The following is a 135087-nucleotide window of genomic DNA, read 5'->3' on the forward strand; positions in this document are numbered from 1 at the left end:
GGTCGGCAGAAGGGGAGCAACGGCTTCGGTGGGAGGAGGAGGAGGAGCGGCCGCCGGGACCGCGCGTGGCGGCGCACCTGGGCCGGGCCGAGAGGCGGAGGTGCGGGGCGCTGTCAGAGCGGGCGGGGAACCGCAGACAAAGAGCCGGGGCCGGAGCCGAGCGGGCACCGGGGCCAGGAGGGGGCGGCCCGGGGGCGGGGACGCGGCGGGGGCGGCGGCCACAGAGAGGCACCGGGGAGCCGAGCCCGGCGCGGGGCGGCCGCGGAAGCAGCAGGGCTGCGCCCCGGGAACAAAAGGCTCCGGCGGCGGAGAGCGGCGCGGCTGTGGAGCCGTTCCCGGAGCAGGATGCGCCGAGCGGAGCGCCGCTGCGCCTGGGCGGTTCTGCTGACCCTGTGCGGCCTGAGCGCGGCGCAGCCCCGAGGCAGGCTGTGAGTACCGGGGCCGGCGGCGAGGATCGGGGCGGACCGGGACGCGGCCGCGGTGTCTCGGCGGGCGGCGGGGAAGCAGGGCTCCGGGCTCCGGGCGGCGGCTGCGGCCGTAACAAAGCCTCGGGGCGCCGCGGCGCTCCCTGCCAGCACGTTTGTACTCGCCGGTGCAAAAGCAGCAAAGAGGAGGGGGGGAAAGTTTTCCTTAGCGCTACCTGCGTGCAGCTCCTCCGGCGCGAGGCTGCGATGCTTTTATCTGGCAGCAGTTATTTCAGGAATCCGGGCCGTGCCGAAGGTAGCGCTGCCGGAGGTTGGGGAGCGCTCCGCTGTGGGACGTCCGACGGCAGAGCGTTTCTCTGCGGGGAAAGTTGCGTGGTTTTTTTGGCTTTTAGCAGTGGAATCCCCGCTTTGTTGCAGCTCGTTTGGGTTTGCTTTGATGAAGGTTTGCTTTGTTCTTTATCCCGGGTGCGTTGTGGCTCGTCAGCATCGTGAATGGCCGCATTAAACGAGTGCCACGGAGAACTCATTTTCACTTGCTTGCTAGAAAGTATTTCTTGTCCTGCCAAGTTCTGGTGTAAGCTGACAGAGCCCTCAGTCAAACGTGCTTAAGGGCTCTGTCCAGTCACTGTCAGCTTAACTGTTTAACTGCCAAATAAAATATTTAGTATTCAGATGCCGTTTATGTGCTGACTTACATGGCTGTATCAGCAGGCTGGGGCTGCAGGAAGAGCTGCAGCGATTTAGAACAATGTGCATCCATGTGCTTCACAGATGGCACCGCAGCGCTGTGCTGATGTGACAGTTTGAATCGGATCATTCCGTGCTGGATGCAGATGTGCTCTCCTTCCCTCTCTAAATACATCAGTGATGTTTTCCTTAGTGGGAGCTTGCAGGCTTAGTAGTAATTTTTTATTGTTGCTCTGATGAGTTTTCAAACCTGGCGACCAGAAGGTTTTGTGTCCATAAATACCCCACACAGTGTGACCCGAATGCCGCAGAGACCTGAACTTCCTTTGGGTAATGGGATCTCCATGGCAATGAGGCCTGCTGAGAGAGAGACACGGGGCTGGAATTTGATAGAAGATGACTGAGGGGGCTGTAAAACAGCATCGTCTTCACCCCGAGTGATAATTAATCATGGGCTGAAGCAGCCTGACCTGCGGCACTGTGGAAAGGCATGGACTGAGAAACTGCTCTTAAACTGTCATACGAGGAGCTGCCTTGTTTAAAAAGTCCTTTTGGGTGGGAGAAAACAGCCAACAAAACCCAGACAAATGAACCAACACAAAGGCATCATGCCTTGAGGAGAGCATAAATGTGTTGCTTATAGCCAAACACATCAAAAATTCTGACTCTGTGTGACTTTAACTTCATAACTTCGTGTCACAGCACTGTTCATCACAGAGGAATGGTGCAGATTCCATTCAGAAACACAGAGATCGTATTATAGATGGGGCTGCTAGGGTGGCATCAACACTGTGTGCCTGTTGAGGTAATTCCTCTTTGCCTGCAGTTGGGAAGTTGTAGGGTAGTATAATTACTTGATCAGGACATTCGGTCTCTTTATGATTAGTTAACTGTATATTTCATTTATTTAGGTCTGTGCAATAAACAGTCCTATATTCTGTAAACAAGAACACTGATGTCTTTGAATATGAAAGGTTGAACTCTGTAACTCACTGAACTGTTCATTTCTGTGTGCAATCTGCGCCCCTTTCATGCCACTGACGTAAGGCTGGGACTGCTGCAGGTTGGAGACCTGGCCCCAAATGGTTCTGGGGACCTGTGTCTGTCCTTCACTTTCTGTTGGCGCTGTCAGTGCCGTACGAATGAGATCACACTCCTGTTACTCTGAATGACCTCCCACTTCCAATCTTGCTTCTTATATGTATAGAGGCTATTTGATTGCTGCACCTTCTGTATTCCGGTCTGGTGTTGAGGAAGCTGTGAGTGTGACCATCTTCAATGCTGTCAAGGAGACAACGGTCCAGATTCAGTTGGTTGTGAAAGGAGAAACTGTGTCACGGGGCCATGGAACTGTTCTGGGTGAGTTCTTGTTGTTCTGAGCTTGGAAATTACTTTGGGGGATCATCAGTGTCTCTTAATGAATTACTTTGGGTGATAACGTAGCTGGAATCAAACTGGGGTTGAATTCATTGATGGCTGCTGAATGTTTCCACTTGTGGTTGTGCTGATGTGGTTTTATGTATGGGATACCAAACTGCCTCACCTTTTTCTCTTTGACACTGGCTGACAGTTGCTAATTAAATTGAGGGGAATGATGCTTATGTGTGTGGTCATCATATGCTAAGGTGAAAATATGGCAGTATTCAGCAATCAGGAGAGATTCTGTCAGTGTTGGCTTTGTGTGATTCCCGTTTCAAAAATCCAGGCCCTTCTACAGCATAATATACTGTACCTTTTCCTGAAGGAATTAACACAGTTTTTCTTTCTCATTTTAGATAAAGGAACAATCAAACTGAAGGTGAGTGTCAGTTACCTTAAGATATTTTTAATGGGAACACGAGGGATTTACCTTCAGCCATAACAGACCTTGATCTCAAGGCACAAATTGAGCTCCCATTCTGGAGCCTCTGCAGGAGGATGATGGAGAACCCAACCAAGTCCATTCCATCAGAATCCAGCTGTCAAGGCCTTACACCTCTAAAGAAATTCCACGACTGAATCTGTGACTCTGCTGTTTTACAGAAGTAGCAGCCCTTATTGCAATGTCAGGGATGTATGTGGCTCCTGAAGGAGCTGATTGCATCTGAATGAATCTTTCTATGCAGTGCCATAAGGAAACAAGTCTGACTGCTGTTGCAGTAGCTGCAGGTATTTGGGAACAGGCCTGGGGTGTTGCTGTGGCACAGCACAGTGTGTCTGCATCCTACCAGAAAGAGTTTGATTCTTATTTATCTTCTTCTTGACTGGACTTATTTAAAAATACGTAAAGACCTTCTATTTATCACACTGCAAGAAGGTTTGATATAGACAGATGTAATAGTAGACATCAGCAGTGGCACCGAATGCAGTGCATTGCAGCAGGTGATGCTCTTTGCTCACTCCGGAGTCCAGTACTCCAGGGTAGTGACTGCATTCCCAATGCCATGGGGAAGCTGAAAAGCTTTTCTGTTCCAGCCTTATGGTGTCCTTGTTTTCTAGGTGCCTTCGGGGCTTCGTGGGCAGGGACATCTGAAAGTGTGGGGCAACCGCCACGTGACAGAGGAGGGCTACATTTTTCACAATTACACCACAGTAACTATTGATAGCAAGGGATCATCGGTTTTCATCCAAACTGATAAGCCTGTCTATAAACCCAAACAAAAAGGTAAAGTGGCCTCGGAGAACTTATCAGATGCCGGGGCTGCTTTCAAGCAGTGCCTCTCAAGATGGAATCTTCTGTTCAGTGCCAGCTGTGATGAACAGTGTGTTTCCTTTCCTTCTTTCAGTGCTGATAAATCTGTTCACGGTTACCTCGGACCTGAGGCCGTTCAATGACAGGGTAAGGGGGATCTGTTTATTTCGCACTAGAATTGTGTTATTTCACACTGAAATTCTTGGCCACCTGGATTTTGTTCTGATGCGTTCTGATTCGGGAATAGAATCGGGTTTATTTGCCTATTTTGGCTTCTCAAGAGCTTTGCTTCTTGTTTGCAGCTTTGTTGTTTTAATTTGGTCTCGCTGCTGCTGAGGTGCCGTTAAGTACAATGTAGTGAAGCAGTTATGGGAAGGATTTTCTTACAGCCTTGTGCTCCGTTCAGGTTTTGCACAGATACACAAAGCATTGCCTTCCCACTCAGGTGCCTGAATGAAACTCTTGTTTCTGAGGCCAACCCAAGAAGAGATGTGTAAACGTTGTCCCTTTGTGTGCCATGCAATGGGTTGGGAAGCAGAATGTGGTCTTGTTTCGTTACAGCCTTTCATTCTTTTTTTTTTTCTTCCCTTTCAGATTGAAGCTTATGTAGTGGTGAGTATCTGCTGATCATCCAGCATGTGTTCTGTAGAGGCACAAGGTTGCCATAGCCCCGAGAGGAACAAATCTAACTTCCCCAGTCCATGATGGCCATTCCCAACTCTAACCTGTGCCACTGTCTCTATTCCTGTCTCTCTAACCCTTCTTGGTGGTTTTGTTTTGTTCCCTTAATCGCCATCACGCATACTTGTTTTCTACTTCAATTTCAGAAACTCATTCCCATTTTTCTGCCTGAGAAGAGCTGGCTAGATTCTCTGGGGTTTATAAATGTAACAGTCCCACTCAATTTCTCCCTTCTTTTCAATGCAGACACAATCCTATCCTTCATCTGGCTGGGCTGGTATAGCAGGGCCAATCTCATCTCTGCACTCACACATTATGATAGTGGAAAATAGAAATTCATGGCAAGGAAAGGGTGCTCCTGTCTTCTTCCTTATGAGGTGAATGAGAGGTTCCTTCTGTGTCTAGTCTTTTTTAAGCCATATGTTTTCTTTTGCTGTCAGCAAGTAGAAGAATTCCCTCTCTTCCTTTGTTTGCATTCTGTCACAGATTTTATGCTGACAAAAACAGCAGGATTAATTTCATCTGGCTTTGTCATCTAAAAATTGTCTTGTTGGTTATACTGCTCCCTCTATAAATTGAAAGAAAGCATCTTCAGAAACCTGTTCATCCCATGCAGAATAGGTGACTTAAGACAGGTGGAAGATCTGCCCCTTGGCAGTGCTTACCTTGTGCGTTGGCCTAGAAGCAGTGTCCTTAAATGTGCACTGAATTTTAGAAAGCAAACACCCCACAGTAAAATAAGTTAAGACATTTTTGGACGAAAGCTAATTACAAACGAGCTGTCAGTGAAGTGTGTGTGTGTTGATGTAAATGTTTTATTTTGCAAGCTAAGATGGGTATATTAATGATGCTCACTTTCACTATGATGTTTCTCATTCCCAAACCTCTGCAGGATCCTCGGGGGTCTCGTATGATAGAGTGGAGCAACTTAAAGCCGTTTTGTTGTGGTAAGTTCAAGATTATTTTAGCTCGGTGCTTTGTTTACCTTTGCTGGATGCCACTCGCTTCTGTTTGTGCTGAATTGTCTACAGCAAGCCCATACAAGGAGTAATGAGTGATAGAGAGTTCACAACACATGGTTTCCCTTCTCAGGCATGGTGAATATGAGCTTTCCTTTGTCTGATCAGCCTGTGTTTGGAGAGTGGCTCATCTTTGCTGAAATGCAGGGGCACACGTACAACAAATCCTTCGAAGTTCAGAAATATGGTAAGTTATCCAGATTGCCTTGACTGTAACCCAGACAAATTTAGAGGAACAAATGGAGGTTTTTACTGAAGATGGAGCACCTGAGAAATAGCACACACGTCATCAGGAACTGATGGTGGTTGGACTGGATGATCTTGTAGGCATTTTCCAACCTTGGTGATTCTCTGAAATGGAGTGTCATACTGCACAGCTCATTCATGTAATAGGGATTTAATTTAGCTTTGGAAGACTCTCAGAGATGCTTTCAGTCTGTCGGTGCTTTTCTTCCTTTCCCAGAGCCTTCCTTGTAATTCTGAGCTGTTTGCCCCTTCTTGGTCTCAGAGTCCCCTGTATGATAGATGTTGTTCCACCAGCATACCACCTGTGCTTTCTGACCCAATCACACAAGCTTTTGTAGACGCTGACAGCTGCTAATATTGCACCTTCCTTCCTGATATGTTGTGAAGCAAGTTGTCCTCTTTACATTCTATCTAAGAAGGAAAGTTTGGACTCAAATCCTGGAACACAGATTTCTCAGGAAGAAGTAAAACTCTGAGGATGTTCTGCTGAGGTCTTGTCAAAGTCTTGGTTTGCTCTTCTCACTGATTCCTTCTCTGCTCAGTGATGTTCTATCCCAGTACTATTAGCGATGCTGCTCTCATCTGACCATAATCTGACCTTCTCAGAGCTGTGCATGTTATTGCTGGAACCTGGACAGCAGCATCTCCTTGAAAAAGACTCTGTTATCATTTCATTTTGTTGTAGTATTACCAAAATTTGAGTTGCTGATTGATCCACCTCGCTACATTCGTGACCTTACAACGTGTGAGAAAGGAACAGTCCACGCCAGGTAGGAGAGTACTGCAATTAAGGCTTAATTACTGTAGGTTGTAGCGCAGTCACTGCAGCTCAGATCTCATCCGCTGAGACTTTTCAGTTGATTTCCAGTGTAAGAGCCTTCATAAAACATGCTAAAAATGATAGATTGGAAAACCTGTGCTGTTTTTTTTGTTTTCTAGATGTGCAAGTTGCACGGTGCTAGCCTTGATATACACAGGGAAACAGAAAATAGCTGGAAGTTATTCATTATCTTCTTTCCATTTCAGATATACATTTGGAAAACCAGTGACAGGAAGGTTAATTGTCAATATGACTATAAATGGTGTAGGGTATTACAGGCATGAAGTGGGACACCCTGTCCTCAAGACCACCCAGGTGAGGGAGACCATTGAGTCAGCTGCAATAAAATGCCTCATCTGTACTCTTTGAAGTTAATACTGTGACTCTAATTTGTGTCACTGATGGGAGCCTAAGAAATAAATGGGTATAGCATAGTAAATATACATATATATTACATGCTTTTACAATATATGCTGTAATTTGGGGGAAAGAGAATTTGTTGGTGTACTGTTAATCTTGTTTTAGAGCACACGGGGCTGAGGGAGAATGTGAGTGAGAGATGGGGACAGAGCTGGTGCACACTATGGATGAGGGAGGAGAAACAAACCAACAAACTCTTGCTTTTATTCCTCTTTCGCCCTGCCCCCAGTAGTTCCCCCACACTACACAACCTTTAAAAATGCTGCTGCAAATTCCTGTTGAATGCCTGTGCTTTAGATTTGGCTTCTGGATGCTTTTTGAACGTGTATGCAAACTTGTGTTTCCATTCCCTGATGCACTTGGTAGATTGATGGCTCTGCTGTTTTCGATGTGTGTGTGAAAGACATGATGCCTGCTGATGTCCCGGAGCATTTTCGAGGCACAGTCAATATCTGGGCCACGGTGGTCAGCTCTGATGGGAGCAAACAGGTCACGTTCGATGACTCAACGCCCGTTCAGAAACAGCTGATTGATATCAAGTACTCCAAGGACACCAGGAAACAGTTCAAACCTGGACTGCCTTACAAAGGAAAGGTAAGATTGAGAACAGAGATAACCAACGTGTAGTTGATGCAAAATTGTACAGACCTGGCTTAAAATATGGCATCGTCTTCTGGTGTGTTTTCCCACCTGCCGTTTCTATCGTTGACCAGAGTTGCAAACAAAATAAAGCGCGTTCTATACATGAACTGTTGTGTAGGTGGAAGTCACTTACCCTGATGGAAGTCCAGCTGACAGAGTCACTGTTCGGATTAAAGCTGAGCTCACACCGAAGGACAATGTTTACACAAGTGAGTTGGTGTCAAGAAATGGCCTCGTGGAGTTCGAAATCCCTTCCATTCCTACAGCTGCCCAATATGTCTGGCTGGAGGTGAGTGAAAGCTGTTTATGGGATTAGTGGGCTTTCATGTAACTAATCTTGTCAAACCTGCACTTGCGAGTCTTTGCTACAAACAGGAAATTAATGCCTTTTACCTTTGGCTTATTGATCTAAGTGCAGCAAATGATTGCTTTTTTTTCTTACTGCCTGTGGAACTGCTGTTTATAGCCATTATGAAAAGATACTTCTCTAAATACAGTTTAATACAGCAGTAATGGTCCAATATTTTGAGAATACTTCTGCTGTGTGAAGGCAGCAATAGAGATGAGCAGCTAAATAATATAAAATGGGAGATGGGGATAAAGTGTGAATCAGACTTTCTGTGCATGAATAACATTCAGATACCACTTTTGTTAAGACCAAAGTGACAGCAATTGATGGGAGACCATCTGGGGATCAGTATCTGCCAAACTACTTGTCCATCAGTAGCTGGTACTCACCCAGCAAGTGTCACATCCAGCTCCAGGCACCAGATAAGCCTTTCCAGGTATGTTGGCTTCATGCTCCCTTATGGGAACAGCTGCATTTCTTGGCTTTCTGCACTTTGCTCTAATTAAATATTTCCAGCCACTTCAGTTTCCTGGGGTGCTGGACTGTTGTTGCTTCCATTACAAAGGTTGAAGTACCTGCATAGAAGCTCTATTACTAATATGTTGTTTCTCTAGAACTCTCAGTTCAAATCCCAGTTAGGTTGTTCAGTCTTTGGGTTCTCAAACTTACCCATAATCTTGTTTTCTTGGGTAGTTTTGTAGGAGCCTCTCTAATAGCATATTCTTATAGCATATCCTTCTATATAGAAGTTGCGATGACTTTTGTCTAATGGGAAGGATCTGATTCAGCCGTGATTTCTATTGCGTGCTGGTTTACTGAGAGCTGTTTAGGATCTGCTCTGTGCCAAGGAAGATGCACATCCCTGAGGGACTGCACGCTGCTCTGTGAAAAGCAGTGTGGAATGTGGCAATACTTGCACAGAGTTCTCTGTTATCAGCAGAGCTGTCAGGTTGGTTTCAGTCTCCTGGTATCTAAATAAGAGCGTTTTTTATCACTGCATTTCATGGTAGTTTAATGGGTAATTAATCTTCTGCAAGTTTCCTGAGGTATGGAAAGGGGATTATACGCTACTAATCTGAACACATTGTTCTTATTATAACCTGATTAGAACTAATTCTTCTGTGGGAAAGCTAGGAGTTGGATGACCAGCTGATGTGGGAACTGTTTCCCTGCTTTGCCAACTCTTACTGGGTGTTCCAATTAGCTGCATTCATTTTTTAATGGATTGTTTCATCATTTCCACTGGGGAATTCTTAATACTTCAAATATGTAATGTCACGAGGTACTTCTTGGACTCTGTGGCATTCTGATTGCATTTAACCATTGCTAGTTACTTGTATTCAAGTCCTTGCCTCCTTGGTTTATGCTGTTAGTGTTAAAGAAGGATGTTTTTCAAAACATTATTGAAATTTAACAGTTCAGTTTAGTCTTAGGCAGGCTTTGTTATGCTTTAAGTGGTAGGAGGATCAGGAATGGCATTTGATGAAGAAATCCTGCATAACATAAGTCTTCATAACCCAGAATCGAGAAGTTTGTGTTTTACTCAGGCTTTAATCATTCCTACTGACCTGACAGAATGCTCTCCCAGTAGCAGCTTGGCAACATGTGGGTGATTTTCTGTCTCCAGGGTATTCAGTACTAAGCAGGTAGCTCTGGGTTTGGGGCTTCAGTGCAGGAAGTCGCTGTGCTGCTCTGATGCCCTTTGCGGGCAGCAGATGTGTTTATCCAGGAGAAAAAGGAGCTTGCTTCCTTGTTTGCTTGTATGTCTGACAGCTCCTTGAGTTCCTGACAGATTGATAACAAGACTTGTGTAATTTGAAAGCATTTTCCCTCAGATCTATTCCCAGTTTCAAGCCGTGCTCGTTATTTGAATTAGCATTTGTCATGTGAAAGTAGTCACGATATATAATCTCAATTAAACAGCAAAGATGATCAAACACATCTCTTCCCACCCCCATCACATCTTTCTGGGTTGGGCTAAACCACTGAAGGGATGTCTAAAATTCAACCAATTCTGACAGCTGCTCTGTGCCAAAAGGCTTAACTTTCAGGATTCCAGAGATTCCTTTATTGTTTTCATTAATGCATGCAACCCCCCGGCCCATTCTCTTGCTAGATCTGCAGGCAGTGAAGAGCTGAACACAGACCTCCTTTTACTGTGAAGGAAGTCAGTCCGTGCAAACAGTGCTAGTGCAGTGTTCTGTCTGTGCATACATTTATTAGGAGGGTCGCATCTCCTTTGGTCTGAAACCCAAATGGATTTCTGTATTTTATAAATGAAAAGCATGCCTTGTAGAAGACCAGATCTTTTGCTTTTCCGTCTCTGAGTGCAGGTAGGAGAGGAGGCTTGGATTGCAGTGAAGTCCACATGTCCTTGCAACTTCACTCTACATTATGAAGTGGCATCGCGAGGTAACATTGTCCTTTCAGGGCTGCAGCCCAGCAACATCACTCAGCAGAGGAGCAAAAGAGCCACGATTCCCTTTGAGAAGAGCATGGATGTCACTCATTTCCCAGGAGCAGGTAGTTAGTGTCAGAAACACGAGCTCTATCTGATTTCCAGGAAAAAAAATGCACTGTTCTGCAAACCTTAAGCATGCTTTTCCGAATTGGATGCCCCCTAATAAAAGGCATAGAGTAACTGTGCAAGAGAGGTGGGGATAACTTGTTTGATAGCTTCACCACGTGTTTCCTTGACCTTATGTTATTAAGAACACTGGATAATCACTCTATATCCATCTTTTCCATACCACTCATGTTATGAATACTAACTGCCTATTGTCTTACATAAGACAGAGGGAGGGGAAGGAAGGGCAAAGATGTAGGGCCCAAAAAGATCTCATGCAGCAGGAGCATGGGAAGAATGCAGGTCTTTGGTGGGGAGTTCTGTGCCTTGCATCATTTGGAAAGGGTGGGGGGAGGGTGGCTTTATGAATAACACTGCCATTTCTACCATTTGTGTCTTAGCACCTACCGATACCCCTGCGACAGAGGTTGAAGTCTGCATGACCTTCCTCCATTTCTCAGTATCTCACAACATGGCTCCCTTGGGCCGTCTTCTGGTGTATTACGTCAGGGAGAATGGAGAAGGGGTCACAGACAGCCTGCAGTTCTCCGTGAAGCCCACCTTTGAGAATCAGGTATTGGCAGTGCAGCTAACGGAGAGGAGGGGACAGCGGCTCATTGCTCCTGGTTTTCTTCTGCTGAACACAAGCCAAGATGATGAGTTTAATGTTAAATTCCTAGGTTGCAGTGACTCTTTCAGCCAATGAGACCAGACCTGGTGATGTTGTGAACATCAAGGTCAGTGCTGCAAAGTCAAGCTGTGTTTGCATTGCCACTGTGGATAAGAGCGTTTACTTGCTGAAGACAGGTTTTCAGCTGACAGCCAGTCAGGTAAAATGAAGCTGAAGGCACTGCTGTCTTTCTCTCTTAATGCCAGTGTCTGCACTGTGCCTTTAGTGAGCAGCCTCCCTGCTTAAGAAGGGTGCTCTCTTCCCTTGTGCCATGCAGGTTTTCAAGGAGCTGGCAGAGTACGATGTATCCGATGCCTTTGGAGCCCCAAAGGAGGAAGGGCACTTCTGGTGGCCAGGCATGTCCTCACGTCGACGCCGTAGATCTTCTGTCTTTCCGTGGCACTGGGATGTCACCAAGGATGCTCGCTTCGCCTTTACAGTAGGAAGCATCAGCCTCAATTCTCTGGAGTGTCTTGTTGCTGGATTTTTTATGTTCTTTATGTGGGCTTCGCATACTGACCGCTCCTAGAGATAGACTGGGCTAGAGAAACAACGTTGCGTGTTTAATCTTTTAGGCTCTTTCCATTTTTTATCTGTGCAACTGCTAATAGTAATGATCCCTTGTCTTTCCCTTCCTTTCATCCTTTCTGCATATTTAGCTGAATTGTTTTATTATATTCTCTAAAACCCCCAATCTCCCACATATTCTCCATCTCATAATCATGAGCTCAACTCCTTATTTAATACCTTCTGCTGCAGGAGCCGTTGCTCCTTCTCCACTCCATGATCTGTTGAGGTTTTTGTTCTGATGTGTTTTTTGTTTTGTTTTGTTTTTTTCTCTTGCTGAGAGGCAGAAACTATTGGGAAAAGAGCCACGTGTTTGTAGCTTGTGTGCACACTGCGTGTACCTGATTCATAATAGTTGAGTGTGTGTGCGAGAGAACAAAGCCCGTGGTGCCTTTGGAGTCTGGGAGCTGCTGTCTCTTATGAATAAGTGCATTTAGGGGACAGAACTGGCAGACAGAGTGAATTCTGTGCTCTTCCTGTGAAGCTGTGCGGGCAGTTTCCATTTTGCTTGGCATTTCTGGTGGAGCAGAGCTGGGGATGTCTGACACGAGATGCCTGCTGACTGCAGCAGAACACTCTGGAAACTTTGAGGAAGGGTAAAAAGCCGTAATGTAATATTCCAGGGGAGAAATATGTGGAATAATTTTTCACCTGTAGTTACCTGACAGTTAAACACGTTCCCAGTAGTGTTAGATATTGGTGAAATGCATTTTTCAAGCAAACAAGAGCTTTCTCATAAAAACCTCTGCCTATAAATATTTTTACATTAATGGTCATTTTAATTTTCTACAAAGTCTTGAGAAAATCCTCACATTTCAATTGAACTTTACTCATAAATGTCAGAATAAGGTTGGAGGGATTCTACTCAGAGAAGTTCTTATTGGTACCCAGTTCTCATTGGTACTTGATTCTTTTTTTCTCTTTCTTCTTTATTGCCTTCATTTTTATTACCTAGGAAACCGGCTTGGTCGTAATGACAGATACAGTCAGCTTAAACCACAGGCAGAATGGAGGCATGTACACAGACGAGGCTGTCCCAGCTTTTCAGCCTCACACTGGGACATTGGTGGCTACAATGCGTTCTAAAATGGCACAGAGGTAACTTTCATTTATTTATTTTCCCCACCCCTCCAAGGAAATGTCTCCATTGAGACCAAGTGGTTGGGAACCAACCTTCAGTGGTCTCGATGGATCTAATGAAGTTCACAGCTGACAGCACTTCATTTTTGTACTGAGCTTAAATTAATCCTGGAAGAAGGCCAAGTAATGTTCTTTGAAAGGACCATTTGAAATTCTTTGATTTGTTTCCTGTGAATTAGTTGCTGCTTGTCAGTGTGTGCATGCTAGCCCTGACTTTGCAGAGATGCTCCCTACTCAGGTGGTGGTCAAAATAGAGAACATGAGGCACATAGAGGACATGAGGAAAAGGCCATGAAGTGCTGCAAGTAATGCTGCAAAGTGAGGATGTGCCTTCCCTTTCTATTTCAGACCAACTGATGGTTTCATTTTAAGTGGGGTGAGTTTTGGAGATTGGTTAAAAATAAAAAGGTAATGAAACATCACTTCCAAAAAACCAGAACAAATCGTGAAAATATTAGAGATCAAGGTAATTGCAAGTGGGAGAAGGAGAGGGGAATGTGAGGTAGTGAGTTGCAGTAATTGATTTTAGTAAGGCTCTGTGATGACATTGTGGGAGGTCGTGTACTGTAGATATTTCCTTTGGTTTTGCTTGGTGAAAGAATTTGGACTTATACACATTAAAAACTTTTTTTTTTTTAGATTATTTGTACCCCCGGACTGTTAAGTGTGTGCACACAATGAGTTGGGAAGGCTCTGTGATTTGTGAGATGAATTATAACCCTTCACTTTGACATTATTCTGTGCTAGATAGAGTTTGGTTTGATCACCTGAGCTGCGCTGGGCTGATAACACCAACTCAACCACCTGATGTCCAAACTGTCTGCTGAAAAGAGTTTATTGCCAAAGGTTTATTTCTTGTTCCAGCAGAGCAGAGAGGAGAAAAAGAACCTTCTTTCCAGAGACATGGATATGGCACTGCCTCAACGTCAGGTACTAATGGGAAATTGCTTTAGTTACACCCAGTGGGTTCTGTCCTATTCAAGCAGTGTTCTTCAAAGCACGCTGGAGCTACAGCGTTGTTTTGATTTTCATGTTTTTCATCATTAGTGCTTTAATCAGTAATCTTTCTTCATAACAGTAATCCAGAAACGTCTCCTTCACTGTTGCAAGTGCTGGCGTTGTTTTCCACGTCTGTTCTAGCATCAGTTGCAGTGCTGTAGTGATAAAATGGTCTCGAAGTGATGTGCACATGGAGGTGGAGGCAGAAAGATGCTTCTGTGAGTGCTGTTCATGCACCACTGGATGTTCTGTACCAACTGCTTCCCAAATTGCACTGAGTCCCTGTTTTCTCTTTCATCTCCCTCTAATCTTAATTTATTACCTGACAAATCTTGGTTTCCACAACTGGAATTAAAATGAATAGCAGATAATGATCTTTACTAGAAACAACACATCTAGGATCATTTGAAGCAGTCGTTGAAAAACTTCTACAGGTTTGCAAGTAAACTTCACTCTCAATAAGTGTTTATAAATTAAATTTGACAAGAACTTGCAGCAAGTGTATTCAAATCTGCTCAATTGAGCATGAAATATGCTTTGTAGAAATACACAAAGAATTCCAGAAGTGCCTCTTTGGGCCTCAGCAAGCTGGGGCAGTTAATTATGAGTAGGAGAGCGTGGAATAAAAAGTTGCATTTTTCTCTACTTCATTTCACTGGAAGCAACTGAGCAGAGCATCGCTTGCTTTCCCCTCCTTTGAGCAGGAAGACTTTATTTTTTTTTTTTCCTTCTACCATTTATAATTATAATATGAAAAAAAAAAATCCCCCAAAAACAAAGCCTCACATCGACTTCCCAAACCAATTCTAACAATCCTTAGAGCCTGGCTGGAGGGTCGAATGGCTGGAAATGTGTGTGTGCTTTGGCCCCCCGCCCAGAAGAGTAAGTGCCCTCATGTGTGAAAATAATGTTAATGCTGGTTGTGGGCTGAAATCCCAGTGGAAGGAACATCAGCTGCAACAAATTGTCCGGTTAAACAGGCTGGAGTGCTGCCAGCCCTGGAGGTAGGACACCCTTATGCTTATTCTGCAAGGCTGAAGTTTGTTGCAAGTGCTGACTACTGAGCTCCAGTTAGTGACAACCTAAATATTGAGGAAATTACACTTTTTTCTATTATAGTATCCATCCGCAGAGCAGTGTGTGATGCACTGCCTGTTCACTGAGTTATAACAGCAGCTTAGGCTGACTGAAAATTACAAAGAGTCGTTTGGGTGGTGGAAGTCGAGATGCCTCACTGGTGCCTGACATTTGAATGGACTTCTGAGCTAAAAAGCAGCAAAGGCACAACTCTTCAGTTTGTTCTGGATGTGGCTCAGCAGGTATTGCAGCACTGAAGAGCAGTGTGTTATGCTGTAAAGTTAATTCTGAAGAACCTGCTTTCTTGCTTTCTGTGCCAACTAAGATGGATGTTGCTCCAAAAGATGATGAAGCTAGCAGCAAGTGTATCAAGCTCAGAGAAATAAACAACGGCTTGAGAGAAAACAACCTTAGGGTGTACTCATAACTGCACCAATCATCCTGCCAGCTGAGCCATGAAGCAGCTTTTGTTCTTGCTTTAGATGAAACGTTTTCTGTTCCAGGCAATGACAGACCTCCTTTGCAGGAGGGAAATCGCGATGTCTACAAAACAAAATTGAATTTCTATTATTATGAAGCGTGGAGGAATATAGCAGTTTGTGATACCCTATGGATGCACAGCAGGGCTGAATAGTCAGAATATAAATCTTCGGTAATTGGTATCAAAGCTCTCTTGAAGAAAATGACACTCTTGGAAATTCTGTCAGTCAGGCATTCTAAAAGGCAACCAACCAAAATACTCCCGATCAAAACATGCCCTCATGCACAGGCCATTGCTGAACCTCAGGTGTGGGAAAGTTCTACTTTAGCCTTATGTTCAAGTGCAGTCTTTAATGTGGCAGTGTATAGAAGAACAGTGGATTCCAACAAAAACTGCTTTTATTTAATCATATCAAATATAATATATACAAATATATACAGAATAATATAACTTATTGTTGAACTGTTTTTAGCTAGGATTCTGTTGTGGGTTTTTTTTCAGTGCGTTTCCCTGTAAGGAAAGTGTCCCTCTAGTGAGGGTACAAATTCTTCTACAGCTTTTAATCCAGTAAGCGTCCATGTTACTGTGCTCTGCAGAAGCCACTGCTTGCTGTTCTCCTTATAAATGCTTATAGTTATCCAAAATCTTGCCACTTAGCAGGAAGAAATCGAGCCCTTTATAAGATGCTGCTCAAAGCAGGTACTGATGTGAAGCTGTACTCTTGGATATGGAGGGAAATACCCAAAATGATTGGCTCTGTGTGCTTTAGCATCATTCTAATGCACTTCGTTAAGCTGATTAACCCATTTTCTTCCCTGTTCTCTTTGGCAGTGATACATCAGGAGAAGCAGAGCTGCACGTGGAAGTGCCAGATTCCATCACTACGTGGATAACCGAAGCTGTGGGCCTTTCTGAGGAGGAGGGGTTGGGCATTGCCAATCAAACAGAGCTGAAGACCTTTAAGCCTTTCTTCATCGATTTCACGTTGCCATACCACGTCATCCGAGGAGAACAGACCAAAATCCCATTGACTGTCTACAATTACTTATCTGTCTGCGTAGAGGTAATGGTCCTCTTCGTTCCTGTTGCTAAGTCAGTAAATTGTGGGTTATGGTCAACCATCTCTGAGCTGTAGACAGTGTATAAGGATAACAGAATGATAAGCTCAGAATGAGTGCTTTGAAGATAGAAGTACTGCTTCTTCAGTGCTAATAAAATCACTGCTTTATTTACTTCTACCTTGAAACAACTGTGGTGGTTTTGTGATGCTTCAGAAATGCAAATATTGAAAAATGTAGGGAAGAGGATGAGAAAGATCACTCTGAGCCACTGCATTTCCTTCACAGTCAGAAAGCTGCTGACTAGAAATAGTTTGCTTCGAAAGAACCCCTTTCAAGAAGCACTCCCTCCAGAGGTGTTTTCTGCAGTGCTTTATCTGCTTGGTTCTCGTGGAATCATTCTGAACTGCAGGTGAAGTTTCACAGATGAAATCCACCATAAATGACCCTCGTAAATTTTTGCAGGTACACGTGAAGATTTCTGTTCCGAAAGGCATAAAGTTTGTTGGGCATCCTGGGAAGCACCATCTGACAAGAAAGAAGTGCGTTGCCCCCGGGGAAGCTAAACCCACCTCTGTTGTTTTGTCCTTCAGCGAGCTTGGACTGAGCAACATCACTGGTAGTACAGAGATAAAAAACAGCTTGTTCCTTCAAGGAGTTTCACAAATGTTTCTTCTTCTTTCAGAAGAAATGTTTTCTTCCTCCAGTGCCCCAAAGTAGAGCTATTATTTCACTTGCTGCCAGCTTAGCTTTCTAGTCGTGTTTGTTTCTTACAAACTGATCTGTAACTGCAATGTGCTGTAGGGTCCATACCAGCAAAATTCAGCAGATTCCCTGGTTAATTTTCCTGTTGTGTGGTATCTCACTGTGTATAGTTGTGATCTGTTACATCTTCCTGAAAAGATTGGAGTAAATTTTTAAATAAGAGAATAACAAGAAATTCTGTACACCTTCCAAGAAAATAATTGTCAATAGCAAAAACTGCAGCTCAGGGAACGAGGGAGGAGTTCCTGTATTCCCTGCGACTGTTAAAATATTGCCCAATTCTGGATGTGACCATCCAGGCATTTAAGTAATAAAATGACATAAAAGGTGTAATTAAAAGCATTTGATGAGTTGTTAGTCAACTGCATCTAATTAGTTTAGATAAACGCTTTGGATTCCTGTGGATCAGGGAATTTGTCTTGAAATCTCTGCTGCTTTTCCCTTCTGTTTCTTAGCAAAAGCTTTTGCTTATGGTGGAACTAATTGCTGTCAGAATGGGATGCAGACCTTAAAGAATGGCAAGCACTCAGAGGACAATTATGTGGACAAAAGGACCCCAGTTGGAGTGGATTATGTTCGCAGTAGTGTTGTTATTGAGGTAGGAAAAATACATGTTTGTAATAACTCAGGAAAAAAAACACACCCACAATGTGTGTTTGGGCAAATCGTGAAAGTGTTTAGGTGATGTATGTGAATTGATCTGTGAGAACCATCGGATTTATGGCATGCTTATATGATTGGGAATCATCAATGTTTGTGATACAAGAGGGGCCCCTTTGGTTCTGAGTTCGTGCTGATGAATTTCCATTACTGCTTGAATATAAAAGGATAGAAATTGTACTGGGTTTGATTGCTCTGTTAGTCTGAGAAATGTGCTGTGAGGTTCACTGGTGGAGGTTGGTGTATCTGTAGCTAGCAGCACGTGGTGTGACACCTTTTCTCTACAGGATGTAAAACACTGTACAGCATCAGAATATTGTTTGTGTTTTGTAAGTAAAGCTGAATACTGAGCTCGGGTTAGCAGTGACAGCTAATGTTACATATGAATTTCTGTCTTTATGTAGCCAGAGGGGCTGTCAAGAGAGTACACCTACAGTGTGTTCTTCTGCCCAAATGGTAAGCTTGTGATTTAAATGAGGTAATCCCAAGTGCGTTTGATTGAGTTGTAAATAGGAAGATGTGGCTTCATCCCGCTGGAGTGGGGAGGGGAATCTTTATTTCTGTGTCTGATTTATGAGTTGCGTTGTGTAGAAGGAGCTTTTTGAATGGAGCCCTTCTTACCTGGCTGGCTAATTACGAATTTGCTCTAACTGCCCAAGTAACTTCTGGAAATGGCAATTAAATTCCTTTACTTCATGAAACAGTTTGAGTATTCAGCACTGTGGACAGAAGCTGTGGCTGTAGTCTATTTTCAGTTGATGTTTCAAAGTCCAGCTCTGGAATCAGTGCGTTCTTTCTACTGGAGATTTGGATAGCTCAAACAGAGCTCCTCTGGCTAACAGAGATGCTTTTGACTGCTTGATTAGAACTGAAAAATCTCTTGAGTGCTTCACGAGGGGTCCACCAGAGCAGTTGCAATTGAAGGATCTTCTATATTGGAAAGGAGTAGAGGATGGGAAGGAACATCAACATACGTTTTTATAGTTTTGAAAGAAGTGGGGGGAGAAGGAATGCATACTTGGGATAGGTTTGTTTGTTTAAATTTTAGCAGTTAGCTGTGGATTAAATTGGTGGAATTTTTTGTTTTAAGTATGGAAGGTGAACTCTAATGCGTAAACATCCCGTTTTTTTCTGACTAGAGAAAATTCACATTTCTACACCTAACAAATATGAGTACCAATACATGCAGAAGCCTGCCCAGATGACACATTTCGACATCGCAGTGAAGGCACACAACGATGCTCATGTGGCACTGTCCTCTGGTCCCCATGACATGGCAGAGATGACAGAAATTGTTATTGGTGGGCACCAAAATACTAAAACGTGGATTTCCATCAGCAAAATGGGTGAGCCAGTGGTCAGCAGAGACACAGCTGGTATCCTGTCCTGGGATGAATTCCGCAGCTTCTGGATCAGCTGGAAAAATGGAATTATTCAGGTACTGAATTCCTCTGTGTAACAGTCTGTGGGGTCCCTTGCTTCTATAAGAGGATTTGGAGCATACATGTGGCAGAGTTTCATTAGTTATGTTGCTGCCTTCTTCCTTTTTCTGTGTTAAGTCTCTCTCAGGCTGTTTGGACCTGAACACGTTTGCTTACCACATTATGCCCTCAGGACCTTTTGTCTTCAATGTTCTCAGTGCTAAATCTGCTTGGAGGTCAAGTCTATGTACTTCTCATTAAACTTTCCTGTATTCTTTTTTTTTGTGAGTGGGAAAGAGGAAGATACTGGTCTGCTTACAGTATGCTGTGCTGCACACATAGGTTACTGCATCCAAGGACAGATAACAGGCTGATTTCACATGCATGGGTTGTTGGAACTGCATGACTTCTTGTTCCTTTCAGGTTGGCCATGGTACTCGGGTGCTAAATGAATCTATTATTGTGGAGTGGACAGTCCCCAAGCAGTTCGAGGTGAAGTACATTGGCTTTTCCACAGGCTGGGGGTCAATAGGAGAGTTTAAAATTTGGAGGAAAGAAGAGACTGATGAAAATCACAATGAAGCATTTACTCTTGGAGTTCCCCACAACATAATTCCAGGATCAGAAAGAGCTACAGCTTCAATAATAGGTATCAATTGTGAGGAGGTATCCTTGGGTATTAATTATCAAATACAAGGAGATACTTCCATCTGTTACTTGCTTCTGACCAATATTTGAGTAATATGGACAGGATAAAGTAGTCTTAGGCAGTTTATAAAGATAAATGCTGCTTAATTATCAATCACTTGATTGAACCGTGTTTGAGATGATGGCAGTTAAAGCAGATACTCTCTAAGGACTTTGCAGATGACTTGTCTGTTGTAATTCATAGTATTCATTTCATTGTCATAATCACATATTGTACTAACTGCATTCTAAACTAGTCAATTAGTCACAGCTCTGACATTTCTTCTTTATTCCAGCAAAAGCTTGAAGATATAAGGCTGAACATTTAAGGAGTTCCCTTTTATTCTACAATTTAGCTGACTGTGTAGCCAGTAGAAATTAGTGTAGTGTTTAATTCTGCTTCATCACGTGACATAAAAAGAAGCGGAGCATGATTCCTTGGTTTTGAACCTATCTCCTCTTCTTTAACCAGGAGATGTGATGGGTCCTACATTAAACAACTTGGACAATCTTCTGCGATTACCATTTGGATGTGGAGAGCAGAACATGATCCACTTTGCTCCTAATGTTTTTGTCCTGAAATATCTGCAGAAAACCAAGCAACTCAGTCAAGAGGTGGAAAGTGAAGCTACTGATTATCTTGTTCAAGGTAAACCGTTAAATTTACAGTTTGTGGAAGGAGAAAAGGCTTGTAAGTCAGAAAGGAGTTTTGCTCTTACTAAAGGAGGGCGTCTCAAGTGATGAGGAGTCATCATTTTTTGCAGGACAGTCTCTCGGGTTAATAGATTTTGATGGCCAGATGTTTTCCCCTGATACATAGCTGCCTTTCCCTTCGGTTACTCCTCATTTATACACTTGTTTGTGGGTTTTCTGCTTTTTAGCACGTGTATATTTGGGTAACTTGTTTCTGTGTTTACAAATTTCAGAAAGTGACAGAAATCTAAATGTAGTCAATGTACATATTTAGTTCTTTTTGTCGTCTTCCTGAATTGTCTTTCCAGCCCTTTAATCACAACATCAGAGCTCTTCTCTGAACTTTGCCAGTTTATCAGTGTCTCCTTGGTAACAAGTGCACAGTTTAAGCTTGCATGCAGAGCAGTTATCCTAGAGGCATGTGATGAAGATGCTTTTCTGTCCTTGTTGGTGGCCTGTCCTTTCTCTCTAAGCAGCTCATAGCAATCTGTCTTTTTATGACTGTTTTTCTCAGTGTTTATTTGGGAAGAGTCACTTGCAAATTCATTTGTAACTAAATGCAATTCTCAGGTGCAATAAGAACTTGGAGATGATTAATGAAAACAAGAATGACCCAAGGAGGCAGCTATCTCATGTGTGAGTCAGATAATAGCCATGTCATGAAATCAGAGGTGACAGGGTTAGGCAGTTCTCCTATGAAAATATAAACATAAAATGTAATCTGTAATTTATTTATTGTTTTCAGCAGCAAAAGAGTGGAGCTGCTTCCTCCAGCTGTTTTGTTTGTGATGCGTTATGTTTGCTGATAGTAGTAACACATAGGGAATTTTTTTACTAGTCATTTTTTCCTTTTCATTATCATTTGGTTCTGTTTCTTTTCATGAATCTGCAAACTTTCCAGGTTTTTGGCTCCAAGCTCTGCCTGTTAATCAGCCCTTACAGAAAAAGTCCTTAAGAGATTTAAACCCCTGTGCTTATTGGAGCCCTGTCAAGTCCAAAGTTGAGATGAGTCTCTTTGCTCACTCTGGAGGTCTTTTGTGACTTACTAAAGCCAGAATTTATTTTTTAATATATAGCGTTTCAGAAACTTGAAGTTCTACTGTCGATGGATCTCTTGCTTAGCAAGAGATTAAGAGCTGGAGAAATAATGGTTCATTCATTTGTGTCCCAGAGATGCCTGTAGTCTTGTAGTAGATGTTTGCCTGCACAGATTCCTGAATGCACTGCGCTGTCAAACGCAGCAGAACAAGAAGTTGCCTCGGGCAGCAGAATCCCTTGCAGTAGAGCCAGATGGTCCGAATCTTCATTCACTTTAAATGCTTGCTTTGCTCCGTGTGAGGATTTTGGACTCCCACAATCCTTTCTCAACTTGCAGGCTACCAGCGCCAGCTGACCTACAAGAGGCAGGATGGCTCATACAGCGCGTTTGGCGAGAGGGATTCCTCGGGGAGCATGTGGTGAGCTGCTATTTAAATGGGGTTAGGAAACTCAGTGTTTGCTAAATGGGAAAACACACCATTGGCAAAGAAAAAAAGAGTCGTTTTCCAGCTTCCATCGTGGTGTCACATAGTGTGGAACAGAAATAATGCTCCGTGACTGTAGGCTTACTGTTGAAGTGCTGCTGGATGCTCGTGCTACATGAGTAGGTGTGCTGTAATTGCTTCAAGACTCACTGGAAGTTCAGATGGTCTTATCTGCCACTGTCTGTGCTTTAGGTGCTCGTGTTTGCTCTACAGGAATTGGAGTAGCAATACCTGAGGCACTTCAAGCACCTAATTCCATCAGGAAAAACGGGGCTTCACCTGAAGCACGTATAGAAAGCTTGCTTTTCTCTGGAAGCAGTGGAGATTTCTGCCAGCGTAGAAAACAAACAGAGCAATCTTTAAGTGCTTTGTATCCCCTTGCGTGTGAAATGGAATGGTATAAATTTGTGCCCTGAGAATGGGAAGTACAGGGTCCTCCAAAGTGGAATGAAATGAGAACCAGAGATCGTGATCCTGGGGAATAAGCTCATCTCACTGATGCCCTCCTTAAGGAACCATGGCCCTCCTTAAGGCAGTGTTTCACATCTTGTAGATTCCATTCGTTAGTTTATGCTGCCTTTTGGCTTCTCCATCTACTCTCATTTTGCTTTAAACTGATTCTCTCTGTGAACTCATCAGAGGGGAAATACTACTTCTATGGGGCCGTTGCCTCGCTGTTTTTAAGATAGTGAACTTTTATCTCAGATCTGGCATCTCCCATTCCCCCGATGTAAAACACAGTGACACAGAATTACTTAACACTCAAAAAATCCTTTGCCAGGCAGCATGTCTTCTACCCTCCCATTCCTCAGGGCCCTATAAAACGAATGATTCAATCTCCCAAAGCTGGCCAGAGTTTGTTCTAGTTGCGTGTCAGAGGTTTAGAATTCCAAAAACAATTCTATTGCCTTCTGAAGTCTTGATTCTGTATGAAGTCTAGCAGAGCCTTACATTTCAATAGTGGCTCTGGACTTTTTTCTTTTCTTTTTTTTTTTTTTTTTTCCAAATTAAGACAGTAACAAAATTGGAAAACTTATTCATCTTTCTCCTTTGTAAATATCTGTAAAGGCAGCAGCTTTTAACTTTAAGGTTTTAATAACTTGAAGGTAATTGAAGCATCTAAAAAGGGTAATTGAATTTCAGTGTCATAACTAAAACAGGCGTATCTTCCTGTCACGCTTTTCAATGTAATTTGTTGACCTTTAACCCTGCTCTTGTTCAGTGGATAGAGCAGTTTTTGAGCCTTCATATGCCATACTTTTTTAAACAATGCTGAGCTTTTTCCCCACAAGATTTTCATAATTTGTGCTTTTGCTGTTGTTTTCCCTTTATTTGTACACGATTCTGAGGTAGTTTGGTCACTGAGGATAGGGTTTTGTATTTACAGGCTGACAGCATTTGTCCTCAAGTCCTTTGCACAGTCCAGGGGCTTTATTTTCATTGACCCAAAAGAACTCACAGCTGCAAAGGAGTGGATCATTCAGCATCAGAAGGAAGACGGCTCTTTTCCTGCTATGGGCAGGATTCTGAATAAGGACATTCAGGTAAAGACTGAAAAATAACAGTAGGTGCATTTTTAAAGATACTCCCAAAGCAGCAGTGGATGAAGTTTCCTTACGCCTGATATAAATAGTGGTCTCGAATGGCAAAGGTAACTTAGGAGGAGTTTCAGTGTGCTCCCAGGCTATTGCTTGGGAAGGAAGCTACAGCAGTGCGTTGGGTTCCTGACTTCCATACTTATTGCCTATTCAGCATCCTTTCCTCCAGTTTTTTTATCTCAGTGACTTTGTCTTCTTTTCCCCCCAGGGTGGAATCCACGGTAAGATCTCCCTGACAGCTTACGTGGTTGCATCTCTTTTGGAAACAGGTGTAACTTCTGAGGTAACAGAAACTGAGAGCAGCTCTTGTTCTGCATGTCCTAAAAATCCTCACTCTTGCCTTTAGCTTGATTTTGTTGTTGCTGTTTTTGAGGTTCCCTACTCGTTAGAATGATTGCACTCATGTAACTGAGTCTGTTTGAAAGCCTTGAGTGGGGGAAAAATAAAAAAAATAAAAGTTCTGAAGTGTTCACAGTAATTTTCTGCCTCCCTGACAGCTCTGTCCCCCTCTGAGAAGTGATGTGATGCTCTCCCGGGGCTGCTGTGCATAGGACAGCCCCAGCACTTTTATTTGCTGGAAGTGCAGTTTCTGTAGGGCTAATGGCTTTCCTAGAGGAGATTTGCAAGTGTTGCTAATGATCTTAGCTAGGAAATGAGGAGGGGAAGGTTAGTGCCACAGGGAAATCAAAGGAAACCAAATTACATCAAGTCCAATTAAATTGTTTCTATAAATTATCAGAGCTACGTTCCTGCATGGTGAGGTCATTGAGGGAGTTAATAAAACATGTTTGTTGGCTGCAGGGACCCCTGGGAACCTTGGCCTTTATTATCCTCTGGCGCCTGCTAGACGCACCAGAGTGTCAGGAACGCCATCAGACGTACAGCAAAGAGCTCGTGCTGCTCTGTTCATCCACTGCCCTGCAGCAACATGACATCTATTTTCAGCTTTAAGGAGAATAAATTCATCTCAGGATGGGCGTAGATGATTTGTGCTATGCTATTTGCTCCTGTTGTTCAGTATGTGATGTGTGGCTTTTCTTAAGGAAAGTGTTGGTGTCATTCTACGAGCTGTGTTTCCTACTTGTTTCTTCATGGGTGCAAAGTCCTGAGAAAAGCAGTGATTCCAACTCTGTCCACTGATGGGAAGGAGTGAATGAATTCCTTTTTCTGCTTTATTTTTGCATGCAGACCCTGCTTTACCTGTTATGCTGTTCATATCTTAACCCCTGATAGTCCATGAGTTTTCTCACTTATTCCTTTCCAACTCTTCTCCATTGCACTGCAGGGGTGTCAGCAAGTCACTGTGTTGTGCTTAGCTGCCTGTTGGGGTTAACAGGGCTAGAGAGGTTGGTAACGTGTGGGCTCTTTCCTCTAATTACAGGAAGAGAGATCTGCTGTTGACAAAGCAAAACACTTCTTAGAGGCCAACTTGCACTCAGCAGAAGACCCTTACACCACTGCCTTGACTGCATATGCCCTGACACTGCTGCACAGTCCTTCTGCTGCTGTGGTGCTGAGGAAGATGAACAGCATGGCAATCACACAAGGTACTGTGCACCTGGGGCCAGCGTGGCAAGTTCTTAACTTGGCAACTCCATTGCAGGAATAAACAAGCGGGCCTTGCAACTCAAATGGTGTGTTTGAGCTGCTGGAGAGGAGAGAGTCTGTGAGATGAAGGTCCTCTTCACAGCACAGTTTAACACTGTAAGGAAAGAGTTGTCTGCGTTCATTTTGGGAGAGGGCTGAGCGCCTTATTTCTGTGCCTGCAACAAATGTTGAAGGAAGGCAAATGCACTGGAAGCTCTGCAGTAGCTTTCTGGTCAGTATGTCAGAGCTTGTCTAATCATCGTGCCTCCTCATGGTGTATTTTGATGTAATATTTGAAAATGATCTCATTTATCACACTGAGCCATCAAGGAACAGGAGGCTGCAGCCTCCTGCTGAAGGAATGCTCCCCTAACTGGAGGGGCAGTGCAGATCAGGGCATTGATCTGCTGAGTTGGGTGCAATAGTAATGTTTGATTCTTCCCACGCGCGGAGTCTGAGCTGCAGTCCTGCTGTAATATCATACGTATTCCTCTGTCCTGTCCTTCTAGATGGCTTTACACACTGGAGCTTGACGGGAAGTCTTGTAGCTGATGAAGATACCTTCATGGGCTTTAATGATGGACTCTCTCAATCAGGTACCTGTATGGCAAAAGCAAAAATAAGGGAATGTGATGCAGCAGGAGGCCACTGATGGCAGTTTACATAACACACTTCAGATTTTCCCACATCTCTATACCCTCCCAAAATCTATTAGCATTTCTGGAGACATGATAGTTTTGGTCCCCAAAGAACTCATTTAACAAGATGTTCTGAAGATGTCAGTCAGTCTGTTGTTTATCTTTGTATTTTCAGATTGACACAACGATTGTGTACTTAGCTTTTATTGGCAGTCACTGTCATTTCAGTACTGATTTCCCAGACTTCAGCTGCTGACCAACTTGATTCTCTTTCCAAGATGGTAGTTTGATTTATTTCCCCTTCTCCCCCACCTCTCTTTCAGTAGTTTCTGCGGAAGTGGAAATGACATCTTATGCCCTTCTGACATACACACTCCTAGGAGATGTGGCTTCTGCACTCCCCGTGGTGAAATGGCTCTCACAGCAGAGGAATGCACTTGGAGGATTCTCTTCTACTCAGGTGGGCTGCCTTAGGCAAAGGTAACTTTGGTGATGCCTAATTAATTGCAGGAATTAATTGATTCCGGTATGGTTAATGTAGAATTTCTGTCTAGAATCTAGAAACTGTGTCCTGTTAAGAAGAAAAGCTTTCTGTTGCTCTTGACTTTTTCTTTCTGGAATCAGTATTTTGAAAGGAACCCAGTCTTTGGCTTTACAGATGCCTTTGACAATAAAAGTGAACAAAAGCTGAGATTTCTTTTGCAGTATGAATCAATAAGGAAGACTCTGCTACCAAAAGCTGATGACAGTACAGCGCAGTGTTTGTTTGTAAGCTTGGTATGTGCTCTGTTCTTCACTATTCTCACCTCTCCCTCTTCTGATCCCTAGGACACGTGTGTAGCCCTGCAGGCTCTGGCTGAGTATGCAATCCTTTCTTATGTTGGAGGAGTCAACCTTACCATTTCCTTGGCTTCAACTAATCTAGACTACCAGGAGACATTTGAGCTTAATAAAATGAATAAAAAAGTCCTCCAGACTGCAGTGGTGAGTGGTTCTGTGTTAATGTGATCTACCTGAACTGCAATCTGAATGACAAATCAGCAAAGTTCCGTAACGGTAAAAGTAATCTTTAAAAAAGTGAATTGAACACTGAAATGTGGGATTTCCTGGGATTTCCTGGTTCGTTTTGATGTGAAGGAGGCAGCGATCAAAGGCGTTTTTAACCATAACTACTGACTGATGTTCGTTTTTTGCTGCTACTTGTTTCTACCCTTGTTAAATGCGGGTGACTGAAGAGAATAAGCTGTGGTCACCACAGCTGTTTGGGGTCCTTTAAAACTGGAAAGATTTTTCACACAATCAAGCTACAATTGATATTCACTTGTATTCTGAATGCTGCGTCTTGTCTGAGTCTTAACTGTGGGTTCTCCACAGATCCCCAGTATTCCCACGGGGCTGTTTGTGAGTGCCAAAGGCGAAGGCTGCTGTCTGATGCAGGTAAAGTTGCCTCAGGGTATCTGAGCAGTGATGGCTAAGCTGACAGGCTGTTTGCTGTATTTTTAATCCCAGATTGCTGCAAGGAAGGAACTGCACTTTGAGTTTCTAAGTAGATGTATCACGTGGTTCTGCTTTAATCCCTAGAAGCAAATGTGATTGTACCATGGTGCGTTTGCTTTGGTACAGCTTTACCTATGCCTAACTGAGTTTTAAAGCTTCTCTTGCTTCTGTGTATGCCAATATCTTTCTCTGAAGATTTATACTATTTATGCTGGTCTTTGGAGAATGCTTGCAGATGCTACAAAACATGGGAACGTAATTAACTACCTTTTTCTTTCCCCTTTCTACTACAGATTGATGTCACATACAACGTGCCAGATCCTATTGCCAAACCAGCATTCCAGCTCCTGGTTAACCTGAAGGAGCCAAAATCAGAGCAGCATCTCCAAGCTCCAGTTCTGCTGCGCTCTCTCTCTCCAGATGAGAATCGCTCTGAAACCTTTCACAGAGAGAGAGCAGTGGTGGATGATGATGACCCGGCTGCAGATCGGGACCATCAGGAGTACAAAGTGATTCTGGAGACGTGCACGAGGTAGGAAATGTCAGTCTCCATCCCACCCTGCTTGTTTCTCAGAGGCAGCCCAGTGTTTGGATTAGCACATCATTGCTCCTTCCATTGCAGGCTTTTCCACTAGTGAGAACTCTCTGCTGTCTAAAACTGTAAGGCAGTTGCACTGATATGTTTGTCAGTACAGGAAAAATGCTTCTTCATTGTTTTGACACAATTTTTTTAGCTTCCAAATGTTTGCTGAGTGTTTTGGTGCATTAACAGTTCCACTTTCTCAGCCCGTTTTGCCCTCTGCCTGAGCACTGCAGCTGGTATTGGGGAGGTAGGCTTACAGTTTTGTCAATCCCTTAAAGATCCTTGTAACTAAGGAGGCTGCCCTGCATCAACACAACCTTGCTGTTGTTATTACTGAAACTTCTGCCCTGGGAATTGCTGGAGCAAAGACAGAAATTGGAGAGGAAACACAGTCCAAGGAGATTGATTGCTGGAAAGAAAACAAAAGCAAATGAAATCTTCCATTTCCTCCTTTTCTTCCTGTAATGATGCTCTTTTCATTCCTTTGTCTTAGGCAATGTGAATAGAGAATTGCATCAATGTATGATGGTGGAAATATCTAGAGCTAGGGGTGTTACTCAGGACGTGATTGTTTTAAAGAGTTTCCAGGTGAAGTCCCAGGGATGCTTTCCTGTAAGGAACAGGAGAAAAAACAAAACAAAAACAGAATGGGAAGGAGAGGGGTTGTGATTACAGGTGAAGAGATACTGTAGGATATTTTAGGGAGATGCCTGGAGTTAGACCAAGAGAAAGGCTTAGTGACTCCAGGAGACTCTTAGCCCTGAATTGGAGGCCCCTGGATCTGTCTGCAGATCATCCAGTGCCATTGTGGATGTACAAGCTTGAAATCCTTCAAAGAAAAGACCTTTTGTATTTCTTTCTCTGAAGCTTGTTTCAGTTGTGCTCCATCATGAGTTGTCCATGTAGTGTTTGTTACCTTGGATCCTGAGTTTATTTCCACTCTCTCTCTCTTTTTGCTCATGTGGGAAGATGGCTGCATTCGGGATCCTCTAACATGGCTGTGCTGGAAGTGCCATTGTTCTCAGGGTTTCGTGCAGACATCGAGAGCCTCGAACAGGTAAGGTGTAATGAGAATGCAAGGCACAGTGCTGAGCTGGGACCTGGCTCTCTAGTTGTAGGGATTCCCTTTGGAGAGCAATAGGAAGTAAATGCTGTTGTCTGTTAGAGCACTGGCTGAAAATATGTGATTAAAATTGGGAGCAGGAGATTTCACTTGTCAAAAAATATTTGTCTGATATCAGCGAACAGAAGCTCTGAGCAAGAGTAACAAATGTACTGAGCGTAGCCAAATGAAGGTTTATTACTGAGCGCAGCACACAGTAATTAAATGAGACCCATTTGGAAATGGTGAAGTGAAAATGTGCTCTAACAGGAGCTGTTTATGGCTTCTTAGTGGGCTGTGTTATCTCCAACATCTGGATTCCATTTCTTTGGAGGCTCTGTGTCTTGGAATTTTTTGCCTTTTTTTCTTCCCTTCTGGGAGAACATCATGTTTATTGCAATCCAAACTGAGGTGGACAGAATGTGCCTCTTACCCAGCCAGCCCTCTAGGGGAGACGAACTGTAGTCTTCAGCTTTGCTTTATATTCATTGAGGCATTATGGCACATTTGCTTGTTTTGTATGCTGCAAATTTTTTGAAGACTGATAGATCTTAAGGGGTGAGTAGCTGGAGAGATACAGAGAGAAACTAAACTGTATCTTTGAGAACTGACAAGGAGCTAAAAACTACTTTTTTGAAGGAAGAAGTCTTTGTAACAGCCTTATCCTCATTATGTGAGAGGAGATGGGAATGATAGTGAAGACCAGGCAGCTTATTTTGACGTCCCAGTTCAGAGGAAGAGTGCATTGTTCTCTAGAATTTCCCTTGATTTGACTGAGTTGTAATAAACACCATTGCATTTTCTTGGAGAAAATGAGACCAACATATTTCTCTCCAGGGCTGCTCTGCTATTGCAGAAGAGTTACTTCCTTGCAGCTGAATGAGCTTCCCAGCACATTAACCATGAACAGGCTTTCTCTAGCACTAAGCACAATTGGCTGTGCTTGCTTGTCTGAGCCTCATGTTCTCCCTTTACGGGCAGAGAAACAGGAGTCCCTGTGTAACACCACCTACCAGGTTCTCAGGTAGCAGGTGGTTTGGTTTTGCACTGGGGGTTCTATTGCACAGTCTATTTCCCTAAGCAGAAGTGAGTTTCTTCCTTTGGGCAGTAGGAAAATTTGCCTAATTGGGAGCAATGTTGCATCTTCAATGGGGAACGTTCCCTTTGAAAAGCTGCGGTGCATCCTTCTCACTGCAGACATCCTTTGCATCTGAAAGGCAGGGGCAAATCTGGAGTAATGTATATAGGGAATGAAGGTACAACCCCTGCCATTTACTTATGCCTGGCAGATGTGTATCCCAGTCATGCTTCCATGAGGCTGTGGTACCAGTTTTGTACTTTGGACGCACCTTCAGCAGCAGCAGGCCCAGTCATTCCCATTGCTGCATTTTTTCTTTGTTACTGCAGCCGTTCCCTTTGCTCCTAGTGAGGAGGGCTGGGGCTGTAAATCAGATTTCCTTGTTTGTTGTTTGCCCTCACAAGGGAGCAGTGTTCGCAGAGCGGGCCCACGTGCAGCTCCAGGGCACTGATGGTTAATGAATGCTCTGTTGCACATCGATGGCAGCCCCCCTGGCTGTGCAGCCACAAATCCTTCTAATAATGCTGGGTGTCGACAAGGTCAGGAGGTCACCACGGGCTGGTATATATCAGCCTTCACCAGAAAAATGCAACTTTAGCTGAGCTGCGCATTTCCCGATGGCGCCAGCCCCTCCGAGCCCTCATAAAGCCCCGTCTGCAGCCATCTACTGCTGAGCACCAGCGGCCACCGCCAGGCCCTGCCATTGTGAGGACAAATTAAATTGGGCCTTTCCATACTGTGTGGGACTGAAACACGTGTTCCTGTGCTTGTTACGGTAATAGCAGGAAGCTGTGCACAGGGTTTTACAGCTAGAAGCACTGTGCTGAAGAAATCCACGGCTGAAGCTGTTGGCAGCAGGCGCAGGCGGATTTTGGTAGAAGTGCTTTTGACTTGGTGTCATTCTTTCTAATACATAATAATAACTGCTTCCCCTTCTGCAGTGCTTTAATTCTATGATCCAAAGTAACTTATCCCAAAATAACAGCACAAACACGATGAGCTGAGTCGGTATCACCCTGTGTCACAAACAGGGCTGTCCAACAGCTTAAAGCAACAAGGTTTGGAGCAGAAGGTGCCCAAATTCCAGCCCTCTGCTCCCCAGACCAGGATTTAAAATCAAGTCCTTTCCCACAGGTTCTGAATTAAATATTTCTCACTTGATGGAAGCCTTCTGAGTACAGTGCTTCAAAACAGCAATGATTGATCAGTTACCTTGAGCATGACAGCCATTATAATATCAAGATAATAATTTTCCACATTTGGAAAAACAAAAGATAAGTCCTATTGGAATTAAAAACCAAGTAAACTTTGTGCAATTATATCACAGGATGCCACTAAGAGTCTGGGGGACCTTCAGCATCCTGTTCCAGGGAGATAACTTCTGCACTCTTTAGTTGGTTCTGTGATTCCATGAACAAATTCTCACACGCTTTTCTATGAGCCTTTGCTCACACTGTACAGACCTGAGGTTAGCTGAAGAGATGATCTGGAGCATCTTTAAAAACGGCTGTGGCAGATTAAAGGCAGAAGCACCCGAGATGTAAGAGGTGCTCTTAAATCTTGTTCTAATGCTTTTTAGATATGCAGATTGTCTCAATAAGTAATAAAAGAAGCGTAATGTATTGTGTACATTACTGGCACAGCACATACTGCAAATCCCTAAGCGTCAGAGGGAGGGAAGATGTGTAGCAGGGCCTGGCCTGACCCCATTCGTCAAAGGGAGGATGCCTAAGGCTTTCTCAAATGGCTGCTCTTCTCAAATGTAAGGATTAATTTTCCTGGCAGAAGAATGTTTTGGATTTTTCAGCTGGTGGGAGAAGGGGCCTTTAATAACCAGTGTGATCCAGCAGCAGAATTCCTTGGCAGTTTGGAAGAGTGTAAATAAGAGATTTTATGGAGTGTTTTGGGGTCTCTGAGGTCTTGCTGTAGCCTTGGTACTGAAAACAATCTGGGAGCTGTTGAATTGGATTATAGGTGACATGTCAGGTGTGGTCTGAGGGAGATAAACGCTCCCCGTTCCACAGGGATCAGGAATAACAGCACTGTGCACCTTGCAAGCATTCCTCATCAGATCAGGGGGGCAAAAAAAGGTGGCCGGTTTTTTTTTTTTTCCTCAGTTGTCTGAGAGCGACTTCACTCCTCTTTGCATTTCTCCATCCTTTCCAGCCAGAGAAACCCGTCAGTTTTAGCACCTGATGTGCCATTTTCTATAAGATGAGATGAAACTAAACCTGTCTGTTTCTTCCCAGTTACTGATGAACAAGCAAATTGGATTAAAAAGATATGAAGTGGATGGAAGAAAAGTCCTATTTTATTTTGATGAGGTAATGAACTTGTTTCTTGTAATTACGCCACGTTTCAGACGGGCAGGTGGCTGCACATGGATGCAGTGCACTGCTGCTGGTGGCCATTTGCAATGAGAATTGAGATGCAGCTGTAGCCGGCGAGTTGCCTGAGCCTCTTCTGAGGTGAGCAGGTGCTGTGGTTTTGGTTGGAAGCCCAGGCATCAAGGAGGTGGGTGTTCAGCTTCAGCTCACACAGAATCTCCAGCCAGATATCACTTAGTTCTTACCCCAAAATAATATGACCTCCAGGTATACTTAGCATCCTTAAAAGAAGGAGGCAAAATGCAGTCCAATTCAGACCTCAGAGCACGCACTAGAAAGGAAGAAATGAGATTTCTGCTGTCTTGGTTATCTGCAGTAAACTGTTGGCTAATTGATTAGCTGGCAGACTGAGGACAGGAGTGCAGTTGGGATACAGATGAGATTCAGGTTTTGCTCTCTGAGGTTGTTATGCGCTTAAATTAAAGGCTGACAAAGTATCCTTTGTTTTAATTCATTCTGTTTGGCTTTTATTCATTATTCTTGCCATTGTATCTGCTATTGGAGGTGCCTTCATTCTCACCTTTTTGCATTAGGGGCTTAAATGCTGCATTTGTTCTTCTTTCTTTGCTGACAGTGTAGTTTTTGTTACAATGAGTATTTTGCATCATTTTATACAGATTCCTAGCCAGTGCATGACCTGTGTAAAGTTTCAAGCTTTCAGAGAGTATATAGTGGGGAAAACGGCTCCTGTTCCTATCAAAGTGTATGATTACTATGAGCCAGGTACGTGTTTGCTTTCATTTGACTTTTCTGACAGCACTGGGGCTCTAACAATAAGACTCCGTTGTGATTTCTCTTTCTTGCTGACCTGCAGCTTTTGAAGCAACTCGTTTCTACAACGTGAGTGAGAACAGCCCCTTGGCACGGGAGCTCTGCGATGGGCCGACGTGCAATGAGGTGGAGAGCTCAGCAAGCCAGTGGGCTGGTGAGTTGCACAAAAGCCAAGCAGATTCTGTAAAAATGGAGCCTGCAGGCACATAAGTCCAGGAGTTGAGAACTCAAAGTGATATTTAGAAAGATGTTTGTGTTGGTGGAAGGCTTACAAGCATCTGCATGAGAGCAGCATGAAACTCATGACAAAGACAGCAATGTGTTCTGCTCTCCAGTCTCTGGAAGTGAACTGCTTTTATTTGCTTTGGAGGCAAGATGGAGTGTATGACTCTGGACACACCTGTGGAAAGTGAGGTGTTTTAATAAACATAAAACTTTTTTCAAATGCAATTTAGTTTTCTGTCTATAAGATACCTTGCAGTAGAGTTGCTCAATTGACTGAAATATCAAATTATATTCAATAGTGACAGGATTAACTTGTCTCAGAACCAGTAATCTCTTTCCTATCCTGTGTGTTATGGAAAACTGGGGGAGTTCTACTATCCAACATGAAATTTAGTGTGAAAATTTACATAGGAGAAGTAAGGAGAAAACTGCTTCCACATCTTTCCCTTCCTTTCACTATGCAAAAATGTTGCTTTGGATGTTTCTGTTTGCTTTGCAGGCTTTTCTCACTCTGGGCCATGCAATAACATTTTTGGATGCTTGGAGGATGAGTATTTTGAGCAATGCATGTGCTCAAGAGACTGTGGCTATGATGGGGATCCCGTATGCGGATCAGATGGACAGATCTACCAGAACCATTGCCAAATGGAAGTAGCATCGTGCAGGAATAATACGAGGATAGAGCAGATCCCCATGTCTCAGTGTTCTAACTGTAGGTTTCATGCAGTTTTTTATTTCTGCTACAATCTAACTGGGGAGCACTACAGATCTAACCAAATGATAACTATGGGTGTGTGGTAGGGGAAAGAGGAGAATTCAAAACCTCCTACGTAGTGTTCTGCCACTCACACCACAGGAGACTGAACTGTAGAAGCAGCTGCCACCTGCTAGCTCAGCACTGGGTTTTCTGTTATCATGAATACATATTCTACCAATCTTGACAAACTCCTGAGAAAATTAGTGATTTTGTTTTCCTGAAGTGAATAATCCAAGCTTAAAGTACTATCAGTGTAATGTAGCATACTTTGGAGACTCTGCATGTGCTTCCAGGATGTGCTGTGCAGCATACATGAACTAAATGTACCACCTCTGTAAATGCAAATGTTTTCTAGAGACTTAAGAAATGTGATGACCCAGGTATTCATTTTTCTTTATTTACAGCCAAGAATTTGCCAGAAGAAAGGGAGACAAACTCCCACACAGCTGAGCAACCCAGCGTCCAACAGACTCCAGCAGGTAATATCTGCATCAAGTGGCAGCCCTGATCCTTTCAGAGCTGCTGTTTGGAATAAAGGGCCTTAGTGAGCAAAAGCTTTAAGGTCATGAAGTAACCAAGAATTTGGCTGCTCATTTTATTTAGTGCTTATATTCATGCTTCTTTTTTTCCAAGGCTGGTGTCAAACTTGCTCATGGCTCACAAAAAATCTCACCAAGAAGCAGTGGAGGGTCAATAGAATAGTTTATTTCGTGCTGTTTCTAGTAAATAAACTGGACTAGATTTTCCTTGGCTGCTTTCCACTCATTAATTTGTTTCTGGTCTCTAACTCCCTGCAACGAATCAGTAAAACAAGTTAATTCCTCGAGAGGTCTCCATGCCTTCCCCTGTGTCCTTCCTCCACGTCCTTCTTGTGCACCAAAGTTCAGACCACTGTACATTCAGTGTGAGACACCGTCCCATCCTCTGCCCATCCTCTGCTCTACAGAAATGGATGGTATTTCTTAAGGTGCGAAAGCACAGTGAATATTCCATCATGACCCAGTTCTGTAGGCCATCCACTCTTGGTGTTTTAATACTTCTCCTATTTTCCCTCCCTTTGTTTCTGAACTGGATGTGTATCAGAATGCTGTCTGCTAGAAGAATTGAAATGAATGCCTGTTGTCTTTTACTCTGTGCAAATGCAGTGTGCCCAACATGAGAAAACTTTGCAATCTGAACCCTTCAAAGCAGGATCCCTGAGTGCTTTGTAGGACACTGGTGTGCAAGTTCACAGTGCTTTGCCGTTGGTCTACTAAATGGGGTTGCCATTACATTATTCTCCAGTACAAATTCAGTTACCTGAGATAGTCCACAATCCAGAAGCTTTCAGAACAGTGTTTTTGAAATAAGCTGCATTGAAATACCTAAGAAGCATAACCCTCTGGTTTCTGTTTTGAACAGACAAAAGCAGTGTGGGCTCAGTGGGCTCCCAGTAGGATCAGAAGTGGCAGATAAATCTTGTGTGGCATTTTCATACGCTTTAGATTAATAACCACACGTGTGTCATAGGTACAGGTTTCTCAAAGCACAAGCATGATGAGCTTGCTGCATCCTAGGGTATGTAAGTGCTGAAGAGATCTCCTGGAAGGCAGATCCTTGTCTGAAGTGAGCTGTCTGAGCAGCCATGGCAGAGTGAGCATTCAGAAATAAAACAGACTAAATCCTGTATCAGGAAAAGCGCTCAGCATGTGATTTTCATTAATCCTCTGAGCTCCTCTCAGGTCAACCACATGGTACGTGAATCAAAGTGTAACAAATGAATGAATCCCTCCCTATGCATGGGTCTCATTTGGACTCGCTGGTTTGTTAGCATTGAAGCATGAGATCGGTTTAAGTCGGCTCAGGTGCTCTGGGTTTCCAGTGAGCGTTCTGATGAGCCATGTCTAAATCTGTGATTTCCTAAAGGGATGCAAAGCTCCAGGAGCCAGATCAAGATTAGGGCAGGGGGATGGAGTTGCTCCAGTGTGTTAATCGTCAAGAAATACCCTTTTCTTGCAGAACCTCGTGGTGGTTTTATTGTCTGATATCTTTCTGCATTTGCCATGTGATTCGTGCAGGCTCAGCTTGGTTTGATTGATGATGCTTCCATTGTCAGCTCTTGCCTACGGTAACTCAGCAATGGCAACAATCCTTCCAGCAAACAGTGGGGAACTTCATAATATATTTGGGCTCACTGTGGCCGACAGGCTTGTAGTATAGTTCCATATATGCCACAGATTTTACTAGAATAAATGACAGCTTAAGAGTTCGTGCTATTCAAGTAAAATAACTGTATGGATGCCCTGAAAAATCAGTTCTGCTTGTGCATATTCTCTTGATTCAGAGGAAAGTCTGACAGAACCCAGCTGAAATGAAAGCCAGCTGAAGGTACTCATGACTGCAACCCCTTCCTCAGCTGTTTCTCACAGGTGATCTACTGAGACTCAGAGGTGAAATAGCTTTTTCATGAGTAGTATGGATCCACCCCTGCCTATAAGCATTGCAGTTCTGCTGGTATGCTTTCACAGCCTGTTCCAGTCATTTTGGTTGAACAGAAAGCTCCTGAAGCAGGTTTTGGTTGCTGAGTGGACTATAAGCAGCATCTTTAGTGCATTTCTGCCTGTGAGTTCCCTAAGATTGTTGATTTCAGAGCCTCAGGGATCTTTAGTAGCTCTCATCTCTCTGACAAAATGGTGCATTAATTGATTCCATAGGTCCTTAATGATCTCCTGAAATTGCCTGTATCTTCTCTGCTGAAAGTGCTGAACGTACAGCTGGCGGTGTTAGAAGATACTTTGATGATACTGTGGTTCTGCATATATTGGGTGGAGAAGCAGTATCAAATAGTGCTGTGGCAGCACTCAATGGTATCGCTGCTGCTGTTCTGTTGCACTCTGTGCTTCCCTGAGCAGGCAGCCCCTCATCTTTGTGCTGTCTGACCCCCCCTCCTCCCCTGCCCCATGCCCTCCAGCCCTCTCCCTGCTGCTAGAGCTGTATTATTTCTGCAGTTCTCATCCAGCAGTCAAAAGGTCCAGGAGCTGCGATCAAATTCCTGATGGTATTACAATTCTTTAATTTGGTGTCATCGTTATTTCAGAAAATGCCATCACCCATCTATGGCTTCTGATAGGAACATCAGGGTGAGCTCAATTTCCAGGTGGAATCATCCATGCACTGCTCACAGCAGTGCTGTTCTTTGAGGACTGATGGAATTGGCACTGGGCCACCTTTCCTTTCCCCCCATTGCTGCTCAGCAAACATTGGCTGAAGCACAAACATTTGGAGATGGGACAGCAGTTTGTGTGCAACAGGAAATGTCAGCCTTTCATCTTTGCTTTGACTCCAACACTGCATTCCTAGGAAAAGTGAGGTCTGTGATGTTAATTCCGTCCCTGGTGGACAGCAATCATCCATTCATAGAGCAGCCTCATGATCTGGCACATTCTCACTTGGAGAAGGCCAAGAAGTGAAAACAGGCTGACTGCTTGCAGGCAAGTGTTCCCTTGCCTTGGGCCGAGCCTGTTGCTGGGAGGGTGTGGGAGGCAGCAGGAAAGCCTTCAAATATTTTATTTCTAGAGAACAAATGTTTTCAAAGGCCTTGACAAGCATCCTCCTTCAATAAAGCAAACTTTTATGAGGGGGACATTTCCTCTTGCAACAACTATGTTTTGGTGATTGCTGTAATCCAAAACAGTGTGTAGAAAGCAAACTGGGTGAGATGAAAAGCTGAGCTGGCTCAAGGCACAGCTTGTATCTTGCAGCCTTACCTCTGGGCTGTGGGCGATCACCCAGCACAGAGTTACAGTCCTTTTTGGTGGGATGCTCACTGAGTGACCTGCCAGTGCCTTGGGGTGGGCTGGAGGGAATGTGTGGAGGATCAGTGTCTGTTTCTGCACATTTCTGTGCTAAGTGCTGACAGCTCCTTGGTGCTGTGGCCGAAGCAGACACACCTCAGCTAGATGAGGCTGAAAGCAGACTAAATGTTTTCAGTGTGGGATCCAGGTCTGTTGTGCCAAAATCTTCCTTGTTGTTGGTCTGAAAACAAATCTTTCTGTTCCAATTGATCTCTTCACCACAAACATGGAGTAAACCTTGTGTGCGAACCTAAGCGTGCGTGCACTGCTCTGCTGTGCAGCCTCCGTTACACAAACGAAACACTTGTACGACTCCTGAGTTGTCTCCCTGACTGCCATTCCTTCCCTCTGATGTCATTCCCCTTTGCACTTAAGCATTGCATGTCACAGCATAGAAGTTTCCTTGGCTAAAGCACAACCACGGTTTCCTTTCCAGCTGAGGAAGGCCCTCCGCTGCCGTTGGATCTGTCGTATTATTCCTATGAATACGACCCGGACCCCTACGCCTCTGAAGCTGATGTTTTTGAGACGGTGGCAGAACTGACAACAGTGAGCACGTTAAGAGAAGTGGACACCATTCAGGAAGTAGTGACCACCGTAGAATGGTGAGCTGGGGGTTGTGAATCTGCTCTGGGAATTAAACACAGCAATTCATGTTGGGTCAGATGCGTCCGGTTCCTCAAAATGGGCTTTCTTAGAAGTGGCTCATGAGCCCCTTTAGCAAATGTTCACCAGGATCAAGATCTCACTGGGACAGCGTGTGAGTCTTCGTAGCTGGGTGTCTCCATTCTTGGGAGATTGACGCTTTTTGCTGCCCAGTCTCAGGGATGTGCCATAAAGTTACGTAATGGGAAAGTGACTCTTTTCATCATGCTCTCTTTTCAACAGAAATATATAATTTAAATAAAAAGAAGAGGCTCAGAATCAACTCCTGTATGAGTTTGTTCCAACAGATGACCTGCTGCAGAACAGAAACTGAATGATGACTACTTCCTGCTGCCCTCAGAACTGTGTAAGCTTTTCTGCCCCCCGGGGAGAACTGGAGAGCACAGAGGGACACTCAGTGTTATTCTTCTGTCAATTTTTCTGCCTTTTGTGCAACCTCTTAGGAATGCTTCCAAGGATGGAAGGCCGATATGCTGTGCCCTCTAGGTGAGAAAAATAGGGGCTGGAATTCAAACCTATAGACCATTTCCAAGTGTCTTCTCTATTATCAGGATACTGCAACTGCCATTTCCTAGCTACATTTAGAAGCTAAGTCCAGGCCTTGTGCTTAGCTAAACTGCTGTTTGAGGAAAGATGGCTGAGAAGTTTTCTCTCAAATTATAATAATAAAAATCAGTGTATTTTGCTAGTTATGACATAGCAAGAGGCTAGTAATCTTCTGTAGCCTATAAATCTGCTGCACCCATAATGATGTCCCACAAGAAGAAAAACTGCACTATTATATCCATGTTGTTGGGCGGTCTGTTTTACAAGAGAAAACTGAAATCCAGGGCTGGAAAGCTTCAGGTGAGGAGTTTGCCAGCTGTAACAGCATCTGGTGGATGAGCCCTCTTCATTTTGCACTATGTGCTGGTGAGGGCTGCTTGCAGCCTTCTCAGCTCTGCAGCCCCTTTCCTCCTTGTAACTCTGGCATGAAAATAAAGCTGACCTGAGGCACAGTTCTTTTAAATGCTTGCCTGACTTCACCAATCACTTCAATTCTGCTCCCTCCACACGATGCCTTTGCTGGATATGGCCATCCATACAGTGGCCCTGGGGCTGCTGGTGGTTCAGATCCCCACAGCCTGACCTGCACCAGCAACGCAGTACAACTACAACTAAAAGCTTTGTTTCCAGAAGTGCATTACTTTTTGGTTTCCCTCCCTGGCTGGAGCAGCACTGTTCTCTTTAGAGGAGTTTGATTCAATTGCCTGTTGCAAAATACTGCTAATATTTTATCTTCTCACTTCTATTGTTAGGAGGACCCAGAGTGGGGTGGGGACTCCTTTTGAGATGTTTCGTGGTGAATGGAAACAGGAAAAAGCCCAACCCTGTTCATTTTGAGGCCTTACTTACATAGGAACAGTGACAAGAATATATCCCAGTACAGACATTCTATTCCAGAACAAGGGCAATTTTATTCCAGAAAACTGTCTGCGCAGGGACAAAACGGGGGGTACCCCAGACCCCGGGTGTGTAGTTGTAGCAGAAATGCTGAGACACAGCCTGAAGCAGTGATTGAATGCTTGGTGGAAGGCAGGGCCAGTCTAGGGGAGCTCAGGTGCAGGATGGAGCCAGGACCCCCCCTTCCCAGCCCTGACTTAAGGGTTGGCAGTAGAGGTGAGGGGATCTTCTGGAGATCCCTGCATCCCTGAGGCCTTTTGAAGGGAAGCAGCTTCTTTCCTTCATTTCTGTGCCCACTGCTGTTGCATTTGAGCAAAACCTCACTTGCTGCAGCCTGGCACCTCGCTGCTCAGTTATTGCTGCGCTTTCCATTGCTTTACAGTAATTTCCATTCCTTTATGTCAGGCTGGCTATTTGCAGAGCGTCACAACATTGTGAGGGTTTGGCTCTCTAAGTTCTCTGGAGTTTCAGAACTGCTCTGTGAAGGTACGAGCCTTCCCCCCATCGTTTGCAGCCTGCCTGCTGCTCTCAGCTCTCCTGCAGAACCTCACTGTGGCTGCTGCCTGTGTGTACCCACTGCTCCTCTGCAGTTTTTTGCCACGTCTCTTCAGTGCACATTAACAGACTGTGTCCTTGCTGTCCACACTGTGCAATGGAAGCACTGGCAGCTGTGTTCCTGCCTGGCAGGTAAAGAAAAATGCCCTTAAACTCAATTCCATCTCCTGTAAGCGACTGGCCTGGCAGATGCTGGCTATTGTGTACACACGGCCTGAGTCAATATTTATCCCCTGGGTAAACAGCAGACCCAGTATGAGCTGCAGAGAGTGGGATTTTTGGTTGGTTTTTTTCTTTTTCTTTTTTCTTTTTTTCCTGGCTATCAAAGCTGCACGATACAAACCCTACTGTTTGCTGGTTTCAGGGTCTGTTCAGTGCTTTGAGTCGGGATATTTGGGCACTGTGATTCTGTCAGTGTAACCAACTGCCCTGGGAAGATGGGACCTGTGCCCTGAGCTCTGCAGCCTCCTGTGCTCTTTCCCTTCCTGGGTTTCATTTTCCTGTCTCATCCCTTCAGATGAGTTCAGAAGGATGTTTGAGGTACTTTCATATTGATGCTCTCATAGATCCTTGGGCAGTCCAGCAGTGTCCCCACTGGGATGAGCTGATGAAGGCAGAGGGTTTCAGCTGAGTGTTAAACTTGACTTCATTTTCCTCAGGATCTGCTATGTGTAATGGAGTAACTCAAGATTCAAGAAAGCTTCATATTACTGCCAGCTAAATAATTCCTGTTGGTGCCAGCCCATCAACCTGGCTTTGTTCTGTGGGTTCTTTGAGGCAGTTTCAGGGCAATCACTGGGCTGTCTCCTCTTCATAGCTAGGAGAGAATGGGTTCATTTGTCACCAAGGAAGAGACAAACCCAGTGGTGGAATGGCAGCAGAGCTGCTGCTGCTTTGGGCTGAGTTGGCTGTGCCTTAGAAATGTGTGCCTCCCTCTGTTAGAGAGATGCTTCTCCTTTCCTTTCTCTGATGGGTTTGTGAGACAGATTTCTGCTTCCACCAAGTTACGTTACTAAATAGCCAACAGCAGTGCTAATTATTGGTGACTTTCTGCTTGCAATCCTTTCAGTGAAATTAATATTTATATATTTGTAACTGTACATTATGCAGAGTAACCATTACCATGGTATTTATTTTAAAGCAATAGCTTCCTTGTCCTTTCTTGTCTGGGTGTTTTGGTCTTAGCTCTTTCCATTCTTTTTAATCAGCCTCAGTAGGAAAAAAAAGCCCTCAGAATGTTCAGCTTGCTTGAATAACATCATGGAAACGACAGCACTTGCTTTGCTAACACTGACAATTGATATTTAACCTGGGGTAACCTGGTTTTCATTATGGTTGACAGATGACCTATTTGGAAAACCTCAGCTCATTTTGTTGTTTCTTTTCCTGTTTTGGTTTTCGGTGCTTGCTCCTTCTGATGGAGTGACAGCAGTCTGTGCTGCCTCTCCAGCAGCAGCTGCCATGTTCTGCACGTGCTCTGCTGCACCCGCAGGAGATGGGCTCTAGTTTTCACCTAGAAAACTGGAACTAGTTTTCACCTGAGGTGCATCCCACCCCAGCACTTACATGTGAGCACACCGTTCTATGAGCATTTTTGTTTTGTTCACACACACATCCTAGCAACTCTGAGTCCAGAAAAGGGTTTGTTTTAGATTCTGGTAAATATTTTATTAAAAACTGATTTTAAAACAATCTTTTCTGTCTCTTTATTCTCACTGTAGGCTGTAGGGCTGTTTGTGGTTGTAGATCACAGTTGTGGCTGTACCAATAGAACCACCAAATTCAGGAACTCTAAGGAATTTCGTTGCCCATTTTCTGCTTTGCTCCTTGTTGGGATGTGCCCAGAGCTGAGCTGTGTTTTGAATAGTTTGCAGGATACCCAGTGTTGAGCAATGAGTGTGATCACCTGTTTCATAGAAGAAAGCTCTTGGTTGTGTGATATGAAGCGAAAAAAAGGAAAAAAAAATGTCTTGAGTGTTTTCTCAATTCCTTTTTTAATATTTTCCTTCAAGAGGCAGAATACAGTCTTGGCCTTAAGAAGTTTTGGGTACCAGAGGTCATTAGCATCAACAGGGATGAAGGAATTGGGTTTTTACATTTGTGACAGTGGGCTGCCTTTACTGGGGTGGTGATTCTTGGTTAAGCCAAGAACGTAATAGCTAGAAAAGCTGGTGCTCTGTGTTCTGTGGGCAGAGCATTTTAGTTCAGACAATGGGTGCCTTTTTTGTGTCTCCTCGTATTTTTGAAATGTTTAGAAATTTGGTTATGCAAGTGCCTGTTCTCCTTCAGTTTTAGGTAAAAAGAATATGGGTTCAAGGACAGCAAGGAAGCCAGAAAAATGAAATAGAAGGCAGATAGCAGCCAGCTCACAGCACGCATTAAAAGCAGACCTGGGTGTACAACAGAAGCATCCCTGGCAGGTGTAACCAGATGAGAAGTTGCATGCAGGGTTCCAATCACAGATCTATATGCGTTCAGCACTTCACATCTCACGTGTTGTTTGGTCTTAGCTGTGCAGACAGAAGAACGTGGTTCTTTCTTCCTGAGACTTGTCTGCTGGGAACTGCTCCTCACTGCTCTGGATGAAACTCGTGAAGTCCCAGTGCTTTGTCCCATCCCCACAGTTGGGAGTGCCGGGGGGCAGGGAGCTGGGATGGAGACTTACACCAGTGACTCCTTGGAGCTTTTCTGAGGAAGTGTTTCTTTGGAGGTCTGTAAGGAGGGAGGTTTGCTGCAATTGAAGAACGTGCTCCTCACCTTCTCCCGGAAATCTTCTGACACGTAGTAGTAGACAAAGGGGTCGGCACAGCTGTTACAGGTGCTGACGGCCAGGCTCACCATGTAGCCGATGTACAAACTGCCGTACAGCTTGCACTGATAGCTGGAGTAATGAATGAGGAGGAGAACGTTGCTGGGAGTGTAGAAGGCCACGAGTGTGAACAGCACGAGAGCGGTGAGCTTCATGGAGTGGGAGTACCTCTTCCCACTGCCCAGGAGGGCTTGCAGCACTGAGCAGTAGCTGAACAGCATCACCACCAGAGGAGCGAGGAAAGCGCAGGCGATGAGGCAGACGAAGTAGTAGAAGTAATAGCCGTCATCCTCCTGCCTAGGGAGAACATCGTGGCACAGAGTGATGTCGGCTCTGTACAGGGGATACGACTGCTGCTGCAGAGTCAGGGGCAGAGTGATGACAGCAGTGCAGAGCCAGACAGCAGCACAGGTCCAGGCAGCGAAGGCAGGGGTGCGGAAAGAGCGCGAGAAGAAAGGATGCACCACTGCCAGGTACCGGTCCACACTGATGCACGTGAGCAGCAGCACTGAGCAGTACATATTCCCATAGAAGAAAGCTGTGGTGACCCGACACAGACCTTCCCCAAAAGGCCAGTTGTTCCCAAGGAAGTAGTAGATTATCTTGAAAGGCAGCACGGATATGAGCAGCAGGTCTGCTGCAGCCAGGTTCATCAGGAAGATGGTGGAGGTCAGCTTCTCAGTTCTGGTAGCCAAAACCCAGAGGGCCAGCCCGTTGGAGGGCAGCCCCAGCAGGAAGATGAGGCTGTAGAGGGAGGGGATGAGCAGCACTGTGACCCCACTGCTCAGCTGGGAGCGAGCAGCCTCGTGCAGCAGCAGGTATGTCATGTTGTCTGTCGTGACCTTTTCGCCGGGGATGGCTCGGGGGCATGGTGTGATCTCTGCCGTTGTTATCTGCTCGCTGGTGCTGTTCTGAGAGTAATCTGTTGGTGTAAATGCAGTTTGTTACTTGCTGCACATGTTAACAAAGTGGGCTGGTTTCGTGATGCTTACATCAAATTCTAAGGCGCTGCATTTTATTGTTGGGTTCCATTCTGCAAAATGCTGATGGGTCATGGGCAGAAAAAGGAGAGATGGAGTTGGGTGTGCAGCAGTGACCATTGGGGGCTTTACTGCAAACTGACAAGTCTGTTCTGTGCTCTGCTTCCCACCACTCACAATTGCTATGAAGCTCAGGTACCAGGGGAACAGGGCACAATATCTCTGCCCGGCTCTCAGAGTCCTAAAATCCAGGGACACTCCAGTGCAAAGCTGTGGCTGTGGGAGCTTAATTTTTAGCTGAAGGTTTTGGTTTCAAGTGCTCTGTTTGACTGCTCTGTTTCTGCTTCTTGCCACTTTGTTCTACACTGGTTTTAATTTCCCTTCCATAAGCATTCTCCATCACCTCCTGTTTCAAGTAGAGCATGCATGAATCTCAGTGAGCATTCACTCTCATGATCATGGAATCATGGAACGGCTCAGGTTGGAAGGGACCTTAAAGATCATACAGTTCCAACCCCGTGCCATGGGCTGGGTGCCCCCCCATCCACAGCGCTGGGCACCTCCAGGGTTGGAGCACCCAGAATAATATTTCATAAATAGGTTCTCAGGGATGTTTTAGAAGTCCCAAACCTCCTGTACTTTAAGAAGCAGTTTTTCCCCCAAAGATGCCCACTCACCATCATAATCTGGTGCTGCCAGGCCCATTCCCCACACAGCACAGCACAGTGCGAGCCGGGGTGCCAACTGCCCGCTCCTGGAGGTCCCCATGCTGCTGCAGGAGCTGCAGTGCTAGGAGGCAGCTGGGAAAGGCTGTGTGAGTGACTGTGCTCGTGCGTTTCCTCCTCGCAGTCCTTAACACTCGGAAGCACCAGGCTCATCCTGTCACGCATTCCTAGAGCCAGTGTGGTCCCAGCAGAGACGTAGCTGCAGTGTCAGCTGTGAGGTTGGGGGGACGCACGCATCCAGACCCATAGGGATTGTTTGTCAGAGCTTGAGTGACTCATTTGGGTCTCCTCCCTGCTCTGGGCTGTTCTTGAAAATAACACACAGTCACATTTGACACACTCTGAATTTGATTTAGTGTGTAAACTGCATTGAAACTCCTATGGCCTCCACGTCCAATGGTGTCCTTCTGCTTGAGAGGGATCCGAGCAGCACTGCGCAGTGCTTGAGGTCCTTTCCCACACTGTTTCAATGCCTGCGAAGATGTCAACCCCGCACACAGCCATGGAGTGCTGGAGGGCAGCAGCCTCCCCGGCTCCTGGGGCTGTGCAGGGCTCTTCCATGGCTTTGGGGACAGTTCAGGGCTTGGGTTCTGCCCCGCAGTCCCCGGGTTGGGTTCAGCCCACCATAGTTCTGTTTCTTTATTTCTAATCCTGCTTCCCTCCCTCCTTGCTCTTGCTGCAGAGGTTAAACAAAGGCCATCTGAAGGAAGCAGCGCCCGGTGCTGTGACGCACACAGATAAGTGCTGAGGTCCCGGCCTGATGGAGATGTGCTGCTTCCGCCGATAGGCAGGGCAAGCTGAGCCGTCCTGCAGGAGAGGGGCTGACGTGGGGGCTGTTATCTGCTTATGCTCTGTGTGCTTGGGCAGATAACAGTGAACTGCAGCCTCTCGTGCCCACACAGAGCCGTGTTTTTCCAGAGATGCGCAGCCTCCACCCAACACCCCCAGGACAGCAGGCGCTCCATTTGCCACAGCCTGCACAGAGCTGTAGAACGACAGCATGGCTGAAGTGAGAAGTTCCAGCCCCACCGCTCTGTGTTCCAACCCTGATGGCTCTGGAGAGCTACATGGTCCCTCCTTCTCCAACTCTTTGGGAGTGTAAGGCCATTCTGTGCTCTCACACAGCACCATTGGGAAAGTCCCAGTCCTCTCCCACTGCCTCTCTGGGCCCTTTCCAGCAATGAGGGCACAGTGTGGGGTGCTGGGGCTGCCACTGCATGAGGTAAGGATGGAGCTGGAGCCCAGGCGGTAGGAATTGTAAATTTGGTTTGGCATCCTGAGGAGCAGTTCATTCCTGTTTCTTCGCCTCATGAATGGCCTCTTCTGTGAAGACTGCAAATCTGAGCCTGGCTGCTGTTTGAAGAGATTCCTCTATTCCAAGGAGAAAATGATCCTATTTCCTTTGCTTTCACCATATTCCCACATCCCTGCGTCGAGAGGTGGGGTTCCGCTGGCAGGGATAGGGAAGATGCAATGTTGGATGTTTTGCTTTTGTGATTCTCTCAGGATTTATGAACCATTACAACATGACTCATGCAGCCACGTATTTTCCATGCCTCAACCGGGATCCTTTCCATGCTCTGTATGCAAAAAATTAGCCATAATCAGGTGCAGATAGTGTGCAAATCACAGCCCTGCTTCCTACGGATGGGTCTCTGGAGTGGAGCAGGGAGAGGTTATTCACTGCTCTATCCTTCAGTTTTCAGATGCTGTGTGATCTTTAGTGATTGCTTCAGATGCAGAACAGCTTGCTTGAAAATTCTCATGCCAGAGGTTTGTCACAGCTTGTTAACATCTCATTTGCTCCCTTCCCTGTGGGGTAACATTTGGTTTTAAAGCTGCTCGTTGTGCAATAGGTATCTCCTGGGAGAAAGCACTCTTTGCTTCCATTGCCCTGAACCGTGAACACGTAGGACTGGAACACAGGGGAGGGATTTCAGAGCTGTGAGGGAGGTGCAGGCAGCACCTGCCCTGCCCCACATGGTGCCTTTAGGGTCTGACTGATCTGACTTTGGGACTTGGATGCTCTTAACAGGGTTCAGATTCCTGCTCTCTTCCAGCAGCTCAGCTGCAAACCAGCAGGTGTGAAGAGAGAACTCCTGGTGCAGCTGAATCCTGCCCTGGGCTGAGCTCGTGTTCCTGCTGCAGAATGAGAGGCAGCAGCTCGGGGCAGAGCCAGCAGCACGCAGCATTTCCACCGCTGTCAGCAAACCTCACATTTTCCATGAATGCAATGCTGATTTTCCCAGCCACCGGCTGTGCATCGGAGCCTTCTCCAAATCACAGCACAGAAAACCTCCACTGAGCAAGAAATGAGGGCTCTCTCAGCCCGGGTTTGTCCTTCCAGACTGTGGCACACGGGGGCTGTAGGTGGCACAGGGGTTGCCCTTGTGCATGGGGCACCTCCTGCCCTCACCAGCCACCAGCTCACCCTCCTCTCCTTTCTCCACTGTTCAAGTGCTCCCTTCAGCAATTCTTAATGTGATTTATAAAACCGCTCCTTATTATTCCATCCTGCAAACGTGAAGGATCTTGTAAAGCCGTGTATTGCTGAGGGCTCCAGCTGTGTGTGGCGATGTCAGCTGTGCCGTCCCCAGCGCTTTTCACTCCCACGCAGCACAGGGGCCGTTCTTTGTGTTAAGTCCAACATCTCCAAGAGGACACTTTTGTGTAAAATATATGGCGTCCTCTGCTACGTCACCACCATCATTTGTATCAAATCATTCATACCGTTTATTCATCAGAGGATTGTTACGGAGAGAACGGAGGTTTGTTTCCCTGTGAGCAACGCCGTGCTGCACAGAAAGTGGAATCGCCTTTTGTTATGGCAACGGAAGTGTTGAGGATGATGTAAAGGAAACTCCTATCAGATCTGGGTCACAGCACTGCAGCTTAATTTGCAAACTCCACACATCCATTTGTTGCGCAGGGCTCCCAGGGAAGGCGGTTCTGCATGTTATTATTACCCAGGAATTTGGGGAGGCTGAGGGGAAGCCGGGTGGGGGTGATTTCCCTGGTTGCGGTTGTTCTGCCTTAACCTGGAGCAGATGTGCTGATGGATTTCGGAACTGGAATTGTGCACTCCAAGGGCTGTTGTGCAGAGCACACGAGCAGCTGAGGCTGGGCCCGGAGCTCGCTTTTGCACACCTCTGGTGGCAAAGGTGCTGTTAGGAGTGAACCGACACAGAGCTGTGCATTAGCGGCTCTGGGGGCTGTTTTCTTTTGAAATCTGTTCCCACACAGAGCAACTGTGCCACCTTACGGCCGCCCGTGCTCAGCTGTGTTCCCGCAGCAGTGGGTGCAGAACCAGAGGAGCTGCCTTCCCATGTGGGATCTGCTGCTGTGTGCATGTAGGAAACCTTTCCCTTTCATATCACAGAGCGCTCATTTAACCACACTGAGAAGGTTAAAGATTCGCTGCCTGCTGGAAGTGGGCTGGCACACAGCTGCACGCAGCTCCTTGTAAGTGCAGGAGGGCAGATTCACCCAGCCTTCCAGCTGCATTTTTCTGCCATTGAAAATTCAGTTTCAGGTGCAGGATGGTCAGGTATGGGGGTCAGCAGAAGGCTTCAGTTAAATCTTAAAACCATTTAAAACAGCGAGACCTGCAGACTTTTAAAATCGGTATTTTATTTGACTTGGATGTGCAAATAAATATAAAAAACAAACTACATTCAAAGAGCTGGCAAAGCAATAATAAGCCCAAAAGCAAAGATCCTTCAAAAAAATGGAAGAACAAACTCTTGAATCGAGGTCGTGCTTGCAGATACACAACAGCTGAGCTTCAACTCTCAGACATCAGCAAAGCACCCTCAGACCTGTGCTGCCCACTCATCCCATCTCTTCACATCATTTGCTACCACTGTTTTTGAGATAACAGCACTACGAAGGGCCACGGTCTGCTGTAATCCATTCAAGATTATAAATTAAAGTTTACAAAATAAGGATGCTTAAAAATACCTGAAGTACACTTAAAAATGGGGAGATGGAACAGGATGGCACACAGGTGCATTACCCTCATAAGCTGTGGGACACCTGGAATCAAACGCATTTTAAGCCACAAGTTGCAACCTATTGTCTAGTAAACATTTTTCTGTATCGTAAAACCATAAAATTTGGCACAGTTATCATCTCCACTGGAAGACAGCAGAGGTGAACAGGACTGAGGCGTATTCTGTTGACCTGACAGGAAGAAAAAGGGATTCTGTGCTTTGCACTGGGCTCAATCCCCTCTCCACCTCGCTCTCCCATATCTATGTGGGCAGGGGAAGAACCTCCACAGCTCCTTTCAGTAACAGAATTCAACAGACACTCAGACAATGAGAACATGAGTTCTTGAGGAGAAGTTCTGCACTGGCAGCGGTTGTGCAAGTGGCCACAAATGCCAAAGACTGGCCTCCTTCATTCCCTCCCGCAGATTAATTTGCAAAAAAGACAAAGAGTCAGTACAGTTTCGTATTCAATGTACCCCAAAGGCCAATTTTTCTACGGTCAAGTGAGACAATTGCAAAACCCAACACTGTACAGTGGAAATAACCCAGGACAAATCCTACAGGCTGCTATTTAGGTTTGGCAGAAAGGATAACCTAAAATCAAAGCCACAAAAAAAGGATCCAGGTTGGGGGGTTACTCCCTTAATAGCCATGAAAAGCGGGAGGTTGAGCTGAAGGAGGCTGGATCTGCCTCAACACATGACGTCTGTCATATGCTCCGTGACAGAGTGCTTGCCTCTGGCCCCAAAAAACAACAGCAAAGTCACAGTGGGGCTGCAGGGCAGACAGAGCTGAATTTCCTTTTTTTTAGTCAGTTGGTGCAGTTTTCTGTATGGTTTGGGTTATGTTTTCTTTTGCTTCTATTCAAAAAAACTTGGGTAGAAGTAAAGATGGTTTGGTGGAAAAGCTTCAGCGGTTGTGGCTGGATCTAATCCTCCCCGTTACAGACTTCCATGTGTCACTGCAAACACAGCATCTGTGCTGACCTAGCAGAACAGCGGCATATCTGGGACAAAACTTCAGATCCAGAGCAAACGCTGTGCTGCAAGAGCTCCATCTACTGCCGTTATTTAAGTGGTACAACCCAGCAGAACCGCAGTCTGGGCACACACAAGGAAGAGTACGCAGTCTCCAGAGGCTGCCAGTCAGCATGCAAAATACCAAAAATAATCAGAGCAGACCTCGCACTGGATATTTTTCTCCACACACACACTCCAAGCAGCTTCAGATCTGAGACAGCAGTCTGCAGCAGGTCACAAATCCTCAAAGCAGTGAGATGGGCTCTGCGGGCAGGTGGGCCATGGGCCTCGGCTCTCCTCCCCAGCACTGCAGCTCACAGGGTTTCTTCCCCTTAGTTCATGCTCCAGAATACTCAGTTGGTGAGCAGGAGTTAAGAGTGGTCAGTATGCTGTTCACCTCTGCCTCAGTTTCGACATTTTCTCACCAGAGCACCAGTAACAAACACTGCATCTGTTGCCTTATTAATACACGCAGATAAGGAAGCAGCCTGCAGCAAGGCTGGCAGTCAGTGCCACGCTGGCACTTGGAGGTTATATTGAAGAGTTCTGCAGGCTCCAAGACGGCACAAATTCAGGACGATAGGGCACATTAAACTTTTCAAAGTGGAAGCAGCTGCCAGCATTTGCCAAGCACCAGCCAAGTCCTGTCCAACAAAGCCACCAATGGCAGATCACCAGGAGCCTGGCCCACTTGTTCTGCTTTCCTGTATTGGCCGGTCAGCAGTGGCCTAAAGCTAGGAAACTACTAAAAAGTGTGGCAATGCCAAGAGCCCTCTTCCTTAAAGCTGTTAAGTCTCTTCATGATGACTGGAGGATTACACTGCAAGGAGACAAGTCTATGCCGTATGGAAAATACGTTATAATCCAAAGTAAAATGCTGTTTGGATAAATACCATTAATACATACATTGCATTCCCACCACTATTCTCAGAGTAAATGTGTTTCACCAGCAAGTCCCAGGCACAAATCTCCTCATGGCGAAGCTGGACGGCGGCTGTACTGCACTCTGTATCTGTTCACAGGGACTCCATGGACATTCACTGTCTCACAGGTTGTTTTACAGGGCACCATCTCCTCATCTTCGTCTCCCATTAGCCAATCTTGAACAACATCTACTGCCTCCATGGTCACATTCTCTTCTAGCCATCTGTTGTGCCACTCTTCAAACTGCTGGTGGTGCTTTAACAGCACCATTGGCTGCACCTGAAAGCAGAAAAGTAAAAAAAAAAAATTACTGAGAGGTTTCTGGGCAGGAAGTCAAAACTTTCACCTCTTTGTATGTCCACAACAGGCAAGCCCTACAACACAACACAAACAGAAAAGCCACACAAGCTGCCTTTAAATGTCTCTATTTCTTAATGTTTGCAACTCCCCTTTAAAATTTGCAAAGTAAAAACTGCTGAGCTAAACTAAAACACAGAATGTTTCCCATCTCTTTTCCTTGTTTCATCCAACACAGAGGAGTAACTTCTGGGTGGATTTTGCAGAAATTCAGCCACAAGACTTCCTACCAATGTCTGTCTTTTGGCTGAAATCTTCTACCTCTGCAATTGCTTAAGCTACTGAGAGAGTAACAGGAGATGCACCTGCTTGGCTCGGCACAGCGCTCCCCTCCTGTACATGTAATCCTCCGAGTTCATGATGAACATCATTTTGTGGGTGTTGAGCTTGAACCGGCAGTCCACGTTGCACGCGCTCTCAACGCCGATCAGTCTCTTCCAGGAGCTCTTCACCTCACTCCTCAGAGCTCTCACTTGCTTACATTGCCACTTACGAAATTTTTTTAGGTTTCTAGAAGAAAACAAAGATCATGAAGCATTTGTCACACGTGTTCACCCACTCTCTCAAGCTGGTAGAGCCGACAGCAAAGTATGAACTGTATGTTTTAGTTTTCAGACTCTCAGCAAATAGTTACTGAAATGGAAATAAACAAATTAGACCTCAGATTCCCCCCAGAAAGGACTGCTTAGGCAGCCCCACTCCATCATAAATACACCTCAGTGCAGCAGTCATTAACTTTTTCTTCAGCATTCTTGCACAGCACACTGAAATCCAGCAGTCCCTCTGGACCTCAGAGACGAGTGCATTCCCCTAGAAATGCCTGTGCTGCACATCACCTACAATCACTGCCACACAGTCAGAGGAAGCAGGACCAGCTGCCCCAGATATGACTCAGGAGAGGGAGGGAGCTCACCTTTGCAGAAAAACTGGTTTCAGTAAGAAGCCATCATTCTGGTTGTTTGGAACTCCTTCTACCCCAACGTACTGCTCCATGTAGTTAGCAAGGTGCTACAAGAGATCAATTTCAAGTCAAGATTTCTCTCAAGTTAAACACTGCTGCAAAGGTCTAGTTTATTTCCAGATGCTCTTCAAGAAGCTGCTGGTACCTCACCCAACCCCAAGATGATTTATGTTGGAACTGTTTCACTGACATACACACTTCTGTCAATGGCCATACCCTTCCAGATAAACTTATCCTCCTGGCAAAAATTCATATTTGGGATCAAGAAAGTTGGAAAGCATTCTTAGATATCTGCTTTGTCTGGGTACAGCAGACTGCACGGTCACCATACTATTACCTGGACCTCCACCGGATCTTCTGTTTGGGTTTCTTCTGTATCCAGGAGTTCAATGGTCATGATCACCTGTCCTTTCCTCTGTAGAAACATTACCTGTAATAAAGTGACAGGTGAAAGATGTTGGCCACATGAGTCCACAATAAAGTGATGGATATTCACAAGTCATTTGGACAACAAATACATGATCAGGAGAGGCGCAAGCAACAAGGCTTTTCAGTGAGTCAATACGCCACCTTACTGCCTGTGCTGTTTTTGGTACCCCTCTCTCCATATTGTGGCCTTGGAACTTTCAAATCCACTTCTCCCAGGTGAAGTGGCACAGTCACTTTATGAGAGCAGGTTCTCACCTTGAAACAGTTCTCATCTGCCATGCAACGTTCAGCCTTCCACTGATAACTGGTTTCCTTTGCTGCCCGGACACACCTAGAGGACAGGTTACCTCCAGCAGCACCTCGCTTCCTCTCGTTCAGGTAGAGCTCAACAACCTTCAAGCAGATGTCGTCGCTCACTAAATGGTGAAGCTTCCATTAAAAATGGGAGAATTCAGTTAGCAAGTCTGGGCCAAGACTTCAGCGTGTTATGAAAGGAATACAAAACTCAGCATAGCACTGCACAAAGTATCAAAGTTTTAACTCCAGAGACTTCATACCCTTTATTTCCCCTTTCATTACAATATAAGGAAAAAAAAAAGAGAGTAAGGAGCTAAAGTGCCTAACTTTACAAAAAAAAAACCAAAAAACAAAAAACAAAAACCTTTACAAAAACAACAACCCTACAATTAGAAGACAGATATTGCATAGAAAGGACAGAGCCTTTCTTTAGCCTTTGATTTATCTTGGAAATGGCAGAATTTTGAACTCTGCAACTGAAGAAGTGTTGGAAAAGGCCAGGAAGAGTCAGTCCCCTGAGGTGGTCCCTGTACTGTACTTGGTACTGAACTATCTCACTGAACTTTTATTAAGCCCTTTCCACCACAGATTTAACTTCTATATATTTGCTGAAAGTTTTATGCGTTCTTGCATTACAGGTGCTGTGAGAAAGCTATTTGTCCATAGAAGGGAAACGTGCTGACAGAGCACAGTCATCAAACTAGTTACCTGGCGGACAATATTCTGCACCAGTTTGTCCATAGTAAAGCCAATGTAGGCATGGATGGTGAACATCTCCCTCAGTGTGTCCTCGTACTGCGTTGGGTCAATATTCCCATCCAGCAGGCTCCTCACCATATCCAGGAACGCAGGGTAGTACTCCTCCAGTTCCACTTCACCTGGTCAGAGGAAAAGGGCAGTCACTTACTACATGCAAGAGGCAGAGTGAAGTCAGGAGGTGTACAGGACAGCACTGCTGGAGAGCTGTGACATTCAGCACTGGAACACCTTTGCAGAGTTCTCTCTCAAGAGTGCTGACAGACTGAAACAGTTTTTCCTCAAGCTCTTCTGCCATGCTTGAGTGGTGAACTGTTTCATCAGAGAGCCATTCACATTTTAAAACTAAATAACACTTTAATACAAGACACTTTGGGAACATTTGACAGCTGTGCACTTGCTTGGGAAGCTTGGGAAGATTTTCTGAACTATGCATGAAAGCACTCAAAAGGACAAATGACAAACAAGCTGTCCTGTCAACTCAGCCGTATCCATGAACTGCAAACAGAGCAGAGGTTTGGTCCTCTACATTCCCTGCCTGCTGCTCTCAGTTCCCCAGACACATACATCCAGAACATTAACAATGCACCACGTCAGAGCGTATTCTTACTTGGTTGCTTCAGTCTGAGCTCCATGGCTGGATCATTGGTCTTTTCTTTTCTCCCCTCACAAAGGAGTTTCTCCCTCTCTTTTTCAGTCCGATATTCTAGGAGCTGCTTCTGCGCTTGACGATAAATCTTTAGGAGCCTCGAGCACAGAGTCTGATGAAGGCGGAGGAAGAAATACCAATTATTATTGACAAAGAACAGACTGTAAACATCGTCCAGAGCGTTATGGGGCTCAGCAGCTGTAACATCACAGAAGGTTGCTTTTGTCTCCAAAGGACTGCTTGGAGGCCCAGGCACGTGCTTTTTCCGTAGCTCTGGAGTATCCAGGTTCTGCCCCTGATGGTTTTCTCTGTCTTCATCTGTTGATTCTTCAGAAATGCTGTGTTCAGGGGGCTGAGAGAAAAACAGCTCGGGTATGAAGTGGTGCACTATCTGCCGAATGGTTGCTTGATCCTCCTTTTGGATGGTAGGCTGACGTTTTACGTAATAGCTGATAAGAGATGCTGCGTCTTCCAAAATCTGCTTATCTTCATAGATAAAGATAAGATGAGGCTCATTTGTGGATGAACTTCTCCCCTCTGAATGCTGCTCCTGATGCTGTAATCAAGAGACAAATAGATAAAGATGCTTCCACTGCATGCTCAAGAGCGACTCCTACCAGAAGAAATAAGCCAGGATTAACACTCTGCTTGGGACAGCCATTTTTGACTGAGAACTCTTCAGAGCCCCTCAAGCTGATCCCAAGCAAACCTTCAGACAACAGCATAAATGAACAACAAACAGAATTAATTATTTGCTAACATACATACCTCATCATAGACACTCTCAATTTCATTCAACAAGCTCTTGGAGCGCAAAGCCTTGGTGTCATTTTGTTTGAAGTTGACAGCCTGGTGGTCAAGGGACTTCAGGTAGGCTTTCTCGTACTGCTCACGCCAAATTTTGTTGAAGCCCTGCTGGGCCTCCCGCCACTCCTCCTCTTTTGCTTTCAATCTGCATAAATGTACAATCTATGTCAGTTTGAAAAGACATACATAAAAGCACCATCACTGCAGATAAGCTATCCTTTCTAACAGTGTCTACAGGAAGCAGTTGTTTAAAAATGCTTGGGAGGAAGACTAGAAAACTACAACAATTTCCAACACCTTGACCTTTCACTGGAGATCATCGCACAGAACCTTTCAGCACTGCAAAGAGAATTTTTTTAGTTAAAAAAAAGATGGCTGAAGTACTCAGAAACATCAAACCAGCTACCAGCAGTACAAGAAGTAGGGAGGGCTTAAAACTCATACTTGACTCCCAAACCAACCTAAAAAACGTTTGTTTTTTAAGCACAGTCCAAGAAATCTAAATACAGAGAGAAGCATTTTCAGTAAGCTACTGAAATATTTTAGATACTTCCAATGAGCTGCTAAAATATTTGTCACTTCAGAAGTAAACAAGATCTACTTTATTTCCTATTTCTGTACATTATGATCTAAGAAGTAAAAACCAAGTTACTTATTGGGAAAAAAAAAGGAAAAAATACACATAAAAACAACCTTTACAATCCTGTTTCTTAAAGATCCCAGGTGAGCGTGGGAGAATGGGAATTACCTCTTAAGAACAACTGGAACTGCAGTAACTGGGTTTTTCTTCAGACTTTCAATGATCTCTGGTGCTTTATCACCATAGATGCGATAGATGGCTCTGCGCTGGATCACTTCTGATGTTCCTCCCAAGCAATCATCCAGCCGAAATTTTTCCTGATCCTCTTGAGTGAGACGAGAAAGCTTTTTCTGCACACTCTCCAGCACACGTATTGTGGCTAAATTGGTCTCCAAGACAACATCCAGCTGTTAAAGAGTCCCCAAAGACACAGTTTAAGAATGCTGACAGCAGCAAAATGGAGATGAGCTCAGGTCTGCTGCCCGCTGGGTGGAGCTAAGAAGCATCAGCAAGGCTTCTTACTGGAAAACAGACCTGCGCCAGTTCTCCAAAGGCAACATGCTTTCCAGAACTGGACTCATGCCTAAAAGAACTATTAGACTCTAAGCGAGTGGGAAAACACCAAACTCCAGCTCAAACTAATGAGCACTAATCAAACTTTCAGTATTTGGCCAATGATTAGTTCAGTAAAAATCCTCAACAGCTAAAAGTTTTGTTTTCTGAGGAGGGAGAATGGAAGCTGAGCAGCAGAGGTACCTCAAACCGCTCATCCTCACAGCGGTGCAACTGTTCCTCATAAGGAGTCTTCTTGGAGCTGACAAAAGTTGAGTCTTCAGACCAGGATGGAAATGAAACCCAGGTATCATTTAACACCTGCAAGAGTGCAAAGATATGATACTGAACAATGCCTTAGGAGCCCAGAGCTGTTCAAGGAGCTCTGATACTGCGCTGTTTGATTCTTGCACAGCTCTTCCTTGAGTTTCTCCTGGAAGTTTCAGCCTAGCTAACACTGTCATGACTACTCCTAAATAATTCAAGGTCTGTGTGGAAATGCATCAGAGTTCAGAAGCAGCTTCACTATCTTCTCTCAAAGCAGAGATCACTGCAGCAAAGGGGACAACAGGGAGCAGTGGGAGTAGATGTCTGCTCCCAGGGACAGCAGTGCCTACAACATTGGCTCACAGTGCTCTTTCAGGAGGAACACTGCTTCCAAAAGTTAGTGCACTGCTAGAGAAATAACTTCTGTCCTTCAATGCTCTTTTCTATCTATACAAATAGCGTATGCACACACACTCAAATGAGATTAAACTGAAAGAAGTGACGAGATGTGTTTAGATAAACCAAGTGAGCTGAATGTGGATACTCTTATTTCAGTGGATTGGATGAATAACTGATACTGAAGAGGGACAGTCAGAGTTAGAGGGAGGAATCCACGTGCAGCAGCTGTACTACTGCCTGCCCCATTTCAAGTTACCTAAGTACAATGTTTGTACAGGGATTTGGTGGATGATCCCAAAGTACCTCCTTGCAAATGGCTGTTCTTCCACTGCACTTTGGCTGCTGGTAGGTTTTTGGGAGGGCACGGTAACTCGATCCAATGCGTTTGCAGGAAGCATAATCTATTTCCCGGCTCATTCCATCCCCAGATCGGTCACTCAGTGGAGAAGCAAACGAAAGCTCTTTCACACCAAGGAAGGACTTGAACTGTGCAAACAGCTCTGGAAATTTCCTTCAAAAACACAAATAAGCATGACCTGTGTTATTTCATTCTGATGGTTTTAGAGTGGCTAATACTCATCATAAAAGTGAGAAATCGAAATAAACTCCTCCCCAAAATGCTCCTCAAGAGCTGTGTAGATATGTTAACGATTCCAGTTTTACTATTTCTCTTTGTGAATTAGCTCTGCATTGCTGGCATGCTACCTAGAAGGTATTTCTGATGTTGAATTCAAAGCTTCAGTGACAAAGTTCACAGCGCCTACCAAAAATTAACAGAGCAAGGCTAAAAAAGGCCAATGCAGCAGAGATGGCAATCAGTAACTCACCCTAAAAATGGCGTCACTAGCTGGAGCAGCTCAGAGCCAGAGACCAACTCCTGGTTGAAGAGAGCAATGCAACGGAGAAAATTTTCGTAGACTTCCTGACTTTTGAGCACTCTGCGCACCTACAGACAGTTTGGAAAGAAATCACTGAACCACGTGGATGCCACTTTTAATTACTGTTCATATTCTAAGGAGTCTGAACCACAGGAGACCAACCTCTATTTGCATTGCAACATAAAAAGAGAACATTCCCCAACAGTCTGAGTTTCAAACAATAGTTCAGTGGCTGCATATAGTTACTATGAGGAAATACTGCTGAAAAGCACAGAAAAACATCCGTGTTAGAGACAAGCATTCAGGAAAAGGTTAATGATCAGCTTCCATGCTTCCAAAACCATCTATTTTCTTTTTTCTGCCACTTGAAGTCAGGCAATTGCTAAATGCTGATGCACAGATTAAATAAAAAATGAACCAAATAATAACCCCACTGGTTTAAAGTAAGCCCACAGAGTGAGAACAGGCCAAGTACTGACCTTGTCAAAGAATGAAAACTCCTGCAGCGTTCCATATTTTCCCACTGTTGCTACTGACAGATCTTTGGTACCTCTCAGTTTCATTTTCTTCTGTTAAAAGAACAATTATATATATATATGTCATTCAAATGCTATCAAACTCCACTTTGCTGACACAGAACAGCTCTCTGCAAAGACTGATCATCGTTATTTCCCAAAGAGCAACCTAGCACTGCTGTGTCAAGTCCTCCACAGCAATTTCTATCAGAGGGCTCCTGGCTAAGGAGGAAGATCGCTTCAGGAACAATTCCAAAGGTTCCTTTAAAGAAGCAATGAATTTGCCCTTCTGGGGACCAATATTCTGCATCTAAGGGCTTGATACTCGTATACAACATGCTACCGTATACATTTTAGAATTCTGAAAGTTGCTTTCCTTGCAGATTATTATTTATAAAATAGTTTTGATTTTTTTTTTCCTTGTACCTAACCTACATACTTCAAAGTCACCACTCATTACAACTTCACCCAAGGAATTACATAAACAAAATGAGTAATGTGAGGTCACTTGCAGAGAGATACCTTTGCTGGGCCAGAAACAGGACGCAACAGCAGCGGTCTGGATCGCTTTTTGCTGTGTTCAAGATTCTTTTCATGCTCAGTTTTCTGGACACTGTTCACTTCACATGGTCCATTTCCTGTGAACTGAAGAAAATGAATAATTGTTTCAATGCTCTCTCCTCAGTCTGTACAAATATCCTGCTTATCTGAACAGAGAGCAAGTAATTAAGTGACCTGTTTTGCGAAATTCCAAGCAGTGAAGAGAAGTGAATTTCATCTACTGGCTGTGTGTTTTTCTGTAATGCATTCTATATATAAACAGGCAGCATTAAATATTCTCCTTGCTTTAAGCATACACATACCAAAGACCTTTTAGCCTCTGGAAGAAACTGTCCAAACTCAGAGAGCAGATCCTCCTGTCCTCTGAACAGATTTGCTACTTCAGTAAACACTTCTTCCTCTGACATGCCCCGGAAGGGTCGACCTTTAGTGTTAAGCTGTTCTTTCTGAAAAGATAAGCACAGATGTTAAACAGATACAAACACAAAAAAAAAAGCAACACGAACTTCACAGAACTATCAGACAGTCCAAGGCTTCTATCACACAGGATATCACAACATCAGCTGAGAGTTAGTGAAGACAGATCCACATACAACCCCTTAGCACCTCAGTGCCCAGGACGTTCAACAGTTTTCACACTTCTGTCATTTCATTTGATAGCTGTTCAAGCAGCCACACCACAAACCCACAATCTACCTTACTTTGAAGGCTTTTTACCTGGTAAGTATGAAGAATTTCTAAAAAGGATCTGTAAATTTCTGGGTGGTCAAGGAAGCGAGTTTTGATCTTATTCACGTAACTGATGGCATTATTGAACTCTACAGAATCAGACTCCAAAGGAATTTGGGATTTGTCTTCTTTGTATGGAAGCTGATGCCTGAACTCCTCGGTGCAGTCACTGTGGTTGTGTGAATTCTCCTGTGAGTAATGCAACAACAGCCCGCTGCCAGGGAGGGCACTGGGAACAGCCTCTGAGGGCACCTAGTGGCATAAGACATACAAGACAGTGACTTGTGCTGAAACACAGGTGCAACTACATCCTAGCATCAATATTTTAAATCTGTTTAGCTAAAAGAGATTACCACGTGAAGAAATAAGGGGGAAAAAAGATTTAATTTGATAATACATTTCCTTACCTGCGTTATTAACACCATGAGTTAAAAAACAAACAAACCCATAAACCATATCTGACTTGGTAAACAATCTGACTCATTGCTGCTTATGACTGTCCCTGCATTATCCGCACTTGAGAGGTTGTACCAGGTAACGTGTGCTGCAGTTTCTGTTACCACTGTTCTATTTCAGAGGAACTGTCAGTTTTAAGAAACATATTAAAATGTAAGGCTCCAAGAAGCAAAATTTGTAAGCAACAGAGAGATCTAAAAGATATGTACTGCTACTAATTAGCATTAAACCACAACTTTATCAGAAGAATTCAGCTATAGCTCTATTTCAGCCTCCACAACCTCACATAACACAATAACAACAAAAGGAAGAGGCCAATATTTATCCAACAGCAGATGTCTCCCACTGCAGGATGGTAGCGATTGCATGGCAACACCTCACATGCATTCAGGCAATGGACAAAAAATGAACCAAATAATAACCACACTGGTAGTTTAAAGTAAGCCCACAGTGTGAGAACCAATGTGTGAGGCCAAATACATTTCTCAGTTGCTCACTGAAGACTGGAAGTACAGTTCTCCCAGGATGTTTGTTTAGACGTGTCCCTGCCCATCGTACATTGAGAGTCTGTGCAACAGTCCAAGCCAATTAAAATCTCAGTTTTCGAATCTGATGGGAGTATTTGGAGTTGCAGTGGCACTTCATGCAGGAACATCGCTCCAGTGCAAGCTGAGCTAATAACTGGTTTGAGAATAAACGTTCAAATTTACACTGTAGCCATTACCACATCTTAAAAACTACGTCAGAACTTTAGCAGTGTGCAATACATGCAAATGTACACAGCCTAAACTGTGCAGGTGTATGGGAACTGCTGAGTCACGGCCTGAACCTCTGATTGATCACCTGAGGCGAGCCGTGAGTCAGCCAGAGGAGCACAGGTGAAGGCAATTCAATTCACCTGTGCTGCCGGAAGGGGTGGAGCCAGGCTGCACCCCTCCTAGACCTATTGAAGAGCTGGCTGCCAGTGGGGAAGGATCTCATCTGGAGATCTGCTCTGCTGGTGTTTTGTGGTGAGCTCAGCAGAAGGGTAAGCCTTCCATTTATTCTCTCTTGTTATCATAGTTCACTTCGCCTAACTCTCTTGTTTATTTTGTGATTGTAACATCTTGATATCCATTGATTATACAGTAGGAGATGTGCACAGCAATATATTAACAGGATTTACTTGGAGTACTATGAGCTTTATAACCTACCTGACTAGTCAGTGGTGACTGTATACTTAACTTCCCATTCTTTGGAATTTCTATTCTGTATCCCAGAGGGAGGAAAGCATTGAATCCTACAATGAGGTCGGGGTGTTCATGGAACAGCTGTGAAACGCGTCGGATGACTCCGGGTGTGTCAATGCTAAAATTGAGAAGAATTTGTTACTTGTGCCTACATCAGAAATACAACTCAAGCCCAGAAAAGTACAGAGGTAGGTGAAGCATGTGGCTTCTCACAGATAGCATTCTCAACAAGAAAGTCTGGGAACTTCAGACCTAGGAACAGGCCCAGGCAGAGGGAAGAACCACCACCTACTGCAGCCTCCTACTGGGAGTGTTCTCCAGATAGAAGAACGTACAGGTTGCCCAAAGTGGGCACCACGCAAGGGCTGAGAGCTCTGAGCAACAAAAGTCTTCATCTGTGTTTCAGAGAGGGTTATAAAAAAAACAAAACAAACAAAAAAAAAAAAAAACAAAAAAAAAAAAAACAGATTGTTCTTTCCCCGTGGATTTCTGCTCTGGTAAACAAGGAAGCAGGCAGCAGTGGGATGAACGCCTCCTCCCTCATCTCCAGCGTGTAACAACTGGGCCAGCAGGGACAGTAGAACCTCGGGGTGAAGGCTGGGGAAGCCCCCAGGGCAGAGACGGCCCCGGGCCGGGCGTTACCTCTGGCTTTTGAACTCCTTCATGATCTCCAGGAAGCCGTTGTAGGTGGCCGGGTCGCTGCCGAAGCGGATCTTCACCTGGTCCAGGTAGGAGAGCGCATCCTCCACCTGCGGGCGGGACGATGCTGAGGGCCGGGGCGCGGCGGGGCCCCACAGCTGACACCGCGACGAGAGCACCGGAGAGACAGGACAGATCCCGGGGGAACGGCGCGGTGCCGGGGGGGGCTGAGGGGACGGATGGAGGGCCGGGGAGCCGCGGTAACGGGGCCGGGGAACGGGGGAGGAAGGCGGGGGCGCCCCGCGGCCCCGGGGGCGGGTTCGGCAAAGGGCCGGGGCGGGGCGGGCAGGGCCGCTCTCCGTCGCCCTCCGCGGGGACGGGGACGAATCCCGGCGGGCCGCGCTCCGCACTCACGTGCACCGGCAGCTTCTCCTGCGCCGCGGCCCGGCCGCCGCCGCCCCAGCGCGGGGCGCTGCCCCCCCGGCCGCCGCCGCCGCCCCCCGCCGCCATGTTGGGAACCGCCGCCGCCGCCGCGCGCCCCCCGTCAGCGCGTGCGGAGCGTCTGCGTCAGCGCGCACGGCGCCGCGGCCCGGCCCGGCCCGGAGCGGAACCTTCGCGGCCGCCGTCGGCGGCGCCGCCCGCACCGCGCGCCGCTTCCGGTCCTTCGAGCGGCCCGGCGGGAGCGGCGCCTCCGGCGGCGGTGAGCCCCGAATGGGGCCGAGCGACGGACGGGGCTGCGGGGGCTGAGCGGTGCGGCACCGCGCCGGGGATCGGCGGGAAACGTCGGGGACGGGAGCCTGAGGCCGTCGCGGTGGCCGCTCGTGTTGGGCTGCGATTACAGGGCGCGAACGGGGCTCCGGCGCCCGCTGCGGCATTTTGGCTCAAACGCCGTTTTTATTCGTTTTGGCTGTTTTTTTTACGCGCTCGTTCTGCGGTACGTGGCAGCGGCGCAGTGCGGGACCTGCGGGTGTTGTGGATGAAGCGCGTCTTTCTGAGGCAGGACGGGACGGCAGCGGCCGTGTGTGCCGTTTATTTTACAGCCGTGGGACAGCTTGCTGGTACAAACCAGGCTCCCAGAAGGGTTGCCGTGGTCACACTGCTGTGTACTGCGGTTCTTCTCGTCCCTCTCTCTGCACTCAGTGCTGAGGAGTGGCTCTGAGGGTCAGCAGAACCTCTCACAGATGCTGTGACCCAGCCCCGAGATGTGCACGCACTGCACCGCCTGCAGGGCCAGGCACAGAGTAAAGGGCTTGAAGCGCGTCCCCGGCTTTGGGCTTCCCTTAAGGCACTTCCTCTGCTTCCCTTCTCAGCAGACAATGGCACTCTGTTGAATTGGATCGCTGCTGCTACGTGAGAGGGAGAGGGGAACTGATAAGCCATGCTCTCTGTTTCTCCTCCGGACACCATAGATGATGTCTCATAGAGACCTTGGACTTGGAGTGCCATAAATCCTGTCGATTGGCTCCTCCTGACGGCTTAGGGCAGTAATTTACTGTTAATACCATCATACTTGCCTACCAATGTAGTCCTATTAAAGAGGTGAAACAATATAGCTTGACTAATTTGTACTGAGACATAAGCAAAGCCAAAGAAAAATATGCCGGTGCTAACACTGCAAGGCAAATATTGGGCAGTTGCTCAGGGTTATTTTAGAAGGAATGTGTGAAGCATCTGGAGACACTCGACCCACTTGCTTTCTTTCATGAGCTGCTGTCTTCAGGTGCTAAGCTTTGACCTAATGAAGAGGTGGTAGAAGAGACAGGAGTAGTGAGGACTAAGCTACCTTTTATGTGCACAACCTCCGTTATTGTGGCTATAGCTCCTAAAGTGCTTGTTCCTTCAGCACATTTAAAGAAGGGCCATACCTTTGTGTCTGCAGAAGAATACACAGTCATGTGCCACTCATCCCCGTAAAGGTGATGGGAGGGCTGCTGTTCAATATGTTTGTCTTGGATAACAAACTTTACTCCGCCGGAAATCAAACTCCAGATGCACAGATTGTGATCCATGACAGCTGAGATGCCCAGGTTCCTTTTCCAAATGCTTTCACACACCTCGCCTCAGCTATAAATTAAGAGAGGAGGATTAACAAACCAAGGGATTCTCAGTGCTTTCAGCGATTGGCAGGATGCTGATGGCTAGGAGGTGATGGCCAAGCTGTTGAAGCTCTTTTCAGATGTGAAAGAAGCTCTCCGACCGTAAAAAATGAAGAATGCTCACCAGAGTGCCCAGGGAGGGTGTGCAGCATCTCAATAACTTCCATGTTCCAGACTAGCATTGAGCCATGCTGGGAACCTGCCACTAGCAGCTGGTAATCAGAACTAAGTGCCATCACTGTGATGCCTGCTGCGAGACACAAAGAGGGAAATCTGTTCCTGATGCTGCAGACAAAAAAAGAAACAATTTGAGATTGTTAATATGCTGTGCTTCCCCAACTGGAAACGCCCAATACTGCCTGAACTCCTTAGTCTGTGCCAACAGCAAGATTAGGTTCCCTCAGACATATCTAGGTCAGTGTGTGCTTTTGTTGTCCTGGCGACAAAATGACCCACTTTCTCTATTCTCATTTGTTGAAGCAATTGCAAGTGGGACTGGTGCATGACTGAGCACAAAGGCAAATAGGCCTTTATTCTGCCTTTGTGTAAACTCATGGGCAAAATGGTATTTCTAGAGAAATACATACTGTCTCCCTGCTCTATTTATTTATACTACTATTATTTGGATCCCGTTCATAACGGATGATTATATGTTTTCTTGGGCTGTAGCCATCACCAGGGCTAATCTTACCTTTGAGGAATTCAGTGAGCCTTGTGTGGAGGGGCTGCCCAGGTAGGTGGAGAAATCCACACAACTGAATGAGAAGGGGTAGGGACAGATGCTGACCCAGCTGAGGTACTGCTGGCACAGCTTCCCAATCGCTTCCAAGTAAGAAGGCACAAAGAAAAGCAGCCTGGCCAGCACTTCTGTGTCTATTAGACTTGTCCAAAGAGGGCAGAGATGAAAATCATTTTAGAACATGAGTGTGGTGGTCCTGAGAGCTCCCGTCGTCGTGTTTTATGTGATGTACAGTTCATAATGATCTGAACTGGCCCTGCCCAGCCAGGTCCTTCAATAAGATAGAGAGGGCTACAGTGTAGAATGTGCATGAAAATAATGGAGTGACAGGACTGAGGAAGGAGTGTGAATTCTGAGAAGACAGAAGAGCAGTGCTGCAAAACCTGCTTTTCTAATTAGTGTTCAAGCTGCTCTCTCTGTGACAGAATAAAGCTGTATGTGAAGTACAGCTCACAAATGAAGCTACAGGCTTTGCTCCTGAGCACAGCAGTGTCACCACAGTGTAACAGCCTGCAAATTCATGGAGAGAGCACCTGGTGCATTTAGCAACTTCAGGACATTTCAGCTTATTTACCTGAAAAATCTGAGCTGACAAAGACTCGGCTCAGGCTGGAGGGCTGGTGAGGAAAAGGAACCATCTTTTCATGGAGCAGATCTTCATGTGTGTCTGAGCCGAAGCTCATGCTGCCCTCTGGACCTGCTGAGTTCCCAGTTGAGGCTGCTCTTTAGTTGGGAGGTGATTGATAGCAATGCCTACAGTAGCAGTGCCTGTCTCCAGACAGCTGTCTTGTCCCTTTTTTTTTTTTCTCCCTGGAAATCTTGGGGAAATTTCAGCTGTTTTGACAGGAGCAGTAGGAAGTGGTTGACTGCACTGAGATGCATTCTGGAGCATCTCTCTGTATTTGGAGAGGACTGCTATCTCTATAGCAACTGGTGCTTGTCACCTGGTAGAATCCCCAGGGTCTTTCCTGAGGGCAGATGTGCTCCATACCAGGCACTGTACACAGCTGAGGTGCCTTTGTTGGCTGCCTTTCTCTGTTCTCGGAATTCTCTCTGTATTTTAGATTTTTTTAGAGATTTTATTTAGTGGTGAGAACGTACCACTACTTGTTTCATAGAGTTTAGGCACTCAGGTATTTAAAGGAAGTTTCTTAACACCCAGGATCATGGCTGTTCCCTTTCACAGTTTCCCTTTGTCAAATGGTGTAGGCAGAGATAAGAAAATAGACCTCCCAAGGAGCTGAGTTCATCGGTTTCTCTTGAAGTCAGATTGAAGAGGCTGCTGTCTATCCCTGTCTGTATCCCCTCTGTTTCCCTCTGGCATACAGAGTAATAATTAAAGAAAAATTAGTAATGTGTGTTTATGTAACAGGCTCCTTTTGGACACAGTACTTGGCTGGATGTCTGTGAAGATTAATCAAGTAAGAAGAGATTTACCAACATCTTAATCTGTCATAAATCAAACAGGGAGATGAAGCCTCTTATTGCAAGAAACTAACATTACAGAAAGCCTTCATCTGGGTTTAGCCATCATCAGTCTCAATCTAAACTGTCAACTTCAGGAGTCTGAAGTGCATTTTTAGACTATTCTTCAAGCTTCTGTGATCAAAACCAGCGATGTAATGGAGGAAAATGTCAGCTCCATTAAGGTTGCTTAAAATATACCATGCTGGAGAGGTGACAGCAGACACAGTCTGGAGGATGAGGGCGATCAGTGCCATCCAGGCAAACCAAGACTGGAAGATAGCGACAGAGAAATATGTAATAATGCTTTTGTTCTATCAACATCAAAACAACACTGGAGCCTTGGGATGAGCCTTGGCAGCACTCTGCAATGTGCAGTTTGTACCTGTCGTAGTATTGATGACAGCAGTCCTCGCCACCAACAAATCCACTGATTCAAGCAGTTGGTTACAGTTGGAGCAGAAGTCCCCGGTTAGCAGACATTTTTGGAAAGTCGAGATTGCCAGCATCACTGAGAAGAATCGAGGTCTGGGCTAATTGGAGGAGAAACAGCTTGCTTGCTGTAGGAATGCAGCGTGTTACTTTCTGGTGAGCAGGGAGTTTCTGCAATTTGCAAATCAAAACCAAACAAAATCAACCAACCAAATCTTTTCCAGGGCCATTGTGAATTTCCTTAGGCTATAAAAACATTTAAGCCTCTAAACATATCAGACCTGTTTTCCTGCATTCCACGTCTACAGCTTACCTGTATCCTAAAGGTAAGATGAAATCACTATCTCATACTGATTCTTCCTAAAGGATTTCAGTTGCAGGCTCTCTAAAAATCCTCCCTGCATTCTCTTTCAGAACATAAAGGAAACAGATAAGTGTCAAGAAACCCTTAGTGGTACTTCTTCCTTGGAGAATGTGTGAAAAATGCAAATGCTGGGCACGTGTGAACGAGAGGCCAGACTCAAAGCTGTTCTTGAATGTTGATCTTAACACTGTCAGAGTGATAAACTTCTCTTTGTCAGAAATGTCGCCTCAGAGGTGAGGTGAGTAGCAGCTGTGAGTCACAGTGGCAGTGCAGGCTGGGGATGGGAACTTGTTTTCTCAGTGTTGGTGAGCTGCCATCCCCCACGGCCCCTCAGGCTGCTGTCTGCATGGGGCACGCCGGCAGGACTGAACTCAGCTGGGAGGTTTTGTGTGTGCCTACCGAGGGAGGGCTGCACTTCTGGTTTCTGTTGAAATCCAAACCCATTTTATTAGCTTTTCCTTACAGAAGAACACGAACACAAGTCCCTCCAGCTTGGCCTTCTGTTGGCCTTGCCCTTTTTCACACAAGATCTTTACGTAGAAGTTTTCTCCTTTGGTCTCACAGGTCCTTTACTGTTAATAATAATAATCTACATTTCCTACGGTTTTTTTTCATTATTATTATTTCTTTTCTACAAAGGCTTTAAGAGCAGTAGAGCTTTCCCTGTCTGTAGAGCTAATTTGCAATGCTGAAAGCTGTAGACGCTGGTTTGGCTTCTGTCTGCAAAAGAAAAGGGAAACCTGTCAATCAGCAAGAAATGCTGAGAGCAGCAAATGAAACACTTTGCTTTTTCCATTGGGCATCTACAGCCTCTCTCAGGATTAAATCTCTTGCTAAGTTTAGCTACGTCTCACTAGAGTTAGTATCAGGAGTTATCTGAAGGCAATGACGTCTGTCCTGTGGAAGTCTAAGCCCTGGCACGCACATCTCATACCCTGCGCTGCAGCAGCTTGGAGCTGGGAACATTCTGCACAGCATGGCACGCTTCAGACGTGGCAGGGTTTCTCAAAGCATTGAAATACATACTCTCAGCTGCCTGCTCTTTTTATTATTCTGTCCAAGTCCTGAGCAAAACTTGTTGAAATGGACGTCATGGGACAGCAGAACGGCTAAGCGATGTGAAACATTCTGCTGTTTTTTTGTTGTTGTTCTTACTATGTGTAAGACTTGCACAGACCCTCTTTTCTATTGGTATTAAATCTCGCATTCCAAAGGAACTTAAATTCTCAGCTGTTCTGGTAAGGAGTACTAATTAACATTTTCAGAGTTAGATTTGAGGAGACATAAGTGAAACCCATCAAAAATCAATAGCCCTTTGCAGGTCCTCATTGAGTCATCCAGGCAGGGAGCTCCTTTGCTCTTTGTGGCAGGGAAGCAAGTTAATTAACCTGCTGGGAAATGCCCAGCTAATGTTCTCCTTCCAGCTGGAGAGCCTTCAGGAAGCAGCAACAACAGGCAACTGAGAGCTTCCCAGATGCGTAGAAGCTGTACTGAACTCTGTGCCCCTACAGCATTAGTTAAAAAGAAGTTACCTCTGAAAGAAACATCTTTGCTAGCTGGAATGAAGAAGGCTTGCCTGAAATGTACCGTAGGTTACCAGTGCTGAGCCATGGAAATTCAAGAAAGGTTCCTTATCTCTCACTATAAAAGGCTCCACTAAATGAAAGTTGTGACCTCTCTTTGTGGCAGTTGTCTTCTTGATACTAATCACATTCCAGATAAAGAACCTTAAAGGTGCAGAGCTTTAATTTTAAGGTATCTCAGAATATTTCTCCTATCTGTTCTTACTTAGCAGCTATGATTTTACTTGACCAGGAGTACTTTGAAGAGCAAAGGCTTTGGCGCTCAGCAGCAGCTGATAGCAGCACTGTGCTTGAGCACGGAATGCTTGGACTAGAAAGGATCTCAAAGCCCACCTGGCCCCACGCCCTGCTGTGCATTGGTTGCCACTCACCAGGTGAGGCTGACCATTTCTCAAGCACGTCCAGGTCCCATTCATTCAAAGCATTTTTGGTGGTTTTTTTGTTTGTTTGTTTCTTTCTTTCTTTGTTTTAAATACAAATACTGAAACTCCATATAAATAAGCTAGAATTGTGTTTGTCTGCAGATTTATACATACCTGTCCCAAGTGATGACCTTCATTTTTTAGTCACAAAGGAAAGGTGGAGTCAACAGGTACAAAACGTTCCCCTTTGGCCTTTACAAGTTAGTTTCTTTATATCCCTCCCTGAAGTCTTAAAAAAGCTCCTTGGACAACAAGAGCAGTGATATTTTACCATACTGCTTCCGACTCTAACGTGCTCAGACATACTTGTAGGACATGTCAAAGTCCAACCAGAATCACTTTGTCCTTGGGTCAAGGAGGCTTCAACAAGATCAAGGAAGGTGTGACTTCTAAGACCGGCGACAGTAAAAGCAGCAAACATCAGTTCCTCAAATGCCATTGGACAATCAGAGTCACTTCACAATTTTTATTTTGTTAAGGGCTTTTATATAACAAATTTCCTCTTGAATCAGACATCTCATAAACCATTCTTTATATGCATGTCAGTGATACATCAGGCTTTTGTAGACCAGTATTTGCAAAACCAGACTGTTGTCAGGTAGAAGCTGTTTTCTTCTGAGGGAAACTCACAAAGTTAAGGCACTTTAAGAACCCAACCTACAAATCATTTGACCTCTTTCTGGCTTTTATCTGGTTGTATATAATAATTCTTTTTTCCAAAATTAATATCAGAGTTTCAATTCTGGAATAGGGACACACACAAAAAAAACCCAACAAAACAACAACCAAGCAATGACTGTTCTTAAATCCTTCAATTTCTATTCCTCATTGCAAGGTGACAGCAGCAAGCCTTATTGCTAGGGATGGTGACACCCTGCTTAGCTGAAAGCCCAGTACTACACCCCCAAGCATACTTTTAGCACTGCAGTGATCCTGGCCATCAGTGATAAAAACCCACCTCAGAATGAGTTAAGGTCTCCAGGGCACAATGCTTAAGATGACACTTTCAAGAACAAAATCTGTTACAGGAACAGCTTCAAACTAATCTAAAAGCCAGTATTCATTCAGCAGAACATGAACAAGCTGACTGACTGCTCCGAGCCATGCAAGGCATTTCACATTCTCCCTCCCTCATTGGGCACAGATCAGTAGTTTGGCAAAAAGGGACCTACAAAGCAAACTCTGTTTCTTAAGCTGGCGCTCTCTTATTAGTCCATTAAAGTACTTCTAATCAGCTGGTGTGAAATCTATTTCTTCAGCCTTTCTAACCTTTAAGAATATAAGAAACGTTTCCTCCTGCGTACAGTCAGTGTTCAGGCTGCCCACCAGCACACCAAAATCACCGCTTCAAGCACAGCCCAGACTTAGAAGTATCCAATTCTCCTGATGTAAAGATGCAAAGATTTAAAAAGCAGTTTCAGGTCCATTAATTAGGTGCCCTGACAGTTATAAATAAATAGTAATAAATACTTATTTACACTCACGTACCCTTCTTATATCCCACAGGATTACAAACAAACCAAAAACATGCTTCTTTCTCAAGTAAAGACAATCAGGTTTGAGGTGAAACACACAATTGCTAACAGAGCATCAACACTACAAAACAGTTTAAAATAATAACAGTACCAATAGATAGCATTTAAGAGCATTTTACAGCTTCAAGGGTCCTGCAAACAAAGTCTTAGTTAAGAAAGTGACCATTCATTAAGAATCAGAGGGAACTTGGATGAGAAAAATGTAATTTCAGAGTAGAATTTGGCCAGGACACCAGAGCTGTTTTCCTTATTGCATACAGAATATCATGTTATTTGGAGACATGGCAGATGCAGGAGCTGGGAAAAATAGATCAGGGTTGTAACAGACCATTTAATTTCCTCGAGCATGAAATCCAATTTCCACATTGATTGTGTCTAAACAGTTTGTTGTTCTGGGGGACATCAAAAAGGCCAATGAAAACTCACAGGAACAGTTGTGGGAGCACAAACCATACTTCCATTCATAAATAAACACAGTGAAAGATGATGCATCATAATTGCTGACATAATTGCCAGCTGGGAACTGGCACCCATTTATCATCCTGGCACAAATCTATAAATCCCTGAAAATATGATCAGAATAGAGAGATAGAGACCAAGAAGCAAGGAGCAGCACAGAGAGCACAACTGAAATTCAGGGAATTGCCTGGCAGTGTCTTCACTTCCACCTCTCCTCTGAAGTCCGTGAGAGGACTGGAGGATAAAGGAGACTGCAGGCGGCTTTGAGACACAGCTCTGGAGGAATTTTCTTGGCCTGTTTACTGTTTGGTTGCTTTTTTATTCAGCTTTTTTTGCTTTTCGTTTCCTTGTGCCTTCATTTAGCTCCTCTTTTGACTTCACAGGAGGAGGTGGCTGATAGGAAGCCTCGTGGGAGTGCCCATGCTGATTATGATGGCCGGTGTGTCCGCCAGAAACAGAGCCAAAGAAAACTGGGCAGATGAAGCCTTCCACTGGAGCAAAAGGTGAGGCGTGAGAATGAGTTGCCGTCATGAAAACCTGCCATGCAACAGTGGACAGAGTTAAAGACCACATACACCAGCTTTGAAGAACTAACTAGTAAAGGACATCCTACTTAGCACAGGTAAGTGTCCCTGTTGCTATGTAATCCAAGGCTGTATCACAAGGATCTTCTACCACACTGAAAATAACATGGAGAATTTAGCCTGCAATTTCTTAAGCTGATCTTTCCTGGTACGTACAGCCAGTGCCTTCCAAAGTGGCTTAGTAAGGTTATCAAATCTAGATGCAAGAATTAGTCCTAGTATCTCATTAATGCTCTGCAGAGTACTTCATTCTCAGCACTAGCTCTCCTGAAGATAACACTTCCAGGCTTTCATTTCATTGTGAAGTTAATCATGCAAGAATTCTGCATGGGCAAACACTGGCATCTACAAGGAAAATTAGGATCACCAGAACCCACTGAACAAGAAAGGAAGCAGCATTTCAAAGTCAGTGTTTCAATTTAAAATGGTGAACAGTCAGCCCCCTCTTAATTCTGTACCCTTTCTCTGGTTCTGTAGATTTGTTAGCAGCAGATCTGCTGTAAACTTACCTTGCAAACTATCATAAACATGGTGAAAAAGAAGATGAGGTTGGCTTCAGAGACAGGGAGCCAATGAGTTTGTTGCAAAGTGAAAAGAACTGTGCCATACAGACTGGCTTTTGTAGGGCTAGAAGAGAAATGAAGAACTTATCTAGAAGGTTTGTATACTTTGTGTCCAGTCCCGAATGGCTCTTCAAATTTCGTTTTCAGTCTGACTTAGAACATGCAGGCTAGTTACTTACAAAGACATGTGAAGAATTTCATTTGTTTCTGGCCTCCAGACCCCACGCAGCAGTTGCTCAAAATTAGACATCAAAGCAACACCAGAACCTGTGGAACAGTAAAAGCAAACAGCTAGAACTGCCACACCAGAAGAGAGCTCTGCTGGCTCCTTTAGATCCCCACAGGATAAGCACAATATAAAGGGAAGGTTTGTGACATCCACCCCAAAATTAAAATAAAGTTACCCTAAAACAACAGAGCAGGCAAATGCTTTCTAGAGCTCTATAGTGTTTCCTGATACTGGAAAAAGGCATTCGCCTCTGTTCCAGCAACTGATGCACAAATGCTTACTGCAATTACAAAACAAGGGGAAACTGACTGGACTGTTTCAACACTGAAAGAACTTCCTAAAAAGACACAGGCAAGGACAGAGACAGTAGAACATGGGAGATGATAAAGAGTTACTGAACTCTGCACCCGTAAATGACTCCCAGTTCTTCATGTCTCCGATGACTCAGTTGACAGCCATTCTGTGAGTATGAATAAATCTGTGTTCTAAGGAACGTGATTAACTGGGGCCAGCTGAACACATCCACTATCTGGCCTGGTCAGCACTGAGTGATGTGGTGACCTTAGGCTCCATTTGCAGGTTCTCCCCTCTCTCCCACAGCAGTAGGTGCAGTGGAGTATCCCAGGTGTCACCTTTGACCCATCCAGTGGCCATCATGATGAACCAGCCGTGGTGGTACTGGTGATGAGCATGGTGGACGCCGGCCGCAATTTTGCGAACTCTGACCACCTCCTTCATAGCCACAAAGATGAGCTTCACAGGCAGAAAGCTAACACACTTGTAGAAGAGGTTCATGGGGCAGAAGAATATCAAATACCTGGAACAAAACCACAAGGAGCTTAAGGACCCATTTGCTTATCTTGACCTGGGATTAAGAGAGAAGATAAAGAGTACTGTATAGTTAGCCTAAGTTATGTCAGAGAAAAGGAAATGCTGGTTAGGTCACCTACAAGCACCCAAAATGAAAGTGTCCCCAAATCTTCAGTCCGTGCCACCCTTCTGCTGTGTGCTGTCAGTGCAGCACGCTGATTCTGTGGTTTGGCCACAGTTCAGCTGTGGCAGCTATGAATAGAATCGTCCTGCAGGGAGTTGGTTCCCACTCCTATTACCAACACATCAGACAGCTGGTCAGAGAAACTGCAAACTAGATCTAGAAATACAAAAGACTCAGACTGCTTCATTGCACCTCTGCTTTCCCCAGCAAATCCAAACAAGACAGTACACGTGTCCCACAGATGGAATACCTCCCTTCATGCAGGGAGGTCCTGCACACAGCCAGCAGTATTGAGTGCTCGGCAGCTGAGGAGAACTCACCAGACTGCTGTGGCCAGGATGACACTGGAGTTGTTACTGAAGTAATGAATAGGTGACTCTCCGAGCAGCAGATCAGCGAGGATGTAACTTCCAAAGCAGTGGAGCATGGCACAAAGCCAGGAGGCAAAAGGACTCTTGCGAGACATCTCCACAGCTCCTGTGAGTAAATTTTAAGTGAGAAGGTGCATTCACCAAAGAGCTAAGAAAGACACTTGCTTTCAACATGCTCCAACAGGAATTGAGTCAAAGAAAAGGGCTTGTAAAATAAAATGGCCAAACACACACTCTGCAAAGCCTAAACAAGCATCAGATAGTTGAGACACGGTCTGTGCTCACAGCCTGCAGACCCCTACAAGGTTTCATATGAATGGAGCCCTTAGAAGTTTAGCTCCTGCGTTTGCTTCTCCTACTGCAATCAGAAAGAACAATTCTGCCCTCAAAATAAATGCTTTTTTTTTTAGTCTTAAAACAAAATGCATACTAGTACCATTCTCTCCATTGCTTCAACCTAGGTGCCCTCTAGAATTCATGAGCAATCTGTTCAGCTCTTGCATTCATAAGATAACCTGTAAAATAGAACAGTAATTCTTAATCTTTATATAAATGAAGGGGATTGGAGGATTCCTCACTGGTACTGCGGTGGTTTGCAAATACCCTTCAAGTTCAGAAAATACAACTAGGTATTTAAACTGTGTTACTGTTGGGGAATACAGTGTGGTTTCTTCCACACCCTCCCACTGCCTGGGGGTTTTGCTTGCTGTTTGATTCCTCTCCCATTTTCACCTCCTGCTGTGCTTCTTGGAGGAAGTTTCATAAGAACATCAGTTCTGTAACATTGTTTCATCTCCTTAAACTGATAGCAGGGTCCTTTGTGCAGTGTATCAGATACCAAACTCTGCTACACCAGTAAAGGGCAGATAAATAATGCTGAAATGTTACATCCACATTACGGACAGTCATCCACCTTCGGCAGCAGTAAGTGAGCTAAATAGGACTGCTGATACCATTCCATCCCCACCAACATCTGAACCAGCTGAAGGGACAGTGGAAGTGAGACAGCTGCAACAGCCATGATGTGAAGCTCATCTATAGGAACCCAACAGTTATCTGAAGGAGGAAAGTTATGGACATTTTTCTTCGGCTCCATTAAGCCTCGCTGTCTTCTAAGAAGGAAAGGGGACGTTACCACCCTGACCCTCATCTGCCATGTGGGAGCCAGGCGAGAAGCTCACTGCAGTCTTAGGCAGTCTGAGGGGATTATGGGGTGACATGTTTGGAAGAGAAAATATCTTCCCTGGGGTTGGCTGTTACTGCACGGCTCAGAACTTAATGCTGGAAGACAGCTGTAAGGGATCAGGCCTCAAAAACCCGGCACTCCTGTTTACAGGGAGCTGAAATAGAACAGTATGCTGCTGCTTGTACAGCGCAGCAATCTGACAACGGGGGGACTCCAAAACGTGGCACAGCGGGTGGCTTTGCCTCATCCGGCGGGCAGCAACACCGAAACCGATCGACAGAGCACAGAGAGCGCACACCGTGTAAAAACAGCGGGGAAGGCGGCGTTCGGCGGGGACCGAGGCACAGACAGGCGGCAGAGCCGGCGGCAGCCACCCGGGCACGGAGAGCTGCGAGCAGCGAAAGCGGGACAGAGGGGGGACGAACGAGGAACACAAGACGAGCGTTCAGCTGCGGCTTCTCCGAATATAAATAGGGGAGCGCGGCCACAGAAATAGAACAGGCGACAATGGAGAGAAACGGAACACCGAGCGCGGGCAGAGCAGCGGCGACGGGAGCTCGGCACGGGGCGGTCAGAACCCGGCACGGGCAGAAGGCGCGGCTGTGGCAGCTCCGGCGGATCCCCCCGCGCCCCGCAGCGCTGGTCCGCACTGACCTGGCTCGTACTTGAGGTAGAGGACGGACACGATGAAGTAAGCCGCGTCGAAGAGCGGGAAGACGGGCACCGAGGCGAAGGCGGCCGCCAGCTCGCCCAGCTGCAGAGCCCCGGGCAGCTCCATGGCCGTAGGACCGCTCAGCGAGCCGCGCTCCCCGCCGCTCTCCCCGCTCCCCGCCTCCGCACGGCCGCCCCGCCCCGCCCCGAGGGTTGTCCCGGGGCGCGGCCTACGCTCCTAGCGGGCGGCCTCGAGCTCCGGGCGGCGGCCCCTCAAGGAGCGGCGCTTCCCGCCCGCGCGGTTCCCCGCCGCGCCGTGCAGCCGCCGTCGGAAAGCAAAGCCGCAGCCCCAGGTTCGGCGCGGGCGCTTCGGAGCCGGCGGTGGGAGGCGCGCGCCGGGACCGCGCATGCGCCGCGACCGCGGGCAGAGTGCCCGCCTCTTCCGCTTCCGGCGCCAGGACTGCCGCCATGCTGGGCGATCTGCTGCTCTGCGGGTAGCGGGCCGGGCCCGGGGGCGGGGAGGGCTGCTGGGGACCGGCCGCGTCTGATGCGCTCTCTCTGTCTCTCCTCAGAACGCTGCTGGTGAACGCCGGCGCCGTGCTGAACTTCAGACTGTGAGCGGGGATCGGGGCGGGGAGGGCGGCGTAGGAGCCCCGGGAGCCCCGGGCCCGGCGCTTCGCGCGGTAACGGCGCTTCTGTTCCCGCAGGAGGAGGAGAGACACGGAGGGCTTCGGCGAGGGGGCGAGGGAGCCCACGACCGGTAACAGCCCGGGGGGAGGGGGGGGGAGGATTGGCGGCTGCGAGGCCTCGGGGCGGCGCCGGGCGGCTCTGCAGTGCCCTCCGTGCGTGAATTTTGTTCTCTGACTCTTTTTGTACGTCTGCGTTCCCTTATATTTCTTAGCTAGTGCTGAAACGCGACGCGCTGCGGCGTTGGGTATTTTTCAAGTCTAAGATTTCTCCTCTTGGCTTTTAGGTGACAATATCAGGGAGTTCTTGCTGAGTCTTAGGTATTTCCGAATCTTCATTGCCTTGTGGAATGTCTTCATGATGTTCTGCATGATTGTGTAAGTAGAGCCGTGCAGCACCTGGCATTTGTTCGTCTGAAGCCACATAATGTTGGTTTTTTCTTGTAAGTGTATTTCTTTTCTGATCTCTCTCCCAACTCCTCGCACTCTTGTTCCATCACTAGGCTCTCATTTTGCTCATCTGCTTTGATCTTCCTAAAAATAGTGGCTCACCTCATTTTCTGCCAGTGCAGGCACCTTTAGTGCATGAGAACCTCTTGACAGTGTGCAATTGTTTTAGGCTTGGATATGACATCATTTAATTCAGCGCCTATAAACGCAACACAGTGTGAACTTTAGGATGATTTTCATTTGGGGAGGGAAATAATGCCACATAATAAAGCGAGCCATGAGAACAGGCTCTGGAAACTCTGGATTGTAGTTCAGATAGGCAGACTGGCAAAATTCCTGTTTTCTTTTTGCTGCTGTAGCCCTTCGGCCCAATGTATGGCAGAGGAAAACCAATAGCAGCGGTGCAGTGGTGTTCTAAGCTGCAGTGCTGGTGTGGCTGTTATGCTATAGGTCTCTCATCTGCTCTTTTTCTGTTGCATCCACCAGGTTATTTGGATCTTGAAAGTCATCCACAAACACATCTGGTAACCTGGAAGAGACTTTTGGCTGCAAACCTAACTTTTCTATCAAGTAAAAGATTATAATGCTTTCCACATACAGCCCTGGGGTTGTGGCAGGTTCTTTCCATGGAGCAGCACAGCACACAGCTCCCCCCAACCCCCCCGGCTGCATAACGTGGGGGGAGTACAGGGCTGCGTGCTGCAGGGTGGGGAGCCTCCCAGCCCCTGAGCCAAAGGCTTCAAAGTAAAATAATTTCAACTTCACTGGGAGGAGAAAAAGGAAAAAAAAAAAAAAAAAAAAGCCAACTTGAAATTGTGTTGCTCAGCATTGGGTGCCTGATGTGCAGCGCATTGCAGCTGACTGAAAGCCACAGCCGTGCAGCTCTGCGCCGTCCTCGCTCCATCCCTGCTGTCACTGCACTGTGGGTCGCGTGGAAGTCACTTCATTATTGTGAAGCTGAGTAAAGTATTGATGTAACTGGAAAAAAGAAGTCATTTTCCCTCACAATTCCATTTTTCTTTGGAGAAGTAGATACGGACACCTCAAAAAAGGATTCTCACTTTTTTTCTCCCAATAAATTAATGTTTAGATACAAATTTCAATATAAGGTTTTTTTTCCTAAGCAATACATAAGGGACTTTGAACAGAAAAAATCTGTAATCCTGAGGAAGTTTTGGAATCATTTTGAATTTGGTTGAATAAAAGTTCTATTTAAGGGTAAATTTAATGTTGTGTTTATTCCAGTAAGGAGAAATTAATTCAATATTGGTGTTTTTTTGAGATATTTTAATTAGGTTGTAACTTCCAGTAACTTGCAAACCCAGGTTTTTGTGCTATTCTTTAATGTTAAATCAGTGTTTGGGCCGGTGACCTTCCCTAGTAATGAACGTAGAATACACGGATAAGAGAGTCCTTCAGCTGGGTTTGTGCTGCGCGGAAATACTTTAGGGCCCTTTAAATTTAACCTTAATTCACATCTTGCATGCGATTTCTGTGGTTTTTGTATTTCAGTCCATGTGTATTAGCAATAGTAGCGCTGCCCAGCGGGGCGGCCCCGTCCACAGCTCCGCGTTGCGGCTCTCCGTCCAAGAGTGGGGGCGGGGCGGGCGATGCCGGAGCCGCGCTGAGCTCCGGGCCGGCGGCTCCTTCGGGGGCACGGCCAGCTTTTCCCGCTGACGGCCGCCGTGCCGCACCGCGAGCCGAAAGCGATGTCGCAAAACAGCGCGCGGGGCGGAACCGCCGAGGAGCGGCCGCGTGAAGAGGCGCGGGTTGTTTCCGCGCCCTGTGAAGATGCGGACGGAGCCGCGCTCCCTTCCGCACCGCTCCGCTCGGGCTGCGGCCGCTCCGCCCCGTCCCGGCCCTCGCATCGCTCCGGACGCCCGTCGGCCGTTCCCTCCATAAGGCCGCCCCGGGGCACCGGCTCCGTTTAGACCGCGGCCGGAGGCAGAAGCGCAGCACGGCGGCGCTCCGGGTCCGGCCCCGCAGCGCTCCTTCAGTCCCCCGTCCGACCCCGCAGCGCCGCGCCACCACCCGCGCACGCGCGGCCACCCCGACCCCCCACCTCCCGTCACGGTGCCCGCCGCGCATGCGCAGTCCGCGTCTGCTGCTGCGTGCGGAGGGACGTCAGGGGCGCGCCGTGCGTAACGGCGTCGGGCGTGTCCCATGGTGCCCTGCGCGGGGCTGGCTCCTGCCCACAGTTGAGTTCGGCCCCGAGCGGAGCAGTCGGGCCCGGCCCGGTCGCGCCGCCGCGGTTCCTCCGCGACCCGCTCCGAGCGCCGCCGCCCCCGCTCCGCGGGGAGCGAACATGCGACTCCGGCTCCCCGAGGAGGCCGCCGCCGCCGGCGAGTGAGGAGCCGCCGCCCCGGCCCGGCCCGGCCCCGCCGCCCGCCCGCCCCGGCCGCGGCCGCCCCGCTTCGCCCAGGCAATGACAGCGGCTCCGGCCCCCTCCCCGCAGCAGATCAGGGACCGGCTGCTGCAGGCCATCGACCCGCAGAGCAACGTGAGTACGGCCCGCCGGGCCCGAGGCTCCCCGACTGGCGGCGCGGGGACGCTGAGCTCCGGCCGCCCTCCGGCCCCGCCGCCGCCTGCTAAGGGAACGCCGGGAGCCGCCGCCTCTTCTCCTGCCGGGACCGCGGCTCGACGCGTTCCAGCCCGGGCACCGGAAGCCTCCGCTGCGGGCGGTAGCGGGCAGCTCCCGGCTCCGTGCTGCCCCCGGTCCGGCTCCCGGCGGCTCCGCTCCGTCCACGGGGCTCGGCGGTTTCTTCCCGTTTCCCTTCGGGCCGTGTTCCCCCTTTCCCCTCCCCCACCCCTCGCCCCGCGCCGTCTCTCGGCGCCGTCCGGCTCTACCCGGCCATGCGGCGCGCGGCCCGGCGGCCTCCCCACGCCAGGCCGCGGCTCGGGTGCGGCCTGCAGGGGGCTCTGGGCCGGGCTGCGGAGCCTCGCGGGGCGCCCACCTGTTCCGCGGCCCCTCTGCCGCCTCCCGCCGCAGACATTGGGCCCGGGGCCGCCCCCGCGTTCGGGGGTCGCCCGGAGGGCTTCGAAGGTGGATCCGGGGCGCTGGAGCGGCTCCGGCTGCGGGCGGCCTCGGTCTTCGCTTTTATCCTTCCCTGCAGAGCGCTAATGAGCTTATCTGCTCCTTCTGGGATGTAGAGTAAGCACGGGAGTCGGCGTAGATTTTACCAGTAAGTGGTCTTCTGTGTGTAAGCTGTGGTTATCCAAAATGTTATTTACTCCTTTTAAGGTTTTTTGGCTTATTAAAGCAGCTCTTCACATCAGTGTTTATTATGGTGAGAGGGCTGCAGGGTCTGCAGTCTGCCAGATTTCTTCAGCCTTAGATCGACATCTGCATGGCAGCACTCAGAGCTGCGCTGCTCCCGGCCGTCTGCAGTCTGTCGTGGGGCAGCAGGGTGAGTCAGGCTGCAGTGTGCTGTGCTGCACCAGTGCTGCCAGGTGGGCTCTGGGTCCCATCACAGCTGTGCCTGCTTCTCTCTGAGCAAATATCTCCCGTAGCAGACTGGTGTTGGTGTTCTCAGAGTAGCTGATGAAGTTCTGGCCATTTGGAAGCATCCTGTAGCGCCGTGCAAGCGATGTGAAAACTGAAAGAAAAACCACCCTGTGACAACCTGCTGTGATACACGTTTGTCACGAGCTGCAGTGTTACCAGCTTGAGCAACAGTAATGAGTGATGATGGTGGGCTTTCAAATCTCACCATTGCTGGAGTTTGCAGTCCTTTAACTTGGTTGACACTGAAACATTGCTTCATGAGTTCTGTTTGCTCTGGGCCTTCTTCTTGTGGCCACAGATTTTTCATTTTACCTTGCTCTGAGCATCAGCCCAGTTAAACATAATTCTATTAGAGCTGTGGTTTCTTGTAACTTCAGACCTGCTGACTCTGGTTGCCCTGCTTCTGGGATTACTTTCTAAAACATTGTATCTGTGTAGGGTTAAGGACCTAAGAATTATGTTTTGTGATGAATGTGCTTTGTCCATATGCAGTGTCAGGTTGTGCTGTGGTGGTGGGACGGGGCAGCAGCTCTGCTGGGGAGGTCTGAGCATCAGGCAATGTTCTGCTGGGCAGCCAGGAGGTCAGTAGCCCCATAAGCTTAGCAGCAATGTATGTTAAATTATAATTCTACATACTTGATACTTATCCAGGGCAATAATTAGCGGCGGAAAAATCAGCCCATTGTTCAGAAATGCCTGTAGGCAGGGGGCTGTCTTCCATTTTAACCTCTTCTTTGAATGAGAGCAGCAGTGGTGGAGTTGAGGTTCAGCATACAGACTTGGACTTTTTTTCCAACACGTGGTGAACAGTAGATGGACAGACAGAACTATCTGCTGTGCTGTTTTTGTGAAGGGAAGAAAAACTTGAGTTTTGAACACCCTTAAAAGCAAACTGTAACTTAAATCTGACCCGATCTCCAATGCAGAAGTACAAGAAGCTGCTCTGTTGTCTTCCCACAGGATGCAGTCATGCAGCTCTGAGCTGCAGCACTTCTTGATGCTCAGGGAAAGTTGTGGCTGCTTTCTTCTGGCTTCTGGAGTCTTTTCTTGAAAGAAGTGGTTGCGTTCAAACTTAGAGCATTCATTATTGTGATTGACTTCCTTGTTTACTAAGAAAGAAGCTTTGAGGCCTGACTTTCTTTTGGACTTTTCGATGTAATTGTTGGTGTGGGTACATGTGTGTTTCTGGAGAGGAGAGGGGTGAAAACTGCACCAAATTCTTGCAGCAGAGGGATCTGTTTGGTGGGGCTGAGGAGGGGATGTGCTTCTCATCATGCTTTGCTGCGAGGTGCTGTTAACTTCAGCTTTGCTGATATCGTCCCCAACACAACCCGCTTCAGCCGTGTGGATATTCAGTCCAGCGGGCCTATGGAGGTCTTTGTGATATGAGCAAATCTTGGATAAGTCTGAGGTCCTGTCGGAGAAGGTCCCTTCCTGTGGTGAGTTTGACAGGATGGCTTTTCCTCAGGTTGTTGGAACCCATGTGCTTTCAGAAGCTGTTATCTATTCCAATTGTTGATCTGTTTTAATCTCTGCCTGAAGCCCTGCTCACTCCAGAGTGTTGCTTACACTGTACACACATTTAGCACTTGAGACCACTTCTAGTACTTGCTGCAGAATGTATGTATAACTTATTTTCACACACCTAGTTCACTATTTGTATGAGTAACCTCTATTTCAAAGGAGACCTTTAAGAAATAAGCTATCTTAAAAAAATTACATCATCTTGGAAGCCACCTGGGATGTCTGCTGTTATTTCTCCATTTATTCAGCCTTTTCCCCTTGAAAAAACATGGACAAACTACTTCTGCTCCATGACTTACAGCCTACATATCAGCACGGGGTCAGTGGGACGGGCCCAGCAGGGAGTTGGGTGTTGTACCCCCAGCAGGGCAGTGTGGCTCCTGCAGGGAAATCCTCCTCCTGGGAGCATTTCTTGGACACTGTAGCTGGAGAAGCATCTGACGGCCTCTTATAGCTGTGTGGGCTCTTAGGGGAGAGGGGTTCCTGGTTCTGGTAGAAGCAGTGCTTTTCTGTTTGGGTTCGCTGTGCTGAGAAGGCACCCGTTGTGCCCAGCTGAGCCCCTCTGCGGGGTGAAGGCACTCCGGCCCCATCAGGGAGTGTGGTGGGAGAGGCTGTTAGAACTGTGCTCACAATTAATGGGTCCTCAGCCTGAATGTGTAGCAACCTTTGTATTTGGAATATTAGACAATAATTTACTTACTTGCTGTTAATAGCGCTCTGAGGTGTGAGCCCAGCTCTGGTCTGAGGTCACCGCCTCTCGGATGCTCGCTGTGTGGGTCGGGCTGCCTGCAGACCAGGCTGCTGTGCACACTGAGCTTCATGGCTTTGCTGCTCGGCCTCCAGCAGAGGTCTGCAGTCCAAAACATTAATGATGAATTGGTCTGTGCACTGCGTTACGTTTGCCAGAGTTTTGGGTGATCTTCCAGTCTCATGGTTAGCGGTGCTTCCGTGCTGTTTTCTGGGTTGGTTGCTTTACTGAAGTCCAGGCACAAAAGCATCAGTGAGATCTGCTTTCTAGAGCTGATGTTAAAAGGAAGGGGAGCTTGTTCCAAATAGACAGTGCCAGACACAGCTCTAATAATATCAGTGCTGGGGGTGAAGGAGGGCAGCGCTTTGCTTTGGGAGGGTCTTGGTAATTTCTGGAGATGCAGGGAAGCGTTGTGTGGGCGAAAGTAGGCATGGCTTTTGCTTCAGCTTTATCCGTTTTTGTGAGGCCCTTAATGAGCTTATCAGTTTTGAGGAAGCTGTGGTGTGCAAAGAGGATGGAACCTGCTGTACCTCTCGTTGGTTTTTGTCTGCTTCTTGAGTGTTTCAATCAAATCCCAGCCCTGCTCTGTGCCTTGGTGGCTGATTGCTTCAGGTGTGTGGGGAAACTGCAGATGGCTGTGGTGTTTCTTAGCCTGGAGTCCTGGCTGCTGGGGGAGGTCAGGTGGCTGCAGGTAGGAGTCCTGCTGTGTTCACTGTGTTCTGCTTCTTAATGCTCTGTATTGTCAGCAGCTGAGTATCTTTCAACCCACTGGTTTAAGGGTGGTGATGCTGCTGGTTTTTCGGCCTCTCTCTCCTGTCTTACTGCTCATCTCGTTCCAAAACAGCTTGCAAATTAATTGGTAGTTTTCTTTTCGCTTGCTGGCTGTGTTGTGTCAGTGCCTGTGATGCTCATACAGATGCTGGGTTTAACTGCTCCGATGTGGTGCTTGCCTGGCCAGGAGGTTTGTAGCTGCTGGCAGAGCTGTGTTGCTCCTAGAGAGGAGTCTGCACTGTGCTCCATGCTGCAGTGAGACTTAGCGTCACTGAGCTGCAAAGGCAGAATCTGTGAAAAACAGAAGTAGTGGGGAGTTTGAGTTGGGAGGGTTGAAGATGTGGGGCTGCCAAATGAGCTTTCTGTTGCTAATTCCTTGGTGCTGTGCAGGTTGCAGTGTTGATGGCAGTAGTCATTTGCTTTTAAGCTGTAATTTGAGTGTTGGTTTCACGGTGATGTTAAATAATGCCTCTCCTTATTCCTGCTACGTGCATCCCTTCTGTGTGCTGGTGCAGCTGTCTGCAGAATCTGGCTGTGAGCTTGAACTGGGGAATCCATCTGGGTTGAAAAATGACAGAATAGTTTTTTCTGACAGATTCTGGTCTAGCTCAGCTGCCTGATGTACCTGATGCAATGTCTGCTCCTCGCGACACAGCAATGCCATAGGTATGGCAGCTCGGGTGGGTTGAAAGCACTTAAATAGGGACTGAGGCTAAAAAGCAGAGTGCTTCTTGCTTTCCTGTGCCTCCCCCCTGCCCTACGCTGGCTGGGGCTTCTGGGGCCCCGTGGGAGCTCACTGTGCTCACCTGTGCTGCTCGGGGTGGCTGTGGGAGCCTTACGGTCAGGTTTTGTTTCTCAGCCCCTTCCCATCCCTCTGTGTGCCTGCTGTTGCTGCAGCACAGCACTGGCAGCACCATTAGGAAAGGGGAAATAACTGCCGTAACGCTGCTTGTAACCACGAAGCAGTTGACTGAAGGGAAGAGGTGACTTTTTGTAGGTAGGATCAATGTCTGGAATCACCTCTTCCAGTCACCACGAAACACAGTGTGGGGAAAGCTGGTGTGTGGGGTGCTGTCTGCCCAGGTGTGCTGGCTGTGCTCACACCCCCTGGCTCTGAGCAGCCCATGCTGCTGCTTCCCAGTGCTCCAGCTGTGGGCAGCGGGGCCCCAGGAGCCTGGGCACACAGCAGGGGGTGGCAGTGCAGGAGGTGGGAGGGCAGTGTTTGCTGCCGCGTGCTCCGGGTGGGGGGAGCCACAACTGGTGTTGTGTAAGATGTGAAGACCCTCAGCTTAACCTGTGTTTCAGAAGTCCAGGCCTAGGATAGCAACAAGATTTGCCAGCTGTTACCATTCTACTGAGGGTGAGACTGCTTTAGGGTCTGCTGTGAGCTGCTGCATCTCCAGCACTTCTGGTACAGACCTGTGACGGCTGCTGCCCCGCGTCACCCCAAGCACAGCAGTGCTGCTTCACATGCTGTGCAGCTCCTGGGGAGCTCCCATCTCTGGGGGCTCTGCTCTTGTCCAGGGCTCTTTTTTTTTTCTTTCAGGAGCAATACGTGTCAGGGTAGAAAGAGAAGGAATTACTTCTGCCCACTGGGGAAATGTGGTACTAATTAAGAAGTGCTTCTTCTAAGCCATAGATATTATTATATAATGTTTGGAGTTAAAAACAAATATAAATATCATATTAAAAAAAAAAAAAAAAACCAAACACAACAACACACAGATGCCTGCTTCCACTGATAACGCTTCACTGCAGCCCTGAGAGGTCCGTGTTGTGCTCAGTGATAACTTGCAATGAACTTTCCCTGGTCTGTGTAACACGGTGTGCCGTGGCCCTGTGGGCACTTATCTTTGGGGAAATATTTTGGGTACAGGTAAGTATATCACACTCACTTTAATGTAATTGCAGGTTTGTTTATACAGTGTTCTCGTAGCTAAATTATTCTTTCTGCAGGTAATTCGTGCTTTTGGCGTTTGGAACAATATTGCAGGGCTAACAAACTGCTTTAATTTGAGGTGTGATCTGCTGAACATAACGCTGTGTTGGTGTTTGCTGGGGCCGCTTCCTTCGCTCTGGCTGCTGATGTCAAAGTGTTAAACAGCATCCAGCCTGGACCGTGGAAATCTATTGAGGGAATGCCTGGAAGTGAAATGTATTGAGGTGTGTTGTGCTGAACCACGCGCTTCTGTGCCGTGGCTGTTAGGGAGGAGAGGAATCCTACATCCGAGTCTGTCGGCAGCACTCGGTGACAATCTCAGCTTGGTGTATTTTGAAGCTTTTACTGCAGAGATGATTGTGCAGAGGTGGCAGTTGTGTCTGAGGGTGACAGCCAGCTCTTCGCTGCAGCTTCTTTCTAGCACACTTTCATGATACTTGCTCCTCAAGTGAGCTCTGTGTGCTGATCCTGCAGATCCGGACCTTTTGTCTGGGAGCACACACAGCTCTTCTGCTGCACCTTCACAGCTTTCTGAAACAAACCATCTCCAGCTCGCAGCTCTGGGTGGGCAGGGAAGGCTGAGTGCTGGAGGTGCTGTGAGGTGGGCTGTGTTGTTTTACCCAGAATTTGGTGAGCAATAATTCCAGGATCAATTGACTGCACTTTTTTTTGGCGTCTCCATTAAAGCTCTCTAATACACGCTGACGTAAGTTCTGTATTACTAGTTGCTGATGAGAGGGTAGTGAATTATTTTTCTGCAAACTTGATTTTAAAGCCTTCCCCGTTTGTGATGGTGCTCTTCCCAGGTTTGTGAACATGTGTGCCACACTCACTTTCTTGTGAGCACATCACTGTGCTCTGTAGTTGTGCAGCTGACAAGGGATGCTACATCGTTCTGCAGCCAGGGAGTGCCTTCATAGCAGGCCATGCTGGGATCTGTGTATTTGTGGGCTGCCATCCCACAAAAAATTCATCCAGATCCTTTAAAAATTCATCCCGAGTCCTTTATCATACAGACTGCTGCTTGTAATTACCTGTGTGCCTTTCTTTGGAAGCCAGGACTGACGAGGACTGGATTGAGTTGGCTGATAGGTGGAAGGGAGAGCAGGCGTTCCAGCATCTCCACTGCTGTGTTCTGTGCCCAGTCCTGGCTGTGCATAGGAGGGAGGGATGGATGTCTGGGAGCTGTGTGGTCCTCTGCCTCTGAAGTAACACCACTGATGTAAAACTTTCCTTCCAGGTTGCTCTGATCTGTGCTTGAACCCCAGTAATGTCTGCAGAAACTGATAGAGGCCTTATTTGAGTGTGCTGGTAGCACTCTGGTTATTCCTGATACATAATCAGTGTTTGTCTTGGGCCAAATCAGGTCAGCAAGCATGAGAACAATTGATGACCTTTTCTTTATGATGTCTATAATGCATGGAAAGGCTTTCTTCAAGCTCTGTTGTCTCCTACCTACTTTTTCCAATACAATATGAACTGAGCACTTAAACTTTTTCTTGTTGACCGTGTTTTCAACACCTCTTGTCACCACCATCCTCTGAACTCCTCTTTGTGTACATTCTTGAACTGTAGCACTTGAGATGAATGTGTGCTTCCACCCAAATTTGATTCCTATTCCATTCCTTATTGGAGTGGCTGAGTGAAGACCAGGACTTTCACCTTGCTGGTGGTACACCATGGCAGCCCCCACTGCTGTGCCCCCTCAGTCCACACAGTGCCTGTCTGGGTGAGCAGCATCTCACACAGCCTGCCTGTGCTTCTGCTGCAGGGCTTTTCAAATTGGCTCCAAGAATTTGCTCCCCTAAAAAGTTCTGCTCTGCTTCACGGTCTGGAGGTGTGGGGTGGTGGGTCTTTGGTTGTTTATTTTGGTGAGGAGAGGGAGAAAAGTAAGGGGAGTGTGTGTGTTGTGCTGCAGCCAGTGGGCATCCTTTGTGAGCAGTGGGAGCAGGGATAGACAGGGTGTGATTCTGTGTGCGGGCTGCAGTGCGAGTGGTGAAGTCAGTCTGCAGTTATTCCTGTTTGTTGTAATAAGAAAGCTGTTTGGTTACTGGTTAATAAGCATGAGTAGAGCAGTTTACAGTGCTGCCTTCGGTTGCCTTAAAGACCCCCCTGCTGGCACACTGCTGTGGCTCTCCTGGCTGTGCTCATCTTTCCACACCTTACTCACGTGCCACAAGGGATCAGGGCTGAGCTGCTGCCTTGCTCACATGGAGCACTTCAGGCCTGCCCACCCCTGGCAGTGCAGTGTTCTGCTGCGCTCTGACCTAACGCTGGTTTGATTCTGGCTTTGTGAGGCAGGGATGGGAAGGAATCTGGGTAGCGTTACCTGACCGTTGAATAAAAGCTAAGTGCAAGTAAAATGTATGCAGCCTGTTCAAACTTTCAGTTAGAGGTGGAAATTCTAAAGCTGGGGTAAGGCTGAGTGCCACACAGAGCCACGTGCTCACGAGCGAGGGCTGTTCCTTCTGCTGTTGTTCTGCAGCACAAATTGCTGATCAGTTTTCCAAGTGTGGACTCCCAGTGAATTTCTCTGTTGTAGAAGGTGCTCTCAGGGGACGTCTTCAACTCGTGCCTAAAGCATCTGTTCCTCCATTTTTAAGGGTCTCCTTCCCTAAATGCTATAGGAAGCTCTCCTCCACCATTAACTGTGTCTTTTGTATGCCAGGGAATGTTTGAATTCCATTCAGCAAACTGACTTTCAAACGTTTTCAGAAATTCTGACTGAAGTAGTGCATGGTGTGCAGTGTCACTTCTGTGAATAGCATCTCGTGTTCCCTATCTTTAGACAACTTCATGTCACGTTGGGGGTAGGGGAAACTGTTAATAGATTGGCTGCAAAGGAACTGATCTAAATACCAGCAGATCGTAACCTGAATTCTCACTCTGAGTGTTTGTGTCTTTGAATAAATGGCGTTACAGGTTGCTGTTTGTGTGGTGTGATGCTCACTTCTGCGTCCAGCACGTCCCTGTATGAGGTGCTAAATAAATACCATCCTGCTGCATTTCCCCTGCACCATTTAAATAAAACCTACTATGAACAGCAGCTCTTCTCTTCTTTATTCTTACTCCACACTTTGGATTATAATGCAGTGAAATAACTGTTACACAAGTGCAGTGTTGCGGGAAAGACTTGGTATTGATTGGAGGCTGCAGTCTGGGGCAGGATTGGTGCTTGGACACGAGCAAACTGCTGGAGAGCTTTGGAGAAGAGCGGGGAGGCCGTGGCTCTGTGGGAATGCTGCTGTCTTCCTGTCCATTTCAGCAGTGCTGGCCCTGTAGGGCGGTGTGTGGTGGCCTACAGGAAGATGCTGAGGGTTGTCTCTGCACAGGGCTGTGCGTGGGGCTGGCAGCGCATAGCGGGAGCAGCAGCCACGTGCAGCTCTGTGGGTTCTGTGCTGTGCAGGGAAGAGCCCAGCGCTGCCGGTCCTGCAGTGCATCCCCCTTGCCAGACCTGCTTTTGTCCTTCTTAAACCGCTGCATGGAGCTCACCTGTTGGTTATGGGATTGGTCTTAGCGTGTAACAGTAAAATAGGATTAAGATGGCAATTAAAGAGCAGAAATTCCACTGTTTGAAGCTTTCCACAGTTCAGAAACCCGTGCTGTTGTCTGAGACTGCGGTGAAAGCATTTACTGCTGAACTTGGAACAGATCTGACACAGCAGCAGCGAGCTCCAGCGGACGGCTGAGCGGCACAGGGAGACCTGCATGGAATAAATAAGATTTGTTTTCCGTGACTGTCATCAGGGTTGGCTGGAAAGGATTACTGGGGATGACTCGGAGCAGATGTTCCCCAGTAAACTTGGAGTGAATTAACCCGGACCAGTCAGCCTTCACCACACGGGAACAGCATGGGGTCATTTGGAATGCAGTGTGAATTATTTGTAGTTGTTTGCTGCCGGGTCCTGGGATTGCTTTGTGGGAGGCTTTGTTTTGGGGCAGCAGTGATGGGTTGCAGTGGAAGCAGACAAAGGCAAAATAGAAATGAAAGCAATGTGCAAGTTGGAGGCACGGAGTTGTGCAACTGTGCTCTTGCACGGTCTGCAGAGAGGTTGCCCAACTCCCCCTCCACTGTGCTGCTGCTTTGCCTGCTGTGTGCCAGTTAGCATTTCTAATAACTGTGTGTGAATAAATGCTCCTTCCTGCTGCTGCTCACAGTCGGGTGATGTCCTGACAGGTTTGGTCGCTTTGTGCTCCTGTCAGTTGTGTGACAGTGTGAGTGTTCTGAAGCCAGTAACTGATGCTCTAAGGGAAGGCCCTGCTGTGCGGTGTGGATGCGCTGCTGTTACCTCCGTAGGTGCCTTCGTCTTAAAAAGGTGGCACTTGAGGCCTTTGGGAGCTTCTGGCGGCCTTGTTTTTTCGTCACAGCATTCGACTGTACCACGAGAGATTTTGCTCTGTATTATTTTGAAATCTCTTTCTGTGCCAGTTCGGGTGAAGCACTCCAGAATGGCGACCCCAAACTTGTGGGGGAGGATGGAAGTTGTTGATGGAAGTTGTTGCTTTTCTTTTTGAGGGAGAGCCCGGCTTCGTGTCACTCAGAGCACGAGGAGAGCAGGAGCTCCTGCAGTGTTTGACTGTTGGCACTCCTTGCACTGAGCGCTTCAGCACAGCAGCGTTTCCCATTGGTTGCAGATGTGTGAAGAATCCCAAAAGGCGTCCTGTGCTGCCCTATTGCTGAGCTGTGGGCACAGGCTGTGGTGTGAGGCAGCTTCTGCTGTCAGAATTGGCACCATGTTGTGTCAGAGGAGGGAATGGAGCACCTATCAGACGTGGCGTGGGCCTGGGCTCTGGTTGGCGATGGAGGTTTGGGCACAATCATTGATATCTTGGTATTCTAAAACAAAGGCAAAGCAGTTACTGGAAATTCCCTGACCAATTTCATCTTGCTGTAGGTGTGTGTATACATGAGCGTATTGCTTTTCCCATCTTGACCTTTTGATAAGTCCCTTTTTTGCCATCAGTTTGTCATTGAGCTGCTATTTGGGGATTACCAGTAACTGTAGAACTGATTGTCCCGATTACTGACGTGTTCAATGCTCAGAGCCTTCCTGCACCCCTGTAACTCCTGTTCTGAAAGATGTGTTGAGAAAGAGAACATCATCAGCTGTCCTAAATGCTCTGATTCTAGAAGCTTTGGGGGAGCTGAATGGTGTCATGTGTCACTTAAAGTGCAGTCTTAAACCATCCTTTCTGGGCACTGAAGGAGTGCAAGGATCCACTCTTACAGTCAGTGCCCTGAAATGAAATTCTGAGTGCTGAAATACATCGTGTGCTGTTGCTGCTTTAAACCTTCAGAGGAGCATTCCCAGCCCTGAGCTGGGCGGTGGGGCTTCAGGTATCTGCAGGGGCATCCAAGAGAAATTCAGCTTTGGTCGGCAGTTGGTTTTACAACCTGAGTTCGGATCACTCAAAGCCTACATGGACTTTTAAAAAAAAAAAAAAAACAAAAAACTTTGGATAAAAAATGACTCAAAATCAGGGAAAGCATTTCATTGTTGGCAGCTTTATCCAAGGCGGTCCTGGTAAAGCCTGGGATTGGCAGAAGGATGGGGGTGGTGTGGAGGAGCTGAGCCCTGCACGCTTCCCCTCTCCTTACAAAGAAGGAGCTGGCAGTGCTGCGGGGTGCAGCTCTGGGATCCCCACAGAGGTTCTGTGGGAGATTTTCCACGGGTGCCGTTCGTGTCCAGTTGAGTCACAGTGCAGTTAAGCAGTAAATGAGGTTCAGTGATTCACGTTTTCCTCCTCTTATCATTTAAATCCATCTACAAAGGTGAGTTAGAAATTCCAGGCTTCAGTGCCGTTAGTGTCAGGTAATGGAAACGAGGATCTGAGTTCTGTCAGAACGTTTTAATATCACACGTGGGTCTGCAGATCTGCCTCTGCCGTGCACACAAATGTTGCAGTGAAGCCCATCAAAAATCTGCGATGTGCTTTGTTAATGTAAAATGGGTTTCTGACGTTCTCCTCGCTGCCTTACGGACTCGTGCGGTGCCATTCCTGCACCATGCAGCCTTTCAGGCTGCCGGAGCCGGGTGTCTGAGGACCCCTACCGGGCACAGCCTGCAGCGCTGCGTGGGGTTGGGGCAGTTTGTTCCTTGGTGTGACTGCAGGAACAATTTGAGCAGAACTAAACAAAAGAGACTTATGTAAGTGTAAGGCAGTGCTCAGAGCTGAATTCTGCGGTTCTGATTCCACTGGTTGCTCTGCTCAGTCCACTTGATGTTTAAGTTTCCTTTTAGGCTGTAGGACAAGTGACCGATGCCTTGACTGAGGGCTGAGAACTTTCCTGGTTAGCTCACTGATTTTTTTTTCTGCTATTTCATTTCGTTTTATGTAAGTGTGTGTTTGTTACAGCTCCTTCAGTTTCCAACTAGGTCAGCAAAGTGTCCTTGTCCCTATTTTTTGAACAGTCTGCTCCCTAAAGCTAGACAATGTGACAGCAGTTTTGTGATTAATGTTTCCAGCAATTATAAAGAGGAAGGTCTTAAATCACGTTTGATAACTGAGACCTGTACATGAAATGTGCAGTGACTTTGTCTTCCTTATTGCAGATCCATAACATGGTGGCAGTGCTGGAAGTGATCTCCAGCCTGGAGAAATACCCCATTACCAAAGAGGCACTTGAGGTACGTCACCATTTGAGCATCGCTTGATTTTCTTGTGTGAATAAAAGGACTTTCTCTGCCTGTCTGATTTCCATAAGAGCTTTCCTTGAAACAATGGATTGATTGCGGAGGATTCACGATGAAGGTGTTATCGTGTCCCTCTCATGCTGCTTCTGCCATCTCTGTGTGCAGCACTTCTCTCTGGGTTCAGCTCGGTGTGCTGTGCAGCCTGGTTCCCGTTTGTGTAAGGCTCTGTGTTAATCACGACTTGCTGCTTATCACGATGCTTCCTTTCGCTTATGGAACCATGTTGGGACATCTTAGGAAAGCTCATCTGTTGGCCTTTCAAGATAGGGAGCAAAGAGGGAGGAGGCAGAGGAGGAAGAGAGGACATAAATCACACTTTGATTTGTGCAGTGGAGATTTATATTTGCCTGTTACAGCAACATGTGGACAAGATTCTGGATTTTCAACGCTCACCTCTTTCTCGGGTCTCAGGTTCATTGTAATTCGTGCACTTTTTCCGCCCTGGATGCTGCAGTTCCCTCACGTCAGAGCTTTCACCTCTGTTCTCAAAATTCTTGTGGATTTAAAAATTCCTTTCTGATGTTTTCACAGCTGATGGCTCTGGTGCCTTAACCAGGGAGGAAGGAAGGGGTGGCTTAAAACCAGCAGTAGGTTTCGTGCTGTGTGGCACAGCATAGAACAAGAGGGGTTAACCCTTCCAAAAAGATTAATTCAGCTCTTGCATCTCTAGCATTTGTACTAGGCATTTCTTAGGGTAAGCATTTAAAAAGCAAGAATTTACCTTAAAAAAAGGAGTCAGAATTTTGTTTCGAATGATACTTGTTTATAAAACAACTTTTTTTTTTTTCTAGGAAACAAGGCTTGGGAGGCTTATCAATGAGGTGAGGAAGAAGACATCCAATGAGGAACTTGCCAAACGTGCCAAGAAATTGTTGCGGAATTGGCAAAAGTTGATAGAACCTGTGACCCCGAGCGAGGCGGTGCCAAGAGGGCTGCAGAATCCGCCCGGATCGGCCAACGGCGGTGCTCACAACTGCAAACCAGAAGCGCCCCTTCCTGCCGTGGCTGGGTCAAAACCCATCAGTGAATTGAAAAGCAGGAACGATATCCAGAAACTGAATTCTCCAAAACCAGAGAAATTGGGAAATCGGAAAAGGAAAGGTGAACACAGGGATGGGCATCAGGGCCCTCCTCCCCCGAAAGTCTCCAAAGTTAGTCATGAAATATTACAGAACTCTTCGCCCCCTCCAACAAACGGAATTGGAGGTAGTCCGGAGAATTTTCCTAGTCCTGTAGATGTAAATCTACATGCAGGGCCTGAAAGCAGCAGGACAGAACTTAGCGAAAATGATAAACACAATAAGATCCCAGTAAATGCTGTAAAACCTCACACCAGTTCTCCAGGACTCGTAAAACCTTCAAGCACTTCCTCCTTATTAAAGACTGCAGTGCTTCAGCAGCATGATAAATCGGAAGAAACCTCCGGGTCGCACCAACCCAAGAGTCCGCGCTGCTCCTCGTTTAGTCCCAGGAATGTCAGGCACGACGCGTTTGCGCGGCAGCACACCACGTACTCACCAAAGGATTCCATGCCTAGTCCATCTCAAAGGTCTCAGTTCTTAGACACTGCACAGGTGCCGTCACCGCCGCCATCCTTGATGCAACCATCAACACCTCCGATGCCAGCGAAAAGACTGGAGTTCTCTCAGCAGTCGGTGTCTGAGGTGTCCCAGCACTGGCAGGAGCAGCAGGCGCCTCCTGACAGCCAGCACAGGCACACAGCAGGGACGCTTCCGCAGCACACGTCTCCCGGTTGCAAAACCAGCTCCCACCCGGGGGAATCTCTCGTGTCGCACGTCGGCTTTTCGCAGGACGCTTCGAAAATGGACAGTGATGATGCTGCTTCAGGTTCAGATAGCAAAAAGAAGAAAAGGTACCGACCTAGAGACTATACAGTCAACTTGGATGGGCACGTGACAGAAGGGGGTGTGAAACCTGTGAGATTAAAAGAGAGAAAGCTCACTTTTGATCCCATGACAGGACAGATAAAACCTTTAACACCGAAAGATCCTTTGCAGGTAGAAATCCCTGCACTTACTGAACAGCACAGGACAGAAACGGAAAAGCAGGAGCAAAAACCCAACCTGCAAAGCCCCTTTGAACAAACGAACTGGAAAGAATTGTCCAGAAACGAAATAATTCAGTCATATTTAAACAGACAGAGTAGCTTGCTGTCTTCATCAGGAGTACAGACTCCAGGAGCTCACTACTTTATGTCTGAATATTTAAAGCAGGAGGAAAGCACTAGAAAAGAGGCTAGAAAGACTCACGTTCTAGCTCCTAACAGCAAACCTACAGACTTGCCTGGGGTCACGAGGGAGGTCACGAGTGATGATCTCAACAGAATACGTGAACATAACTGGCCAGGCGTGAACGGTTGTTATGATACACAGGGTAACTGGTATGATTGGACACAGTGCATATCTTTAGATCCACACGGGGATGATGGTAGATTGAACATCCTGCCTTACGTCTGCCTAGACTGAGTACAGGTTTGCTAAAATGCTTTTACGTTTGCAGTTAGCAAGAATGGCAGACACTATGCCACTTAAAGATGGAGAAAGCCTCCTGTCCTGGACAAATAGGCCCAACGAGCAGAGGGTGAGAGGGAGCTGCTTCTGTACAGCTCTTCCCTTTAAATTCTCCTTTTGTGAAATGCTGCTACCAGTTTACTAACAATTGCAAAGGAAGGCATACGAAGGTTGAGAAAACTGAGTTCAAAACTCTATAGCGAGCCAGCTATAAAAAAGTGTTAGTCCCCAAAAGCGAAGATGATTTCCAGCACTTTCTGAATGCCGGAATCTGACTACAGGCAGGTACAGAGAAAATTGTGGAAGTTACCTTAACAAAATATGCATCTATTTATTTGACTTGATTTGGGTTTTTATTTGGCAGTGAGATATTCAAGAGACGATGTGCAAAAACTGTAGTTTTATTTGTATCGCATCTCTGAACATGATTGTGTTTTTAAAGTCATGTGGTACGGAGATTGGGTTTTAAACAGCAGGTGTTGCACTGCAGGCTGGGAGACCAGCTTCAGCTCAACATTCCATGGGCATCCACATATTTCAGTCTGGTTTCAGTTTAAATCCAGTCTCTGAGAAATGCTGCAAAAACAGATGTTTAATGACATTTTGATCCCACCACCACCAGCCAAATATTTTTCCTCCTTTTCCCTTCCTGCAAACTTCTAGGAAAAAAAAATAAAAAAAAAATCACCTTTTCTAGAACTTAAATGTAACGAGGGTGCTACAAGTTCGTAACTGTACTGTGAGAGGGAAAAAGGAAGCCTGTTTGTATGCTGGAAATATACTTGTTACCATTCCTTTAGATATTGTTTGCCTTATGGATATCCATCATAAACGCAATTTGCAAAAACAAAGAGCCTTAGTGAATGTACAGTACCTAGACTTCTGTGTTCCTGGGATGCAGAAGGGAGCAACTTTGCTATTTGGTCCTTTAAGTGGACACATTGTGATATAAATGTGGAAATAAAAAAAATTTGCACAAAGCAGTTTGTGAATTATTTATACTGAACTAATTTATTTTTAAAAATCTGCTCAATTCAGACAAAGTAACAGAACCCATCGGAGCCCAGCGAGGCGCAGCCCAGCAGCGCTGCTGTCAGGGCGCAGAGATGTCTTCCAAGTGTGTTGGTGGCGTTTGGTCACACAGGTTGGATTGTTTTTAACTCTGGTTGCATCCAGGGGTGAGAGACTGATGACACAATTACTGTTAATGTACCTCAGAGTCTAAAAAATTGTTAGTTCATCTTGGTAATTTTGTAATATATTATTCCTAATTGTTAAAAAATATTTCTAAAGCAGCCTAATCCAGAATTCAGTATAGAAAGCTCAGAATTTCTATTACCTGTATTTGCTTTAACGTTTGGGACAAGCCGTTTTCTACAGTCCCCGCTGCTGGACTTCTGTCCAGGGAGGAGGGGAGGGGACTCCAGGGATACCAAAAAGGTGCTGAGGTTCAGTGCTGTTCGTTCTGTGAACTCATCTGTGCTGAGTCTCACTGCCGTGGTAAAAGTAGTTCTGCCTTTGAGAGCGGAGTCAAAGCTCTTCACCGTCAGAGTGTGATTTTAGAAGTGTTCCCCATGCGTTGCTTTGGTTTATTCCATGGAATGCAGCCGGTAACATTTGGGTTGTTTTTGTCATTCTTGTTAAAACCTGCCTTTGTGGTTTGACTGGGACTGCAATGGGGGCATCTCAGAAATCTTACTGGCGTTTGTTTGCTTCTGTTTCTGAAACCCGAGGACTGCGTGAAATCTAAAAAAAAAAAATGGTTACCAAAAATGTTTCCAAGTATATTTTCAGTTTACTTCCATTTTATCCTCTGCAGTTGATGAAATCAGGCAGTGTTTTTTAGAGTTGCAGAAAGTTGCTGTCAGGAAGGTAGCTGTGATGGCAGAGGGCTCAGAAGTTGCTCACGTTGGGAAATGTTTATTTTCTGTTTTATGTTTAAAAAGAAAAAAATTTTTTAAAAATGTGCATTTTATTCAAACCCTCCCCAACCCCTCCTCCCTCTTTCCCCAAATGGTCCTATTTAGGAACAGGGTCTGTGCCCTTTTGAGGCCTTTGAATGTGGGGCAAATTTCAGGAAATTACGAAGTACACTTTATAAAAACCATCCTTTACTTTCAGTTGCTTACATTTCTGCTGCAGTCGGTGGCCCGGAAGGTCGAGTGATGTCCTGAGTCCCTTGGCTGCTCTCCATAGCAAACCGGCCGTGCCGATGCTCGCTTTGCTTGAGGGAGCTCCACGTGCTGGACTCGGCCCTTCCCCCGGTGCTGCAGGATCTCCAGGGACATCACGTGATTTGCGGCGTGAGCTTTAACTCCCGTTTGCTTCTGCTGTGAGGGTCAGCTCGCTCGGATGTGATCTGGGGTGAGACGAGGCTCGACAATCTTTATTTCAGCATGCTTCTATAACCAGTTCTGTGAGCTCCAAAAAATGTGAATAAGTTTACAAGGTGATTTTTTTTGTCAATTTTGTAAACAAGTTCAAATGAAGTTTACCATGTGCATATCTGCTGTGTACTCTCATTTTTGCATGCTCAGTTTCTCTGCTCCTGGATTCTCCCGCTCTGCACGATTTATTCTTTTAAAGTCTAAAATGAACACCGCCCTCTGCAGCGAATGACACGGAATGGTTTTGGGAATCGCCGTTACCTCAGGTGCCTGTTTTCAGAGGTACATAAATGGCGTAGAAGCGTCTTTTGAAGGAGCGGATGGAGGATCGCCCTCCTCCCACGGGCTCTGTCCCTGCACCCCCAGCAGCTCCCTGAGGTGGTTTTAAAGGCCTCGAGGGCTCCTCTTCACTGCGCTCTGCTCGGGCCCGATTTGGCTCCGCTCTCAGGCGGTGCAGATCCGCACTGCTCTTAGGGCCGCTTCTGCGGCTCAGGAATCCCAGTCGGTGCGGTGTTTCGTACGCCGCGTCTCTCTCCGGTTCCTTCATCCCGGGCTGCGCCTGTGGGGCGGGACGGACGGGGCGCAGCGGCTGTCAGAACGGAGCACCGAGGCGGAGAGTTCCGGTCTGAGGTCGGCCCGTCCCCCAGCGACCAGAAGTGGACAGAGGAGCCGGAAGTGACGTGGAAGTGACGCAAGCGGAAGTGATGCACACACGCTCCACCGCCCCCTGTCGGCACCCGTAGCGCTGTGCCGGCGCTGAGCTCCGGCGCAGGTCCGCCCCAGGAAGCGACGCGTTGGCGGCGGTGACGTCCCGGGGGCGGCCGTGCGGCTCGGGCAGCCATGGCGGCGGCCCCGCTGGCGGCTCCGGGAGGAGGCGGGGCGGCGGCGGCAGCGGCGGGGGGGGCCGGGAGCCGGAGGGGCCGCGGGCCGGCGCTGCGGGAGGGCGCGCGGGTTTCGGCGCTGTGCTTGGCCTGGTACGGGCTGAGCGCCGGCGGGAACGTGGTCAACAAGCTGCTGCTCGGCGGCTTCCCCCGGCCCGTCACCGTCTCGCTCTTCCACATCCTGGGGCTGTGCGGACTCCTTCCGCCGCTGCTGCGCGCCTGGCGGGTCCCGCCGGCCGGCCCGGCCCAGCTGCCGCCCCGCGCCTACCCGCGCTACATCCTGCCGCTCGCCTTCGGCAAATACTTCGCCTCCGTCTCCGCGCACGTCTCGCTCTGGAGGGTCCCGGTCTCGTACGCGCACACGGGTGAGGCTCCGGGCGAAAGTGGGGGTGCGCGGGGCGGCGGTGCCGTCCCGTGGGGCGCAGCGGGAGCGCGGATCGGAGAACGGTTTGTGTTGGAGGGACCTGTAGAGACCTCCCGGTCCGACTCCCTGCCGTGAGTGGGGACAACCGCAGTTCCAGCGGGTGCTCGGGGCCTCCTCCTGCCTGACCCAGGCGTGCGGCACCCGGCGCTCCTCCGGGCAACTTGTGCCAGTGCTTCACCACCTTTTTTCCTCGTGTCCAGTCTAAATCTTCCCTCTTTTGGTTTGAAACCATCTCCCCTCGTCCGCGCCCATCGGGATGCCCCAAGGCTGCTTGCACTGCTGCCGCTGCCCCTGTTGTCACCTGAAGCCCGCTGTGTGCTCGCAGTGCTGCCTGCTGCCGTGTCTCCCATCAGCTGTGCCTGTAGGAGCCCAGTGCGGCACTGCGGGGTGCGCTGTGTGTTCATGTGGGTGCCCGGCGTGGTGCCCTGTCCCGGATGTGTGCTCACAGTGCTGCATGGCTGCCTGCTGCAGCACCCTGCGTCCTGGTGTGAGCTCACAGCAGTGCCTGCTGCAGGGTGGAGCACTGCATGCTGCCCTGTGATGGCACAGGGGTAAGGGGTGACCCCGTGTGGGCTGAGGTTGGGGTTTTGTGGGACTGAACCTGAGCCCCTCCATTCCCAGTGCTCACCTTCTGCTGATGGTGTTTAATGGAGTTGGCTTCGCATCCCCACCGAAATTTTCTTTCCCTTCTCAGTAAAAGCGACGATGCCAATATGGGTGGTTCTTCTTTCGCGGATCATTATGAAGGAGAAGCAGACGACGAAGGTGCGGACAGGTTTGCTGAGGTTTCTTCTCTTGCTGGTGTTCGTGGTGTGCTTTGCTCGCTGGGATCGGGGAGGTTTGGGTGAATGTTGTGACTAGGATTGCACCGGGTGGATTTGCCACGTTCTCTGTTCCTTTTGCAGGTGTACTTATCTCTTATTCCCATAATAACCGGTGTCCTGTTGGCCACGGTCACTGAGCTGTCCTTTGACATGTGGGGACTCATCAGTGCACTTGCTGCTACTCTGTGTTTTTCACTTCAGAATATCTTCTCAAAGAAGGTAACAGTTTTGCCGTTCTGTGATTCATTGGAATTTTTGGTTGTTTCTGTTGGCAGCTGATAGTGCTTCGCAGTACCAGTTCATTGTGTATCTTGCTGTGTCGTATCATTTCTTCATACTGAATGAGTCAGTATGAACACTGGGCACTCCTTGAAATCGTAGGAACAAAGAGACAAAGTTAAAAGGTGTGTCTTGAGTGTATTCCAAAATGAGTTCTGGTTTGTGGGACATCTTAATGTGGATGTTGTTAATCCTGGGAGAGTTGCAAGTCAAGAAACCACTTTTTCAAAGAGAAATCTGTTTTCTTTGGTCGTCCTCATTGGAAATTCACACCATTCATTTCCATGCTGTAACTGTCGGTTGCAGGAAGTTGTTATTATTACAGGGAGAACGGGGGGTGGTTGGGGCACAGCTGTAATGTGTCCTCCATCAGGTGTTGCGGGATTCCCGAATACATCATCTTCGGTTGCTGAACATCCTGGGGTGCCATGCTGTGTTCTTCATGATCCCAACGTGGGTTTTGGTTGATCTTTCTTCCTTCCTGGTAGAGAATGACTTGGTAAGTGTCGCTTTTGGGAAACTCTCGTCTATTAAGATAAAAGGGGAAAAAAAAGACGCAAAAAATGTTCTCTTAGGTAGTTCCTCATCAGTGTGGAAGGATCTGTTGTGAAATACCTGCAGATTGTTTCACAAAAACCACAGCCAATGAGTGTGGTGTTTCTCATTAGAATTAATGGTGGGGTGAGGAGTGGGAGCCGATGTGACAGCTGAAGTCCCAGGAAGTAGAGCTGGAGACAGGAGGACACGCAGCTGGAGCCCAGTGCTGTGTGCAGGAGATGCGTTATCAGAACTGGTAGCTGCGTGTTTGGTGCCTCTAGAGAAGTTGTAGATGTAGGCAGGGAAGAAGCAACTCGATTATTTCTGTTACTTTCTCTCAGGTTTCCAATAGGTGACAAATGTATGTAATTGTAACGTTTGTTGTTATGACAGAGCACAATGTCTCACTGGCCCTGGACCTTGATGCTGCTCATAATCAGTGGGTTCTGTAACTTCGCCCAGAACGTCATTGCCTTCAGTATTCTTAACCTGATCAGCCCACTGAGTTACTCTGTTGCGAACGCCACCAAAAGAATCATGGTGATCACTGTGTCCCTTATAATGCTTCGCAATCCAGTCACCAGCACCAACGTCCTTGGGATGATGACAGCTATCCTAGGGGTCTTCTTATACAACAAGGCAAGTTGTTCATCTGTTTCTTTGTTTATTCAGGGAACTCACCTGAACCACTCTGGTGGCTTTGAACTGTTTTGTAAAGCAAGTTAACAGCAGAACAGAAATGAAGAAGGTGTGACGTAGAACTTCATTGCATGGGAGTGCGTGGCTGAGTGCTCCATTGCTTGGGTCAGGCCAGCTGCTGGGTGTGACAGACTGAGATCTTAATATTGTATTGAAGAATGAGATTAGTATCTCGCTAAAATGCCTTGAGCAAAAGCAGCTTCGTGATTTGTCGTGTGAGGAGGAAGTGATTTTTATTAGGAGTCGCTCATTTGATCTCATAAATGTGGTGGTGTTTTCCCTATGTATATTTTGGGTGACACCTTAGAAAAACTTTCTTTCTTTCTTTCTCTCCTAGACAAAATACGATGCAAACCAAGAAGCGAAGAAGCAGCTCCTTCCAGTCACAACTGCAGACCTTGTGAACCTGGACCGGCACCGCAGCGCTCCGGAGAAGTCTCAGAATGGACTGACGGCGTTTGCCCCGCATGGAGACTATCAGTACGGCCAGCACAGCCGACAGAGCTGCCCGCCCGCCTACAACTTCAACCGTTTTGATATATAGAATCCTGACACGCAGGTAGAGACTGTGATATTAAAGTGTCCCCAGCATTATCAGAAACTTTTAGTACATCCGTGAATGTAAAGCCATTTTATTGTAAAGTTTTGCAGAAGGGAGGATGCATGTGTAGTGAAAGTGGTACAGACCTTCAGCTTCTGCTGAGCAGATCTTTCATTGTGAAGCAGCTGGATTGGACACCGGACCTGAATGCAGCGTAGCTCTCGTACAGGGATTCGGATGAAGTGCAGGTACAACATTTCAGAGCAAAGCATCTGCTGTCGCTGCTCCTTTTGGGAGCCTGTCAATCGGTTACTCTTTTGGCAGCTAAACCCTGGCCAGTACCTCGTTTCCACACTGATAGTGTCACTTTTAATTTGTTCTCTACTGTTTTAAGAATACTTACATGAAATTGTCAGGAAAAAAAGGGTGTAAAGCTGGTGATCAGGATTTGCCCGCTTGGGAGGATTGTGTCGGTTGTGGATAAGGAGCCTGGAGTTCATCTTGAGCAAATATGAAACTTCATGCGGGTGTTAATTACCTCCATGCCAATGCCTTCAGTTTTTGATGACAAACCAGAAGTATTTCTGAAAGAACAGACAGTAGAGATCCCTTCAAGCGACGCATTTAAAGCATAGAGAAACAGTTTTCTCTAAAATCATTGTTGTCCCAAACAGTGCAGATAGCAGAAATGGAGACTGAGATCATCGTTGTTTTCTCAGTAATGCAGCCCTGTAAACTCAGACATTTTTCTTCCTTGGCAGTGCAGGAAACCCCTGACAAATAAAGCATTTCTAATAATGCCTTTTTTTTTGCGTGCTTTACACCTCTTACAAATCTGTCTTTGGGTCAGGAATTGAAAGGCTTAAGGTATTTTTGTCTAAGTTTTAAGCATAAATTTTGCTCCCTAATATGATTCACATTGTAAGAATGCATGAACATGGTTAATAATTCTGCATTGTTTCTCAAATCCATCTTTTTGGCCCCTGATTGCGTTTTTAAGTTTCTTAATTAGTGGTGCTTGAGCTGCTGTGTGCGTTTTGTCTGACCTCTCCTTTCAGCTGGAAGAAGTGACACGTTGTATCCTTCTCTGTTCCTGCGACTCCCCTGGCTCAAATAGTAAATTCAGAAAGGAAATACTTAAATCAGCAGTAAGCATAGAATCTGTGGCTCATAAGAACTGATTCAGGTGGTATAAATGAAGACACCAGGTTCAAGACAAGTGGATTTCAGTGCATCAGGCGCCGCATTTGTGCACGGAAGGAATGAAACCAGTGGAGTTCTGGTTTCACTGAATCAGATTATTATTATTATTATTATTACTGTTACTTGAGGGGAAAAAAAAAAAAACAGGTTTTAGGGGCCTTCTTTTCTTAACAGAAAAGCTGTTGTACAGTGAGATTTTGATAGCATAAGTATTGTGTTTTTACTGGAGATTGTCGGGTAGCAGTGACAGAACTTACGGTGTGGTGCTGTACAAACACTCCTTCCGTTTATTTATTGCTTTAAAAATGGCCATTTCCGTGATGCGAAATGATGATTTGGCTCCTTTCTGGGTAATAAAGAATTTATTTTTAAGGGCAAAGTCAACCTGATCTTATTCTTTTGGCTGACTCTGGAGTTAGTTCTGCAGATTGCCTTCCAGGATACAGCCCAAAAGAGGAAATGGTTCTCCTGAAACTTCAGAGATGGTTTAAATATGCTGCTAATGTCTGCGGGCAGAACTTCTGGAGTTGCCTAGAGTTGGTTCAGCTCCTTCTAGCTTAGAACTTGGGCTTTTATTCTATAAAATGTGAATAAATTATTTCCTAACCCTGATTAACAGAAAAGGTTATGAGGAAAGGCATGATTTCATAGGAAATTGCTTTGCCTGTTCCAGTATTAATTTATGTGTTATTATTTCCTTTTACACGATGAAGTGCAAAATGTGTATTTTTAGGGCTCACTTCCCAATATTTAAGTGCTGTTACAAAAATAGAGAAAGAATCGTGTGGACTCTGGATTTGTGTTAGATTCTGGCTCTGCACAATTTCATTTGGTGTGTGAAACATTTAGGCTGGGATTTGTAAGGGGGACTGAATTGTTCAACCGCTTTCAAAGGGAGCCACCTGGAAGCTGTTCGCCTCCTGCAAATGCTCAGTTGTGTTCTTTGTGCTTCAGTTTCCCTACTTTGGAGGCATTGAGATACCAGCAAGGGGTCGCAGCGGGGCCCAAGGATGTACAGATGTGATGTGAGTTCATCTGTAAATTTCCTGGTATGTCTACTGCTGTAACAGGGTCATGCAGCTTGAAACTGCAAGTTGGAATAAAACTCCATGTACTGTATTCACAGATCAGAGATTTCATTACATACATTTTGAAGGCTTGCTTTGCTGAAGAATATAACCAGATCTGTTCTGCAGCTCTTGATGCGAAGCTTTCATGCATGCTCACTGTGGCAGGTCTTTAGATCAGCTTTTTCTATCAAGAGCATGGCAGCAGGGGGAGCTTCCTGCTGAAAATAACGACAGTTCCAAGTTGCAGTCTGTGCGTGTGCCCTCAGCACGTGTCTGAAACAAAATTACTGTACTCACAGAGTAGAAGGAGACCCAAAATGGGGCCCAACATGTGAATCTCTGGGCTTTTTCCCTGCAGCCTGCTCCACAGTATTTGCACCCTTCTAGTTCAGTTCTGTGGTCAACAGGAATAATTTGCATGGGGTACAATAGGTGATTAAAACGAGCGAGTGGCTCATTTGCAAGAGGTGGTTTTTCAGAGTGACCGAATCCAAGTCCTTGGGCAATATTGCCCACATTCTGATAAAGAGGTTTCTGATACTGTTGTATATGTATTTCAATCTTGGACTGCTGCAAGATTTTGTTTGGCAAGGTGAAACATTTGTTTTAACATGGTTTGTAAATTAATGACGTATTTAACTGTGTACATAGGTCTGTAGAAAGTGTGGAAACTGGAATAAAAAGGGCATATGGAGACCATCGTGTATAATGACCCAGTTCTTAAAGCAAAGAAGACTGCTTTGGTTTTCTTAGGTGAAACTTTGGGAGTGCAGTATGTGAGTTGTAGTGCTCACCTGTGAGAAATCAGATTGTTCTGCTCAAAGGGAGGGATACCTGGCTGGCTGTTTACGTAGGCAGAAGCTAGCATGATCTGGGTGCTGTAATTAGTGTCAGCATGTGAGCCACTGGTAGCCTTAGACATCCTACTGGGTTTTGTGTTGATAGCTCCTCAGAACAGGTGGTGCTCTGAAGATCTCCTGAAAGCGTTTTGCTTTCTGATTGCATTTTAGTGCCAGGTAGTGGTTAGAGCATCTTTATCAGCTGGGAAAATGCCTGGGTTTGTTCATTTGTTTTTTTGTTTTTAAACTACCTGAACATTAAATAAAATCCAGGCAATACATAGGCTTTGTAGGAGCACAGTGAAAATAACTGTTGGTAATTTGGGGTCAATTCATGATAATTCTGAAGCTCAATGCTTTTCTAATATGCGTTCAAAGCCACATTTTTCTGATGTAGCATTTTGCAGCAGAAGGGAGTTCTGCCATGTAGCCGTTTGTGAAACCACTGCAATATAAATACAGGGAAAGTTTTGTTTTTCTGAGGCTTCCATTTCTGAATCATGCTGTAAGCTGTCAAAAATAATTATCGGGTAACTTTGTAGTAATGGCACAAGATGATAAAACAAATTAATTGATCCTGAGATCATGGGTGTATGATACAACTGTGATACATAGCTACAGAAGTGCAGATACACAGGTGGCTGTCACCAGATGTCTTTGTTTTGTGTTGGTGCTCCATACTTTGATGTGAGTATGGGTGCTTTTACCAAAAAAAGTTCCTAAATCCTGGCAGTGTGAAATGTGGCACTTCAGCAAATGCACAGTTTTGTATTGTTTTCCTCTTCTCATTTTAACTCTGCTGTTCTGTGAAGCTCTGGATGGTACCTGGTTGGATTGCCTGTGCTGCTGCCCTCCAGCCTGTGGATATCGCAGCTGAAGCGAAGACCCCTGTGTGGGACTGGGGGAAGATCACACATCAGTGGCTCTCAGGGACAGTGACACTTCATAACCTACAATAAACCAGACGTCGAGATGCTTTTTGACTGACTGTCAGGTAACCTGAAGCGACTGCCTGAGCTCCGATGTGCAGAGCTGATAACGTTTTTGCTGGGCTGGAAGTACCAGTAGGGATTGTGAATGAGATTTTTAAATATGAGCTAAGACAGAACTTCATCCGATTTCTGGGATCAGTGTTTGTCTCCAGAACTGCAGGTAGAATCACAGGCAGACTTTGTGTCTGACGTTCTTTGTATCATTTGGATACATGAAAACATCCATCTTCTGAGTTTTTATATTCAGTAGCTAATACAGTGGGGCTTCATGGAATGTCTTGTTAAGAATAAAAAGTTCTGCCTTTCTGTGAGGACGTCTGTGAGTGTCGTGTGTGACTGGAGGTCCTGATATGGCCCTGGAAACGGGGAGCGATGGCAGCTCCTGAGCGCTGAAATGGCCGAAAGCCCCGGGAAGTGCGGGCCGCCCGTCTGGAGCTCTTCGAGCACTTCCAGCGACGCTGTGGCGGAGGGCTCCTGCCGCGCCTCGCACCTCCTGCCGGGCGGCAAAGCCGATCCGTCCGTCATCGCGTAGGATGCTCGAGTTCTTACTAACGCCGCTCTGAGGAGTATCAGGTGTAGAACCAATCTGATTTTAACTGCATAAAGAAATGAAGTCACTTGGAAAGTATCAGTGTTCAAGTATCGTACTTAAAAAGTATTACTTAAATGCCCCTTTATAGTGCAATTAAATGTCGGGTTTTATTGGTTCCGTGCTCAGCCGAGGGGCCGCTCGGGAGGCCCCGCCTCTCACGGCTTCCCGCCTCCGGCCGGGCCCCGTCACGTTCCCGCCCACTGCGTGCGGGATCTGAAGGGGGAGGGGTCGAGCGGCCGCACTGGTGCCGCGCCGCGGCCGTCTCCATGGAGATGCGGCCGTAAAGCGCGGCTGCGCGTGTCTCCGGGCGTCTCGCGGCACTTCCGGCCGCTGCGGCCTAGCGGCGGCGCCCCGTTGTCCCGCGGCCATGGAGATGCCGTTGCCGCCCGACGGTGAGCGCTGCCGGGGGGGCGAGCGGGAGCGGGCGGAGGGGCGGCGGGGCCGACGCGATCTGACAGAGCTGCCTCCTCACAGACCAGGAGCTGCGGAATGTCATCGACAAACTGGCGCAGTTCGTGGCGCGGAACGGGCCCGAGTTCGAGAAGATGACGATGGAGAAGCAGAAGGAGAACCCCAAATTCTCCTTCCTCTTCGGGGGCGACTTCTACGGCTACTACAAGTACAAGCTGGCCCTGGAGCAGCAGCAGCGTGAGTGGGGCTCTGCTCCCTTCCCGCGCGGCCGTTGCGGCCTTCCCCGCCCCCCCCTCCCTCTGGTTCGCCGCTCTGCCGCCCCCGGGCGTGGGCAGCGGGTTGCGGGTTGGTGGGCTGTGCTGGCTGTGAGCTGCAGCTCGGCTCCAGCAGGACGCCCTGGTCTGGCCAGCGGCTCCTGGCGGTGTCCAACTTGCGGTCAGCTACGACCCCCAGATCTCTTCCATCGGGGCTGCTCTCCAGTGCCATGGTCATGTGGTCATTTGGTATTAAATCGTTGTGTAAAGAGGGAAGGTCTGTTTTGGAACCAGCGTGGATTTCGTATACAGATACTTTAAGAGCTCACTTTGTCTCATAGTGTTGTGCAAGCAAAGTCAAGACATTGAGGCTCCTCCACAGATCCAGCCGCTGCCACAGCCGTCCCTCCCACCTGCTGCCCCTATCCCTGCTCCGCAGGGCACTCCTTCTGTGGAGGAACTCATCCAGCAGAGTCAGTGGAACCTGCAGCAGCAGGAGCAGCAGCTCCTTGCTATGAGACAGGTTGGTGTAAAATAAGCACTTGGCTGGCTTATCTTGGGCTGTAAGAAACTGGAGTGAAAGGAGAGAGGAAGGCTTGCTTCTGATTGGTGGTGGTGAGGTGGTGCCTTGGTGAGCGTGGGACGTTATTTTACTTATTTTTGTTCTGTTGTGGTTGCTTTCATCTGCTTAGAGCAGATTACCTGATGCCTTAGTAAGATTGATCCTTGATTAATTTATTTACTATATGGAAAGGCCTGCTGATTTGCTGAGTGAAATAAATTGTGACTGCTTTAATCTTCACTTAATGCTGCAGGATGCTGGGAACTGCAAGAAATTCCATCCTGTAGTACCTGAAGGCAGATTCTGATTGGGGGTGGGACGGCACTGTGTATTTGAACTAATGATTTTGTAGCCATTGAATCATTTACGTGTGGTCCACTTGCTTGTAAAAGGCCTTGCTGTTTGGGACAGCTGCTTTTGGTTAAGAGGCTATGAGGACTGGCATAGAGCAATTCAGTTCTCTAAAAGAGCATTGGATGCAATGTAATTCTATTAATTTTTTTTTTTCAGGAACAAGTCACTTCAGCAGTAGCCCTTGCAATAGAGCAACAAATGCAGAAAGTTTTGGAGGAAACTCAGTTAGATATGAATGAATTTGACAACTTGTTGCAGCCAATAATTGACACATGCACCAAAGATGCGATCTCAGTAAGTGATCTGAGTCTGGAGTTACTTGGTGATGTTATGGGTTAAGTACAGTTGGAATTTTCTGACTGTATAGAAAGCAGCAGCTTAATTACTGTTGGTAGGCAAGAAAATTACTGGAACGTTTCCTCTCTGGCAGTTATTTCAGAGTTGTAGGAAATCCTTACGATGTGAACGTGTTAGACTGACTTAAAATATTTAAAATCTTCTTTTCTAAGGCTGGAAAGAACTGGATGTTCAGTAATGCAAAATCTCCTGCACACTGTGAGCTGATGGCTGGGCACCTGCGAAATCGTATAACAGCTGAAGGAGCTCACTTTGAGCTTCGGCTGCATCTCATCTACTTAATCAATGATGTATTGCATCACTGGTAAGGATTAGATTGTGTTTTTCAGCTTCAGGTTTAGATTAATGTGGTGAAATCTCTCTGCTTATCGTGTTCTCAGTATGACTCTTCACCTTTTATTTTTAATGTATTTTTTATTTTTAGCCCATAGCTGATGCACAGAGCTGCTGTTTCAATAGTGGCATTCAGCTTTTACCTACTTTGTATGTTTTTATCTCATAGAAGGCTGTACTGTAAAAATGACGAGGAGGGACTTCTTTATTTCTGTGTATCCACTATTTTTGGTAGAGTGGGGAGGAATTGAATTATGGGGTTTTCCTGCTGTGGTGGAAGGCAATAACTCTTATCTTCCCTTTCTTTTTCTGAAGCCAACGGAAGCAAGCAAGAGATCTTCTGGCTGCTTTACAGAAGGTGGTTGTTCCTATCTATTGCACCAGCTTTTTAGCCGTGGAGGAAGATAAGCAACAGAAAATTGCCAGAGTGAGTGCCTGGTGTTGGTTTAACTTCATGCTTTGCTTTGCTAGGTTAATGCTAAGCAAATTATCGAAGGATGGAAGAAGACTGCTGAGAGTTTTCTAGTCTGGTTGTCTTCACAAAGCCTATCACAGGATGTGCTTTGAGTTTAAACCTTAATTTGAACAAGAACCTAAAAGTCCTTGCGATTTATCTAGAAGCTGCTGTAAGGATGAGTGTGTCCGAGTCTTCAGTGGCTCCAAATACAACTTGAAAATTGTAAATTTTACAAAACTGGAAACATAAAGAAAAAGATGAGGCACTTTTTTTTTTTTTTTTTTTTTTTTTAATTGTTAATCAATTCTGAACACCTCTCACTCTTGAATTTGTGCAGCTTCTTCAACTGTGGGAGAAAAATGGGTACTTTGATGAGTCAATTATTCAGCAGCTGCAGAGCCCAGCTCTTGGACTTGGCCAGTACCAGGTTAGAAACAAACGTAACACTTTTCTTATTTATGTACACATTTTGAAAACAAACTGTTTTAGATCCAGCACAAACTTTGTTCACAATTTCTCATCAGGCAAATTTGATCACTGAGTACGCGACTGTAGTGCAGCCTGTGCAGGTTGCCTTCCAACAGCAGATACAGAACCTGAAAACTCAACACGAGGAGTTTGTAAACAGCTTAACGCAGCAGCAGCAGCAACAAATACAAATGCCACCACTGGAGAATGAGGTGAAATCAACTCCCCCTCCTCAAGCACCCACAACAGCGCCAGCCTCAGCTCCACCATCTGCCCCAGTTACACAAGCAGGTACTGAGCTGTTCTGAGACCTGTGCAGAACTCGGTGGGTAGATGTCTGCACTGTGCTTGTGTATCCAGCAAAGTTCAGATGGAGTCTTTGGTGTTTTCATAACTGCACGTAGCCTTGGGCGCCTCCAACTGTTTCCAATTTGTTTCAGATGATGGTAAATCGCAGCTGCCTCTAGCTGGTTCTTCAGAGTATGACACAACAGGGTCTGGGGTGCAGGATCCTGCCTCTGGTGGACCACGTGGCCCTGGGTCTCATGATCAGATTCCTCCAAATAAACCCCCGTGGTTTGACCAGCCTCATCCTGTTGCACCGTGGGGTCAACAACAGGTACCAAACACTGTTCTGAAACAATAGGTAAAGGGAGGGGGAAATTCAGAAAGACAGAAGACTGCCTTGGTATAAGAAGTGTGTTGAAAATCTTGGAACGTCATGAATCCAGATTGGACTCCAAAACTTTCTCGTTTGGGGCAGTTAAAGGCAAGGTGTAGCCTATGTGTCATGGTTTTTCTGCAACGCTTTCCCTATGAACGAGCAGAACAAGAAGTACTCCCCTGAATGCAGCACTGTGTGTGCTGATCAGTTTGGTCTTTTCTCTGAAACTGTGGTGGTTCAGAATTTGTTTCACCTGTGTGTATTGCCTACGGGCACTTATTGAAAAGGTAGATTGCCTTTGCTGCATTCTTTCTTTTGTAGCCTAATGACCAGGCTCCTTCCTTACTTTTCCCACTAGGGACCACCTCACTGTCCTCCGTGGAATAACAACCATGAAGGAATGTGGAATGAACAAAGAGATCAAGGCTGGAACAACCAGCGAGAGACGCCTTGGAACAACCAGCCTGACCCTTCTTGGAACAACCAGTTTGAAGCACCGTGGAACAACCAGCATGAACAGCCTCCATGGGGTGGGGGTCAGAGGGAACCTCCATTTCGAATGCAGCGGCCACCTCACTTCAGAGGCCCATTTCCTCCACATCAGCAACATCCCCAATTCAACCAGCCCCCGCATCCGCATAATTTCAACCGCTTTCCACCTCGCTTCATGCAGGATGATTTTCCACCTCGCCATCCCTTTGAAAGGCCTCCTTATCCTCATCGTTTTGATTACCCCCAGGGGGATTTTCCTCAAGGTAAAGTGTGTAGCAGGCCAGGTTTTCTTACACTGCAATACTGATTGCCTTTACAAACTTGAGTGCTTCTGGGGTGACAGCTGGGGTGACAGCTTACTCAGTGAATTGCTCGGGTTTTCCTGAGGAACACCGAGTTTGTGGGTTTGGGAAGCTGCTACGAAGTGGCTCAGGAAATACCTGCGGAGTTGGATGCTTCCTTACTTTTTTGAGTCATCCTTCCTTCCCTCCCTAATGGATACAGATAACCAGAAACCATTGTCCAGGCTCAAGACAGCAGCTGTTTGAGCATTTCTTTTGCAACCATTTATTTCATTTTTAAAGTAGCACAGAAGTGAAAATCAGCATTTTCCTGCACATCAGGCTGTAGGTGAGGGCTCCTCAGCTGGCTCCTGCACTGCTGCAGAAAGTCAGAGGAATGAAGTCTGGAAGTCTTCTTTGATTTAGTTTCTATTTCATATTTAGAAGTTACGATTATTCTGGGATATAATCATTGTCAACTTAGAGTCTGAGGATCCCTGTGGTTCTGTGCAGCGGGTTGTGTTAGAAATGGCAACGTAATTGGTTTTGTTTTTTGCTCTTTGTAGCTTGAAATGGCGCTGTAGGAGTTGCTATTCTAAGCTTAAGAGGTTCTGAGTTCTGCAAGCCCAAAGAAGGCTGAAACCCAGAGAATGATGTATTTGGGATTCTGAGTGTTCTTTTGTTGTGTCTTTTTAAGAGTTGTGGAAGTGAGTTGTGAGAACAGCTTTTCTTGTCTGAGGAAGGACGATTGAAGCTTTTATTTCAATAAAAAACGCTTTTGGATTGTATTGGAGACCAGAACATTTGTTCTGTTATGCAAAGTTGTTGGAGGAGGGGATCTACTGAAACAGATGGCTAAAATTAGGGAAGGGGTGAAGCAATGACTACACATTGTGTTCTTAGTCTGTAAAGATGAGTCAAGTAGCACAGGCTGAAGAGAGTTGCAGTAATGATGGCCGTAGAGACTTTTCCTGGAAAAATTCCTGCTCCCTCTGCAGAAGATGTTGATTTTTCAGTGTCCCATTTTCCTCCATGCAATGAGTTTGGCAGAATATGGTGGCGTTCATGACAGTGGTTTGTCTGTCAGTGATTGGGTGGATGTCTCTCATTTATTTTAACAGGATATTATCTCTACTCTTCTTGAAACACCTCTTTAAACAAAGTATTTTCTTGTTGCCTACGCATGTGAGTCGATTCCTGCTGTATTCCTTTCTTTACAGTCAATGCTAAATCAACATATGTACACATCACAGGTCTGTTTAGATTTCTGCTAAGCCATGGTTATATACTTAGGCTCCAGAGATAGATGCCATCAGTATCTGCATTGCTGCATCTGAAACCTTTTGTTCTTAAGCATCTTTCTTGGACTTTTTGACTGCTGTATGTTCTACGGTAAAGGATGGCTTACAGTTAATAACCAGGTGTCTTGAGGGTATTTGCTATAGCCAGAGTGGGAGATGTGCTGCATGACTTTCATGGCCACGGGCCTGTAGCCAGCCTCTAGTTCTTCTATCCTGTTGCTTTTCTTGATCGGCAGGACTCCAGGGTGCCAAGGTTGTTTTTAGGATCAATGCACTAACTGCAGTGCACTTCTGATTGCCTTCGTTTCCCTACAGCTAAGTAAAATGTTTTAACCCTCCCACTCTGTGCAGAAATCGGACCTCCTCATCACCACCCTGGGCACAGGTTGCCTCATCCTGGAATCAGCGAGCATCCTCCCTGGGGGGGGCCGCAGCACCCTGATTTTGGGCCTCCCCCCCACGGATTTAACGGGCAGCCTCCTCACATGCGGCGTCAAGGCCCCCCTCACATGAACCACGACGATCCCAGCCTGGTGCCAAATGTTCCCTACTTCGATCTTCCTGCTGGACTGATGGCCCCGCTTGTAAAAGTAAGTGCTTGGGATGGGCCCAGACTCGATTGAAATCCCTGGTCAGCACTGTGGGCAGTTTAATGTGGACATTCACGGTTTCGCATCTCTCCATCCAGCACACGGGAAGGGTTGTGTAAATGGTGAGAATTCCAGGTGTTTGTCCCAGCAAAAGCCAGTTAAGCCTGTATACATGAAAGACTGATGTGGTTTTGAAAACGTTACCTCCACTGATTTTCATATAGGCAGAGGGAACCCGTGGTTCTGGTGGGGCTGCTGTACACTAGTTTTGCTATTTGGACTTCTTTCTTGCATAGATGTTTTGTGACACTAATGTTGTACACACAAACAAAGAGTGGTAAGGAACAGGATATGTATCTGTATCAGCATCTTGGGGGATAATTACATTTATGCATTCTGTGCTTGAGATGAACAAACAGGCCTATTCCATTTTAACTTTCTGTTACTCTCAGCATGCACCAGTTTTTACCAGGTTTCCAATCCAGGCACTATTATCACAGAGCTGGATAGATACACCTGCATTTTATCTACCTGGTGATCCAGTTAATGTCCCAGTACCTGTAGTTGCTGGCTTATCTCATAAGAATCAAAACGGTGGTGATAGCACAAGAAAGCATTGGGTCGTCTGCAGAATCCTTATTACTGGAGCATTTTTATCCAGTAGTGAACTGTGAGGTCCCTACAAGGTTAAATCTATATTAATCTCTTCGGATTGGCCACCCCATGACACATGACAAGAATGTAATTTGTTTTGTTTCCGGCAGCTTGAAGATCATGAGTATAAACCTTTAGATCCTAAAGATATACGTCTTCCACCCCCAATGCCCCCCAGTGAGAGACTACTGGCTGCGGTTGAGGCATTTTATAGTCCACCATCTCATGACAGGCCTAGAAACAGGTAAGAGTAGGTATAGCTAACAATGTGGTAAGGAAAATGCCCTAAGGATCTGTCTCAAACCAAGAAGTGGCTCTCTCTTCCTTCACCCATGTCTTGGTTCTTCTAATGCTAAGAACGAGTGCTCTTGTTGTGTGTTAAACCGTTTGATCTTACACTGTGATGCGCAAGACCTCGGTGCCCAGGCTCTTTGTTCCCTACCACATTGAGCAGAAATCCTCTGTTGATGGTGATTGAGTTTTACAGGCGTCTGTTCTATGTGTGATTGATTTATTGCAGTGAAGGCTGGGAGCAGAACGGGCTGTATGAATTCTTCAGAGCTAAAATGAGAGCAAGGCGGAGGAAAGGTCAGGAGAAGAGAAATAGGTGAGAGACCTTGACTGCTGCCTTCTGATGCGTGCTGTTCATTTGGAAGGTGCTAGGACTGCCTTGCACTGGTGTAGGGGAGCAGTTCACAATGTGTTGCTGGAATTAACTGAGTTTTAACTTGCTGGAAATTCTGTCTAATCTGTAGAAAGTATTTTTTTCACACTCAAGTTTTGTTGGGCTTGTTTGCTGAAATGCTGAGCGTGTGTGATTTCAGTTCGGTCAAAAGCACATCTACATTTCTCAAGCATCTCCAAGGAGTTTCACAGGAGTTTTTCTGCTTCTGTCTGTGCAGCGGCCCTTCTCGGTCTCGCAGTCGCTCTAAAAGCCGCGGTCGCTCCTCCTCCCGCTCCAACTCACGATCTTCAAAGTCATCTGGCTCCTACTCGAGGTCCCGCTCTCGCTCCTGCTCTCGCTCCCGATCCTATTCACGCTCTCAGTCCAGGTAGAGTGCGGTGAGGTGAATCTCAGGAGCTCAGAGGTGGAGGTGGGGGAACGACCTGCAGGGCTGAGCGTGGAGCCCTGCGCGTTGCTCTGCTGCCCCGTGCGTCTGACGGTGCGCCGTCTCTTTCCAGGAGCCGGAGCAGGTCCCGCTCTTCTCACAGCCGCTCACGATCGCGGTCGCGGTCGAGGTCCAAGTCTTACTCCCCAGGCAGGCGGCGCCGCTCCCGGTCTCGCAGCCCCACCCCTCCGTAAGCTCTTGTTTGTTGGTTTCTCTTTTTGCCTCCAAAAGTTTACAGCTTTGTAAAAGAATATCTTAGTAGAGGGGGTGAGGTTACAGTGGGTGCTAATGTTTAACGGAACGTAAATGACTTTGCACTGGATCCGAACAGCTATTGCTTGTTCTTAGTTTCATCTTTGTATTTCCTTAGTTCTTCTGCTGGCTTAGGTTCCAGTTCTGGACCTCCCATCCCAGAATCAAGACTTGGAGAAGAAAATAAAGGCCATCAGATGCTTGTGAAAATGGGTAAGGTGCTAAGATGTAATACACAGAACATGAAACAATGATGGTGATTGCTGTTCTGAGAGGGATACGGATGAGAGAAGGATGTGAGTTTAGCATGAAATAGAATTTAACTACCTGGCATGTTTCATCTCCTTATAGCACAGATCGGCATCAGCAGGACCGACAGGACAGATTGGCCTTGTGCTTGTCCTCCTAAAATGTTTTTAGGGATTGAGCTGATGCTTTTCAGCTCCCAGAATCCCTGCTTTTTAAGTAGAGGGGACAGTTCCTATGTTGTTTCAGACCATTGCTGTCCTACCACATTGAACTGGCAGTTCCTGTAGTTATTTCCAGAATGTCTGTTGAGAATTCTAGTGCTGTAATGGTTACAAGCTGCAATGTTTGTACCTTCTGCAGGATGGAGTGGGTCTGGTGGATTGGGAGCCAAGGAACAAGGAATTCAGGACCCAATCAAAGGAGGAGATATTCGAGACAAATGGGATCAATACAAAGGAGTGGGAGTTGCATTGGATGACCCTTACGAAAACTACAGAAGAAATAAAAGTTACTCATTTATCGCGCGCATGAAGGCTAGGGATGAATGTAAGTAAATGTTGCTAAGCAATTAAAAACTGCTCGTGTTTGTGGTTTTGTTTTGTTTAAGGAGTTTTACTGTAGAATATAAACTCAAAATCAAGTTAACTCTTAATTCTTTCTAATGTAATGAAGAGAAGAAACAACAGGTAAGTGAACACTGTGATTAACCCTACGTCTTCTACTTCTCGGGATTGTGCTGTATTCTAATTTCTGAAGCCTTCATTAATTATCATGTTCTGTGTAAGCCACATCCTGCCTGTAATACCAGTAGTCTCTGTCTTCAGATGTTATCCTTTAAACAACGAGAAGACTGGTCCCAAAAGTAGTGGAGGGGGCCATGCCATGGATGGATGGCTGCCAGAGCAGGAAGGGTGTTGGAGGGAAGCTGGCCCACGCTCACTGTTTGGCCCTGCCCAGCTCCTGCACTGAGTGCTGTGTTCTGTCAACCCCAGAACTGGTAACAAATTCACTGTAGTGCAGTTTCAGGTAGGGTGCAGAAAAAATGGAGGCGCTTCTTAGGAGATGAAAACAGTTACCCAAACGAATTTTTGCAGAGTCTGTGCTGTGTACAACTACACCTAGCAGTGATTAGAAGGAAAATAATTGGCATGCCAGATGAAAAGTCACTTCTGCCTACGACTGCAGTAGATCTGCATAATAAAATGAATTCAAATTGTTTTTAGTAGAGCCCTCATTCCATGAAGCATTCTGCAGTTACCTAAGCTGTCTGAAATGTGTAAGTGCTCTTCTCCCTATTGTTTCAGTGAAGCGTGAAACGCAAGACCCTCCACCACCTGAATAAGACTCTCTGAAGAAAGATGTCTTGCATCTTCTACAAAACATTAAACTTGTATAAATGCGGATGAGAGTCTGGAGGAAGTGACAAATGAATTACTTTTAAAATATGGTGGAAAATGGAAAGCTATGACATGTAATTCAGCAATTGTGATTTAGCAATGGTTAAAAAGGCCAATCGTTCCTCTGACATGTCTAGCACACTTAAGGATTTCCATTTTATTTTGCAAAATTCTCTAGTTAGCCAGCACTCTGATACCAGTTAAACCCCGTTGAGCTCCCCCTGGTCCAGGATTGTAACTCACTCATGCCTGTGGAATACAGACGTTTTCTGATACGGTTCTATGTCTCTAGTTCCATAATGTATGTTTATTTCTCTCAAAAGGTTAATTCTATTTGAAGTGGAGGGGTGCTGCCTTGGGATCAAGTCAGACTGATGCTGAGCAGTGTATCCTAATGTCTAAATGGGGAATGAAGCATCTAGTTCCAGTACAGGTGACCTATGAGCACTGTGCAAGCTTGTTAGAACCTACCATACAACTTAACACCCCTACACACCAGCTGCTGCAATCACAACTCTGTTCAGAACACGAGGGTTAAACGTTCTAGCTTTTCAAGCGCTCTGAGGGATGTTCAATGCTTTGTAACGGAAGACATTCTTTAAGCTTTTTATATTTTTGTATATACCCTTTAATAAAAGCTAATTAGTTCAATAGAAGAGAATCAACTTTCTCTGTTCTGCAAGTTTCTAACAGTGAAATGTTCTTGGAAACTTCCTTTAACATGAACGAGAATAAAGTTTTGTAACCGTTCCCAGAGACACCAGCTGAAGGCGTTGGGCCCTGACACTGCACTTCCACTCCCAGGTCTGCGTGGTGGTAACCACCTCCCAGAGTAACTTGTTTGTATAGCAGAAACCCTCTTAAAACCATGCAGTTAATATGGTGAACTATCAGTTTGTTCTAGATCTACTGTAGTTGTGAAACTGTAACTGTCTGTGAATCAGCATACAACACCTGTATGTTACCAACTTGTGAATTTTATTGTTTTGCCTTCCAATAAACACCTTTTTTTAATAAAAAACAACATGGTGCTTTGTATTTCACAGTAAATGGGTTTCAGTATTAGGCTGTAAGTTTCCCTTGCACTGAATTTACTGTAACTCTGCCTATGTTTGGTTTTGTAGTAATCTGATAAGATGCTTCAATGAAGCTCTAACAGCAGGATGGTATTTTCCTGCTGTCATCATAGTCCCTGATGCTCTGGTATAGACTTCCACTTTTATTATGATAAAAGAGCAGCTGATCTATGTGATAAACACACAGAATTTACCCCAATCCTTTCAGATAAGAGCTATTTTGGTTTTCTTCTTTGCTGACCGTGCTGACTCATAGCTCTCATCAAACCCTGCACCATGAACAGTAGTAAAAAAATACAAACAAGCAGGAAAACAAACGATGCATTACAAGAAACAGAGCAGTTGGTACATGGTTTGCAACTTTTTAATCTGTGCAGTCTGACAGGGTTTCATGTTCTGACTTGAGATCTGTAAAGGAACGTTTCAACATTCATGATGGTGGCAGCATCTCTTCCGCTTCCTGGATTTCTTCAAATGCTTGTTCAATCGTTAAAGGTGGGGATTTGTGACTCTTGATGTACTGCAGAAAGTTAACACACAGTTTATTTGTGTAGAGAAATACCTCATAGCATGTAATACCTCTATCATAAATACCTCTTTAGCCTCTTCCAGCGTATGATAGTGGAACTTCTCGTTCTCTAAAGACTCCACAAGGGACAAGTGAAGGTGCTGAATGTTCTCCACAAATTGCTGGGTCAACATCAAGTGCTGTTTTAACATGGCATTTAAAACAAGAACTGAGGGACTGTATGCTGTCAAGGCTGCAAAGAGCAAAGTGAGTATTTTAGTAACATCTCAGTCGTGGCAAGCGCTAACAGCGAGTCAGGCAGCGACTCCATGCATCAAACAATCAAACAGCACTCAGAGAAGTCTTTCAGTACCTTCCACTGCATCCATGCTGATGACATGACTGGCAATAGGCACTGGATCCACGTAGCTGTTTCCAACAGGCAGACCAAGCAGTGCAGAGCTGTCTGCTGGGCAGACAACAAGAATTACTGGGGTTGGAGGGTGACAACTCAATACTAGAATTCAGTTTCAGCTTTAGGGCATTGGCTTCCTTAGAACAGCTCTAAATCCAACAGGGAATTCAATCAGCCAAAATAATGCTGAAGTAAGTCTGTGCCCTCCTCCCTTTACTTATTTCATGTTCACCCACTGCCATTGTGGAAGCTGTATTTTCTAACCTTGGACACAGCAGAACTAAAGGTTCTCATACTTGAAGGAAGCCACTGTTTTCAGTGAGGTCCCATTTTCTCCTGTCTATGGCAAAAAGCATCTTTCTTAGTTTTTCCCTTCAAAGAGGAGTAGGAAACAAGCTACCCCTCAGAAACGAAGGTCACAGCTTGCTTACAGCTATCAAAGTGCTGTGGTTAAAATGCTTTTAGTGGCATGTCAGCCAGGGAAACTGATCAGGTCAGCATGTAAAATATGAACAAATCTCAAGATTGAAGAGCATGGCATCTTGATGTAAACGTGAACTTACTCCTTGGCCAGCAATAGGTGAACGGAAAATCCACTGTCTGAGCCGCAGTTTCCTTTACAGCTACTCTGTGTGCCTGTTTGTGCCTCTCTCTGGTAAGTAAAGGGGACGATGCTGAAGAAGATGGGTCTTTTGCAGAATATGTGTAACTCTCAGAATGTTCCTCTGACATTTTTGTTACAGTTTCCCTGTCTGTTGTAGGTGGAGATGGTTCAAAGTCTTCAGAATATTCTGAATTAACAGTTCTGTCATCATGATCAGGATAATCCTGTCTGTGTCTAGAAAAACCTGCAGAAACTTCTCCTAAGTGCTCAGGGATTTCAGCTTCAGTCTCGTTTTCAGTATCCCTTTCAGAAGCATCAGTTGCACCAATTTCTGCACTTGTTTTAGAAAAAGCTGGATCCTTTTCCCCTAGGAATGTCTCCTTTTTTGGATTTCTATTTGTTTCTTGACTAATTTGAGTGTCTGTCCCCTGTAAAATAAAAGAACTGTATGTTCAGAGAATCAGCAATATATAACATAAATATGGCTCCATTATTCTTAATCTTTGCAACTAGTGAGCCATGCCCAACTCAGAGAGTTTTCCAGCAGAACAGATGTGTTTATTTTAGAACCTCCACCCTTCATCAAATGAAGGCAGAATGGGAAGATGTGTGAAATTTCTACTTACTTGCTGCTTTAATTCTGCCATACCGCTGATATTTGGTGCCAAATCATCAAGGCTCAGGATATTCTGCCTGAAGTCTGCAATTGAATGACAAACTGTTATGAGAACTCACAGGAAAGTCACAGAATGCTTCCTACGAAGGACATAAAAAGCGTAATATTAAGAAGGAATTGTACTTCTAAAGATTCCTCCTGTCTGCAGGCAGACCTGCCTACAGCTCAACAGGCTCCCAACCTCCTGCATTTATGCTTGTTTTCACTCACACCCAACAGTATCCTGTCCCACTTATATATCAGCATGAGTCTGAATGCTGGACTTGTTTTGACGTCACAACTGTGATCCAGAGAAGCTCCTTAATTGAATTCATTAAATCAAAAGCCAAGAAAAATACAAATGTGTAACAAAGACACCTATGTAATTTCTAAAACCAAAGCTTATGTAAAAATAGCCTACTAAATATTTCCAAAGGTAGTACTTGACCACACTGGTTTGTAAATAATGAGTACAATTTGAGCCAAGTCTATCAAGATAATGCTTAGAAATGCTTACCATTTGAGCTAATTGAATCTTCCACGTCGTCTGCTTTTGAAAATAACTCATCTAATGATTTTATTTCACTTCCATCACTTCTCTCTGACAATTGACTTTGCTTGGCATTGCTTCTTCTGGGCAAAGTAATTTTTACAGTATTGTCTTTCACGGAAGAAGATGGTGATTTGGATCTCAGATTACGTTGTGCTGACCGATTTCTGCTGGCCAGTGGAGATCTTAACAAATTACTTCCACTTAAAACAATTTTCTCTGAGTTTTTGCTGTGAAGAGAAAGTACTTTGGGTACCTCTGTCAGTGGAATTTCCTTCTGGGATGGAGGAGGCGCTCCTGGTGAAACTGGATTCTTACTCTTTCAAAGAACACGAAAAAGAGATTTATGCATTTCCTCATTACTGTATGTAGATCACTAAGAACAAAAACAGACCATAATGGGTGAATCCCAGTCATTTCATAGTGTGAAACCATGCCAATGCGTATCATGAGCAATCTGCAAAGACGTTAAAAATTGTTTCTGGTGTTAGTAAATAGAAAGCAACATGATAAGTGAAAATACTGCCATCAACGTGTAAACAAAAATACATAATGCACTGAAGTTTGTATTTACCTTTCCACCCCACCTGGAATCAGCTGTAACACACCTTTGCTTCTCCCTTCCACAGGAAAACTCCAAAGAGCTCTCCGTGACTTTTCTCATTTCCCCCTCAGTACCACCCAAACCAAGCTGTTGTGTAACTGTAACATTTCTTGTGGGGCTTTGGGCGCTTTCCTCTTCCTCAGAGCAGCTCCCGCTGGCAGCCACGTTCTGACCAACTTCAGTGCAGCCCTTCAAGTATTTCTTGCCTCTTGCGCGGCGCTCAAGACTGGAAGCAGATGAGGAATCTTCACCCAGAGGCTTCCGGCCCAACTCAGCGCTCTGCAATTCCAGCCGCTTTTTCCGACTCAGGATTTTGCTTTGTAGCTGCGCCGCTTTCCTCAGAACTGAATTCGATCTCGCGTGAGGAGCGCTGAGCTGAGCGCTCGTGGCTCCGGGCGCTTCGCCGCTCCGCGCTTTCAGGAACCTGCCGCGGCCCGGCGGGACTCTTCCCGGCCCCTGCAACTCTGCGCCTTCCTCTCGGAGCTCAGCGCAGGAGCGGAGGAGGCCACATTGCCCGCCGGCGGCGGCTGCCCAGCGCGGAACAGCGCCGCGTCCCTGCCGGGAGAAGACGCGAAGTGAGGGCGCTCCTGCGGCTTGCCCGCACCTTCAGAGCCGCCCGGGCCCGCGGCCTCCTACCGTTCGCACACGTGGCCGAAGTACCGGCGCTGGGGCACGGCACCTCACCTGCTCTCCACCCACCTGTCTACGCACGGCCATCTCAGGACGGACGGCGCTCTTGCGGCAGCATATCCGCCAGGCTCCGGGCCGTATCCTGGAGACGGCGACCCCCCAACATCCCGTCCGCTCATTGGCTGCACACAGAGCCCCGCCCCCCCCCAGCTACCCTTGGGCGTAACCAACCAATCCCAAGGAGACATGCTGCGGCCGGCCGGTCAGCACCGCCTACAAGTCCCAGCATGCACCGCGCAGTGCGGGCACGTGCAATTTGCATCTCCCTTGGGGACTCTAAGCCAATCGGAACGTTAGTTATAAAAGACAGGGAATGCGTAGCCAATCAGAGCCTAGTATAGAATGGGCGTAGGCGCGAAGTTTGGAGGACCGGCCGGAGGCGCGAAGCCGTTGCTGTTTGAGAGCGATGGCGGCTGGGCCCGGAGCGCGGCGCTGGAGCAGCGCAGTCGGCGCCGTGCTGCGGCTGGGGCTCCTTGGGGCTGTGCTGGGGACTGCCCGGACTGCGGTGTATTTCCGGGAGCAGTTTCTGGACGGAGGTTGTGGGAAAGGGAGGGAGGGTGAGGGTGTGATGAGGTGGCTGGCAGTAAGGGCGGTGAGCGAGCTCTGAGGGGAGGGGGGGCGGGAAGGAGCCGAGCCCTGCCCTGCCCTGCCCTGCCCTGCCCTGCCCTGCCCTGCCCTGCCCTAAACACTCCTTCTGTCTCTCGGTCCCGGCCCAGCAGGTGGTTGGCAGAAGCGCTGGGTGAGCTCTGAGTCGAGGCCAGACCTCGGCACGTTTCAGCTCTCTGCTGGGAAGTTCTACGGGGATCCTGTGAGAGACAGAGGTATGTGGGGGCACGGGGAGGCAGTGTGGGGCCCTCTCAGGATAGCCTGCATAGAGCCACCGTGTGTGGGGAGGGGAAAAGGCCTTTTTTCTAAGAAAACTGAGGGAAATGTAAGTATGAATATTATCTTAATACCTTTATAGGTCTACAAACAAGTGAAAACTCCAAGTTTTATGCAATCTCCTCACGATTTAAACCGTTTAGTAACAAAGGGAAGACTCTGGTCATTCAGTATACTGTGAAACATGAGCAGAAGATAGATTGTGGTGGGGGATATGTAAAGATTTTTTCCTCGGACTTGGATCAGAAGAACCTGAGTGGAGCTTCCCCTTACTACATCATGTTTGGTGAGTCTGTAACTGCTTCTCCATTGGCACAGCATTGCCACTGCTGTTGTGCAGCTACTGAAGGATATTTGTGGAAATGACAAAAACATTCAGGAGAAAGTTGTTTTAATGGGAATGTTGTGGCTGTAAGCAGTTATTTGTTCTATACCTGAAATTTCTGAAAGTATGCATTAAATTCTCAGCTGACTTGAAGGGCGTTCAAATATTTCAGGCCTTTACCTTTATGTAGCAGAGGTTGTCTGCCCTTAAGGGTATTTGTATGCAACTTAGTGAAATTCTTTGCTTGTATCTCAAGGTTTGTTGTTAGGTATCTGGTGTGATTACATAATTTTTACATAATCCTTCAATCTATGCCATAGATAGCAACCTGCATTTTTCTGCAATGAAATTAAGGATACAAAACATATGATCTCTTTGTAGGGCCAGATATTTGTGGATCTGAGACAAAGAAAGTCCATGTTATTTTAAATTACAAGAATAAACTTCATCCAGTCAAGAAACCAATCAGATGTAAGGTAAACACGGGTTTCAAAAGTAAACCTTGAGTTCCCATCAAACTCTAGGATCACCAGTCAGAGGGCTATGTAAGAAGGAAAAAAAACCACTATTGCAGGCATAATTGTGACTCTGATGCAAGGCAGTTTCTATAAGCTGTGCTTAAGGCTTTTAAAATATCTTATTTGCCTTCTTTAAAACCCAGGTTGATGGATATACACATCTGTATACTTTAATCATAAGGCCAGACCAGACTTATGAAGTAAAAATTGATAACGAAGTGGCTGCTTTGGGCAACTTAGAGGATGATTTGGATTTCTTGCCACCAAGGAAAATTAATGATCCAGCAGTGAAGAAACCCAGTGATTGGGATGATCGAGCCCACATCGATGATCCAAATGACATCAAACCTGAGGTAACTCAGCAGTTTGAATCTGTAGTTATTTTGCATTATTGAATTATTTCATTCCCGCTGAATTCATTTTATGGATTGAACTACCCATGTTTTTGATTTTGTTAGTCTTTCTGTGTCTTCAAAGGATTGGGATGAACCTGAGTACATTATGGATACTAGTGATGAGAAACCAGAAGACTGGGATCATGCTGTGCATGGAGAGTGGAGTTATCCTATGGTCAAGAATCCTCTATACAAAGTACAGATAACCTTGTAGTTCTAGCTGGCTGTGGCACTTCAACTCTTCTTTGTCCAACTGCGTTCTGAATACATGGTTTGTTCTAGGGAGAGTGGAAGCCAAGGCAGATTGATAACCCAGACTATAGAGGCGTTTGGCCCCATCCACAGATCGACAATCCGCATTACTCACCTGACTGCAATATCTACAGCTATGAAAACATTGGCGCCATCGGACTGGATATCTGGCAGGTGAGTTGCTTTTATAGGGGAACAAAGGACTTAGTTTTCACTGGGCATCACAGAATCACAAGGTTGGAAACGACCTGCAAGATCATCTAGTCCAACCACCCTCCCATTCCTATTAGTACCACAAGCACTAAACCATATCTCGTAAATGTGGCATGTGGCAATTTGTTTATGCTTTAATATAAGTGTTATCTGTTGACCTGCACAACCTGGTCCACAGAGGCTGCTAAGCAGAGGATTGGACTAGATGATCTCTGGAGGTCCTTCCAGCCCCTACAGTTCTGAGATTCTGCTTTTTTGGGATTCTGTGATTTTTGAGATTCTGTGTTTTTTACTTGCTTTTATTTAAATGTATGTACAAGATGACAAAGTTTCTAAGATGTGTTGGTTCATAACCCTCTACAGATAAGTGAGGGAGAAGTCCAAACTCGTCAGTGTAAGAGTTGCAAACTGTAATTTGCTCCACCTGACTTGAGGCTTCCAGCAGCTCAGGTACTCCTGAGTCGCTGAGATTAATGGGACGAAATCTGCCCTCTGGAGGCCGCTCTGAGAAATTCCTCAGCTTTCCTGCCCAGCCAGCAATCAGACTTGGCACTCCTAAGAGCAGTAAAGAAAGTTAAAACGCGTTGTTTTGAATGTTGAAAGTAGCTTTCCAAACATAGATGTTTCTTTGTCAAATTCTGTAAAAGCTTGTGGAGTTCTTAACGTGTTCACTGCCTACTGAATGCGATACAAAGACATTGAAAGACAGAGTAGAACTGTAAAGGAAAATAAAGAGGCATTCAGTTGTTATTTTTCCTCCCTCTAAGGTGAGAGCTGGCACAATTTTTGACAATTTCTTGATAACAGATGATGAGGACTATGCAGAAGACTTTGGAGATGAAACGTGGGGAGAAACAAAGGTAATGCGTGAAAGTCTTACCAGTCTCAGTTCTTATTGCTGCGCTAAGAGTTCTGTCTAATCTGAGCTATGTTCTATTGGTGCACAAAAATGAAATCTTAACATTAGGATCCTGAAAAGGAAATGAACATAAGGCAGGCTGAAGAGGAGCAGCACAGACAAAGGGTCACGGAAGAAGAAAACTTTGAGCAATGGTTTAAGAAAAAACGAGAGGGAAAAAGCGAATCTCAGAAAGATAGAATAATGAAGAGTCCTGTCGAGAAAGAGGAGTTGTAATCGTTTGAAAGATGCTCACATCGCTCTGTAAGGACTTTGATGTTTTGTTGAAGTCTGCATTGAAGCTGTATTAACAGGATGTTTTTAGTGGTAATCTTAAATTTGTGAACTCTTTCAGTTAGTTTTTAGAAAAATAGAGTTATTAAATTAGCTACTAAACAGGGTAACTTTTATTAAATATATTTTCACTGTGCTAAGATACCCATTTTGTTTTGATGTTCTGAGACTTTTTGATGATTTAATATGAAATGTAAATTCATGCTGATTACCAAAATAAGCTTTGTTTCATTAAAGGCTTCAGCATGTCAGATACGTGAAGCATTCTCACAACCTACTTCAAACTAAAGAGATAAGCTTTGCCAAGCCTCTCTAGTAATTACATCTTCTATGCGTAGCTTTTTCCTTTCCGCTCTTGTTTGTAATGCTATAAATTTGGTTCAATCTGAAGCCAGACTTTGAGCCCATCACTTTTCATTACCTCTCCAAATCTCTATGCAGTAAGGAGGGAATGGAAGGAGTGGTGCAGGCCTTGTCTCAGCTGCGGCACTGTGACCAAACTGAGGTCAAATTCCTGCACTGATCCCCATCCTCTGTCCTTTAAGACAACTTAAATGGCCCTTCGGGGTGCAGAACTTTGACAGCTACTGGAAAACAGCAGGGTGTCATCCTTGACCTTTTTGCTAAACAAATCCCTCTTAGTGTAGTTTTTATGTGACCTTGCATTCATTCAGGCTGCTTCCTGCTCTCTGTGAGCGCAGGCACCAGCTGTTAGCGTTGTTCTTCACACTGAACGTTTGACCGGAGCCCCGAGGCAGCTTAATGGGGTGGAAGTTTTGTTTCGAGAGGTTTTGTGCAACACAATCAAAAGTGAACTCGGACGCGGCTCCTCCAGCTCAGCGCTCCGTCAGAGCCTCGCCTCGCTTCCCGGCGCTTCTCTCCAGGCCCCGCTTTGCCCGTCACTCCACGGCGTGAAGCTGCGACGGCTCCCGTGGCTGCTCTCCTCCGGCCGGGGCCAGGGCCCACACAACGCCCGCCCGCTTCGCTCGGGCTCCGAGGCGGCTCCTCTCGGCCGTTTCCTCCGCCCTCCCGCGGCCCGCCCCGCTCCGCCTACCGCCGCCGCTCGCCCCGCCCCCTCCCCCCCCCCCCGCCTCGGCCGCTGCCCGAATCGGCGGCAGGAAGATGGCGGCGCTCATCCCGCTCAGCCAGCAGGTAACCGGCCCGGCCCGGCCCGGCCCGCCCGGCTGAGGCTGAGGCGAGCGGAGGGGTTCCGGGCCCGGCGGCCCGGCGCGGCTCGGGGAAGGGGGAGCGGGGAGCGGGGAGCGGGCCCGGCCGGCCGCGGGTCCTCCCGCCGCGGGAGGCGCGTCTGAGGCCGGGTCGGTGCTGGGACGCGGGCCCGGCGTTTGCCCACGGCCGGGGCAGCGGAGGAACGCGGCGGGGCGGGGCGGGGCGGCGGCACGATGGGCTCCGTCCTGCAGGCCGCGCGGCTCCGGGCACCGCGCGTTCCTTGCGCTCCGCTTCGCTCCGCCCGCCGGTGGCGCTCCGTCGGCCGGCGCTCCGGCCGTTAACGTCTCCTTCGGCTGCCGGGACCGACCGCAGTGCGCGAGCAGCGCCGCCGTGGGCGCGGGGCCGCGGGGCTTTCCGCAGCAGCGGGACCCGGAGCCGCGGGCTGGCCGAGGTGCGGCCCGCACATCGCGGGGCGGTGCTGCTGCTGCTGCTGTCACGGAGTTCTTTGGCTTAATTTCCCCCGAATAATTTCAGCCTGAGCGGTGCGGTTGACGTCTGTGCTGTACGTGAAGATGCTCGGTTTTCTTGTGTTCTCCAAATGAAAACAGGAGCCCCGTGAACAAAACATCCTCGTGTCACGGCTAGGCCAAGCAGGAATTCATAACAACCGCTGCTGATAATTCACATCATGCAAATGTAGCTATGTCGCTTAGTTGTGAATTTCCTAGGAGTGTAGAACATCCCGAGCTGGAAGGGACCCCCGAGGGTCACCAGCCCAACTCCTGACACATGCAGGTCTGTCATTTGTGACACCAAAACCTTACCTTTTGATAGAACTGCCTTATGTTTGGTAACACAAATTTGCCGTGTCCCTTATAAAGGGAGGGCGCTGCTTTCTTAGCATTTTGGGTAGCAGGAAGGCTCCTGATTAACATTTTGTCATTAAGTGGACATTCAGAAAGATCCAGTACATCCACAAGTGTGCAAATTGTTGACAGTTTTCAAGTGAAGCAAAGCGTTGCCAAACGTGTATGTAGAATGGTCTCTGGATTTGAAAGGGTTTGTTGTTGTACATGGGTAAAAACGCATCGAGTGTTTCTTTTACTGGAGATTGTGTGAATTCTGATGCTATCAATCGTATTTTCTGTTGTATAGCATAGTACATTGTCTTGAGGAAAAAAAGAGCCCTTGTGAATATATTCTGTGAACACATCTGCTGTTCTGGCGTTATTTTACAATGAATTCATTGGAAGCTGTGCTGAGGGCAGAAACAGAATTTTGCTGGAAATGAATAAACTTCCTCTGGTAATGGTCTCAATTTCACGATTACTGCAAAGATATCTGCTTGTTACAACAAATGCCAGAACTGGTATTAAAAGGAATAGGAGGGATTACACATCCATTGTGTTGCAGTGCATTCGCTTAGATATAAGAATGTTGATGGCAGCATGCTAGGAGCCACAAGCAACATGTGCAGCTGAGACATGTGAAAGCATTTAGCTATATTTGTTTTAATACATGAATTTAATTACAGTGTTCTTCCTGTTCTATGACGTTCTGTTTTTAGGAAAGAAAATTCAGATGTCTAGCCTGCAGCATGCACAGTGCTTAACAAGTCTCAGCTGTCCTTGGCTAAGATGGCTGTGCACAAAGTTTGAGAGCCAGCGCCTAAAATCACTCCTCGTGTGAAGTAACAATGGAAACTGGTTTTGATTTACCTTTGGTAACTTTATTATCTTGAATATTTGGTCACCTTATCTCTAGTCTTTCCACTCTGCAGGGTGTGTTTGACTTACAACCTTTGAAAGTTATGTACAGTTGCATTAGAGATGTTGGAACAGTGCTGTCAATCTGTCCTCTGAGGCAGCTCAGGGTACTCAGCAGGTGGAGTCAAGGCAAAGGTAATCTTTCTGGGGCAGCAGTTGTCGTCTTTTGGCTTTCATCTCTGTGGGACAGTTGGTTTTCCCCTTTCAGAGTACCTGTTCTCATCTACCGTGTGATGTGATGAGAGCAGCCAGAAGAAAGTTGTGAAGCAGGAGGGCACAAAGCAAATGGCTCATCTGATGCAGTGCCCTTTGTGGCCCTGATGCGACCTCAGCAAAGAGGGCTGCTAGGAACTGGTTTAGTATTAATTTACTAATACTGCTAAACTAATTAGTTTGGTAACTGTTCTGATGACAGCAGCTTACTGCGGCCTTTTTCTCAGGTCTGCGTTAAGGGACGTAGAGATGTGAGCGTGTGCTGCGTAGTGTGATGGGTAGATATGCAGCTATGCTATTTTTGTCACTTGAACCCATTTTGTCTGGTCTGCTTCATCACAAAGATGCAGTCATTTAGGTAAATCGGCCAGAAAAGCTTAATCTTTGTAAAATAGTGCAAGTAGAGAGTGGAGTGATAAAGTGCTTCCAGCAGCACTTGGGTGCATGCACACTGCTGTGTGTGAAACCTCTCAGCATTAAGCGCATCACCCTGGATTCCTGCCTCCTCTGTCAGGTAAGTCAGCTGTATGTCAAGGCTGGCAGTATCAAATGAAGATGGGAGGAATGTCTGGTGATCGGGTGAGATCATTCCACGCTGCTGCCGGAGTGGTTTGCTCTATCTGGGATGAATCCAGTGCTCTAGGATGTTTGCCAAATCGGTTGGAGGAACTTGTAGCTGGCTGTGGCTGCTCTGGGCTCTCAAGAAGTGGGAGGTGTCGGGCTGGGTGCAGCTGGCTAAAGCATACCATGTTTTATTCAGAGTCGGACAGACTGTTTCCTATTTCCTCATCTTTGAGTGATGCGTTTCCTACTCTGGACAGGAACACAGGGCTTATCCATGCTGTTCGTTTAGCTAGCAGAAGGATGAGTCAGGCTTATGAGTTATGGCCACGGCTTTCTTCTGAAACTCGTCCTGCTTCTGGAAGAGCAAGGGCATCTGGTGGTGTGCAGAATGCAGTGGCTTCCTTTGCTGATGGGTTTAAATGGAGAACGTTTAACATGTTTAAGAAAGTTCTGAAAATTGTGCTAGCCCAGTAGAATAATTGGCATTCAGAGAGCTCAGTGTCCACTTCTAATGAACAAGGGTGGTATTATTGGATAGCTCCTTAAATTAAGATTTGCCCTGTTTACTTTAAGCATATGGGAAGATTCTCTGTGTAACATGACGTTTCCTCCTCTTCATCAGTCTTCATTTTATTTTGTGCTATTTCTCTCTCCCTTCTCGGTGTGGGCAGAACCTCCAGAAGCCAGCTTGGGTGATCAGGAGAAAGGTGGAGGTTGGGAGGTGACAGTGAATGAAGGAATCCTTTGTTGGGTGTCTGAGTAATGTCCTGCAGGTGGAGAGCAGTCGTCCCAAGCGCGCTTTGGGATGTTTCAACACCTCTGCATCTCAGTCATTAACTTTTCTATTGGGTTGTTTTGTTGTTTGCCTTTAAAGGCCTTTGGCTGCCATGAGGGGTGACTTGTTTCAGACAGTGGTTGGATTGTAGTATTTTTGCTGTTGGTAGCAGTGCTGGAGAACAGTGAGGAGGTGTAACTGCTGCACATCTAGGACTTGTCTCTCTGTTGTAGGAGTTGTGTTTGGGGCTTCTCCTCTTTAGGAATTGCAGTTCTCATTTCCTTGGAACCTTGGGGAGAGAAGTCTGCCCTTTTGGTGTGCCAAGAACACGCCTTTGTGTTTGCTGCTTTTGTGTAATGCAGTGGTAGCACCAAGCTGAAATCTTCAAACAACATTGCCAGGGAATTATGACATTTGGTAATAAACCCTGGTGTTCACTTTTTTCCTGAACTCTTTAAAAATATGCATTTTTTGATAAAAATACTGCACAGGGTACTATGTGCTTTTTATTTTTCTTGTGGTCACTAAATGCAGGCAGTCTTTGATTGCAGTTCATTATTTTCTTATCATCCCTCTTGTTTTTCAGTTTTCTGCTGGGATTCCACTGTATGAAACTTATTACAAACAGGTAAGTTTCAGGAGATTGAAGCACAGTTTCCTTCCCCTCTCTCCCACGCTAAACTTCTGTAAATCCTTTCCACTGAGTGGAGCCATATTACAGAAGCATGAATAAGACATTTCGTTTCTTGTCTCTGCCTACATGGCATCCTTCAGTTGAAGGCAAACCTCTGTCTTCCAGGTAGATCCAACATACATGGGGAGAGTTGGGGCAAGCGAAGCTGCGCTGTTTCTTAAGAAGTCTGGTCTGTCTGATATTGTCCTTGGAAAGGTGAGTTGGAGGAACGAGGCAATGTTTGCAGTAATTATCTGTGCATTTGTTTCACTGCAGCTAAGACTGAGCAGAAGGGGTTAATGACAGCAGGTGAGATGGAGTGTGAATCGGATCCTTTGACCTCCAGGTTAACCACTGGCTGCCAAGAATTCAGGGTCTTTTCTGGGCTTTGTAGGGATCTGTGAGGAAAACTTGTGTCTGCTGTCACGCTTTTGTTGTTAACTTGAGAATTAAATAGAACTGTATTTCATAACTTGGCAGTTGCAATTAACAGTTTGAAAAGGCGTATAGCATGAATTGTTGAACTGAGTTAAATTTTATTTTAAAGTTTCAATGGCTTTTAATTTGTATCTCCACAGATATGGGATTTGGCTGATCCAGAAGGTAAAGGGTACTTGGATAAACAGGTAAATAAAACGTTCCTGTTAACCTCTTACATTGCCTTCTACAGTGGAGCCTTGATTCCAGAAAACCCTGATATCCACAGTAATTCCCCTTAGCTTTTTTTTTCCCCCTCTAAATTTTCATTTACAAGATTTTTTTTTGTTTTTTGGTGCTGCTGATGTTGAAATGTATTATTCAGTGAGGCTGCTGGAGAAGTTAGTTCTTGTTTTCTGCTCCTCCTGTTTTCTCAATAATCAGTGTGTGATACATAGACACACAGTCACTGAGAGTAATAAATACAAACTATAGTTTTAGGATCGATTTTAGAAATCGTTCTTGTACTGGCATTATTTGAATGACTTGGAATAACACATGCTCTAGTTTTGTGTACCTATGGAGCATTGTTGGTTTGTTTTCTGAATGTTATTAATTCTTAAGAAAAAAAGTTAAAAATAGTTATGAGGCAGCCCTTAAAAACCAGCTTTGAAGATTTTTACTCCTTGTTCCATGTCACTACAAAGTCTTTTCGGAATCTCTTCTGAAAGCAGCGAGGTATTGCTGCAGTGCAGTGACTGCATGGGGCTGCACATCTGTTGTTTCCGTGCTTTACTCGGGGTCATGTGTATGCTGCTGGTAAAACCCTGAATGGATTATTGGAGCTGGTGAGTTAAACTGGCTGCTTATTTTAATAGAAAGCACTATTGTTTGTAGGGCTTCTATGTGGCATTGCGCCTCGTAGCGTGCGCACAGAACGGCCATGAGGTGAACCTGAGCAGCCTGAACTTGACTGTGCCACCTCCTAAATTTGTAAGTAATACATACCTGAATGTTTGCATACATTGCATGAGAAGTAAAGCTTCAGCTGAAATAGTTTTATAAATCATCTGTTTTATAAACATCATGGTTTTCAGACTTCAGGTTGCCATCAGTGTTTCACAGCACATCTGCCACTGTCCTGTCTTCCTGTGAAGTTCCAGCCCCATCCTGGGCTGCAAAGTCAGTGCAAGTTTAACTGCAGTCAGCTCGTTCCGTGCTTTTAAGCTGATGTGGCTAAAACCTCCGTTTATGGGGAGGGGAGAGATGGTTTTTGAACTGTGTCAACAACAGTGAATAGCAATGGGCATGACTACAGCTTCACCTCTTTCTGTGTGTGTGTATGAATAAAAATAAAACTTTCATTTTAGCATGACACCAGCAGTCCCTTGATGATCACCCCACCTTCAGCAGAGACTCACTGGGCTGTTAGGGTAAGTGTGAAAGACAACACATTCCATTCATTCTCTACATGTTTTCCTTGTCTCTGGTGTTCCCAGTGAGAGAATTTGATATCAAATATATTTCCCATTTCAAAAGTCCTTCCTTGATGGCAGACTTGTGTGTGGTAAAGAATATTGAGCTTACAGCTGAATGAAGTATTAAACAAGCCTGTGACGATCCCAGGTGTGATGTTTTTAAGACAGAGCGAATTTTAATCTTCTGCCTGGATTTCTTCCAGAATCCTAATAGTAGGCACTTTGATGCTTGTATAAGGAACCCCACTGAGAACAGTGAAGCATTTCAGCAAATTCATCCTGAAGAATTAATTTAAAGCTTGAGTTCACGTAGTATTTAGTGATAATACACAATATGTGTCATTGGAATAAAGGAGCTTGTGATAGAAGCATTGGAATATTTGCGTTTACTTGCTTTGCAGTTGCAAACGTTTTCCAAAATGGCTTCTAATGTGATCTTTCACTTATATGTTGTACCATTAAGTGGGAAGCTGATCTTTTGGAACAAACAGTTCTTAGTTGGTTTAAAGTCTTATCAGGAGTGTCATAATCAGAATTTGTTGTCCTTTCAGAACACTGTAGAAATGTATTTTCTACACTGCATGCTAAAATCTCTTAGATATCACATCCTTAGCCTTGAAACTAAGCTCCACCATCAGGGCAACACTTGCGAGAAAGCTTGGAAATTTAGAATGAATGCTTTACTGTCCAGTCTTAATTTCTTGCAAGATCTCATTTTCAACACTCACGCAGGCACACTTTTTTACTTATTCAGGCTATTTCTTACCAACTAGGTGGAAGAAAAAGCAAAGTTTGATGGTATTTTTGAAAGCCTTTTGCCAGTAAATGGTTTACTTTCAGGAGACAAAGTAAAACCAGTTCTGATGAATTCAAAGCTACCTCTTGATATCCTAGGAAGGGTAAGTATGCTGTTTAGGTTTAGCTATTCTCTATTTAGCTTCTCTTACCTGCAGTGTTTAATATTAAAGTGTAATTTATCAACATAAATAGGCTTTTAGCTGGATTTTACATCAAGTGCATGCTAAAAAGTAGGAATGTTAAGTAGTGTCTGAAGTCATCCGTTTAGAATAATAATAGTAGTTTGGGCCCCCGAGTAGATTGGTTCCATTATCTCCCTGTTCATTTTAAGAGGTAGAAATTTTGACTGTGGTTGTATTAAGCACAAACAAATGAAGAAAAAAAACAACAACAAATCACGTTCTCCTAAACCCTAATAGCTTTTATAACATTGGATTCCACTGTTTTGTCACTTTTCCAAATGCAAGTTGTTAGCCATACCATTAAATCTGTCTACTGTTTGTACAGGAGAGCACTTTACAGCATCTTAGTTCATTGTAGCTGTGAAATTGCCAAGTATTTTTTTCACGTGTATTTATAAATAGTTCTGAGTTCAGTGCATCCTTTCTGTATTTGCAAAAGCAACAGACCTTAAAGCGGTTTTCAGCTTCAGTTTAAAGTGTGTTCCTTAGTGTTCTCTTTGCATGTTGATATGATGGAGAATTTATACATCGTGTGTAAGAGCTGTATCTGCATTATCATATACTCCAGTGTCTTCAGGAAGAACTCAATATATTGTCTATAAAATCTGTGTATTGTTTTAATTCTGCGCTTGAATATTGTGAAGCAATCTTAGAACTCTTCATATTTGATTGTGTTACTTTAGTGACAGAAATGCAGGAAGCTTACTTGTGTTCAGAGGAGTTTGTACATGGGATAGGAGAGGGGCTAAATGGGCAAGGGACATAAATCAAGTGTCCTAAATTTGTGTGGACACACAGTGAAAAAGCCAGGAGCAGAGGTCAGATGGTGGAGCCTCAGTGTGCAATCTGTACACTCAGAATAATTGGTTGGACAGTGTCCAGGGATGGCCAGGTGTTAGAAAGAACACTCAACATTTTGCACCTTTCTATGTAAGACATTGTCTGTACTTGACATTAATAATGAAATAAAGTTGACAGATGCTTAAATTCTCTTGCAGAAAATTCTGAGGGCTGGCCATGTTTTTTGACTGAAACGGAAAGCAGACTTTTGAAGTGAAATGCAAATGAGAAATATTGACTTTTCTAAAGTGTCTTAACTTTCTTACAAAGCAAACTGGGATGATATGTCAGCATACACCATCTGGGGAATCACAAAAACATCCCTGGATGTTTGTAGTTTGATGAATCTTTAATTGCAACACAGGAAGATGAAAAACATACATCTCTTATGTGCTGGACTTATTAGAGCCAATGTTTCCACAAAATATTTGATTGACATTGCCAGAAAACTCCAAACCAGTCTGTTTCACAGGAGAATCACAGCTAGATCTAATATGATGCTGTTTTCACCAAAATGTGTTAGAAGCTGTTAGAAGGCATGCTTAATATTTGACAGCTGATATCAAAGGCACAGAATGTAACTTGTTTTTATCATAAATGCCGCAGGTCTGGGATCTCAGTGATATTGATAAAGATGGTCACTTGGACAAAGATGAGTTCGCTGTGGTAGGTTGCTTTATGTCTTCAATTCATAGTGCATCTGCTAGAGCCAATCGCTCTGCTGTTACCTGAGTGTTGCAGCTTTGCTCTGCTGCGTTCTGTTTCATGATCCAAATCATTCACGTGCACTTATGGTCTTTCTCAATCCTTTTGAACTCTTGCCTGTGTCATCAAGATTGACATTTTTATAATAACATTCACAAT

The 135087-nt window shown here is 46.2% G+C and overlaps 11 protein-coding genes and 2 long non-coding RNA genes across 24 annotated transcripts in view; 9 read left to right on the forward strand and 4 right to left on the reverse strand.

Moving 5' to 3' along the window:
- Window positions 1-216: 216 nt before the first annotated feature.
- Window positions 217-39998, forward strand: CPAMD8 (C3 and PZP like alpha-2-macroglobulin domain containing 8). 3 transcript variants are annotated; one of them, XM_052699942.1, is made up of 43 exons: window positions 217-428; window positions 2320-2471; window positions 2888-2910; window positions 3591-3756; window positions 3878-3930; window positions 4378-4395; window positions 5357-5411; window positions 5557-5670; window positions 6415-6499; window positions 6756-6864; window positions 7336-7563; window positions 7730-7900; window positions 8268-8396; window positions 10294-10483; window positions 10928-11100; window positions 11207-11356; window positions 11474-11635; window positions 12719-12861; window positions 13768-13833; window positions 16292-16523; window positions 16984-17137; window positions 17739-17881; window positions 18348-18399; window positions 19083-19381; window positions 19788-20013; window positions 20524-20700; window positions 22120-22201; window positions 23655-23811; window positions 24074-24148; window positions 25247-25412; window positions 25962-26048; window positions 26414-26550; window positions 26919-27074; window positions 27465-27527; window positions 27881-28119; window positions 29140-29227; window positions 32600-32674; window positions 33355-33460; window positions 33552-33662; window positions 34233-34445; window positions 34895-34969; window positions 38760-38928; window positions 39212-39998. In XM_052699942.1, coding segments are annotated over exons 1-43 (5553 nt in total). In that variant the 5' UTR covers window positions 217-345; the 3' UTR covers window positions 39213-39998. The 3 variants fall into 3 exon arrangements, with proteins under 3 accessions (XP_052555902.1, XP_052555904.1, XP_052555903.1); XM_052699944.1 differs by having other exon boundaries at window positions 26417-26550; XM_052699943.1 differs by having other exon boundaries at window positions 13771-13833.
- A 2631-nt stretch (window positions 39999-42629) lies between these two features.
- F2RL3 (F2R like thrombin or trypsin receptor 3) lies at window positions 42630-46231 on the reverse strand. Its single transcript, XM_052699946.1, has 2 exons — window positions 45454-46231; window positions 42630-44718 (listed from the first exon to the last, which is right to left on the reverse strand). Exons 1-2 carry the CDS (start codon window positions 45542-45544, stop codon window positions 43649-43651), a joined length of 1161 nt encoding a protein of 386 aa, XP_052555906.1. The 5' UTR covers window positions 45545-46231; the 3' UTR covers window positions 42630-43648.
- A 2880-nt stretch (window positions 46232-49111) lies between these two features.
- SIN3B (SIN3 transcription regulator family member B) lies at window positions 49112-63007 on the reverse strand. Its single transcript, XM_052699945.1, has 19 exons — window positions 62912-63007; window positions 62501-62607; window positions 61823-61976; window positions 60162-60425; window positions 59747-59890; window positions 59406-59528; window positions 58848-58937; window positions 58318-58436; window positions 57794-58001; window positions 57029-57145; window positions 56441-56679; window positions 55654-55837; window positions 54847-55441; window positions 54189-54358; window positions 53439-53612; window positions 53092-53184; window positions 52707-52801; window positions 52099-52303; window positions 49112-51715 (listed from the first exon to the last, which is right to left on the reverse strand). The coding sequence occupies exons 1-19, from the start codon at window positions 63005-63007 to the stop codon at window positions 51485-51487; spliced, it is 3408 nt and encodes a 1135-aa protein (XP_052555905.1). The 3' UTR covers window positions 49112-51484.
- LOC128088979 (uncharacterized) lies at window positions 62488-74286 on the forward strand. 2 transcript variants are annotated; one of them, XR_008210430.1, is made up of 6 exons: window positions 62488-62586; window positions 66705-67554; window positions 67643-67830; window positions 69385-69549; window positions 71975-72213; window positions 74169-74286. It is a non-coding gene; the product is annotated as an uncharacterized LOC128088979 (long non-coding RNA). The 2 variants fall into 2 exon arrangements; XR_008210429.1 differs by lacking the exon at window positions 74169-74286 and having other exon boundaries at window positions 69388-69549; window positions 71975-72064.
- Window positions 63254-64047, forward strand: LOC128088980 (uncharacterized). Its single transcript, XR_008210431.1, has 2 exons — window positions 63254-63431; window positions 63811-64047. It is a non-coding gene; the product is annotated as an uncharacterized LOC128088980 (long non-coding RNA).
- On the reverse strand, window positions 70031-76544 carry TMEM38A (transmembrane protein 38A). The gene is made up of 6 exons (XM_052699949.1): window positions 76173-76544; window positions 74282-74438; window positions 73600-73784; window positions 72918-73005; window positions 72685-72802; window positions 70031-72128 (listed from the first exon to the last, which is right to left on the reverse strand). The coding sequence occupies exons 1-6, from the start codon at window positions 76294-76296 to the stop codon at window positions 71910-71912; spliced, it is 891 nt and encodes a 296-aa protein (XP_052555909.1). The 5' UTR covers window positions 76297-76544; the 3' UTR covers window positions 70031-71909.
- Window positions 76545-76584: 40 nt separating this feature from the next.
- Window positions 76585-78528, forward strand: SMIM7 (small integral membrane protein 7). Its single transcript, XM_052699951.1, has 5 exons — window positions 76585-76663; window positions 76742-76783; window positions 76877-76929; window positions 77143-77233; window positions 77792-78528. The coding sequence occupies exons 1-5, from the start codon at window positions 76638-76640 to the stop codon at window positions 77805-77807; spliced, it is 228 nt and encodes a 75-aa protein (XP_052555911.1). The 5' UTR covers window positions 76585-76637; the 3' UTR covers window positions 77808-78528.
- Window positions 78529-79681: 1153 nt separating this feature from the next.
- MED26 (mediator complex subunit 26) lies at window positions 79682-95998 on the forward strand. Of its 3 annotated transcripts, none has more exons than XM_052699811.1 (3): window positions 79682-79805; window positions 92347-92421; window positions 93279-95998. In XM_052699811.1, exons 1-3 carry the CDS (start codon window positions 79731-79733, stop codon window positions 94971-94973), a joined length of 1845 nt encoding a protein of 614 aa, XP_052555771.1. In that variant the 5' UTR covers window positions 79682-79730; the 3' UTR covers window positions 94974-95998. The 3 variants fall into 3 exon arrangements, with proteins under 3 accessions (XP_052555771.1, XP_052555773.1, XP_052555772.1); XM_052699813.1 differs by lacking the exon at window positions 79682-79805 and adding an exon at window positions 80312-80487; XM_052699812.1 differs by lacking the exon at window positions 79682-79805 and adding an exon at window positions 80419-80487 and having other exon boundaries at window positions 80569-92421.
- Window positions 95999-98230: 2232 nt separating this feature from the next.
- Window positions 98231-104559, forward strand: SLC35E1 (solute carrier family 35 member E1). The gene is made up of 6 exons (XM_052699830.1): window positions 98231-98651; window positions 99405-99475; window positions 99616-99753; window positions 100187-100312; window positions 100744-100989; window positions 101387-104559. Exons 1-6 carry the CDS (start codon window positions 98246-98248, stop codon window positions 101591-101593), a joined length of 1194 nt encoding a protein of 397 aa, XP_052555790.1. The 5' UTR covers window positions 98231-98245; the 3' UTR covers window positions 101594-104559.
- Window positions 104560-106535: 1976 nt separating this feature from the next.
- On the forward strand, window positions 106536-117491 carry CHERP (calcium homeostasis endoplasmic reticulum protein). Of its 4 annotated transcripts, none has more exons than XM_052699814.1 (18): window positions 106536-106678; window positions 106761-106934; window positions 107293-107474; window positions 108024-108161; window positions 108377-108528; window positions 108873-108984; window positions 109352-109441; window positions 109539-109773; window positions 109923-110101; window positions 110505-110901; window positions 112572-112810; window positions 113575-113708; window positions 113985-114071; window positions 114367-114516; window positions 114647-114763; window positions 114944-115038; window positions 115435-115620; window positions 116379-117491. In XM_052699814.1, exons 1-18 carry the CDS (start codon window positions 106654-106656, stop codon window positions 116414-116416), a joined length of 2730 nt encoding a protein of 909 aa, XP_052555774.1. In that variant the 5' UTR covers window positions 106536-106653; the 3' UTR covers window positions 116417-117491. The 4 variants fall into 4 exon arrangements, with proteins under 4 accessions (XP_052555774.1, XP_052555778.1, XP_052555775.1 ...); XM_052699818.1 differs by having other exon boundaries at window positions 116795-117491; XM_052699815.1 differs by having other exon boundaries at window positions 114650-114763.
- On the reverse strand, window positions 117427-121679 carry CUNH19orf44 (chromosome unknown C19orf44 homolog). The gene is made up of 8 exons (XM_052699819.1): window positions 121583-121679; window positions 120854-121438; window positions 120247-120598; window positions 119701-119774; window positions 119034-119502; window positions 118429-118524; window positions 118142-118308; window positions 117427-118067 (listed from the first exon to the last, which is right to left on the reverse strand). The coding sequence occupies exons 1-8, from the start codon at window positions 121598-121600 to the stop codon at window positions 117978-117980; spliced, it is 1851 nt and encodes a 616-aa protein (XP_052555779.1). The 5' UTR covers window positions 121601-121679; the 3' UTR covers window positions 117427-117977.
- Window positions 121680-121803: 124 nt separating this feature from the next.
- Window positions 121804-125746, forward strand: CALR3 (calreticulin 3). 2 transcript variants are annotated; one of them, XM_052699771.1, is made up of 9 exons: window positions 121804-122109; window positions 122293-122394; window positions 122538-122741; window positions 123162-123256; window positions 123442-123651; window positions 123776-123889; window positions 123976-124119; window positions 124926-125018; window positions 125126-125746. In XM_052699771.1, exons 1-9 carry the CDS (start codon window positions 121980-121982, stop codon window positions 125291-125293), a joined length of 1260 nt encoding a protein of 419 aa, XP_052555731.1. In that variant the 5' UTR covers window positions 121804-121979; the 3' UTR covers window positions 125294-125746. The 2 variants fall into 2 exon arrangements, with proteins under 2 accessions (XP_052555731.1, XP_052555732.1); XM_052699772.1 differs by having other exon boundaries at window positions 124966-125018; window positions 125126-125265.
- A 687-nt stretch (window positions 125747-126433) lies between these two features.
- Window positions 126434-135087, forward strand: part of EPS15L1 (epidermal growth factor receptor pathway substrate 15 like 1) — a 35787-nt gene continuing 27133 nt past the window's right edge. For 2 of the 3 annotated variants that reach the window (XM_052699768.1, XM_052699769.1), the window contains exons 1-8: window positions 126434-126502; window positions 130422-130463; window positions 130635-130724; window positions 131087-131134; window positions 131823-131918; window positions 132296-132358; window positions 133177-133302; window positions 134830-134889. In XM_052699768.1, the coding sequence (XP_052555728.1) occupies window positions 126473-126502; window positions 130422-130463; window positions 130635-130724; window positions 131087-131134; window positions 131823-131918; window positions 132296-132358; window positions 133177-133302; window positions 134830-134889 (555 nt within the window). In that variant the 5' untranslated portion in view covers window positions 126434-126472. Of the gene's footprint in view, window positions 126503-130421; window positions 130464-130634; window positions 130725-131086; window positions 131135-131822; window positions 131919-132295; window positions 132359-133176; window positions 133303-134829; window positions 134890-135087 lie in introns of those variants that run through there. The other variant, XM_052699770.1, reaches the window with a different exon arrangement.

The sequence above is a fragment of the Tympanuchus pallidicinctus genome, unplaced genomic scaffold (assembly GCF_026119805.1).
Source record: "Tympanuchus pallidicinctus isolate F22 unplaced genomic scaffold, pur_lepc_1.0 scaffold38, whole genome shotgun sequence".
NCBI lineage: Eukaryota > Metazoa > Chordata > Aves > Galliformes > Phasianidae > Tympanuchus > Tympanuchus pallidicinctus.

Bases quoted from the DNA above. Each gene is read 5' to 3' on its own strand.
- CALR3 (XM_052699771.1), top strand. From the start codon at position 121,980: ATGGCGGCTGGGCCCGGAGCGCGGCGCTGGAGCAGCGCAGTCGGCGCC. The intron at 122,110-122,292 runs GTTGTGGGAAAG...CCGGCCCAGCAG, and splicing joins GGAGCAGTTTCTGGACGGAG to GTGGTTGGCAGAAGCGCTGG. The intron at 123,652-123,775 runs GTAACTCAGCAG...GTGTCTTCAAAG, and splicing joins CAAATGACATCAAACCTGAG to GATTGGGATGAACCTGAGTA.
- CHERP (XM_052699814.1), top strand. From the start codon at position 106,654: ATGGAGATGCCGTTGCCGCCCGACG. The intron at 108,529-108,872 runs GTAAGGATTAGA...CTTTTTCTGAAG, and splicing joins AATGATGTATTGCATCACTG to CCAACGGAAGCAAGCAAGAG. The intron at 114,072-114,366 runs GTGAGAGACCTT...CTGTCTGTGCAG, and splicing joins GGTCAGGAGAAGAGAAATAG to CGGCCCTTCTCGGTCTCGCA.
- CUNH19orf44 (XM_052699819.1), bottom strand. The intron at 120,599-120,853 runs GTAAATACAAAC...GTTCTTTGAAAG, and splicing joins ATTCCAGGTGGGGTGGAAAG to AGTAAGAATCCAGTTTCACC. The intron at 118,525-119,033 runs GTAAGTTCACGT...TTGTCTGCCCAG, and splicing joins CACCTATTGCTGGCCAAGGA to CAGACAGCTCTGCACTGCTT.
- CPAMD8 (XM_052699942.1), top strand. From the start codon at position 346: ATGCGCCGAGCGGAGCGCCGCTGCGCCTGGGCGGTTCTGCTGACCCTG. The intron at 27,528-27,880 runs GTAAAGTTGCCT...TTTCTACTACAG, and splicing joins AAGGCTGCTGTCTGATGCAG to ATTGATGTCACATACAACGT. The intron at 34,970-38,759 runs GTAATATCTGCA...TTTCCTTTCCAG, and splicing joins CGTCCAACAGACTCCAGCAG to CTGAGGAAGGCCCTCCGCTG.
- SMIM7 (XM_052699951.1), top strand. From the start codon at position 76,638: ATGCTGGGCGATCTGCTGCTCTGCGG. The intron at 76,784-76,876 runs GTGAGCGGGGAT...CTGTTCCCGCAG, and splicing joins GCCGTGCTGAACTTCAGACT to GAGGAGGAGAGACACGGAGG. The intron at 76,930-77,142 runs GTAACAGCCCGG...CTTGGCTTTTAG, and splicing joins GGCGAGGGAGCCCACGACCG to GTGACAATATCAGGGAGTTC.
- SLC35E1 (XM_052699830.1), top strand. From the start codon at position 98,246: ATGGCGGCGGCCCCGCTGGCGGCTCCGGGAGGAGGCGGGGCGGCGGCG. The intron at 98,652-99,404 runs GTGAGGCTCCGG...TTCCCTTCTCAG, and splicing joins GGTCTCGTACGCGCACACGG to TAAAAGCGACGATGCCAATA. The intron at 100,313-100,743 runs GTAAGTGTCGCT...TTGTTATGACAG, and splicing joins TCCTGGTAGAGAATGACTTG to AGCACAATGTCTCACTGGCC.
- MED26 (XM_052699811.1), top strand. From the start codon at position 79,731: ATGACAGCGGCTCCGGCCCCCTCCCCGCAGCAGATCAGGGACCGGCTG. The intron at 79,806-92,346 runs GTGAGTACGGCC...TCCTTATTGCAG, and splicing joins CCATCGACCCGCAGAGCAAC to ATCCATAACATGGTGGCAGT. The intron at 92,422-93,278 runs GTACGTCACCAT...TTTTTTTTCTAG, and splicing joins TTACCAAAGAGGCACTTGAG to GAAACAAGGCTTGGGAGGCT.
- TMEM38A (XM_052699949.1), bottom strand. From the start codon at position 76,296: ATGGAGCTGCCCGGGGCTCTGCAGCTGGGCGAGCTGGCGGCCGCCTTC. The intron at 74,439-76,172 runs GTCAGTGCGGAC...ATTTACTCACAG, and splicing joins CTACCTCAAGTACGAGCCAG to GAGCTGTGGAGATGTCTCGC. The intron at 73,006-73,599 runs GTGACACCTGGG...ACTGTTCCACAG, and splicing joins GGCCACTGGATGGGTCAAAG to GTTCTGGTGTTGCTTTGATG.
- SIN3B (XM_052699945.1), bottom strand. From the start codon at position 63,007: ATGGCGGCGGGGGGCGGCGGCGGCGGCCGGGGGGGCAGCGCCCCGCGC. The intron at 58,938-59,405 runs GTATCTCTCTGC...TTCTTTTAACAG, and splicing joins CTGTTTCTGGCCCAGCAAAG to AAGAAAATGAAACTGAGAGG. The intron at 58,002-58,317 runs GTGAGTTACTGA...GTGTTTTTGAAG, and splicing joins CTAGTGACGCCATTTTTAGG to GAAATTTCCAGAGCTGTTTG.
- F2RL3 (XM_052699946.1), bottom strand. From the start codon at position 45,544: ATGGGGACCTCCAGGAGCGGGCAGTTGGCACCCCGGCTCGCACTGTGC. The intron at 44,719-45,453 runs GTGAGTGGGCAT...TTACACCAACAG, and splicing joins GGCAGCACCAGATTATGATG to ATTACTCTCAGAACAGCACC.